Source organism: Botrytis byssoidea (assembly GCF_014898295.1).
Source record: "Botrytis byssoidea strain MUCL 94 chromosome Unknown BBYS_006, whole genome shotgun sequence".
NCBI lineage: Eukaryota > Fungi > Ascomycota > Leotiomycetes > Helotiales > Sclerotiniaceae > Botrytis > Botrytis byssoidea.
Genome location: NW_024065847.1, coordinates 2023386 through 2147045, shown reverse-complemented (window position 1 = coordinate 2147045; position 123660 = coordinate 2023386). Strand labels below are relative to the sequence as shown.

Sequence of the window (123660 nt, the reverse complement as noted above, 5' to 3'; positions counted from 1 at the left end):
GGGAATGTTGGTAAGGAACAACGCAGAACTTCAATCGTTGTCAGCCCACTATCATCTTCTTCGCCGTAAACTCGATGTTATTGCCTTTCTTGTATTTTATTTATGCTTTTGATCTCACCGCCATGATACCCATTTCACGAACCCTCGCTGCTTTTGATTGCAACGTACATGATAATCAATATTGCGTTTCCAATATTTGGCTGATTCCCATTGGTTCAGAATATACACATCCGTTACTGTAGCTACTGCCTCTTTATTTTCTATTCTTTCGTGGGCTGTGTTCGTCGACCTTCATTTCCAATTAATTCAATCATGATTTCATGCTCGACGGTCCATCCAAGTTAAATCACAATTTGTGATCAACATATAGACATTAGTCTGATGGATGATCCCGTTATGCGATTAGAGGACAAACGATATGCCAGGTACGCGAATAAACCATCATCAGCATCCACTCGCATTGAAATCCTTTCTAATTTGGTCCTAGTTCTAGGAACGCTTCCCCGGACCCACCGAGTCTCCTGTGTGATTTGGATGCACAATTTCACAACCCGGTCAGTGAATCAGTGGTGAGGGCACCATTGCACCATACAGCAACAAAGCACCCGAGTCGGGACGGCTCGTAATGACCTATCAAAATTAATCATGCTCATAAAAACTGATTCAACAAAGTCGCGGCATTGGACCATGTTGTTACAAACCAACGGTGAAGAAGCTGCATTGAAGAAAACTTAGAAAAGTTCTTCCTGCAGTAAACATACAGATCCCAACATCTAGGTGTGTGCTTCATTCTGCCCCTCAGATTCGACAGCATAGAGAGCCGGCTGTGATACCTTCCCATAACGTGAGAACCATGACTATTACCAGCATTCTACCCAATCAAATCCACGGGCCTACTTAACTTAATCTGGAACCAATGCCGAAATCATCCTTCACCGGTCAATGCCCTCCGAGACAGTGGATTCCCTATGCAAAGAAACGCAATGAATAATCAATCTGGTGTCTCTTTTCACATTTCGTGAGTGGAATATCAGGGATGGTATAAATCTGCCATGTCCCCTCATCATCCGCCTTGATTATTTCGAGGCACTGACATCCAATTAAACTTGATGAAATGAGACAACTTCACGGCAGAAACGGGTACTAAAAATCCAGGAGACGGATTTCTGGGTCCTCGTGTTTTCATTCCGCCAATTCGGGGGAGGCTATCCGGTAACATCTAGAATGAATAAGATCATCCATAGCAAGGAGCCACTCAGACTTTTACAGCAATGTTTGTGTGAACCTAGACCTGCTATTCGTTACGGTATTCTATCACGTTGAGTTCTAGCAGGCGGCTCACGTGGCACCCCCTTCACCGATTAGTTGGGAAGAAATCCAGAACCTCGACTTCGACATGGGAATCTATGCACCCACGACACCGCTAGGTGCGTTATCACAAAAATGGGATTAGCAAGATGGCCAAATTGTACAGTTCACAAACAAGACATTCATCAATCTAACTTATGCAACGACAAACTCTACTGATATCGCAGATACTTGAAGGAAACTTCACCGCTGAGATTGTTACCTAGACAAACTGTTACTTGGTATGGAACCCCTCTTCAAGTACTACACCTCGTTACTTTTCCTATCTGCATTTCAACGTGGTCGTGCTTGGTTATTCAAACATTTGTTCTTCTCATTGCGAAGCGTGTGTTTCAAGGGTGTTCGGTCAACCCAAGTTTCCGATGTCCGAAATGGACTCGGATGAACACCTACGAGCTAAATACGAAAGTACAAATCGCTGGCTATAATATGTACTACAGTATTGTCAAGTTCCAAAAATATCGAAAAGTCCTCATCTTGAGAAGACCCGGTCGCATATTTACTTGTGCAACACGATCTTAGCTAAGCAGACTTTGATGAAATACTACTCTTGTACCTCGGGCGTTACGACCTGGATTTCAGAACTTCAGAAATTGAACAAGCACGGGAACAAATCATCCTCGCATGAACTGCGATCTCGAAATTTTAGCAGGCCAGTACCATATATCACGTAGGTACCAGTAAATGGTCTTTCGTACTCCCCTCACATCATGCCTTTACAATCTCACCTTATCGCAAACCCCTCCAGGCCCCTAGCCAGATGAAACTACAAGCACTTTCGCACTTCCACCCCACTCCTAAAACAGAAGGTCTTGATCTCCTTATTCCTATCTTCCATCGTTTATTCCACCCTCCTTCTAGAATCATTCTAGAAGCAAAAACGGTGATGGATGCCCCCCACCTGAACTCGAAAGCTAAAACCTTGATATTTGCAACAGTATCACTTTGACACTAGTGAACGCGAATTGCATTGTTGCCTTCTTTAGGTGTGACTACATCTCACACGATAGATGCGTAACTCATTAATTCGATTGTGCGGGCGGGAAGCACAAAGGGTTGCAATGCTTACTAGCGAGGAAGTCGATGATTAGAAATAGATTCAAAGGAGGAGCAGGGGGGTTTTAAAGAAATGTAAGCACACGAGCAAGGTCGCCCTCAGTATACGCCTGATGACTTTGTGAAGGACAAAAACAAACGATGATCATCTTGTTAATAGAAGACCAATAGACATATCAAATACGGTGAATCAACAGCCACCGAATCTTACAGTCAACAGCGGGAATCCTCGGTCAGCCCGAATCTCCTTATGTACATGAGAGGCGCAATATCTTGTCAAAGTTGAGAGCATGGAGAAACGGCCAAGTGCCATGAAATCCTGCGCACTTAGCCGTGGCTTTGTCAAACCTCTCATCGGTTCATCTGATCTGTCAAGTGTTCCACCAGCTTTGCATCAGAGTAGAGAACGCTTGGGATTGTATCTCACGTGATGAGATGCGATACCGACCCGCAAGATCGGGTGGAAAGCGAGTCTAGGGTGGGTTGGGCACATAATATCTAATTTGTTCTTACTTGCGGGTGGTTACTGCACTGTCATGGATCCCATGCACTAAGATCGAATCGAGAAACATTCCTGGTAATGGGCGAGGTTCCTCCTGACTTCCAAATAGAACCCTCATTTTATCTCTACGGGCTTGAGAGGAGAAAAGACAAAATTTTCCTCGCAGATCAAGGGATGCGAGGGGCAGTCTTCATTTTTAGGGTAAAGGAATGTGCCAAAAGAGGGTACCTAGTGTCGCAGCAAGTACCGTTGCACAGTCGTACTTGATAATTCCCGGAAGAGCCAAGAACGAATTTGGTAAAGTGTAGTTGATGACGGTTGCCTTGAATAGAGATTGTCTTCTAGGTAGTGCTTGGTGGTGGTTGAAGAAATTCCTGATTACATAGATTCGCAGTGACTGATATAAGTCGTGATGGCTTGCCTCGTGGCAATGCCCTCCTTCCCACATGGCACCAGGACTGATGACACCGCAGCAGGATGTAGTGAAATACATTGTCGAACCTGTATGGTAGTTACTCATTAATTATTGACGTTTTGGATAGGCAGGTAGATAGGAAGAACACCGTACATAGCAACACCATGAGATCCTGAACAGTCTCTCGATATTGGATATCAAACGTTTCCCGATGAGGACCAAAGGAGGATATATGCAATCACTCTTACTTGCTTGGAGCTCCCTCTGAGCTCCTCTCAAAAGTTATCATTGGCATCAATAAAAGCACTCTTTTCCTTTACCTCCCCAAACCTCTAAGGTTGAATGAAGAACACTATATGATGAATCTGTTTCTATGTATAATATTATTCGACCTCGATACAAACCCAAGAGACTGCTCTGTAGACCCCTAAGTACTAGATAGATTATGACCTAGGTAGTCACTCATCAATTTGGTTATGGCTTATTATTATGTTCTATTTACCTGTCCGATACCTACGGAGCATCTATCTATGAAGTAAAGACTTGCCCACCACCAAGGTCGGTTACCTTCCTCTGTGTTTCAATTCCGCCAATGGATATCCGAGCCGATATCCACATGCTCCCTTCCCCCCTTCTCCCCAATTATCAATAATGCATTCAATCTACTTGACTATACCTATACCTATACCTGCCCTACTATCTGCCTGGGTCTAGTTGGTGTAGTTTTCTCAGAAAACATTCTATCATTATTGATTCTTGATTCTTCATTCCTCACTCTTCACTCTTCACTCTTCACTCTTCATTTTATCATTTCTTCCATTCTTTACCCATATGTTCTCTTGACAAATCATATCTTTGTATCCCTACTCGAGTAGCACCTAGTACCTACCTCATCTTCATTCATTTCATACATCGACACTATCACTTACAATAAAAGTAAAGAAAAATATATGCTACAGTTATATTTACGAAAAGCAAGACATATACTACTATTACTACTCCTACTACTACTCCTATTACTACTACTACTACTACTACTACTACTACTACTACTACTACTACTACTACTACTACTACTACTACTACTACTACTACTACTACTACTACTAGCACCTAGCCAGATACCTAAGGTACCAACCAAATCGTTGATTGTGAACATCAAAATATTTTTATTTTTTTTCTATCAAAAGACTGGTGGACCCTTGTATATACACATACTATTATTTACTCCCTACCCTATACCACTACACCTTTCCGAGTTTAACTCCAGTGTACTAAGCGTGTACCTCGTTGAAACAATCCCTTCAACGCCAAAACCACTACTGCGATTTGCGAATTTTGGCGATAACGAGGCAAATCTGCCCTGCTTCAATAGCGCCCACCTTTATAATATTCCTTTCGACTTCACTTGGATATATCTGAATCCCATTTACCATACATATACCATATATCAAATATCACACACATTCTCTCTCTCTATATATATACACACATACACGCACACGCACATACACACACACACACACATACAGATGCACACAGGCACATGAATGGTGTGGTAATCGAACTACATCCTATCTATCTTTCAGCTAATCGATGTTCCACTGACTATAACCATAACCGCCCGAAGTCTCTCCAATCATTATCGAAATTGATCGACAACACCCGACAAACTACCTAACCATACCCCTCCTCTGCAACATCCATATCCAATATATATCTTATACTTTCAAAAGCGCGTACACCTACTTGGAACGACTAATCATGAGTTGAAAATGTTAATGAATGACACAGACCGTGGTCTCGGTAACATATTCAGAAAGAAATACCTTCGCAACTTCCCACTCGAGTAATACGACCAATTCTACTGTATAGGGAGATCGACTTCGTTATAACGGCAGAATCCACTCCCACGTTCAATATTACCTGGAGAGAATATAGAAACCTTAAATCGCTACAACGCGCAAACCATCGCCACTTATGAATGGATTATTGGGAAACGCTCCGCAGACAAATATGTATGTGCGAGCGCTATACGACTACGAGGCCGACGACCGAACAAGTCTTAGTTTTCACGAGGGGGACATAATACAAGTGATCACACAATTAGAAAGTGGTTGGTGGGATGGAGTCATAAATGGTGTGAGGGGATGGTTCCCCAGTAATTACTGTCAGGTTGTATCGGGCCCTGAAGATGTCCTGGACGGCAAGCCGAATGGGGCTGGAATGGGTATGGATGATGATGTCGACGACGATGAAGACGACGAAGAACAATACGAAGAGCAGTACGATGATGAGGGCGAAGAATCAGAACGTGACGACTTTTCACATTTGCCTGCAACCGGTGTGAATAGCAATGGGAGATCAGGGGCAGATTTCTGGATACCTCAAGCGACTCCTGATGGTAGATTGTTCTATTTCAACACGGAGACTGGCGAGAGTAGTATGGAGCTACCGTTGGAATCGCCATCTTCGTCAACGGAAATGGGACCGAGAGATCGGATGAATGTCAATATACCGGAGAAAACAAGGCCCCCACCAGAAATGATGGCGCGAGGATATATAAATGAAACAGACGATGAATCGGAAGGAAATTCTGCGTCTGAGCTCGACGGAGAGTCTATCATGCTCGCATCTAAATCCTCGTTTGTATGTTGCCTACTAAGTATGGCCATATTGTACCTGCTAACATCTCTTAGCCACGTAAGAAACGCAGATCTCAATTGTCTGAAGGTGTGTCACCAGCTACCTCTATGGACTCAATCAACGGCACATCTCCTGGCACTCGCTCACGAGCCGACACGTTCAACACACCGAATGTATCCCTAACAGCAATGCCGATAATGGGGCCGTCTACAACTTCTTTCACGACTCCTGCTCTTGGCCCACCACACGCTGCTACTTTGCCTCGATCATTCTTTGATGATGGATCCGCTGCGCCACTGACATGGAATAGACTCGTCGCAAATATGAAGAAAGCTGTGGATCGCTATCGCGAAGCAATCAACAACCATGATCGTTCCGAGTACGTTCGCCGAGCTGAAGATATTTCCGATCACCTACGACTATTACTGGCTGCTGGATCTGGTACTACTGATAATCATTCTGGTCAGCCTTCTATCATTTCTACTAACAAAGCCCTGTATCCCCACTTTCGGGACATGATGTCCAAATTCTCGAAATTAGTTATTTCGTCACACATTGCTGCTTCTGACTGGCCCAATTCGGAGTCGTATCAAAAATGTCTGCAGGAGGCGGATGGCGTACTTCTAGGCGTTTTCAGCTACGTTGAGGTCGCCCGCCAGCAGCGCGGCGAGGATATACCACGATTACTCCCTGGTTTTGTCGTTGGTAGCACTATTGGTGGTAGTTGGCAAAATAACGGGCTTGGATCTAGAGACCCTCTCACACCCAACTTTCTCGACGAAGATGAGAATGTCGTTGAACCTTCTGCGATTTTGGATGCAAAGTTGATGGAGAGACTCGATGATCTGAAGAGAATGCTAACATCTAGCATTCGAAAATTGGAGGAGCATCTCGTACTCACCGACAAAATTATCACCCCTTACAGACACGAACTGATTGGTAATAATGTCTGTGCAGCCGCGCAAAAAGTTCTCGAGATGTTCAAGCCTTGGGTGTCTACGGTTGAATCTATCAACTTGTCTTCTCTTGGCGATGCATTCCAAAATCCTCAACTTATTGACTTCGCCAAACAGAAGCAAAGTTTATATGATAACATATCAGATTTATTGCTAGGATGTCAGGCTGTAGCCGGGCCTTTAGGTGATGAGTGGGCGGAAGTCCGTGGGGAGTCATTGGAAGGGCGACTAATTTATGTCCGCACGTGTTCAAGATCTTTGGAAACAAACTCATCTCATATTGGCTTCTCACTGCAGCTTCTTGGTGAGCTTGTTCAAACAGCTATGCAGCAGGCTTTGCCTCTCGAAGAAAGGACGAAAAGTCTCAGGAGAGGTGATAGCGCGCCCTACGAGCGACCCCATCAACGATCGGACTCCCGGAACCCATCACTCCGTCCTAACCTTGCAGATATTGGTAAGTCACAAACTTACTCTGAAGGTGATACAGTTCTTCCACCATTCCGAAAGGAGAACTCTAAAGTCAGGAAGTTCTTTGGCGAAGAGCCAACTCGAAGAGATGCCCCAGACGAGACACCAGACTGCTTGAAGCTTGACCACGAAGATGATATTTCCTACGATACAAAAGTACAGCCTCCTATCTTGAAGGGCGGTACACTTGTAGCATTGGTTGAGCAGCTTACACGCCACGACAAATTGAGCTCGGATTTCAACAACACCTTTTTACTCACGTATCGGTCTTTTACGAATGCGAGAGAATTATTCGAGCATTTGGTGAAGCGCTTTCAGGTGCAGCCCCCTGAAGGTATGCTCCCAGGAGACTATGAAACATGGGTATCCCGAAAACAAAAGCCAATCAGATTTCGGGTTGTCAACATTCTGAAATCATGGTTTGAACTCTTTTGGATGGAGGATCAAAGTGACGATACCAAAGCTCTCATAGCCAACGTCTACACTTTTGCTCGAGACACTGTAAAAGCTACTGAGACGCCAGGTTCCGGTTCATTGATGACTCTCTTAGAACAACGGTTACGGGGACAGGAAGCTACAGCTAAACGTTTAGTCTTGACCTTAAACCACTCCACGCCCCAACCGATCATGCCCAAAAACATGAAGAAGCTTAAATTCTTGGATATTGATGTGACAGAATTTGCACGTCAACTGACTATTGTCGAGTCAAAGCTTTATGGGAAGATCAAACCCACAGAATGCTTAAACAAAACTTGGCAGAAGAAAGTTGGCGAAAACGACCCTGAGCCTGCACCAAATGTTAAGGCGCTGATCCTTCATTCTAATCAATTGACGAATTGGGTCGCTGAAATGATTCTCACGCAACTCGATGTCAAAAAGCGCGTTGTCGTCATCAAACATTTCGTTCTTGTTGCCGATGTAAGTAATTTTTCTTCTGACTACCTTCACTTTTCCTAACTTACTCTAGAAATGCCGTGCTTTAAACAATTACTCAACTCTCACCTCTATCATCTCTGCGCTCGGCACGGCACCCATCCATCGCCTAAAAAGAACCTGGGATCAAGTGCCAGCCAAAACTTTGGCAGTACTGGAATCCATGCGTCGCCTGATGGGCAGCACAAAGAATTTCGGAGAATACAGAGAAAGTTTGCATCTTGCCAATCCCCCATGTATACCCTTTTTCGGTAGGTTCTAATTGCTCATCTGATGTACTATGGCGAGCTAACATATCTAGGTGTGTACCTTACCGATCTTACATTTATCGAGGATGGGATACCTTCGATCATCAAGAAAACTACATTGATCAACTTTGCCAAACGAGCAAAGACCGCTGAAGTCATTCGCGACATTCAGCAATATCAGAATGTCCCGTACGGCTTGCAGCCAGTCCCGGAACTTCAGGAATATATATTAACCAATATGCAAGCGGCGGGAGATGTACACGAAATGTATGAAAAGAGCTTAGCAGTCGAACCAAGAGAGCGTGAGGACGAAAAGATAGTCAGGTACGTTGTACACTCTCGATAGCAATCATTTATCAGAGCATGAAACCGATGTGAGGCCTATACTTACACGAATGACAGGGTGTTGGCTGAATCAGGCTTCCTATAATCGCCCTGCATTACGCATGTTAGAAAGGATTCCCGACAATTACATTGCTGTGACCGGGAAGCATGAAATTCAATTTACAAACCACCGATTATCAGTCACCACCACATATTTGTCGTGAGACTCAACTGTACAGGGTATTAATATTGATATATGCATCGACGAACGGACAATAACTTTTCCATTTGCCAGGCTTCGTACATAACAGCCTAGAGGTAAAAGTCAGAGGTATATGTCGCAATAGTGGCGAGATTTCAGGGCTCTCGCGGATGGTATGCATCTTCGACAACCTACAAAGTTTTGAAAATGCCAACCCTGATACCTCCTGCGCCTGCCTCGAGCGAGAAAGGGAGAAAGTGATGGGCACGTTGCAGACTTAGTAGCATGGCGTGGGTGTGATATTTTTCTTAATGCTACTATCTAGGGAATACTACTGCCGGGTGAGGAAACTAGGCGCAGCAAATGGTGTAGCAGGTCAACGGAGTTAAAATATTTAAGGAAGACATGTAGCACGGCACTTTATCTATCTGTTGCCATTATACCGAAACCAAAATTAAAGGCGTTTACTTCTACTGCGTTTACCTAGAGAAGACTCAGTGGATGAAGGTTCTCGATCAACACAGGTAGGTAGATATTACTGTGGATCTTATAAGTATCACGCACATTAGCTTCAGGGTATGTTTAGCAGTATTCTCCTCGGATTTCCGTTGAGGTGTGAAGACTGCGATTCGACTGGTTGACATAGAATATGGGCAAATCCCCGTTCTTAAAAACGTTCCTTGTTGATATGCTATTTGAACACTGCATATAAGTAGCGAGATGTGGAGTAGACAACAGTGGTTCAATGCCTAGAGTATGTTCAAGTATTTAGTGTATCGCACTTTCTTTTTCCTAACGTATCTGTTTGGTTCTGTACTAAAAGGCCTCGGGTGAAATGACTTCCACAAGCAACGTGCAAAAGATTCTATTAAAGCAGATCGGCCCTGGTTGGTAGTGAGAACTTCTCTAATTTTGAAATTGCTTTGTCATTTTCGAATTGAATATATGGTGAATATAGCATCCATCCATGTATGAGTTGCGAAGCTCAAGTGAGCTTACAAGGAGGCAAGTAAATTCTCTGTGAGGCTACACAAAAAATTGGATATTTATTCTGGGATGGTTTCTGCGGTAACACTTCGATATCGTACTTTGCAACAGTGGGGTCTACAATGCTTGTAACTGTAACTTATTTCTCCGCAACCAGCCATAACATCAAAATGTTAGTCTTTGGCGAGCGTACATGTTGATTTCAAATATTGCAAGAGCATATTTGAGGCACCCGACGCTTTCTCTACGCCCCGCTATTCATTGTGGTTCATTTCAAATCACTTCGATATTCGCTACTGACGAGACATGCTCGTTACTAACTTTTGAATCACCTTCTATCTTGAATTGTTCATCAAAGTAACTCTGGGGATTGCTTCGCTTCTCATTCACCATTCTGACATTTCATTAGATTTAATCAGTGTTCGAAATTCTTCCCGAGTTTCAGTACTCTCTTGACAAGTGAATGCCTGCGTCGCCCTATGAATCACTGCAAATCAAGAGTCAGTGATAACGAAAAAGGTCCATTTTCACCTCGCAATGTTCAAGTGAAGGAACTCTGGCAGGTGAACATGCTGTGAGAAATAATATCATTAGTTTGACAACCGGTGAATCGGAAACCGACAAAAGAGGTGATTTGTGAATTGATGAGAAGGGAAGGTTCGAGATTGCAGGAATAGACTGCAAGATACACTGCGGAAGTCTCGAGTAATATTCCTGAAGTTAGCCTCGGAGAACATCCATTTCGTTCGACTGGTAGGGAACCTCACAAAATCGCTCACGAGGCCGGGGGGGGGGAGTGACAGTAGGGTAAGAGATGGAGAATCGGTAGACCCTTTCATGTAGTTGCATGGGATCATATCTGGGGGACGCGATTTAAGCAATCCTCCTAGCTTTGATCCTGAGATTGATAAAGCGGTTTTCAAAAGACCAGCCAGAATTAAACTGAAACTTTAACTTATAAATCCACATCAAAAAGCACATGTATCGGAACATCAGACACCAGTTTTTGCCACTACCATAGGCAAATCGTCGAGGTTGTCTGAAAAAGACAACCCCGAAGCCACTCCAACTTCTCCACCGAGGACATCAAGTACGGCTAAATAAAACGAGTTACACATGTTCCATACACCGAAGAGAAGAAAAGCATGTTTCGGAAGCGTGAAGCCCCAAAACAACGACTTTGAGCATCGCGCCAAAAATGCATATGAACGCACAGGTACTCTTCGGTACCTCTCAGTACCACCCTGTCTTGTAGTCAAATTGCTGCTTGTCAAATTCCGAAGATCGATTGAATCTAAAAGCCCAAGGATAAGAGTTAGATAGAGAAGCAATGTTGATAGCTGGAACCAAATCACACCCGGCATAGTGAAAAGTCAAAGGTCAAGGCAGGTAATCACTCTGAGAGGAATGGATGGTGGTCGAGACGGCATGGGGGCGGATTCATTTGCAAGGAAGCCAGTAGACGAGTTTCGAGTCAAAAGGAGAAAATCTTGAGCGTGGATAAACTGTTGAGTATGGAAGAGAGCAAGGATCTCAAGAAGTCCGTAAGTATCGTGAGTGACGCACTTCAAGATGAATCGAGAAAGTAGGAAAAGGAACTTGTGAGCAATATCTCACAATTGAATGGCTCGAAGCCAGTGGTTCCATTTTAGAACCCAGAGAAAATGAAATGAGTTAAGAGTAAAGGGGCCTATTTCATCCTAGTGAAAGTACTGAAAGGCCTGAGCGGTACAAAAGGGTGAAAATTGGGCAAAATTTATTCCAAGTACAGTCCTTCATCAATAGATTTCGCAGCTGAGAGGTAGTGCAAAGAACTCCACATAACTATATCCTCTATCCGAGAGCAACAACAAGGTTCTGACACTATATGGGGTCTTTCGTCGTAGCACATTCTCCTCTCATGCCAATCTTTAGATTAGGACTGTTGAATAAGGTTAACTATCAGGCAAAGGAAGGTGCGGTATATGATTTGAGCAGTATCTAATGGAAAATTCATTTATGATTATTGGTTGTACATGAGAACTTTGGGTGATAAATCGTCATTATACAAAAGATAACAACGAAACAAGATCAAGTAAACAGGCACCATCGTCATATCCCCATCACCACATTTTTAAAGTTGCCAAGGTTGGAGGGCCAAATCGCGAAAAAGAGAGAGGTCTAATTTCTCTGGATTCCATTGTTGATTGCCGCCCTCAAGTTGGCACAATCTCCATATCTTATGTGCCACAGCCACGAAGGAATTAGCTGCATATGCTGTAGACATGCAACAAATAATTATGATACTAACATTGGAGAAGAAAGGATTTTCAAATAAGGACCTAATCAACTTGGGTCTATCTATATGTAGGCGATATCAGAGGGTAGATGTCACATCTACGCTCACAGAAAGTCTAACAGGCGTGAAAACAACGTTGAGAGCCGATCGCAAGCGGTCACTAATAAATAAGTTAAAAGAAAGTACATAAGTGTCTAGTAACATGCGAGGATAGAGAACCTAGATGATATTGATTAGCTAAACTAATACCTACCTAGTCACGTTAGTATAATTAACCTTCCTAGTAAGCGTGTAAGCGTGTAAATTGTCGGCAAGTGATGACATTTCTTGTGAAAGGGGCAGGAAGAGGTACAGATGTGGGTTTATATCACGTGACTAGTTAGTTAGTTTTGCCCCAGAGATCGGATAGAGTTCTTTCCGGCGGAAACTAGTATGACCAAGATAGGAAGGTGGAAGGTTACAAATGACAATCAAAGGAAATCGCTTTGAGTCTTGACATATACTTTGCAATGTTCTATCTATACTCCATCTATATCTAAATCAACATCGAACAATCAATAGGTCGGTACCTTCAAATTGATTCATTGTATCTGCTTTCTGGTATGTGGGAGAAGATACGAGAGTAATGGTTGATGATTACTAATTACTGATTAACTATTGTTGTGAAAGAAGGCGCAAGTTAATTTCGATGATAGCATCATCTATCGTGTACCGGTCGGTATATGGGTATATGCCGGCAGCACCCATTGAACTTGCAGGTGCCAACATGCCAACATTTGGAATGATCGTCACTTGAGCTTAATTACTGGAGAGTTCTCATTCGTTATTTCAACTACTTAGGGTATCGCCACTACCTAGTTCAATCACCTCCTATGATTAAGATTAGGATTAGGACCAGGAACAGCAACAGCAACAGCAACAGGAACAGGAACAGGAACAGGAACACGTAAAATACCATGCACTAATACTTCGGGAACTACTGAAGCCGCTCCAACATACTCATTCAGCCGTTGCCAACGAAGAACCATTGAAGATCGACATATGTACCACAGAGACAATGTGATCTAAAGCCACTTGCTTTATAACACCAAGTCCCAAACGGGAAGGGGCTCTCCTCCAGCTTGCCTACCTTAGAGCTTAAAATTTGGGGAGTGATGCAAGGTGCAAGCCAAGCTCTCCCTATTTGTTGTGCTAACCATCTGATCAATACTCGAGTATAGTAAACAACCTAGGCGAGCTGGGTATGGATGTAGTGTCAGAACCCTTACCTCCTTTTACGCTTATCCGTATTCAACCTCTTGCAGTTGTCACTTTGCTAATCGGTTTTTGATCATTCAATGAAGTAGCAAGTTATTCGAGATACCTCTGTCAAATCTCAAATATATCGTAAAAATCACCAATACCATGACCAATGTCACCAACATCATCAAAATCACCATTTCTACCAATATCACCATTTTCAGCAATGTCATCAATATTATTTTTCCAAGGTGACTTTGATATTGGTGACTTTGATATTGGTGACTTTGATATTGGTGACTGAGTACGAATACAGTATGGTTCGAATCATTCCGGAATTTTCAACATCCGGTTAACACTCTTCCCGAGGCTAGCTGGACTGGAATTACATCAAGCTAACATTCAACAAAGACAGATGATCCCTTGGCTATTTGAGACTAATCCCACTATCGACATCTTGCAATTCCCCATGTCTCCTTGCCATCATCCCATATGTTGGTTCCTTTGGAGTTCGGGAACTAGTGATCAGTGTCACGGCCTGGCGTATTGCCGGTCGAATCTATTACCTGATAGAGTCATTTTCAAGGTCGATATTGAGGATTGCAGTAGAAAGTCAAAGGATAATTCGGAAAGAGCAATGACCGGACAGAAGTCTATAATCGTCATGGCAATTGCTAACTATATAATTGCTTGTTTATCCTGCTTTTATCAGTCCTTAACCAACACACAATTCTGCCTTCCTCTTCGTTTTCCAATTAAACTACTTACTTTCAACAATTGCCTAAGTCAAATCTCTCTCCCAATCAATCACAACCACCATGCTATTCTCTAGCACCACCATCGTCGCTATTGCTAGCATCTTAAGTGTTGCATCAGCTCTTCCAACAAAAAGACAAGCAGCGCCAACCGATGCGGACATTCTCCAATATGCCTTGACGCTCGAACACCTAGAGAACGCATTTTACAAGAAGGCTCTCAGTGAAATGCCAGAACAAATGTGGCTCGATGCAAATTTCACCTCTTCCTTCTACAATCAATTGAAGTACATTGCGCATGATGAAGAGGCACATGTTGTCTATCTTCAAAGTGGCCTCACCGCTGCAGGTGCTGCCCCTGTTCAAGCTTGTGAATACAAATTTCCATTTACGGATCCAAAATCATTCGTTGCTCTCGCTTCCGTCATTGAGGGTGTCGGTGTTTCCGCTTACCTCGGAGCAGCAGCCGACATCACATCAAAGGCCTACCTTACCGCAGCTGCGTCTATACTTGCCACTGAAGCTTTACATCAATCTGCTGAACGCAACGCGAATGGTGAAATTCCAATGGCCAATCCTTTCGCCACACCCCTTGGATTGAACGCCGTCTACTCCATCGCGTCATCCTTTATCGTCTCTTGCCCATCTACCAATGCTGCCTTGCCCGTAATGGCCTACCCATCCCTCGCCCTCAAGTCCGGCTTGCCTACTGCACCAGGCGCCAATGTTGCCCTTGTACCAGAGACGGCTCCTTCCGGGACGTTCTTTACTACCTTTGCGAGCGGACTCGACACTATCGCTGTTGAGAGCCAAGTCGGCAGTGACGGTTTAATCATGACTGCAGTTCCAATGAACATCTCGGGACAGAGTTATGCCTTCTTGACCAATGACAATTCTGGCACCTTAACTGATTCCAACATCATTGCTGGTCCAGCTATTATTGAGGTTACACCTGATTCGCCAACATTCGATTTATCAATCATCTAAAACAGTGGCTTTTTGCATGGTGGAGGTATGAATAATAAATGGTAGTAATTTTTGGATGCATTCGGTGGTCAAATAATGGTTTTAATGGGGTGTGTGCTGAGTACTATTTTATATCTAACAACGATACCCTCGTCAACTTCTGAACTTTTCAATATATAGAATAATATTCAACAAATAAAATTATTAGCAGATGTTCTTCGGGGAAATAGTGTTTTTTGCATTGACATTCTTCGATTTAATCTTCAATTCATCCAATGTCGTAAAGCGAAGCATTTGCCTAATCAATTGCCCCTCTCTGCCCCTCTCGAGCCCCTCCGCCAAACAGCCCACAAAAGAAAGGAAAATTTTCCTTCCAACCCACCTTTAGTTCGAGCTACGGGATGGCTAATATATTGCTTAATATATATATTTAAGTCATCAATTGTTACAAACAGTCATAGATTCCATCAGATGTATATTTATCTAAAGGTACTGGCCTGCTGGCCCAATGGCAAGGCGCTTGACTACGATACATGTAGGGGCTGAAAAACTTCTATACAGTTGATATCAAGAGATTGCAGGTTCGATCCCTGCGTAGGTCAAATACTTAGGAGCATGTCATCTATTTGTGTGTAACAGATATTTTGCCAAATTTGATTACGCAGCGTCCAGAATTTGGTTTGCAAGCTATTTTTGACGAAGTTTTGCACTTCTCAATGGCTAACTTAACGTTTCTAAGCATTCGATTCTTCAAGGATTCTCCAGTACTGTCAGATGGATCGATCTTTTTGGAACGAATGGTGGGCAATATAGTTACAAAACTAAGATCGGATTATTCAAATGCCCGTCTGGGAGCAACCGATGTCGTCGAGTATACGTTCCCTTATTTTCGGAAGTTAGGATAGTCCAATGATAGAAGTATAATAAAACTGTACGCTATAGAACTCGGTGTTCGTTTTGATAATGTTCTTCAGTGTCTTTCGATCCTTTACATCAGCCTGGGTCATAGGTATCAAAGAATCAATAAGAATTTATTCCTCGCTTAACCGATATCCCTGCTACGTGCACGACCCTACTATGTGTACGCTTTTATTATTTATATAGAAAATTGAATTAAAAGTTGAAAAAGCGATATTATAATTTGAAATTCAAAATTGAGATAATTGAAATAAACTTATATAATATTTTGAAATAAAAAAATTAAAAATCTCAAAAATTAATAATCATAATAAATGATAAATAAGATATCAACTTTTATAAAAAAAATTATTTATTTATTAATATATTTTATAAATATAATTAAAAATTATAAGTATTTTTAATGAAAATTATGAATTCCATATATTATAATATAAGATATTTGAAAAAAAAAAAACTAAAGTTTTTATCGAAAATTGAAATTAATATTATATTAAATTCCTAATATGTTTTATAAAAAATATTTTAATAATTAATTATTAATAGAATAATGAATTTATAATAATTTTATTCTATTTTTAAGTATATAATAACAATAATCTGTTAAAAAAATATAAATATAAATGTTAAGATCTATAACTTAGTAATATTATATTTAAATAAAGATTATACAAACTTATTAAGAATTGTGATTTATCTAATAATAAATATAATATAATTATTTATTAATTTTTTTTTAAAAATTTCAATTTAAACTTTTCTGTTAATATGGTTTTTAATCAATTTTTAAAGAATGAAACTATATTGATCAGATTTGATTTAATAAAAAATTTAAATTTTGAAAATTAAATTATTAATTAATTTATTTATAAGTAAATTATTTTAAAAATTATAAAATAATTTTTTATAAAATTCACTTTATAAATAAATCATTTTCAAACCTTTAAATTAAATTATTAATAAATTTTTTATAATAAAAAATTATTCTCAAAAAATTAAAAATAAATTATTTTTAATATTTCTCTTATAAATAAATAATTGAGAATATTAAAAAATAAATTATTTATAATATCGTTTATATATAAATTATTTCAAAAAAAAAAATATAACTTATTATTAATTAATAATAAAAATAAATTACTTATAATATTTAATTAATAAAATAAAACTATTTATAATACCTTTTTTATAAATAAATTTTACTAAAAAGATTATTAAAATAAATATTCATAAAACCTTTTTAATATATAAATTTTTTTAATATATAAATTTTTTTAATATATAAATTTGTTTAATATATAAATTTTTTAATATATAAATTTTTTTAATATATAAATTTTTTAATTTATAAGTTTTTTTAATATATAAATTTTTTTTCAAAAAACTATAAAAATAAATTATTATAAATATTTCCTATATAAATAAATTACATAGAAATACTCAAAATAAATTATTATTAAAATCCTTATAATAAATAAATAATTTTAAATAACTTTAAATATAATTTTTTTATCATACTTTTTTTATAAATAAACTATTTCTATATATCAATATATTAGAAAACTTATAAAAAAATTCTTTTTTTAAAAATAAATTATTTATAAGATTCTTTTTATAAATAAATTATTCTAAGATAATAAAAGAAATAAATCATTAATAGCATTCTTTTAATAAATAAATTATTTCAATACAATTATGAGATTAGATTATTTATAAGATTGTTCTTATCAATATATTTTTTTTAATTACTATTTGATAATAATTTATTTCTAATGATTTATTTCTAATAATTTATTTCTAATAATACATTTCTAATGATTTATTTCTAATAATTTATTTCTAATGATTTATTTCTAATAATTTATTTCTATGTAAATTATTTCTATGTATTAATATTTTCAAAAGTCAAGTAAGTATTTCTTTTTTTAAATTCAATTCTTTATAGATTCCCCTTACAAATAAATGATTTTAAATAGATTATACAAATAGATTATATCAAAATAACAATAAAAATCAATTATCAGTAAGATGTTTATAAGTAAACTATTTTTAATAGATTATAAAGATAATCTAATAATGAGATTTCTCTTCTAAAATAATAATTCTAAATAATATTTGAAACTAAATTATTAATAATATTGTAAAACTTACTTTATAAATAAAATTTTCTTTAGATATAAAATTTGTTCTTAAGATACTAAAATGTCTCTACAAAAAAGAAGATAAGTACGTTCCAAATACCATCATTCAAATCCCCAAGACCAATATTCCTCCACCAATTTTCAAAAACTACTCGCCCTTTCGATATTTCGTTCTTCCACAATATCAAAAGTCCGTTCAACATTCAATCCCTCGCCTACTCTGCCTCTGTTCTTATTTCCCTGCTCATCTATTTCATTTCTCTTCTTCTCCGTTAATTTCTTTCTCTCTTGCCTCTCGGAGACCATTTCTCGTCTTTCTCTCTCTCTATAAGCTCTAGTTCCCGGTTTCGGATTCACAAGAAGGTCATCTTGATCATACTTCTCCTCCGCATAATCACACATAGATTTAGTCGAGTTCCCACTAACCGATGGCCCTGCATTTGCTCCTTTATGTACATTCTCCGTATCTTGTAGAGCACCAGCAGCCCATATCTGCGTTGTATGTGTTGAATTCTGGTTTGCGATGGTTGGGTCTAGATTTGTGCTTTGATATATTGCTGAGTTTGACTTGGAGTGCGAATGATAACGAGCTTTCGAATCCTGATTATTTTCTTTCTTGTCATGAACAAGTGAAAAAGCCAGAGAAATAGGATTGAGATGTGTTCTGAAAGTTCCCCAAATTCCCCCTGAAGTTTGTGACGGGATTTTATCCTCCCTCTTCCCTACCTCATGGTCCGGAAAATGTGAATAAGCATCATTTTGACCCGGCGTCATCGAAACCGGGGAGATGAAATCTGAATTCTCGCAATTAGATTTAGATGAGAGGGAAGCCTCTTTCTCATTTATACTTTCGTAAGTTGTCGCAGTTGAAGGTTTATGAGTCGAGGGATTGTAAGCGGTCGTATGGTGGGAGCTATAAACTGATTTGCTGGAGTTGATAGAGTCATATGTTTGAGTATGAGAAGGCTTTCGACTGGTGGTATTCATTCTGTGGCTCTGTTAGATTTAATACTCGTAGGTCATGGATACTTTAGGACGCATCGAAAACTTACACCTCAGTGCCCAAGGTAGTCGTCGTAGCCACGCTCTGCTTTCTACTCTTCGCCTCTTGATCCTCAAAATAATGAATTGTTCTGGTGATCAAATCAAATTTACCTGCCCAACTCCCATTCACACTCCCATTACTCATTCCCATCCTACTATCCCTCTCCATCTTCTCCACCTTTCTTTCTCGCATACTCATTCCCAATCTCGGCCAACACCTCGCCAATCCCAATTTACACAATCCCCTTCTATAAATCTCAACCCCCTCACTATTACAACCCCAAAATACCACAATTAAAAAAGCCAAAGCAGCCCAATTCCATGCATCATACTGCATACCCTTTGGTGCATCTTCAATCCTCCAGAAGACGATCGAAGGCCAGTATAAAGGATCATGGATATATGACCAAGAATATGCATGTAAGGGCCAACTAACATTAAGATAAAAATAATATATGACGACTGGAAAATAAATCAGGAGAAGCATGAGAGACATTGAAAAAAGCTTAAAGAAGCGACGAGGACTAAGTCCCGAAGAGGAAGAGGAAAGGGTACTGGTGAAATTTGTGCGATGCCGGCGGAGACGATAAATCACTAGAACTAAGATTTCGTTAGTTTATTTCCCGAGATTTGCTTCTCAAAATGATGAAAATGATGAAATATCACAATACATACAAGCAAAATAACAATTCAAACATGAAAAAATGAGTGGCCAAATATGTAAAATAACGATACTTGGCCAACTCAAATCTGTCGCATCAACACATCCGTAAATTGTCATGACGGTGAACCTATTAGACTGTATTGTATAATGTAGCGCTACCTGTAAAATCGGAATCGTAAAACAAAAAGCACAATCTTTTGCCACTCTTCTTCTTTTCATTGCTCGAGTTTCATGCATACATGCATTATCCGTATTGACCGCTCTTGCCAGAAATAAAGATATGCAACATGTTGTTGAGGTCATAGCTGTGTAGAGGGCTTGACGGATCAGTACTTGGATATCGCAGACTATATGACCAGAGAATCGAGAGGTGAGGGAGTCGGTAGGCCAAAGGAGAGCATTCATGGCGACGAATATGAGAGAAATTACATTTATTATGACAAGAGAACAGGCGGCTATGTTTCTGACACGGTAGAGAAGGCGGAATGGAACGATGAGAAGTAATACGAATATTATCGAGAATATTGGTAGTGTAATGGCATTGGCGGAGACGGGATAGTTTACCCCCGGTGGATCAGGTCCTGTGCTTATGATCGTGGTCATGATGTTGAAGTGGAATGTGCTTCTGAAAGTAAGAGGTAAAGTTGAATGAGTATCAAGGGATGAGAGGTAGATATTTGAATATCACCTCTCTTCGACATAGCAGCAATCAATTCTCAGTATAGGAAGGTGAGACGGATATGAGTGTGCCGAAACAAATCGAGGTAAATTGAGATGATAGCAGGCAGCTTAAGCAAGTAGAGACAAGAGAAGTGGATGAAACAAAGAATATTTCTATTTTGATGTTAAGCTATCATGAGAGGTGGAAATTTCCACGAAACGTGTTTGTGATAGACCGATCAAGGCTCAAGTATTACCAAGAGGTTACTTCTGAGGGATCGATCATTCCTACTTTGAGTATATCTGTAAAGCTTTTAGTCCTCATCTCTCGATTGAATTGTATCTCTATTGGAGAAAATTCTATCTCAGGCGCCGGAAACTCAATAAACATGGATGTAAAATTATCAATTGATGAGCTCCCGAGGTCGTAACGGAACCCCAAAATCCCAGCATGAATGATTGCAATCCACCAAGTTTCATTCCTCACCTCAAACTCTCAATAAGAAATTCAAAATCAGAACCCGAGACACTTCTCAGCAAAATATGTGAATGATCTATCCTTTCTATTGAGGAATCAGATAATGTAATGTGGTTGGCTAAAAAAAATCCTATTGAGCAACTCATCGGGTATAGCGAGAAAGGGGAACCGAGACGCTAAAATCCTCAATGAGTTTGGCGAGGCATGCTCGTGGCCGAAGGAATATTACAGGAACAGGAAAATGAATCAGAAATGTATTGAAGACATGGAAGAATAAAAGGGGCCGTCATACTGACGTACTCATGATCAGGTACCTACACTTAAGAGATAAATTCTAAGCAATGAAAAAATGAAATCACCTCATGTCAGTTCCATATTCTTCCTAAAATTATGCTGTACACATCTGTTCTCATACGTCCCACACTAGCGGAAGTGACATCTCAGCGGATGTTACATCGACTTTTAAGCACATGCAATAACTGCGTCCTTGGAGGTATAATTAGGGTTAAAACACAAGAACCCGTGTTTTGAAGCTGTTGCGCCTCAAAGTTTGGTGTTAATTTTGTGTGGTCATTGTCGGAAATCTGGCTTTGCTGCTGGTGTGATCCATAATAAATGTTATGAATGAAATCGCGGAAAATTTTAAGAACATATTCATCTAAAGATGGAGATCCGTGAGTAATTTCACCTTCCACCAGTTCATAATCCAAATCCTTCCATGTTCGGTTGAGGAACATGGATTCTAAATTGTAGGTCATGATTTTGATGACTTTACATACCACCAAGAGCCATCGTCAAATGTTGAAATCAGAAGTTTTGAAGCCAGAGACTTTTATATGACATCTAGTGACCAGAGGACTGATGTAAGGAGGAGAACAAGTCCGAATAGAATAAGATTTCCAATACCCATCTATATGGAAACAACACTCCTACGCAATCACCTCTTTTCCAGTATTCCGCATAAAGATATCCTCATTTCTCTTTGACATTCCTTTTCAACCCAAATGAACATCGAAACCCATACCACAACTCTCGACCATACACACCCCAAATAAAATTCTCACAATTTCACCATACAATCCTTTATCCAGGTCTTTGTATCTTCCTGTGCATCCATTGCCTCCTTCAACTTATCCTTCATATCAATAAATGCCTGTGGCGCCCCCGTATAAATTTTAAGAACAGCCTCCCCACCCATCATCATCCACTTTGTAGCCATTGTCACCGAATCATCTAGCAATGGATCTTCCGTACCACATGTGAAAAGAGCACTTGGCAATCTTCCTCTGAATTTCTCGAGATCTTAATAGTACGGGGATATTAAAGAATCATTCTTTTGTTCGTCAGACATATTTGGAAGGAATGCGTCGATGAATTTTCGCATCAAATGATGGTCGAGCATTAAATTTGGGCGGATAAAGTTGCGACATTGGGAGAGCATTGTGAGATCGTATATACCACAATGGAGAATCAGCCCGGACAACTTAAAATCAGGAAGGTATTTGAGGAGATGAAAGGCGACGAGTAAGGACAAATGAGCACCTGCACTCTATAAAGTATTAGTAGATGCATCATCTGATTGCAAAAAACCCCACGTACCTCTCCCCCAATAAATTTCAACGAACTACCGAAAACTTCTTTCCCATGCTTAACCAAGTATTCTCCCACGTCAATACAATCATTCGGACCACATGGAAATGGACATTCAGGAGCAAGTCTATAACCAACTGACACAATTGCCAGGTCTCCAGAATCAGCATAAAACTGGAGGAGAACATCGGCAGAATGTTGATTGCCAAGAACCCATCCACCACCATGTATAAGGTATCCGATTGCTCTTGTCTTCTTTCTTTCCTCAGTAGTTTTGCGCCAAGATGGATGTATCAAACGACAAGGGATTACTCTATCACTATCACGAGAAGGAATTTCTATGTCGAGACCATCTGGTAAGAGTTCAGGCTTAGGGATAGGGGTTTCCCCAGCATCTCTCATCTTGCGATATTTTGAGGCACCCATCTGGAAAAAAGCAGTAAGTAGTGAACAAACTGCAGATGAGTTGACAAACAAACCTCAAACCATTTCGGACCATCCCTCAGCAAGTTGATCAAATCCTCATTAGCTTTAGCTGTACCTGCCGATGCATTGCATGGTTCAAACTTTGCAACATTGATATGAATATCTGACTTGAGGGGCATTGTAGTTAGACTAAGACTGGAAAGGTTTAGAGTGCAGGAGATAAATATGACAATTGTGAAAGGAAATCTCAACATGTTTGGGAATTACAAGTGAAGGGCATCATCCATTCTTAAACCTCGAGATCCGAAATGTTGAAAATCATCTTGAATCATGTTGACTCAAGCTTTCTTACTCGTCTTCATAATTCCTCTTGGTTAGATCTTCGGACCTCGGAAACCTCCCCCCCCCCTTTTCTCTCAAGGTTGTTTGGATCGGAAGCCGTCAACAATAGAATCGGATTTATATGCGTTACACCAGCATGACAACAGACGATGTGACGTCCTCGATTAATAGAACCCTTATGATGCGTATCTCAAATCCCGTGTGACATTCGACTCACGGAAACCAATCACAGAGTCGTTACAATGACGTGTATTTCCAAAGGCTTGTGAACAGACCTGCTTCATTTATTCTGTGCAAAGAGTTAAGGAAAGTGGCATAAAACATTTCATTCATTGGTTCTAACTTGATGATTGTTATGATCAAATTCCAACTTTCCAACTGTTAAATCGTCATCTCTTTGATTTATTTTGTACACGATCAATAAGTTTTGGATGAGGCGCATATCGACCATTCGAGTTTCTCTTAGGTTTCTCCATTGGCTCTTGGCCGCCAAGTAGAAATCGGGTGTAATTAACCACCGAGAGAAGTGTTTTCAACGGAAGGCTCGCGATAATTCCGAAAGCTTGTAATGGGAGAATCATAGCTGAAGATATCCAATCGAATACTATTCCGAGAGTACCGCGCCTTTGTGAATTATTAGCTGCTGCTGCTGCCAATGAGATAGCATCATTCAATCGTGCTTCCAAATCTAATAGACGGCTTTCCGTTTGGAATGATTGGAGTGTAGCACGCTTTTCATAACGGCGTACAGCTCGGTTTAGAGCATCTAGATCTGGTTGCATTGTGCGACGAACTTCTGTAGTAAGAATTGCCGATTGTTTCCCATTTAAGACCAGCTCTGGTATGCTTCCGGCAGACGACTCTACATTCAAAGCTCGCGCCTCTAATTCCTCCAATCTTCGGACCAACGCGTCATTGTCCTCCGCCTTTTTTTCACTCGAACCATCGTACGAATGCGAATTTACAACTCTTTGTAATTGCAGTGTTCTTGCTCGCAATAACCTGACTAAGTGTGCCATTGGTCTCAGTTCTGATGCTAGTAAGAATATGGTCAAATTGTAATTCGAGACCAATCCTTCGGAGGGGCGGCTCAATTGTGATCGTATTGAGTGTAGTATATATGCCCCGACTATTGGAAATATGAAACATGATAATAAAGCCAATATCTCATGAACGTATAGTTCATTGGTAGCAGACTCATGTACAGGTTGACGTCGTTCTGTCTTGGAATGCGAGTTCAATTTGTCGTCCGACATGTCTTCGGGGTTCTCGGTCGTAGAGTCCATTGCGCATTCATCCCCGCTTCCTTCCTCCCGAGCCATTTCCTCATTGTATACCTCTTTTTTTCGAATCGACTGTGCTGAATGATACCAATCCCCTGAATTGTTAGCATGCATTGATCATGGACGCGTCTCTAACGCCGCTCGCTGCCATCATATCTACATCGCGGATTCCAAATTTCTGGGAATAGATGACTTACATGGTACCCTTACAGACCAATTCAATAGAATGGCCGCAAATCCAAGTAGCATAATATCTGTTATGACCGAATTTCCATTTGTGAAGAAGAGACCACCAATTGCTGGCAGAAGGGCAAAGGCTAGAGGGGCCGAATCCCAGTGTGAAGAATCATGACTATGTTCGTCCTTCATATCGCTAGGTTTAGGAAATAAAAGATCGTCTGTGGAATCCCTCAAACTCTTGTTAAATTCGTTCAGCGAATATTCCGAGAAGTTTGAACTCCTACGGCGACTTCCTCCTGAAGGTATTCCATCTGTGGACCAACGATTGGTACGACGTCGATTTAATGTTGCTGTAGGCTCATCACCGGTATTATTTGAATCTCTGCCAGTTGGTGATATACTCTTGGTTGGATTTGGTGATGAGGACCTATCGGCATTGATGATGTTGAGGTTGAGGTTGTGGTTGTGGTTTCCGTTTCTGTTTCGAGGTTCTTCAACATTATTCATATTGCCAGGGTTTATCTCGGGGTGGGTGGATCGATCTTGAATGGTCCTGCAGTGTGTCGTGTGGGGAAATGATGAGGCGAAAGGTAAATCTGATGAAAATAATGGGGATGATGGAGATGTTTCTGCAAGGTACTCGAGTGCTGTTGAAGTTTATTATATTGCGTGTAGGTAGGTACAAACGACGGAGAGGTTTTGATGTCGATAATACTAGGTAATTAACCACAGGAGTTGAATGAATGTTAATAAATATGGTGGCTTTTACTGATTAATTTCTTGCTCTTACTTTTGTGTCGCATTTCCGAAACTCAGCTGTGGTGTTGATGTAAATCTTAACTCAATAACCTCATGGCTTCCAGCTACCAACCTGCCTAGGTGCGCAATTGATTATCTAGTGCAGACTTCCATGCACATCAATTAAAGAGTACAATTCTATCTATAGTTCCGTTGTTTCAGGAAATATACCGATTACGTATAGTTACGTATACATGTAGAGATACATAATAAATACGCATAGATACCTACGTACTGTATATACAAGACAGTGCTCGTGCTCGTACATACAAGCCTGAGTACGAGCCAGGCCAGGGTCCAAGCTAGGATTTGCAATCGTCATTCTTCCGCTTAGCTCCAACATCAACATTTGCTATTTGTCTCCCTTCGTACTCGTCATTCCTGGTGTTCCTACCAAAACATTCCACCGAATCTAATACATAATTATAGAAAGGCTCCGTAGTTAAAATCCGTGAATTGATGATCTTACTGAATTCAGTTCATAACCTAACGAAGGACTCACTACCAATGATAGATATTGTAGATAAAAGTTCACAAGCTTAAGCTTACTGCCGAAAGCCCAAATCTAGGTACGGTATACCGAGCTCGCCTAGGTGCTGGTGATGACCTTCAGCATACGCTAAGCTTTATCCTTCATGGCCCGTCCTGTCGCGAGTATCCACGCTGGATAGATTCTACTGTAAATTTACAGTGGTAACTAAAGTCTCAAAGGCAAAATATAAATTTAGAAACCCTGAATGGCAGGAAAAAGGTGTTATTCATTTGTTTTTGTAATTTATATCCATTTCCCCCCTCTACATTCACTCTTACAAGCCACGGAATCTCTCCTTTCCCCTTTCCACAAATCTTAACGGCACTTTATCCTCTTTCGCCATCTTCAGCACTATTTGCGCTTGATTGCATCTTCCAAGTACCTCCTTTGTTTCTCTAATAGCTTTTTCATAAACTTCCCTCCTCTCTTCATCATTCATACTCTGTACTTCCTCATCACTCGCCCATCTAGATACATCCAACTCCACACTATATTTCTGAAATATCACAGTCAAAACAGCAATCATTTCCACCTGGGCGAATTTCTTGCCCGGACAAGCGCGTGGTCCCTCGCTAAAAGGTATGAATGCTCCTTTGACTGGCTTGAACAATGTAGAGCTGTCATTGTCAAATCCATCTCTTACCGAATCCTCTTCATCCTCGTCCGCATGTGTCATCTCATCGCGCTCTTCCACTTTCTCGACAATCCATCTTTCCGGTACAAAATCATTCAGATCCGTGCTTCCTTCCTCAGAAACCCTATGAGGCCAATACCTCGGATTCCTGTGTGTCCCTACAGTATTCAAATGAATATAACATCCTTCCGGCACCACTTTCTCCACTCCATCAACTATAACCTTCTGTTCACCTACAGTAATCTTAGGGATTGTCTCCGCTATCGGCATCAATCTCAATTCTTCATTCAGCACCGCTCCTACCATGCTATTGTACAATTTTGGAAAATCACTCGCATATGTCCAATTCTGTGGTTTCTTTGAGCCGACAATCAAGTCGATATCAGCTTGCATAGATGTCTGAGACAAGATGGAAATGGCGAGGTAGACAAAACAAAGCTGGATGCTGGATGCAGTTGTCTCATGACCCGCGAGGAGAAAAATAAAGGCATTTGATTTTATTTCGGCTTCGCTGAGGGGCAAGTCTTCGTTTTTATTTGATACCACGGGGTTCTTAGGGGAGTTCAGAGTCTCAGTGGATGCTTTGAGCATATTCCCTTGATCTTGTTAGTGTCATCAAAAAGGATGTGCAAATTATAGTTGCGATCTTACCCATTAAATCCATGGTAAATTTGTCATCATCTCCAGCTGATATTTGTTTCTTTTTGTGCTCGAGTAATCCGGTAACGTATTGATTTGTTTCTTTAAACGCCTTGTACACTTTTCCATGACGCTTTATAGGTGAAATTTCTTGAAATGTTAGAAGAGTTGATGCTTGAGGGGGGACAAAGTAACTTACTCAACATCCATTGCGGCCATAACATGAGCTATATCACGATAAGTACCTCTTTTTTTCTATGAATTTCATTCCATTGTTACTTACAAGAAGACTACCCAAAACAGTATTAATGCAATCTTTGAATCCCAACGAATGATCTCCAACCGGTTTACTCAAACCCAAATTCGGCATCTCTCCCCCTTCAATCTTCAAATTCCCATTACCCATATATTCTTCCTCTTCTCCTTCCCACAACTGTGGTACTCCAAATCCTACAGCGCAAATGACATGCAAACTTAGAATTGCCGTATCACTCCCCGCATCTTCTACTCTCATCTCCTCATCACCCTTCTCGCTACTTCTACCCCTCCTCCCCCAAATTCTAATCATCCCCTCCGCTTGTCTAATACTCTCTGCCCAAACTAAATTTATACTTTTTTCACCAAAGCTCTTCCCTACTACCCTCTTGTGTCTCCTCCATTCCTCTCCCTCAATTGTCACAATGTTCTTCCCGAAAAATTCCAACACCTTATAATTCTTCAAAGGTTTAACGAAATCATTTTTTCGCGTTGTAAATTGCGCTATCAACCCTGCGTTTGTCGTGCGTAAGAGATTGAGGTTCGAGGCCGCGAATATGTAGGTGTCTCCATGGAGATCATAGGAAGAGCGGAGATTGAGGAAGGAGTTGCGGTGGTTGGCTATGCTTTGGGGATGTTAAATGATTTGATGGGCTATTTTCTGGGAGGAGAGGGGGTTTGGAGTAGGAGGAAGCAATAATGGAGAGAAGAAAACTTACCATAGCCATCCCCAATGCCTCGTCCAAGGTACTCTCCTCAGAATTGGAATAATAAATTTCAACGTCAAAATGTTCTTTAATCCAATTGGCGCAAGAGCTAGAACAAACCATTAACATCAGCGTCTTTATTTCCTTCCAGACCAAACATTGAATACACCCACGCGTCTCAATAACCGGAAATCCAGTTTTCTGTGCTATCCTCCTAGATTCCAAGAATCCATTGTAAGCATTTCCCACTTTCCACAGCAACAACGTCCATAAAACTAGTCCTATGAACAATATTCCGACCATTCCGAATTCTTCGACGTTCAACGCGATGCACGCACGGTAATTTGGTAGGATGATAAATTACGAATCACGACTAACTATCCGAAATAAAAACAAAAATTCAACGTGTAGTTGGAGAATCGTCAATTGATTGATCAAATAAATGATCGTCAATCACTTCAACCCTGACATGAATAAAAAGAGTAAGTCGACCGAGTGAAATTCAATATATGTGATCCTTCATACATGTACATATGTAAGATACGGAGCTGTACCCCTCATTCATAATCTCGACACCTATCATGATAGCTCGTAGTGTAGATAATCCTTCATAGATGGATAGCCTAGGTACGCATGTAAGATGAAGGAAAACATGTGGATAGAGATAAGCATAAGCATAAGCAGAACCTCCATTCACAACAACTATTGAATTTTATATGGAGGTATGGAGTAACTATATTTATTTATTCGTCCATGATTCTCCAGGAATTCCCTCCAAAACCAGGGTCTCGTATGTAGGTAGTATTCTTTAATCATAGTTTATCTATGAATGGAAGACATCATCTGTACTTCGCACATTTAATTATTCGCAAAGTCTAGACTTCAAAAGCTCAAAGCTCACAGCTGAAACCCCACTCCTCCCCTGAAATGATGAACCAACCATAACAACCACCCCCTCGCCCCCGCCCCCATCAATCCTACCACCCTTGATAACGTCCTTGTTGTCCGTAGCCATATTATCGCCGATTCGACCCTGCCGTACGTATATATGTAGCCTCGAGGTAGCTACATATCTCTAGATACCTACCTATACAAGCGAGGTCTCCCAACAAGGTACGAGTACTCGAACAGGTAAACATTTTCATCCCCCAAGATCAGCTATTCATTCAACGAAAATTGATCAACTGCTGCTTGGAGCCACTTAAAGCCACTTAAAGCTGTTCAAATACGGCCAGGGCTGACGTGCATATAGATACAAGGTCTGTAAATTACATAGCATCCAAATACCTCCGGTAGATACACTCAGGTACACACAGCTTACCTAGCTATAGATTTTTTTGTACTCCATGTAACCTTAGCACTAGCAACTCAGGGTAGCAGCAATTCAATACGCAATAAATCCATATGGTAAAACCGTAAAACCTCGGCATAAGAAAAATCCAACAAGATTTTGATTTCTTTTGTTTACTCAAACTTTCTTTGGTCCTTAAGACCCATTTAATTGAACTTCGATAACCTTACATCATTACTGTATCGATTGCGAGCTCCAAAAGCTCCAAAAATAAGCCTGTCATACTTCGTTTGGATAAACAAGCCCCAACACGCATGATAGTATCCAAGCACGTATTCCTAAAGGCAAACCCTGAATTTAGATCCCTTCCATGTATTGATATCTGTTCTCATACATGCAGTACCTACGCCATACCATTGCCGTTTCCATACCTTGCCAGCCGCTTGTACCGCACATTTCCTAATTTACCCATCCGTCCCGATTGCATAACCACCCTTCGATGAGACCCTTCGATATCAGCCATTCATCACATCCTCATCCCTCAACCTCGACCCTCAATCTCGTCCTTCGCCCTATCCATTCGAATTTTCATCTATTGTCCCAACTCCTCGGTCTAGGTCGCCGTCCGTCGCTAATATCCGAGCACACCGGGCACCAGCAAGGCCAGCACGGACACCCGTACGGGCACCAGTGGAAGCCATTTTTCGCTTGCACACCACTATCGGCAATTAGAGTTTAAATTTTGACCCAGTATAGGGGACCTATCTGCTATCAAGCTCTTGGCCCCTCTAAGATAATGATTATGCTGGAAGAAACATTAAATGAATACTCTCTGATATTGGAAAATTCTGATCAATTAACAAAATGGTTAAGGATTAACGATTGATCAGTGCGTGGTGTGAATATAAGCTGCATGTGAAATACCCAGACACATTATGCATCCCTCCCTTTCCATCCCTAACCTACGCATTACTGATAGACAAAAGTACCTCACTGGTACGTCATTTCAAATCCATTCTCTTGACCCCGTAATTTAGACCTCAAAGCAGCTCTCCCTCAAACAAATCCACAATTAATTCATTCTCCTATGGGAAGTCGGCGGAAATGCTACGGAAAGGTCACGGAAAGAGATATTATAATGGTAGCCAAGAGATAAAAATGCAAACGAATTTCAATACATCCAAACAGAATCTAACAAACGCTCAAAAAATACCAAACAAGTATGTACTGCGTAAACAAATCAAGGCACTACTTCAATTCTCCACCCCCAAATGCCTCTTCGTTAAGCTCCTTTAGTCGCTTCGCATACACGCATCCAAACTTCATATTCATGCATATGCAATTCTACAAACGGAATCAGGTACTATAAATTATATATTATCCATATGTATAGGCAGGTAAAAGGGTAGGTTCTAGTACATGCACATGCAAATCATACCCATCTAGCCGCTCACTCAAGTACAATATTCATTGATAATTCGAGATCTTTTTAAATCTAGACCCGACTACTGTATACATTCTCGTCTCATTTCTTCTTCTTCTTGCTTTGCTTTGCTTCTCTCTACTTTGCCTGATTTCGTTCCCCGCATTTTCATGCTTCTTACCTTCCAATGCCATATATGCAATATGAGGAAAGGCAACGAATTAATGAGTAGATATGTAAAGAAAAATATTTAACTCTCCTAATCATAATTTAGCCCGACTGGCCAGCCATAAATATTGCCGCCTCTGAGTTCCATACTTCAAGTAACCTCTGTGAGTCGAAAAGTTGCATCCATAATTCCATGTACAAATTCCCTTCATTCACGTATCCAACCATCCACCTCATATCATTACCCTCATAACACCAATCCATTCCGTAAAATAATATCCAGTACCGATAATCCAAACCATCAACCTCCATTAAAAATACCGTAGCAAAGTACCTAATCAAAGCGTGCAGGGAAAAAGAGAATTTGTCCACGTATTAAATCTCCAAACCTGAGTGAGACCAGGTTCGAAGTCCCAAGGTTCCACATATGGCCGAGCCCAAACTTTTCCACCACAATACTCTGCCAACCAAATTCAATTCCACCTCGACCTCCACCCATTCGATAATTTCAATATAATGCAAACATCAATCGCAAAGATGAGAGAACCGTGAAAGAAAAACTAGAATAAAGCGCACAACGTAAAAGAAGTGATTTCAAAACAAAACAAAAAAACAAAAGATGGCACACCCAAATCGAACGCTTGCACCACCACCATCTCATCCCATCTTAGTCTCCGCCAGATTTATGCATATAAAAAATATGCCAGTAAGACATGCTGTGATATGATATTCGCTCGCTTTCTCAAATAAGTATATGACAACCTCCAACGGGGTGGGTTAAAAACGAAGCGCCAATACTCCCTCTCCATTGCTTTTCGATAATCCTAATGAGAGTCATTTCTTAACCCTGATGAATATTTGGATCTTGTTTGAGATCTGCATCATGGTGACTATAATTATTACTGTCGAGAAAATCGAATCCGCCATGATGTTGATGGGTGGGAAGTTGATGTGGATGACCCAGACTTCCTGTTCGGAGTTGACTTGCTATTTGAGGAGTTGTGTCGTATTGAGATCTATGTGGCAGTCCATCATAGCTGCTTTGGACACTGTGACCAATAGGATGCGATGATAACATAGATTGAGAGTTGGGTGGGGGAAGTTGATACGAATTAGAGGAGAAGGGTTGTGGGGAATTCGACGTGAACGATTGAGATTGTGGAGATGTTGTGTAGAAACTTGAGGCCGGAGATGGATTACTGAAGAAAGATGATGTCCAGCTCACATTTGCTTGCTGGGAGTTCTGGTATTGAGCTGGAGACATGGAAGTGGACATGGAACGTTGAGGTTGGTCTTGTAGGCTTGAGCTACTAGGATCATTGAAATTAACACGCGGTACATATCCGGTAGTGGTATGAATGTAAGAGGAATTGTGCATGTGATCTTCCTGTTGTGGATTGTATCGAACAGAGACGTGCCGAGCTGGTGCATATACATTATCATGTTCTCTCTGATGATTGGAAGACGTTCCTTGTTGTGCTTGCTGAACTTGGATGAGTGACGGCGAGACCGAGCTATGCGGAGTCAACAGCATTGGCGAGGTCGCTATTTCTTGAGGTTGTAAATCATCGTCTTCAAGCTTCATGCCCTCCTCTGGTTCGTCGTCTGATATTTCCGCGCCGTTTCTGTCACCATACATTACCGAAATATAAGTATCGGGGTCTAAGAAGAAGTTAGCCATCTGATGGGACAATATTTAAACCGAAAATAAAATACTGACCTCGCTCGCCATTTTTATACTGCTCCTCCATCCGAGCAACCTTGAATATTTCCTTCAAAAAAGGCTTCTTGGCAGAATTCTCGGGATGATCCTTTTCGGTAAACCAATTCGACATAGCTTCCATGGTAACTTCTTCCAATTTCTTGACGTTGAGGTTTAGCTTTTGAACGGCGGAACATTGCTTATGATATGGCTCGATAATCATTCTCAAAATATGTACCAACAAACGTATTCGCTCTAATGAAGATATTAATGACGATGTCTTTGATTCACATGGTGATGTTGAACTTACCAGGTTTCAAAAGGTGATCTGGTTCTCTGTGGCGAACTGACAAATCTCCACTTGTAGCTGGCCACCATGGCGGGGCATGTTCAGCACCTTTGGTGTATGGGTAATGTGTTTGCTTTCTGGGCTCAACGAGCTTTACAAAAGCTTTTCCCATAACCTTACAAGACGCTTGCTGCATATCCTTGAAACGACAACTGTAGAATTTTGTAACCTCTTCCTCGTCACCTATTCTCAGTAACATTGTCTTCCTCTCTACGATAGGACTTGGTGTATCTTCACTTGAATCATCATATTGATGATGATATCTCTTGGTCTTTTTCGATCCTGTCGAATCATCATCGTCAGAATCCTCTGAACTGTGTCGAAGCTGACGGTGTCGACGCCTCTTTCCAGAACTTGAAGTATTTCCTGTAAGTCTTCTCATACCTGGTGCGTTATCCATGCTAAAATCACTGTAGCCGCTCTCTTGATTGTAGGCTGTAGAGACGGACATTAGCAAGAAAGACATGGAGATAATTTGAAAGGTGACTGACATGATGAATTTGAAAATGAGGCATCCAGAGCAGCTCTTTGTACAGATTTGTGGAAATCATTCTTCAAGTGTGGAGAGAATATTCTCGGTTGAAAATTCTTCAGAGTTTGGGAAGTGTAATTTACTTCCCTTCCATCGTCAAGAATAGCGATGACGGCAAACTCTTTCACTGGAATACGAGCGCAGGATCTCAATGCTTCCTCCACAGTCTAAGAAGATGTTAGTGAATTTACTTGCAATCAGATGAACGGAATGTCACTCAACGTACAAGAGCTAATTCGTGAGGGTGAGGGCGGTGTGGTATAATTGGTGTGAGTCGAGCTTCACTCAAGGAAGGTTGGCTGCAATCGAATGGTCTCTCCGCGAGATTGGGCCATGACTCACGGCCATAACAATCCCTCGATTGCATGGGATTCTCATGCTGAACCATATTCAAGAAAGGTATTCAGATGATGAGTAGACTAAGTAAGGGCTCCGAATCTTTGACTCGAGGCGGTGAGGTTACAAGTCGAGCTATCGTATTGATGATATACTTGACAAGTCCGTGAGGTATGAGACGTATCAGGAATTAGGAGCACGGGAGACTGCTTTAATGACTGCTCGACAATGTACTGTTTACCAAAACTTAATGTTAGCGTATTAATTTACGCATATGCATGATAAAGATCTGAGTCTGTAAGGAGATCCAAGACATGGAGATGGAAAAAGTAAATCAATGAGGCTTACATCAAAACCAGGGTTATCTTCGTATTAATATCATAAACTCATGGCAACTATAAGAAAAAAATTACAGAAGGGAAAAAAGTGGCGTTGTATCGGGATTCAATTTCGAAGGTAACACAAAAGCAGATTCCAGCCAGATAGGTGGGGAAGCTGAGTTTATAGTCGCAAATTATCGATTGAGGCGTCAAGTACCCAAGCATGAGACCCAAGAGTGACTATCTTACCACCGTTCCGACCGAGTAAACTCTTTCCCGATACGAGACCGTACGGACCGACTCTCGGAATTGAACACCGAAACGCTTGTGAGTTGACGTGAGATATGAGATGGTGTATTGTAAGGAATTGAGGTTTTGAGGAGCGTTGAGTATCTGTGGACACTATACAATTGACTATTCAATCGCCGCTATATCGAGAAATAGGACGCCCCAGAGAGAACTTGAGACAATCTAATATTCTTCGGAAACCGGCAGTAGTAATTGTTTCAGTTGATTAATTTTTCGATTTTTCAGGGACCTTTGTGGGCCTTAATCCGCCGTTTGATCTTCGAACCCTTGGGACCACTAGACGCGCGGGGAATCTGGACTGAGATGTTAAGTGAGACCAGAATAGATTCCTAGATCAGTGGAGATACAGTCGATTGAAATAACTATCAGTAATAGATATATGATCGATCCACAACTGTGTGTAAAATGAGCAACTAGATGACAGATCTGGTATCTAGATGAAGGGGAGAAAGGTAAGAGAGAATGGCGAGAATGAAAGAAGTGTTTTAAGATAAGGGACAGAAGATCCGAGTAAAATCCCGTAGGCAATGTACGGCAAAAAGGCTGCATGGAGGATAGAATGGGTGAGGGGATATGTATGACGCAAAAAGCCCCCCAGTCGCTTGTAGGACACCAAGCTCAAACGAAGCTCTGAAATAAATTCGATGCGCTGTTCAATATGTTATGGTTATGATTCATGGTACTTTTGCCTTTACAGTATTTATATCTGTTGTGTTCCTGTCTGTACATCTAGGCTTGCGTTGCGTTTGCGTTATTCAGTGGTTCGTTGAATAATAAATGTCGTGCTACCATTTGGGAGACGGGGGGTGGGGAGGAAGGAGGAACGACCAAAATCACGACCTACAACAATTCAAATAAAGAAACTAATCCTGGCCAATATTATAATTTAATTTATCCAGATTCCTTGAAGCAGCATGCCGGAATTTCCAAGAGGATTTGATCATCACGGAGTACCCAGATTGTTGGGTACAGCTTTGCAAGCCTTGGAAAGCCTATTGACTTGATGATTGACGGAAATCCATGTTATCCATGTTTTGGTGTAGACACATGGACCACTACAAAGACCAGTAAGGAATTAGGGTATACCACGCAACGGTTCCTGGGGTTTCAAAACTAATCCTTGAAGTTTGCCTTGCCGTCGTGTGTATTACTCGGCATAAATTAATGTGTTAATGGACTAATGGATGGACTAAGGGATTTAGTTGAATGAGGGTGTTGTGACACTCATACAATGCAACGTGATGTGATGCTGGTATAGGCTGGATAATAAGCGATGATAATCTACCTATGCTTGCTTTGGTGGATAATGCCTTCCGACTAGATAAGATAAAGATTGGTGTTATGATATCTTTACTATTTTGGTATATCTTTGCAATAAGGGTAAAATGCTCACTCCATATGCAAAATTCGTGTAAATAACATTTTGAGTTTGGGTGTGAAAAGACAGTTGTCGATTTGTCGGTTCGTGTTTATGGTTTACTGCTTTCTAGCTTTATGGATTTGTTTCTGAATCAACGAATTAGCTACATCCTTGATAACACTAGGAGGCATACGAGTACTTTTCGAATAGAAAATCATTTGGTCGAGGTAATTACTTCTATGAAATTGAATCGAAAAACGTGGGGAATGGTGGGGGCAAGGGACCATAATCATGACCATTAACGGCCCTTCGAGAATTCGGATTCAAAGTCTAGAATTGATATCAGGTGTGGTATTCTATACCTGGAAGACATGGATTCAAAGAGGGGAGGGCCGAGGCGCATATTGCGGGAAAGGCAAACAGCGTGAGAAAGTAATCCTGCGATGAGAATCGAGAAGTAAGCCTGAATGTGCACACTTCCAAGACTGTGGCTTTTTCTGGTGTGACCATGAAGATTAGGGATCGTATGCATAAATAGATGTCCACGTTAGACTTATCTGGGTAATAATGTCTATACATCATGAATAGAGTTGAATGTTCTCGATAAGATGTATAGATAGATGTTTAGAAACTACCTAGGTATTGATCTACTGGAGTAGATGGAGTGAAGTTGTAATTGAGCTCGAAGCTAAAGAAAAATCGGGTCCGTGCACAAGGTACTAAATTCATCACTTAATTCATAAGGCTCCAAGTTACGTACTCTAGCTTCTTATTCTTTTCTTTCCTTTTCTTTTCTTTCCTTTGACTTTACTTTTCTTTTTGTTTTCTTTTTATTCTCCTTTCAACCTTGGAATCCATGTGTGCCCTTTTCCCTCCTTCGGCAATCAGTACCCCTCTCGACCACAATGCGGTACGTCAAAAAATTTCTCAACATTTCGAGCTATATCTGCATCGGTACCTAGATAGCTGAGTGAAAAGGCCATCTCATTGGATTCCTACAATATTCCGTAATATTTGACCTCAATGCAGATCACTCCGGACCTCCATGGGTTCCTGGACCTAGTTTACAATACAGTTTGCGGGGTGAATGACAACCGAAAGTTAATTAGAAATGAAGCTAACGAACGACACCAGAACTAACAACCTATAATTATGGAAATTCTCCATCCAAGATACCTAGCGTTGACCTTAAATCAACTCGAATGGCTTAATTCATTCATTGAATGATTTTACTTGTTCAATTGTGAAGCTTGTGTAGTTTCATACTACGCTTGGTTTTCAGCTTCGTAACGGTATCATAATTAATTCACAAACTCATCCGAAATACGGAATTTGCCTACTTCTTCTTCCTTGCTTCCTGTCGTAATTTCATTTACACATTGCTGTCTGGGTAACCAATCTCAGATCGTACAACATCAAAACAGTAACTTCTAGCCAATGACCAACTAAAGGGTTCAAAAATTGAACTTAAAATCCTACGGAGCTCGTCTGATCTACCCGAATCCTGCTTTATAGCAAGGATGTATCATGTATATCCACTCATTGGTTCAAAAGCTCAATGTTCAATTCATATTCGGCTGGAAAATTGATTGCATATGGCAACAAGAAGTCTCCGCTAATAGCAAAGTCGTACATGGCATAAGTGTAATCGTCCGACCTCGTCTTCCCAGAGCCGACAGATTCGGAGAACATGCCTCCCGATTCAATCGACTATCAAGTGGATATAATACAAAATACTACCAATTCGCATAACGATTGACTTAATGTTCGAGGGCATACCTCATTCCCATGATCGTTATCGAAGGACCAATGATCATCTCGGAGAAATTGTGGATGTGTGAGATCCCGACCGAAGTTGCATATCATGAAGCGGTGAAAATTAGTGGCAGTTGACGCGCATGTCAAGAACTGCAGGAAGACAATTTTAACGATTCATCTGTCCGCTATTATTCGATTCTAGATATCAGCAATCGCCACGGACATGAGTGCGTAGCGGTCAGAAAGAGTAGTCCTCTTCTTATCCAAGTGGTTCAGTTAGGTCATCATGCAACTGACTACAGGCCACAGGTCATCACAATTTCTCATTTTAAAGATTCTATGAAGCAGAGTACTGATCCGGTTTTTGAATTCCCTGGTAAGAGCACCGCGATGTTCATCGTTTCATGTTACTCTCGATTCACGCCCAAATCCGCGTCGTTGCACAAATATACGCCAAAGCCCGCAAAGATTTGCATTGTCGCGTGCTAGGTTTATAAAGTTTTGGCACACCTTCACAGCAGTCTCGTCCATATATTTAAGATACAATTTCGAGTTGGCTTATTACACATACAATACTCAGCAAGTATGTGCTGTAAAAATCACGAATTCCATTAACCCGGTCTGGGGCAAGTCATTGGTTCGTTATGCTACGCGACATCTCCGTTGATTTTTCCTTCGAGCTAATAATATGAATACATAATTACGAAGGATGAATGTTCTTGTCTCCATCCACTCAGTTGGTCATATAGACACAAGCGAACTGTTTTACACTTCCTCTGATATTACACACGCTGCTCGACTATGTTTCCAATCAATGACAAAGTCAAGCTCCTTCATATCGTGGTAATAAAAGCTTCGTTGGTAGATCCCACTCATAAATACTATTCACAGATTATATTTACAATAATGTCTCATTACACGTTTCTTCTGGCAGTTTGGGATCAAATAACAACATACTTGTCTGTTCCTTGCATGTTACCGTGGCATGTAAAGGTTCAAGTCAATCCGAGCAATATTCGCACGTAGCCCTGAGGTTTTACACGATGTCATACTTCTGTGCAATGGCACTAGATCTTGAAGAAATACTCGTGTATATTCTAAAATCATCGGAGCTGATTCCAATGTGTGTAAGCACCTTAGCAATGCCGTATACTCTACATATCTGTTCATCCTTACCAGAAGCCTTTCCAAAGTGATTCGAAACAAATCGTATATTTATGTGCTAGTCAATTAATCCCTTTTCACTCTCTACCTTCTTCTCACATTATAATCATGAGTCAACCAAATGTTACACAAAGCCCTTCAAATCTTTCATCAATCCTTTCTTATTTAGATATTGGTATCCAATCAACCCCGCGTATCATGCCCGCTAAATTTACTCACACATTACAACATCATCAAATGTCACCTTTATCAATATTCAATCCAGTTACAGATTTATTCTTTCCTCATTCTCTACCGTCTAAAGGGTGTAACCGTATAAACGCACAAGACTCGATCTGATACCAATGCAAGCGCGGGACCGGCTTAGACTCCATCATGTAGCACAACGATCTAACTCCACATTGATATTTTCCACGTTTTCCGCTCGATTTCTACAGAATGTACCTCGTCTGTCCCTCCTGACACGGCATCGGCTCTTACTATATCTGAAATTACTTCATACAATAGGTAATGGAACCCGAATTTGCCTCAACGAAAAACATACCACATCCGAGAATCCTCGAACCGAATCTTTCACGAGATAAATGCCTCAAAATACTTAAAATACCATACGCCAATGTACACAATTCAAGGTCTCGATTTCAACCCCGTGGTACACCAAACCAAACTTTTCTCTCCACGCTATTTTTTGCTCCTCGTCATTTTCGCCCATGACCATCCCTTGTTCATGCCGTCGACGTAATTTGACGAACATAAACTTTGGATCCCAGACACCAATTATCCCAGCATTTCCACAACCTCATATTTCACAAAAGCGACAAGGTTTACTCGAATCCTCCGCAGTGTTCGCAGTTTCAGGAATAGTCTCCAAGACTCTTGTTTGATTTAAGGTTATTTATTGTGGCGTACAATATATTACTATCACTGCGTCCTTCTGCGAAAATGGGCTGATTCCTTTTCTCAGACAAAATCAACACTTTTTGTCCTGTCTTCCATAGTACAACATATGCAATTGGAGATTACATATGCTGAATTGCAGGTTATTTAAATTTTCGTAAAGAAGAATAATTTGCCTTATGGAAAAGACAAAGCTGTGTCACCCTAGCTCTTTCTCCATCTCCCCCCTGAATCCTGATTTCTACCTTACACAGCAAAGTTCCCTTGGAATATCTATCTTTACATATATTCGCCACCAGCAGATCATCCCTATCGATCTTATCCCATCATTCTACACCCTATACATAAGCTCTAATTACTAGTTCGCTATCTTCACCAACCATAAAATTCTATCCGAGTCTAATGCTCACATCACACAACGGCAATCACGGTCCGCAAAGGAACACACGATCTACAACCGTCCTTAAATCCATCTTATCACCCAGCCAAACAACGTTTCAGCCATTTATTCAGTTGAATAGGTTAATTAAGCCACTTTCTCATCTAATCTGATCATTCATTATCCTTCTTCAAGACTACTATGCCAATATAACACATCCTACAGTCCAGTGTTCAATAATTCGCCAAGTAACTAGCATTCTCCTAATTCAGTCTTTGGTATGGAAGTGAGAGGAGCCTCCGCAGTTAGCCTTTCATGCATAATTCAAATCCAATCTCATATGGCATACTGAATCATTTATTTATTTGTGTTACGATTGCGTTCGTTGTGTATCAATCTATAAATTTTCGATTCTAGGAATCTTGCTCTGCATACCTTCAGAGCAACCAAACACACCACAACATATTCTCAACCCGCTCTCAACCAACTTTGAGCCCCCAATCTTTCCTTCAGATAATATTCTTCCCTGCCTGCTCAAATGATATCCAATCCCGAGCTTCCTCCGCCACAACATCATCAGTGCCACATCTCACAATTCGATGTTTCACCACATCCCCATAGCCCTCAACCACCTCATCATCCACAACTTCACCTCTCACAGAATACTGCATCTACGCTTGGACTACCCCGCCATCTATTTCATCCACAGATCTCACCCAAACTCATCACTCCAATCCTACTAGGCCACTCTTCTGCATAAACTGCTCATCCAATCATTCGGACTGACGCACACCCTCGATTCATCGGAGAAGGCTCCGCTTCCATCAGGACCCTGAGTTCATGCCCAACTATCTGGATGAGAAAGTAAAATAACTGACTATGAAATACAGCAGGCAAGACATGCAATATGATATAGACTACCTAGGTATGCGATGCAATACGTTGTGTTACGCGAGGTGGCAAGGAATTCTTTGCCTTGATAGGTCTACCTTTCTCCGTGAGATCCTCCTCGAGTCATTGCCGTGATCAGATGATTTCTTATGGCGACACACTTAGCTTCATAACATATTGAACATTCATATGGTTATCATTGCCGCTGGTGAATTGAATATAACGGATGCGGCTCGATACTAAGCCGGCCAAATGAAAGATAGAAATCAAACCTGGTTACGAATTGATACTATTAGATTGAGAAATAAAAAATGGATTTCGTAATTTCCATAAAAAGCGGAGGGATCTCCTTCTACTTAATCATGTTGCTTTGAGATCCCTCGGATATAGAATGAGATCGATGTTGGTCCTGGCGAGGTGCCAGTAGGGGGAGAAGGGTATATATTTTGGCTTGACGTAAGATGTCAGATAATGGCATTAAACATAATTTGATTCAACGGTACGTATTTACTTATAGAATAGTAATGCTTCAAGCCAACGGGATGGCTATTTCGTAAGGCTGAAGAGATTGAAAGTCATGACTGTGTCTTAAAATAAATCGGACCATCTTTATTTCGAACTTCATTTAAATATAATCACAATTTCGCTTGAATACCTTCTATTCGGTTCTTAATCCGCTGCCCTATCTTCGCCTTTATAAAACTTCTTTCGAACTTCTAAGAATCAGAGATCTCGGTCCCAAGTCCTTATCGTCACATCCCCTCCGAGACTAAATTCTACAGCCCGAGTCTTTAACCTTCATGTGTGAGATACTTGATTGTTATCTTATCTGATCTCTTTCAAACCAATATCCATCTTTTGAAATATTATCTACTTACCCAGGTAAATATAAGCTCCTCTTGCTCGATCCTTAGCAACCACGCGATCATCTGTTCTTTGGATGCCTCAATCTCACATTCTCACCAGTCGGCCCAAGATTGAAGGGCCTAATGCTATACTCACATTTTTGAGTTCACAATGCCCGCCCGCGATACTAAAGTTTCTCCGTTTCCTTTTTTCTGGCACCTAAACACTCGAAGGGTAATATTGTATGGTTGCGTTTATTATTATCTGATTCGTCAGATGTGTGCTTACCAAATAAGCGCTCAAATGCCCTCGGAGATGCATAATCATCATCATCATCATCATCATCATCATCATCATTAGCTCAAGGGAGATTCACATTCTGACACCCATGATCGTACAATCGGATCCTACAGCCACATCTTAGATTTGCACATACATCACCACGAACCAATAAATGCATCACAAAACCCATTCATGTTTCGTTACATTCAAATATTCAAATATACGAATTCCCTCTTCCGCCTCCACCGACATTCGCTCAGTCAACACCCTCCACTCTTTTCCCATTCATCCCATCTCTTCATGTTACAATTTCCCCATATACAGTTTTCCTTTCCGCTCCCAAAACCCCACATGCGAGACGAGACAAAGGAATGCACCTATACATATCTAGGTACCCAAACCATGTACAAAACAATAATGCAATTTCAATCTTCAACTAATCTTTGGAAAACATTTGTCCTCAGTTTTCTTTTGACTTCTTACAACCCATCACCCCTCCCTCGATTATTTACTCGGCCACAAATTTCTCCCACCTGTCCCTACTCTACCTCACACTCCCCTCCAGTCCCGCCTCTCTGACTAACTTCCAAAAGAGACCCCTCTTCTCCATCAGGTTTTTAGGGCTATCAAATTCTTTAACTTGTCCCTGCTCCAAAACTACAATCCTATCACTATCCAAAATTGTATTAATGCGATGCGCAATCGTAATGATAGTTCTCTTCGCGAAAAGTGGAGATCGCAATGTTGTCTGCAATAGTGCATCCGTTTCCACATCTACCGCCGCGGTGGCTTCATCTAGTACTAGAATGTTGGAAGGAGCAAGGAGTGCTCGTGCAAGAGAGACAAGTTGCCGTTGGCCTTGAGAAAGATTGGATCCGCTATATCCGATAAAAGATGTGGTTAGCTTAGCTCTGTCCTTGGGAAACCAGGCTGAATGAAATTGTGTGAAATTTGTGCTGGTAATTCAGATTATGCCTGTGTTGCAGGTGGTGTTGTGATAAATGTGGTAGCAATTTCGGTGAGATTGGGAGAAGAGGGAAGAATGGTATGTGAAAACGGGATCTTTGAGCGAGGGATTGAACGATGCAATAAGGAATCGCAAATCAAAACTGAAGGACAACGCGAAAAAACGGCATGTGATGTGTAATTTTTGTGACGTTGGGCAGTGATGTGGTGAAAGGTGTGACAAAAAGGACGAAAGGAAAAATTATGGAAATAGGGTGGAAATGGGAGGGTGACCGCGGGATGGGGTTCAGCTTATGATAAGGAGAATGTATCACGAACCATTCTTGAATTTTAGCTTCCAGTCCACCACTCATAGTCGAGACGTGATCTTTTAGCCTTGCATGTTCTATAAGGAAGATTGGTTAGCGAGGGTGTCGGTATTACACGCTGCTTGCAATATATGATCACTCATATATCACAAACAACGCCGAGTATCTTCATCTAGAGTTACACTTACCTAGTACGCTCCATAACTCTGTATCATCATGTACATGACCTGGGTCAAGGTTATCGCGAACTGTACCCTCGAACAGAGCCGCATCTTGTGGGATGATTGCCAGTCGACGTCTTAGATCGAGTAGCCCTATTGTTGACGTGTTCAATGCGTCAATGCTAATATTACCCTCACTCGGCTCGATGATCCGAAATAGGGCTAATGTCAAACTAGATTTTCCTGCACCTGTCCGACCGACTACTCCAATCTTCTCATGTGGCTTGATATCGAGGTTGACATTTTTGAGCACGAGGTCCAAGCCTTCACGGTATCGTGTGCTGTAATTATTGAAGTTCACTCCGCCCGATGCAGGCCAACTGATTGGTGGACGATGTCTGTGAATCACTTCTGGAGCTTCACTTGGTAATCTAGCATACTCGAGAACACGTTCGACAGATACGATGTTTGTTTCCACTTCAACCGTTTGACGAACAATCCAATTTAAAGATTGTGTGATTTGAAGAGCATATGACATTGCCAGCCCGACGAAACCGGAAGATAAGGGACGTCCAGCAGCCACAGTCACGATAGACAATCCGGCAGCGGCTAAGATGATAATCGACCCGAGGAACTCGAGTCTTACAGCAAGCCATCTGCACATTGATGATGTCAGTTTGATGTAATATCTCGAATGTTCTCGAACACCGAGCAATTGGTCTGTGCTTGGTGATCCAATTCATGGGGAACGAAGTTTCACTTCGATTTAAACAGCCAATCACGCATGGCGTACCGCAGATGTTGGATTGAAAAACACGGTTATGAAAGGTTTCATGACATACCGATTACTATTGATGGATGGAAAATAAGCTCGCAAATTAGCGTCAACTCTCCATTCATTTTCTTGTGTGAATCGTTTCTGTTGACTAAAGCACCGACAAATTAGTATCCTGAATGTCTTGAATAATTTCCGTTTCCGATGTCTCAAGCTTCGAAAACCGAGCTGGTGGATGCAGCAAATGATGGTGTTTGCCAAAGTTACTTACCGATAAGCTCGGATGGTGCCGATTCCTCCAAGAGACTCCTGGAAATGGGCGTAGATTGGACTTCGGCTGACACTATCCAAGCGCTTCAACTCACGGGAAGTACGGAGATAATAACGCTGAACCCAGTAATACACGCCTGACAGCGGGAAGATGAAGGCAATGAATGGGGGGCTTGCTACAGAAATGACGACTAGGGTAAACAATGCCCGAGCTGTGTTGACGAATAGCATGTTAAAAGTTCTCGCAAGTACCTAACACGGATTAGAAGATGTCAGAATATACGGTTGTACTTCATAGTTACCTCATCTATCCGATAAACATCACTAGATATAACTTTGTTAGCTTGTATTATTGGAAGATCCGATCTCGGGTACGAATGCAACACAGCATTCAAACAAACACAGAAAACTAGGATATGGACAGAGCCATATATGCACCATTCTGAGCAAAGGGCGGTGATAAGGCAACTATCAAACTCAAAGAGTATCACAAATCCTTCAAAGGAGGTGCCAATAGATTGTGCCAATTGGAAATATTCTGCTACCAAGAAAAGTAAAAAAATAAAACGGTCGTCTACAACATACCTCGAAAAACGATTAAGAATACGGCCAGCGGGGGTGGTTTCGAAGAAGGACATTGGAGATCGGAAAATGGCAAAAGCCATACGCTCGTGAAGTTTCCTAGATGCCTGAAAGGTGTCAGATAAGGTTTCGCGGCTAGTCTTTCATAATGCGAGAAGCCGCTTCCTGGTTGGGCAACCTCACCTCGATAGAACAAAATATCCACAATATCAAGGTTTGGACAACCACGAGAGCGGCAGATCCAATACCAAAGGCAAAGTACACACCGATGTACTTGCCGACATCTCGGTTAACGCCAAGTTTGTCATTGGCCTCAGCCCAGCTTTTGAGCCATACACTGCCACCTACAAAAGATTAGTAAAAGGGATTTGTCTGCAAGAAAAACGAAGTAAACCTACTGATCTGTGCCGTTTGTGCACCAATCAACATAGTCAAATAGATCAAGACGGCAGCAAGATTGCTAGTCTTGGCATATTCCGCGTACACTAATTATAGTCAGTATCAATGCTGTGATTATGGATTTGTATATGCCTACCATCCCATTTTACCTTTCCTTGTTCAGAATGTTCCTTGCCCTGCTTAGATTTTGAACCATCTTCCTCATCACGTAGTTTGCCTCTTGGACCTCTGAAAGTTGCTGTACTGGCACGTCTTAAGGTATTAGAGCTTCCCTTCCTCTTCTTAACACCTGATCCTCCAGGTCGAATAGGTTGAAGTTGTGTCAAGTGTTCTTGGGCTTCTTCAGCTTCGTCCTTTTCTTCCTCTTCTCCAGGCTGCTCATAGTCAAGTATTGTTGAAGAATCGCTAGTTTCGGTGGTTTCAGAATCTGTGGACACATCTTTGTTTTCGGATGTATTGATCAGATTTGCAATTTCTCCTCTTCTAGCAATGGCCTGATCATATGTACCACGCTCAATAATTTTAGTATCTCGAAGCAAACAGATGAGGTTAGCTTCTTTGAGAACGGGAATAGAATTTGTCGCAAGAACTCTTGTCTTTCCACTGAGTAATCCAGTTGAACCAAAGACATTATCAATCAAATGTCTGCCGACATGTTGATCAACGGCAGATAAACAATCGTCCAATAGATATACATCAGCTCTAGCGTAGACTGCCCTTGCCAAAGTCAATCGTGCTTTTTGACCTCCACTTAAGGAAATACCACGCTCTCCGACCTCAGTTTCATCACCATCTGGCAATTGAGCAAAATCTTCCGAAAGTGCGCAGGCTTTGACTGTTTTATCGTAAAAGGTAGGATCAAAACGATGACCGAATAGGATATTTTCTTTGACGCTGGCATTCATAACCCATGGTTGTTGGGCTACGTAAGCTGTTTTTCCATGAACGATTACCTGCCCCTTGACTTTCCAGAGATCACCGAGAAGTGCTTGTAAGAAAGATGACTTTCCTGCTCCAACTCGACCAACGATACAAGTAAGTTCTCCTTTATGTGCAGAGAAATGAATGTCTTGCAGGACGTTGCGGTCAGAGTTTCTGTCCCAAGAAAAGGTCGCATCTCTGATGGTCAAAGATTCTTCACCGTCGTCCTCAATAGGACCCTTCAAAATTACCGCGTCGGACTGTAACTCTTCAGCTGTGAAGAACGATGTCAAACGTTTGACAGCAACTGAAGCTTCAATGATGGAGGTAATAACCATTGGAAGAATTGCCAACGGGAATGTTAATAGGTTGAGTAAAGTTAAAGTAGGGAACACAATATCAGTAGTTAGTGGGCTGTTGGTAGTCAACACAAAAACAGCGAATGTCGAACAAGATACCAAAAATGGTGTGGTGGACCAAGTGAAATTGGCAACTGATTGGGCAGCACCAATCTTTCGTAGAGTTTTAAGTTCCTGGTCATTTCTGACAAAATTCAACTTCGCCATAAAAGCAGAGCTCCAGGCATAAAGCTTGATACTCTTCATATTGTTTATAATTTCCGCGATCAATCTTGTTCGAGAATCCTTATTTTTCATCTGTTCCTGCTGTAACTTTTTCATCAGGCGAGCGATGAGGCCATTGATTGGAATCATTAGAACCATAGCAGCGACACCAGCCAACATTGACAAACCGACTAACTGATATAAAGATACCATGCAGAGAATTATTTGATACGGAGCAGACCATAATTGTTGACCGTATTGGGTAAGATCTTGCAGTCTTTGAGTGTCAACAGCCATGTAATTGACAATATCTCCAGTAGACTTGCTAGCTCTTCCTTCATTCGACAACTTAAGTGATTTCCCGTAAATTGCTGCTGTCAAGGCGGTCTTGATACGCATACCAGTTTCAAAGGCTCTTTGAAAGTATTGATGCAAAGCCATGGTTTGTCCTACGGAAACAGAAAACATGCCCAAGGCTATAGCTGCGCCTCGAATCACAGGTTGTGGTTCATCGGTCGAACGTGACTTGACCCATTTGATCAATAGCTTTAGAAGTTGCGGTTGTATGAAGGCGAGCGAATCGCTGACAGTCTTGAAAAGAGCGCCACGGAAGTATGGTCCACTGAAAGATCTGAAAATGGCCATCCAAAGAGATGGGGTTTTCTTGTGTTCGATTTCATAATCCCAGGCCTCCTGGAACGTCTCGCTACATGACTTGGTGGTATCCCTTTTAGCCAGGTTCCATAGATCGTCCTCTGTCAGATATTTCTTATAACCCTGTTTCATCATAGGGGTCATCCAACCGAATGTAAGGATTGAAAATACAGTAGCGTATTCGACAGGGCATTCGTCTTCATCTTCCAATGCCGAATATACGCTCTGCTTCTTTGGCACAAGCCACTCCAAGCCAAATTCAATCAACGATAACCCGAATCCCACACAATATGCGATGAAGTATGGAAGATGCTCGTGGTAGATTTGTTGAGATATCAAGGATCGGAGTTTGACTGCGTATGCGATGTTGAGAAGGAGCCAGTAAAAGAGTACAACGCCGTTTGGATTGCGTAGTCGGGTGTGCTCGAGCCATTGAATGGTAAAAATGACACCAAGAGATGCGATTTGTATAAGGCTGGTCCAGAATCTAAAATCGCCCGCCCACACATCTGGATAGTTGAGTATTTGTATAACGAGTTGTACTGCGACTGAGGTTGAGATTCCTATTATGATGGCCTATTGAACATTGGATAAGCATTTTTCCATCAGTTTCGTTTCTTTCAATCACCAGTGAGAATTATACCTGCTTAAACCAAAAATGCCAGTCCTTCTTCACTTCCGCCGTAGTCTTTCTTCTTACAAGCCACCAAATAGCGATAGCACCACCTAGAATTCCAAAGGCCGCCACAGAGCTCACCCACACATCCATAAAACACGGTGTAAAGTCATAACGATGAGGACTCAATGGACCCCATCCCTCCTTGTTACCGCATAACGGTTGAGATCTCGAATTATCCGCCGTGAGATATCCACTACCAAGCTGCTCCTGCAATGCGCGAAAGCCAGAGAAGGAGCCTGTCTTGAGGATGCTCTGCGATGAGCTAACGACCATGACCGATATGTGATACTTTGTGTACTGAATCCCTCCTTCGATAGACGATAGAGGTTTTCAGAACTGGTGATGTGAGTGTATGGAAGGATAGTTCATTCGTTTTGTAACACAATGACAGAATAAATGATGGAAGTGGCAGAGGTTTGGACGGAGTTTTGTCTGATGGGGCACGACTTTACAGTACGGGACCGATCAAAATTGTACTAATTATTTAGTAGATAGGTACGGATTTAAGCTATGACGGGTGCGTTCCGATTTCCTTAACCTTGACCATAATTATTTATTAACCTTACAAAGCAATACGAACAGAAAGAAAAAGAAAAGGAAAATCTGCGAAATGATGGCACAGAACAGAATAATGTTACGAACCAATGTAATGAATTCTCTACATCTCTTTCTTCAAGAGATTCATATGATTTAACAAGTAGTTGAGCATTTCAGATGTTCTACGGATAGGTAGGTACCTGAAGTAGTCGGTATCTTTGGCTGTCCCATTTAGGAGAGCACGAGAACTCGCTTCAAACTCACAGAGGCTCATAATGAAAGGACAATGCGCAGCTCCCTTCCTACTAGGTATTTATTATGAAGACTACCTACTAGCTATCTAGCTACTTAAGTAGACGTCATTAGTTCTTATATCTGTGCTTATCATAAAGAATCTATTTCAGAACATCTTAAGAAAGATACAAATTATAGCTACTATCTATGACCACCGCTCCCGGTGAATCCGTGTGTCTATATTCATAACGAAAGTGATTGAGTAGCTACATATCTATACTCGGCTTGATCATTCTGTTGATTAATGCAACCCACAAATTATCAGGAGCTTCAATCAAAAATCTAGACACTACACTCTCCTGCATGCATGCATATCACCATCTCGATCTCCATAGATAAGTAAGGATGTCAAGTACTGTAGTGGGGCAGAATTATGTACCTAAATAACTGGATAGCTTTCTATCTGCAGAATGCCGCATTCGAGATGAAATGAAAACTTGAATTTGGTTGTCAAACAATAAGCTAGATAAGAAAAATCATCTCAAACGCCATAGGTAAAGGACTAAGGGGGAAAATATGATTTTCGAATTTTCCATTCGAGATCATTCCTCCAACCGGTGCCGCATGAAAACAAGAGGGATCATAAAAGCAAAAGCTACCTAACCATCTCCAAAATCCCTACTTCTCCCAAAGAAACAATGAAAGGTGATAAGTCGATTCACAAAGGCTCGAAAACATTGTCTTTAAAGGGTATCATCTTATCGCGTTGGGACCAACAATGTAGGAGAAGACCGCCCAATATTCTCAAGACTCCAACATCATCTAATTATCGGAAGCACCAGCATCTTCCTTTTTGGGTGCCAAACCAGCACTTTGACATGTCTTCTTCCATGTCTCAACTTCACGCCATGCTCTCTCACATTCTGTCTTCAACTTATCATTGCTAGCACTGAGTTCCGCAATGGCTTGTTCAGTGAGAAGCTTCTCAAGTGTCCATTTCTCAATGTTTTGAGTCTCATTCTCCTTGAGCTGGGTGATAAATTGAACAGCTCTTTGTAGAATAGATCCTTTGTTTTTCTCACACCCTGGTACAATCTTCGCTAACTCGTTGATACCTTCATTGATGGTTTCTCGACGACGTCTCTCAACTAGAAAAATGGTCAACTAAGAAATATAAATATAGAACACGCAGAGTAAATTTACCTTCTTTATGATTATCCTTTCGGACCTTATGCCATTCATCGGATCCTACAACAGGCTTTGAACCAGAACTTCGACTTTGAGATTGGTGTTGCTGTTGCGAATTGTCCATGAAGCTATTGTCGGGCTGCTGGCTGTTATCCATAAAAGATGAATCCTGGTGACGATCGTTCTCGGAGGCTTGAGATGCAAAAGAAACATCTGTTGGTTGTGGAATTGTCATGGTTGGATAGATTCCAGCAAGTGCCGCAGCGGCAGTAGATGAGGCGTTTGCATGATCTGCAGCACCATTTTGATGGTCGGGATGAATTTGTTGATTGTGTTGAAGGTTGGCATAATTTTGCAGGGCTTCTACATCACCGATCTGCTGATTGACCAACGATTGGTCACCGGAGTCATTGACAGAATTCGGGGAAACACGCTTGTTGTTAAGGCGCCTCGTGTCATCAGCTGATTCGGAGTCCCGCTTCCGCTTTTGTGCAGTGTTGCTCATATTAGCATTCTCTTCCCGCATAGCATTTGCTACCTCCTGCAATCCTGAATGTTCAAGGTCCATGTCTGCCATTGCGATAATCTGGTGTCCTCGTGACGAGCCTTGCACGGTGATTTGTGTGGGATGTGAGGAATTAACAATCGTAAGGCGCAGATGACCTCGAGGGGTTGGTAGATAGATTTAAGGCTGAACTTGATCTTTCGCGATTTAATGACGTGTCTACCGAGGTTGGCACAAGTGCGACGAGCTTCTTCTTCTAATGCAGAGGGGACGGCTGTTACGGAAGCAATGGAGACGTATCGGTGACTCGCTCTAATGCTTCGAGGCGCTCAGCTGCAGTAGTTCGTCGCCGTGATCTTCGAAACGAACGTTTCTGTGTCCTTCAACGTAGCACCTACAAGGTCAGCACGTGTCATTGCAGATAAAGTATCACATAGTAACTCAATCAATCAAGAGATTCCTGATAACAAAATGAGATGTCAATTGGAACTTTTGGGTGATGTGGTGATGTTGCGCTTCTCTCTCCGAAATGCTGCAACTGCGAGTTGATGAATCATCCTAAATGAAATCAAGCAATTCGTTGGCAAGAAGTATAACAATTCCAATAATTAATTGGGGTACTTCTGTGCAAACAAGACTATTATCCTTTTAGGTGAACATCGCAGGTAGTAGTTCAGTTACAATATGATATTGTATACTGATGCTGCTCTGCAAGATATGACCAAAATCATGGGAGGAGGCATTTTGTGTGTGTTGCGATCTGGTGATTTATGAAGTGCAAGATATTTTGGGCCAACGGTAATGTCCGAACAATCCTTGTTGCGTGGAATTGGAACGCTGTGAGGTTTCACGAAAGATAGCCCTTTTCTCTTTTGTCTTTCTATCTGTTCTCTTTTTCCTTCATAAATGCGCAGAGGCGCTTCTGACAAGTAACGGATTGATGCAACGGACAGGCACAGATTTGAAAATAAATTTGATCGATCTTTGGCGCCTTTTTCTTTTAGGGGGAGGGGAGCTTGTGGAACTTGATTATGAAATTTCACGCACCTTGTTTTTTATTATGATCACCTAATGGTCGGTTGGGTGGTTGTTATCTTTCTTTCCTCCCTTCCTTGCCCGAGGCTCGCTCTTGTGGGAACGCGACCAAAGTAAAATATGGATGATGGAACTTTTTGATATTGTTAAATCACCAACCACTCGAATTTGCGATGGTGAAAAAAGAGACAAGATCTATAAAGTTATTAGTAGATGATTTTATGGATTAGAATTAACAGATCAATTTTAGATGATATCCTTTTGATTAAGGATAGGAAGGGGGGTGGAATCGAAATACTCACCAAGGTCAGATGATGTTGTTAAACAACCATTCAATTGATCACGAGTGATCAAAACTGCAATGTCACGAAAACAAAGCTTGACAACCCTAACTAGGTATAAAGACCGAACTGAGACAAAAGAGACAACCCTCAGAATATTGAATTTATTGCGAAAATACCGTGAGTTAAGTACTTCTTTTTGAAGAAGTTCTTGTGTTCTTGTTGATGGTTGATACGATACACGTGAAGAGAGGATCATGTGGGAAGGAAAAGAGCAGAGGCACTTTTACCGGGTGAAGAGATTATTGAGGGGCTTGTTGTAAAGCTAGGTGATAATGCGTTAGACCGAAACTATATTCATGCCTTAGATAAAAGGCTTTTGACGCGCAAACAGTCGAGATCACACACTATCAAACTCTTTTCCCTATCACATGTCTGTGCAGAGCTGTCGTGATTGGTCAGAGAAGCTTGGCATTTTTATGAGGTCTTGACATTCACCTGTACTTCTACTCGTATTGTTTCTTTACAGACTCACAGAGTATGTTCAACCCCGTCATTGTTCTAGGTGATGACACTTTACAAGATTTGACTTTTGAGATCACGTTGATCGCGCCTTCAATTTCAATTTATATCATGAGCGTTTGGGTACTCGATACCTCGCTGCTGCTGAGATCTCTCAAAATCAGAATCCTTTCTCAATAAATGGCGACATTTCACAGCCAATCTGTTGGTTGGAGATGGTGGTGGTAAGGTAGTAGTAGTTTGTACTCAGTGCACCTAGAAATCGGTAGATACTAAGCGGTGGCCTTTCCAGGTACATTCAAAGACAAAGTTGCTTTCGAATTCCCATTTCTACTCCACCGCCCAGTCCATAGCCCTCTGATTCGTCACAGGGCCTTGAGTTATCGATTAAAGGTGGCTACTTTCCTATTCCTCTCACGAAAGTCTAGCAGGCACATGAAAGGAAAGACAAAGCGTGAGAATAGAAGAAACGGTAATGGGATGACAAAGTAGGGTATAGATGGCTTCGAAAGTCAAAAGAGGGGGAGAGAGCGATTCAATTATACTCGGACTGGAAAGAATTCAAGGTGCAAAGGAGGAAAACTTCCTAAGTATAGGAAGAAGGGAAAGAGGGGAAAGAGGGTGAAGAATGTTGTTGGACATGATGATGGAAGAAGGCAAACTTCAATCATCAATGTTAGTTTATGCTTCTTTGACTGTCACCATTTTGTTTTGGATGTAGGAAGTGGAGAGATCAAACTTAGGTAACACATCACAGAAGAATAAAAGTATCAAACATAGATCACAAAACCGTCTGGTACATTTTTGGTCCCTTGAAATATTGTTGGAGTGATGGGTTTTATATCCCCTGGAGTGAATAAACTCGAGGGTTAGCATCTGTCCAATTTGACTCTGCAAACAATCTGTCGAGAGCGTCTTTATTTTTGTTGACAATCTTATTGTAAATGAGATACCTCAATGTGTTGATGCGGTTCCGAAATCATGAGAGTGAGAGTCGGTCGGAGATGCGTACGGTTTGTATTTTCATGCTTTCGCGGAGAATCAAGGGGAATACATCTAGATCACCCGAGTTGTAGATCTCCAGAAGGACTGAAGATCGGTAAGGACAACGCGGCATAGATGAATAGAGCAAATTCTTGATTCGGTTCGCTTGCGGATACGGTACTGCAGATGTATCGCAAGGGAAGCGGGTTCATGCTATTGAATATGCCCCTCACCCGCGGCAAGCTTCAAAAGTCTACACGCGGCATAACCATGGCATTTGAAGTTGCAGATGTACGGACTGTGAAAAGTATAAAGCTTTAAAACGAGCGGCAAACCTGTGGGGAACAGTTCGCGTATCTAGAGCAAGATATAAGGGGAAGCAATGAATCATAAGGAAGTTGGCGAAAAGGGGCCCAGTACAAGTTCTACTTATCGCGCGTTCCAGAAGCATATGTGGGTACGTTGAATGATTGCTGATGAACAAACAGTATGCTTCAATTTTTGGCATTGGACTTCGAAAGCCTCTCGTGATCTCGTGATATGTCGCGTTCCAACGATCAGCGATGGTCTTCTCAACACACCAATTTTTATGTCAATATAACGCATTAAATCACTAGGGTAAAATCAAAAGTCTTCCAATATTTAAATAGGTTATCGTGACATGGCGTGCATGTGGCATCCAAACGACGAGAGCCATGTGACCGCAATGATCTGATATCACATCTGGTCGTAAAAGCAACCGTAGTTATCGGTCCCAGACAATGGAGCTACAACGTCAGTCTCACAATCTATCATACAGATTACAATGATTGTAGGCTTGCAAGATCATACACATTAATTGTTACAACTTACTGCATTCTTATACAAAATTCTACAAGATTTAGTTTGAATCCGAATGTAATATTATATCTTGAACATCTTAATTCACGAAAGAACAATTCCTTTATCAGTCCGAATATTCATTGGATTTAGCAGCCTCTACTGCCACTGCCTCTGGGCACAATTCACACCCGTGGACTCCTCTACTTTCTCTGTTCATCTCTATGAAACTCATCACCTTTTAATACTGTAGCACATCTGAACTTCATTCAATATGGCTGATTTCACAACTACCAAGCTAAATCCCGAGAACCATCTAATCCTCGTAGGTTTCCTTTCCCCTCTTCCCCTCCACGCATCGCTCAAGCTAATAGTCTCATAGGATCAACCACTCCTTCGACTTCCCCTCGAACTCCTCAAGAAAAATTTCAAAGTGGTCCATTTCAATCTCGAAAAAGAATCTGCGAGCGTTAAAACTGCCTTGAAAGAAACCACTGACGCTTCCCTCAATGCCCATGCTTCTCCCGACGACGTTCTCAAAAATGTTGATTATATGCTCACCCGCATGCGTGGTCTAAAACGCAAACTCCAATCATGTGCCGAAGAAGAGAAGAGACTACAAACACAATCTGCTGCGAGGATCAAACATATAAGTGCACTTTATGATATAAAGAGTTTAGAGGATGTAAAATATGAGGAATGGAGTCGGACACGATTAGATCGGTTGCTAGTTGATTATTTGTTAAGGAATGGATATAAAGATAGTGCTAGTGCTCTTGCTCAGGAGAAGAATATCGAGGAGCTGGTGGATGTGGATACTTTCGTTCAGATGAGTAGGATCAAAGACAGTCTATGCAAAGGCAAAGTTACGGAGGCGTTGGCATGGTGTTCGGAAAATAAGAAAGAGTTGAGGAAGATGGAGGTAAGGATTTTAGGCACGTACTGTACGTAGTACCTATACTGACATTTCGTACAGAGTAATCTCGAATTTATGCTTCGTTTCCAGCAATATGTCGAGTTGGTACGCACAAAAGATGAGGCGAAGTTGGTTGAATCTATCGCACATGCGAAAAAGTATCTATTACCATTCCGGGAAAGCTATCCCAAAGAAGTTCAACAGGCGTGTGGGCTCCTAGCATTTCCTCCCGATACTAAAGCTGCAGGTTACGGAGTATGTTGTCCCCTTTGCAAATCTGCTCAACACCCCTAACTAAAGTCGCAGGAACTCTATAGTCCCACTCGCTGGACACACCTCGCCAACCTTTTTACACAAACGCACAATGAACTCCTTAATATTTCCTCTGTACCTCTCCTGCACATCGCTCTCTCTGCCGGTCTCTCTGCACTCAAAACTCCTGCCTGTCATTCTTCGCATACCTCCTCTATCTCTCCCACTTCTACAGCCACAACGACTACGTCCGTTTGTCCTATCTGCAGTATCGAACTCAACGAATTGTCTAAAGACATGCCCTATGCACAACACACTAAAAGTCACGTTGAAAGTGATTTGGTGCTTTTGCCGAATGGTCATGTGTATGGTGAGCATCGATTGCACGAGTATAGTCGGAAAGTGGGTTTGGAGGAGGAAACGTATAAGGATTTGAGGACGGGAGAGGTGTTTGCGAAAGGCTTGGCGAAGAAAGTATTTATCTCATGATGTGAGTGGTTGAGTAGTATTCGAGTGGACCAATAGATGCGTGTTTTCCGGAGCTTTGTTGCATGGATTCGGAGTTAGGTATCCAAAGAATGGCTTACACGTACAAAGTATTAAGGTTAGGCTGGGTGACATCATCATTTGTCTTCTGAAATGATTTGTAAGGAGAGAGAAGCGAGTGAGAAGTGAGAAGTGAGGGGCAACCACTGAAATGCAAGATATATCGTAAAGTCTATCCTCATACAATAATCTTTGAGCGGGAACGCCAATATGGATACGGTATTGTAGGGAAAGGTATCTAGTAAAATGAATGGGAAAGGAAAGGGAGCTTTGGATAAGGACAGATGAACACGATGAGGATCACAGAATAAGGATTTTAGAGAGAATGAAAATGGTCGTTTACAGCATTGAGTAGCTAACTACATCTCCACATCATGATCAGATCATCAATTCCTCGCTTTACTGCCTGCTGTAATACATGAAAGTAGCTGGACAGGTATCTCATTAGACGGAAAAGCAAATCGACACGTCAAAGTTCCCAAAGGTCCAAGTTCCTAAGTTCAATCATTCATCATTATCAGCACCTATGTACAAGTACCTATTAAATAATCCTCGGGTCTCCTTTCTCTCTTACAACTAATAAACATACTCCTACCCTTCTTTCTCTATCATATTATCCATCACCAATCCTCATCAAACATAACATGATATTCATCACTCCTTCTATCTCCCTTACATCTCACATTCCCTTTCTCTCTTCTCTTCTCTTCTCTTCACTTCTCTTCTCTTGTCCATCTTCCAATCTTACAGCAATCCCTAACAACTCCACCCGAATTTCTTTAACGCAAGTCTTGATCTTGAGATCAATCAGTATATAAATGCATGTAACTCCCGTCTGTCTTCTCAACTGTGCGTTTCAATCCCAAGTCCAATTCCAACTCCAAACAAATTAACTGCTCTTCCCTTTCTTTCTTTCCTTCCTCATTCTCTTTCTTTCCATCTCCTCTACAAAACATGCTCTTGTTCTCTTTCTCCTAAAACGCCTGTGTAAAAATGAAAAAGGGGGTATAAATTGCTTCTCTCCTCATCCTCTGTCTTCCACTCTCCGCTGCCTTTTTTTCTTACGTATGTTACAACTCCCATCGCTCAACATCACCTATGAAACGGTTTCCACATGATCACCCTTCTGACTTCTACTAGGTATTGTAGCTAGTAACTCATGTTCTGGTGGGATTCCCGTGACATGTGTATTTTGGGATATGCCCGAATCTAAACGATCTGATTCAGGTATTGTGGCGGGATATGAAATTTCCGGATCTGGGACTTGGATATCGAGCTATTTGATGTACATCAGTAAGGACTTCTCCTTCCTACATAGAGGCGAGTCAAAATATGTCTACTAGGGGAAAACTCACATTCATATATCCCGTTCTCCTCAAACTCACGATTTTTGGAGCTGTCCCCGGTTCCTTTGCCCTCGACTCCATATCTCTATTCCATTCCTCCAACCACATTTCCACGCGATTCAACCGCGACTTCACACCCGTCCAACCCAAATCATCCCATACCCAACCCGTCAACAAGCCCATCAACCCATCGAAGATATTTCTCGCACCCCAAGGATTAAAAGCCGGTATCAATTCATTGTTAATCCTCTCAATCAAGCCTCTAAAATCCTGTTCCGTGACACCAGCCGGATCCAAAATCTCTGGGTACAAATTTGAAAATGTAGGCGCGAGATCTCCTTCCAACATCCAATCGCGACGAATGCGTATTATGCGTGTTGTATTGTATAAAGGCGATGAGAGTGGAACATGCATATTCATATGTGGAAAACATGGATGTTGGGGACCCCAAGCATCATCATCTCCCTCCCCCGGCTCTTCCCCAACTATCGATGTGCCATTTGAGGATAATGCGGAACCGATACCACCTGGTAATGAAGTGTTTGAATCGTTCGCATGTGGTATCGGTGATGTGCCAGATGGATTATATGGATTGAGGGTATTGGGACCGCGCTCGAGGTCTGTAGACATAGCTGCTTTACTGAAATCGAAAGAGATGCCCGAGACAGGTGTCGGAGTAAGTTGTCTTCCTTCTGGAGCCCTTCCCGTAAGCTTTTCCAATGTTGTCACAACAGTTATAACAGGTTCTTCTTCGACTGCTTTTCCTTTGCCCTTATCAAGTTTTGGTCCAGCAGTAGGTGTAAGAGGAGAATCACCGCTTTTTCGATTTCGCGCAAGGTCTATGCTAACCGTTCTTGGTAAAGATATTCGATGCGAACTTAACGAACTTCCACTCCTATCAACCTGTAAACTTGCCCTCGTAGATGCGGAATGTCTTTGTTGTCGCTGTTCCGGTAACGTTAATAGTGGATAATTGCCGCCAGCAGTGGCTCCCTCCCGTAAATTTGATATATCTGGATGTTGAAGTGGTATCGCAATAACCGGTCGTTCTTCCGGCGGTGATTGATGTCTCTTTGGAGATGTCTGAGTATATGCTCTCGGGGTTGAATTTGTCGGATTCCACAATCTAGATGTACTTGGTCTTCTCGGTCTCCCCCTTGAAGTACTTCTTGAGCCAGCGCGAGGCCCAAAGGGATTTGGGAAAGTTTCGGTTGTACCAGGATTCGCAACACCTTGTAAAGCGTTCCTCCAACTATACCTCGTAGGACTACTTATTCGAACTTGTGGTTGATCGCGATTGGTTGGCACAGGGCTTGGTGATGGATATGGAGGTTGATGACTCGGGGATGGAATTCTCGCGTTTCCAATCGCTGATGGAGGGGCATTGGGTCGATTGGTAATTCCTATGGTGGATGGAGATATGGTGGTCGGTAGGTTTGGTGTGTGTGACGCCGTTGGGAATTTGCGGCCGGATTATTGGCCGCTATTTTCGATAAGTGCAAGTCTCTTTTCTTCCTCTTCTCCTGCTTCTGCTCAACCTTTGCCCCTTCCTCTTTCGGTATTGTTGTTATTATGATTATTATTATTGATGATCGAATTTTATTTAGGCGACTTTGTAGTCGAATAGATGTCGAAATTTTGAAATATTTACCCTTCAATCGAAAGGATTCTTCGTGGGGAATTGTAATGGGATTCGTACTAATGCAATGTGATGCAGTTAGATAGGAGTCCTGCAGGAATTGAAGTTTTTGATTCGCTTGTTGAGCTGAGTGTGATGAAATGCCTGAAATGCCTGATATTTCAGTAAATATCTTCTTTTCCATTTCGATTGTGCATGTCTAACTGTGATTTTTGAGTTGAATATCTTTTAGGAGGTATGATATATATGTGTATATATATATATATGCGTATACGGTTCAAAGGGTTTCGAGTACTTGAGTTGACGTGAAAGCTAGGTATGCTTTGGAGAGGGAAAAAAAGCAAGACGGCTGAGGAGTAGGCTCGTCGCTCGGTAGGTATACGAAGTGGTATATAAATATATAGAAAAGTCAAAATGGAATAATCCAGTTAAATTCCTGCCGTCATCAACCAAAAGTCGGGGGAATTAGAAGTAGGTACAGTAGTACAGAAATCACAGGCTAAGAATTGAAGTCCAAGATATCGCGGTGAAGACAAGTAGAAAGTAAGCAAGCAGATCCAAGCAAAGTTCAAAGTTCAAAGTTCAGACTTCAAAAGAAAAGAATCAAGTCTCATATATAATATGAGACGGATTCAACATACATCAACGATATCTTATCATATCAACCACCTGGTGTATCTAGTATTCCCATCCCAAGTCACATCTCTTAATAAAATTACTTGCCTCAACTCATTCAAACCCCTGGATTTATACCCAGGCAGCTAAAAGCATCTTTATACGGAGTATTTCAACCTTGAAACTTTGGGGACACAAAGCTTGGGTACATTGAATACCCTTTTCTTATTTGGTGATTTGGTACCAACGTTTATGGTTCACTTCATTATTCATCTTTATCTGCCTAGGTTCCTACTCATTCACCTGCTCATTCCTAAGGCTCTCGAAGCAAGGGCGAGCAATCAGCCGGTAGCTACATAGCCATAACACCACCAAGGAGCATCTAAGCCGACACTACGCCATGGCTCAGCTCCTTGGGGAAAAGGGACTTCGCATTTGTGCTCTGTAGCAGCTGTTTTAAGTGTGCTATAAAAGCACCAAATTAACCAACTATAAAAGCGATGGCCAATCCAACCCTCGAGGATTTTCAAATATTGATGTTGATTGGCCATCCAAAAGAAGCCCTGAGAATACTTCCTTCATCTAAATTTTTATGCCAACTTATCATTAGTTGGTGAACTTGAGTCTCCAAATTTCCAAATGTCTGAGCGTACAGGGCCCAGATCTAGGTATGGGATGCTACCACTGATATTCTCCAGGTATGTCATTACTGATAATATGATTGATATGATGATTTATTCTCTTGCTTCATAAGGAGTTTCTAGTTGGTTCAAAACTACTGTACGTCGTTGAAACTGGACTCAAATTCAATCCTTTTCCAACTTTCAAGATTTGACCCAATCCAACCCCTCGGAAATGAAATGCTAGCTCGTCCTTCCCGAGTTTTACCCCTGAAAGCCTACATATCGATAGCTTCAAGCTAGCGCTTTTTACAAACAACTTCTAGATCTCCCCCAAAAAATTAGGTTACATGTCAAATCATAATCCTAAGATCTTCAAAAGGTTCGATTATACTTTCAGCCTCGTTATACTCATCAGCCCCTAGCTCACTCTACGAAATTGCATTGAGAGGGCATGATACCACCATATGACGTTGATAATTGAAGGGGCCACCACCTCATGCTTTAATAGTCTCATCTATATTTATCACTGCAAGCCTTGCTGAGGCTCCAACTTTCTCATCTGATCTAAACTTAAAAAGAAAGGACTTTTGTTAAATGCTAAATCCCTGATACTGCCTGCATCCATGTTATGTATGGCATGGCGATATAAATTATCATAGCCACTTTTCCGGTGTGTCCGAAATGTGAGACTCGATTGACAGCTTGTGAGACTAGATTGGCAGACTGTAGGACTCGATTGACAGATGAAAGTTACAATACTACATTCTCATAGATGGTAGAATGGACATGTCCGGTCATGGAATTGCAGATTATCTCCTGATCTACGTATTCAACAGTAACGTTCCTAGCCTCAAATAATACATAACACTGCCAACCAATATTCGAATCAAATCAATAAATTCATCCCAAAATTTCCTCCCATTTCACCAAATCCCATTGTACACCCACCACTTTCTGCCCAATGCCTCACTCATGCCTCTCCGACATGACACATGTGACATCCCTCAAGCATCAAGGATCACCAACTAGATCACCAAATGAATATCAGTGGACCCTATGCATACTTCTAACTGGTAACCATAATCAAATTTCCTTCCAGAAGAATATTCGAAGCATGCGGGTCCGAAACAAATTACAAATTGAGCGATCAGCAGAATGCCGGGTGATGATCTGTTTTCTTCGAGTAACTTCGTGTACAAAGTATGATGTTTCTACTCCGTACTTTAGTTAGTTTACTGCGTGCGTTGTTTGGTGTTGGGATCTGGGGAAGGTGAGTTGGATTTGGACTTACATTTCGGTGATTCAATGTAGTGATCGGCTTGTTGTCATTAGAGTTCAGGAAGAAAATCGGGAGAATTAAGATTCACAAGCTACGATGTAGTGTAGTAGATAATTAAATCTTTCATTATTAATGAGTCTATCTATGCCTCTCGGCTCCTAGATATCTCTCTCAAGATCGATCACCTGAATAGTATGTCCAATTATGTGGCAAATACTACATACGATGGATCTTCTCCTATTCCCGTCAGTGCCAGTGCCATTCCATCCATAGGGGGTTCTCCCAAAGCAGGTTGTCAGTAAATCCGTATTTTCTGTATCGTTGATCCCGTTGTATTTGATAATACATGTTGTCCTGCTTCCCAACTCATGTATCGTGTTTTCATCCAACACCATTCCCAATCCGTCCATCAGATTATCTCCCCAAACCGTAGATATACATATATACAAGAATTTTATCTCGGCCATCCAAAAGTTAAACCATTAAGAATTACCCTTCACTTTCAATCCTATTTTTCGTTCCTCGCCACCTTGATTCCCAAATCAAAGCACCTTCCTCGCCTCACCTTGCATCCGACTCATCATTTTTCTATGCAACTCTTCCATCTCCCCACCAGCTGTCCTAATTTTTCCCTCCCATCTCTCTTCCCTCATTTCCCTTGCTCTCCTCTCCCCTTCTCTTCTCATTTCCACTGTTTTTCTCTCCTGCCAAAGTACACTCCTCCTATTATCAACTGTCTCCATTTCCCTCTTCTTCTGCACTTGCAAATCATTTGCAATACTGTTTCTCCACATCGCCAATTGCTGTTCTCTAACCAATGGAGTTTGAACATTCGATGTGCGTTTCGGTTGATGTGAATTAGGGTTTGTATTAGGGGCAGCTAGAGGTTGAGACGTAGATTGACGAATGAGTTCACGACGCTGAGAAAGTGGTATATCATCATATTCGGCAAGGATTGGCGCCGATTTGTTGAAATGGGAAGACCGCAAAGGGCTATGAATTAATCCGGTCTCGCCACCCATTTGAAAATGTGACGCAGATTGAAATCGTGAGGGAGATTGTGGGCTTGTTTCAAGTATCGGCATGGAATGTGTAGAAAAGTTTCTCGTGGGGAAGTAAGATGATCTATTGCGGAGCATTGTGTCTCGTTTTTCCATTAGTGTATTAGGATTTCCGAATGCAGGGGAAATCGATTGCGCAATGTGTTGTTGGGAAGATAAAATTTCTTCTCCAGATGATTCGACTATTGCCTCTGGAATGTTTGGATTTGAAATATTGCGCAATGATCGATACACTTCAGATCCTCCCAATGGTTGTTGCGAGGAGTTTCGTGTCGATGAATCCTGTCCATGAATAGGAGAACCTTCAGGTATCGTCGCAAAGGGCGTGATATTTGACTGGGTTGAGCTTGACCGGATAAGAGCTGGAGAGATTGATTGTTGAGAAGACGATCGTACTGCTGGAGGAGGAAGAGCATTGTGAGCTGTTTGTTGAAGTGCTTCGACATCCACGGGAACAGCCGATTCAGACTTGGGATCCTCGGATACATTTTCGGAAATATCCAATTCCTCCAATTCGGGTGAGTCTGCATGACTCAAGTGTTTGGCCCATTCATTGGTACGATATGACATAACAACTTTTGAGAACTGAGCAGGCAATTGATCCTTCGTGATTTTCGTGGTCTTTGTGTCAGGCGCCGATGTAATGGATGACTCTGTCTTAAGCTTTGATTCAGTTCCATTGTCAGCATCTTCAAGACTTTCCCCAACAGTGGAATTTGACGTGTTCGGGACTGGATCCCCACACGTTGTTAACGAGTCCTGCTGTGGGATTGACTCATCCGGGGATAATTCATTTCGGGGAGTGTTGAGAATATCAGTGGCAACAGTAATTCCCGACTCTGGCCGAAGCTCCAAACTCTGTCGCACATCAGACGTTTCACCAGCCACCTTATCATCTGTATCTTCAGTTGTGGAATTCTTTGGGGACAAAGGAGTCTGTCCCGATGAGGCTTCCTGCGATTCAGTCGTCAACTTCACCGTCACCAGCTCTGGACTTTGCTCGTCATTTTGATCATCCTGTGCTGGGAACTCCACATCCGGTATAGGAGTGCCTTCGCTAACAACTGATGAACGTATACTTCCTACCTCCCTGTCTTCATCGTCGCTAAGATCATCCACAGTTGCAGCGATAGAACTTGCGCGATCAGTCTCATCGGCATAAGGAGTCGCCAAATCCTCTGTGTTGATACCTTGTTCTTCCGAACACCTTTGTGATACTCTTTTTGATCGAGTAGAGATTTTATTGGATAATGCTGAGCCGCGACTGGGTGTACGTTTCAAAGTTTTGCCGTTAACCGCTAGCTCTTCGTCGGGAGAAGTAGCAATCGAAGATCGATTATCCTCCATCTCGTCTTCGGGAATCTTAAAAGGAAGAGGCACTACTTCTGGTGCGACTGTCATTGGTGGAGGAGGGGCTTTACTCGTAGGACGTAGTGAAGGTAGACTTGCTAGGTAGATACTTTCGTTGTTAACAACCACAGCTCTATCTCCAGTTGGATTTGCGGATGGTTGAGATCTGCCCGAATTTCGACTCGACTGGCGCGAAGGGATAGCAACTTTATCTTCGATTCGCTCAACTTTGGGGGCCGCGTCTCGAGCAACGCGTACTGTAACAGCTCCATCTTGCCCTTTTCCACTCGACATAACAAGACCAGCAACATTTGATCCAGTAGGTAAAGATTTGCCAGAGATTTCAACCTCTGTTCCATCGAGTTCCATAATAGAAGTAATGGTGCTAGAATGCCCTCGTTTTGAATCCTCCAAATCACCCACTACAGAATCATGTGTTGATTCATCTCCCGATTTGACCTTCTCGCCGTATACTTTTTCCCATCTTCCTTTTTCTGCGATATTTTGATCCTCAATTCTCCTTCCTACACTCATTTCCTCCTCTTCTAAAACCCTCGCGATTTCTTGGCGCTCTGCCAATCTCTGCGCGCGGTGATCTTGGATCATCTCGTGGACTTTTGATTGTGAAACTAGACCAGCTAAGAAGATGACGAAAATTGCGGCAATCTCAACACGAATTCCTTTTGTCACGGGGTATGTAGTTGCGCCCAGTGGAAAAAGGTTCTGATTCAAGTTCCAAATGTAAGCCCAAAATTCTTTTAGGCCGGCTCTACTAAAACAATCAATCCCGAGAACGATCGCTGTGGAACCGGCGAACGATATACATGCGATCAATCCATATGTCCTAGTGTAGTGACTGAAGGTTAGTGAGAAAGCAGCAATACTGATCGCTGCAATCAGAATCGATTTCCCGGCTGTTGAAGTAATCAATCCGCCAGCTTTCATCACAAGCAACCACATGCTGAAGCAAAAGCCTCCCAAAAGACATCCAAGGCCCTCAGTCACCTCTGTAAATATCAAAGAGCACCCGCCAATGATGAGCCCGGGTAGCACAATTGCAACGAGATATGCTCCCTCGACCGCATTGCTAACGGGAAGATTCATTACAAAAAGAATCAGGACCGTGATTGCAATGCTGACAAGGTATCCTGCTGAAAGGGAGATATGCAGCCATTTGTTCTTGACTCCAATGAAAGTATATAATACGCCAGTAGCGATGAGGACAATTCCTGCGATGACAAACGCTGGTGTGATCTCGGGCTGGAGAGGTAACTCGCCGGGTGATATTGTAGCTGCTTCAATGTCAGCATCTTGTCAAAGTCTAATGAGGGCAGGCTTTTCATACAATTGAAAGCTGAATCTGTGACGGATATACTTGTAGCTGTTGCGCTAATCGAGGATGCCGAGGCGGTCGAAGTCAACATTGCTGTATTCGAAGTTGATGTAGTCATTGTCAAAGAAGTACTTTGCGAGTGTGTGATGGTTGAGGCGGACGTGAAGCTATCATTGCTTTCTTGCGATTCTTTCGCACTACTCGAGATCGACGATGAGGTAGAAGTGATCGTCGGAGATAGAGCTACTGAGTTGTCGCGTTCCTGGACCTGAACATCCCATGGTGCAGTGAAAGCCCATTGAATCGAAGCCCCCAATACCAGCAACATGGACCCCTTGATCTGCATTGTGTAAACTCTTAGAACTAGACCCGGATGTCTAGTATTAGATCATAAGATAAAGAAAAGTAGTCCTGGTGGAACAGGAGACTATTGTCAAAGCTCCCCTCAGTGTATAGACGTGTAGTGTGAATGGCTTCGAACATGGGTAGCATAGAAATGAAACACGGATACTGAGAACTGAAGAAAAATAAGGATTATAGAACAAGGAAAAGGGGGGTGTAACGAATGTTTAGAACGAGGCGTGAGGTAGTGTGCCAATAGCCTTGATAGTTCATCTGAAAACAGATAAGATATGAGAAGGTATATTATGAAGTCATGTCAAGACCCGATGAAAATGTGGAAGGTAAAGGTACTTAACTTTAACGGAGATACTAAGTGTAGGCGCGAAGGCGTTTATGAGAAATTACGCTATCCGATGATGAATCGTCTGGTACAAAGTGGGTGGGTTTGTGCATGGTTGGTTCTTATGTGTTCTTAGAAATCAGTGTGCATGCGATGAACGATTCGACATGGAACTCTCGACGGACCGCGGACCGCGGTGATCTACTGCAAGGTAGACTCATCTTGGGTGTTGGTATAAAACAGACCCATTGATGGATACATTTGTCCTGCAGCTTGACATAACCCCCGCCTTGAAAGTTAACATCCTGTACTTACAGGAAGGCGTCTGCAATACGAAAAATATGATGCATGAAAGTAAAGAATTGGGAGTGTAGGGATCACGAACAATGCGATGCAGTGCCACGAAAGTATGTATACCTTACTTTTTTTCTCTTCTTAACGTCAAAGCCACATCCAAATTTTATGGAGGGGAAATGAATTGATCTGTTCGAGAGTCGATACTCGGTGAATCGGAGAAAAAAGCTTGGATTTCGGCCCAAAATAATGGGAATTCATTTGCTTGCCGTGTCTGTCAGATCTGTCTGAAGTTTCTGATGGATTTGATTTGCCTAGTCGAGGTTTCAATGATCCCATTGAATCTAATCAAGAAATTTGTGACCTGAAGTAGATTGAAAATCGTATTAGACTCATTGTAGCGAGATTAGGTTACTATCAAAAATGGAGCTGTGGGGAGATCTACCGATCATTCTGAGTACTATAGTTAGCATTGACCATACTGAGCCTGACTTATAGTCGATCAATTGATCGTCGACTTTCTTTTTTTTTCTTTCGTTCTTTCTTTTTAATGATCTTGACCTCCCGTCTCTCTGACCTATTTTCTTTTCTTCAATTTTCTTGCTTTTTTTCCTATATTCTTGTTGGAACATAACTAACCATATAATTGAATGGTTTCTTTTTTACCCAATGTTCGGGATGAGCTAGAAGGAAGAAGATACAAAATAAGCTGTGCATTGCATAACCGGTACATATTGCTTGGACAATATATATTGCTTAACGATGTGTGCTTGATGGTACATATTGCCTGACCAGCATTAACTGTGTACCTAGGTACCTTTCGTATGCCGGGAATGGTTTCAAAAGTACAGAGTACTCAGAACTAAGGAACCTAAGCACAATCAGCAGATGCCAGATGTTAATGTTAGGTTGAAAAATTAGATGCTAGGTAGGTAGTGTAGTAATTCCGGGAGTTGTTTCGATATTTTCAAGGAATCAATTCTCGATAAGGATTAGCTTCAGGTACAAGAGTGTCTTTTAGACCTTCCCCCTTCATTTTCCGGTCTTTTTCGGTTCACTCCGTTCGTTCGTTATCCCGCTCGCACACTGTTAGCCTTCCGGTGTTCATCCGACCTATCATACTTTTGGAAAGAAGTCTCCGTTTCATGCCAATAATTACTTCGATGCATCGATGTAACATGCCGCACTTCTTAAAAGGGTAAAAGATCCAGTATGAACCAACTTCAAGAGAAAATCCATTCGAACTTGTGATACAAAGACTTACAATCTTCAATGGTGTGGGGGGATGGGGAGCGGGATGGCGTTGGTGAAGAGCTGTAATCCTTCATGCGAAGTGATTCTGATGAAGCATGCAATCCATACCACGATTTCAATTTCTGCAGATTAAAAAAGTCTGGAGTACATCAACAAGTGATACAGGAACGACCATCTAGAAAGTCTCCAACCAAGATGATGGTGATAGTACAGGACATCATGAGTAACACCGTCTCGGGTAGATAAAGTTTGTGACTGTGGTAGCTGAGACCAGCATATAAGGCATTAAAAAAGATGGTTGAACTGAAAATCTCTTGGATAAAGAGATGCACATATGATGCTCGTATCCGTGATGACAAGACGTTATATTTATTTGGGGATCTGCTGGCATGATCTTGAACCTTTCGTGTTCGAGCATTCAGAAGGATTGGGTGACCATAGCGGAAGTAAGACATCGTAAGGAAGCAAAAACGAGTTGGGTTTGATCGGCGACCTCCAAAGATTCCAAGATTCCAAGATTCCAAGATATCGAGATGTCAAGATATCTTTTCCTGCGAACTCTTCCTGCGACGCTGCATTCAAAGAAACCCTCGTTCAGGTGTCAATAAAGAATGGCGTACATTCAACTGCTCCAACTGCGTAAATGTAAAGACGCAACATTCCCAATGGTGTCAATCCTACTTCATTTTGATTGTCGTGTGGTTGTTTGTCAATCGGGATGCCTGCTAAGTTGGGTAGGTGATCTATCGAAGAATTCAATAGCGAAAGTAGTATATCTTCCCAAATATCATATCACGCAAGGATGCCCAATAGAATCGATGTTGCTTTATATTCAATGCTGTGTTATCGGTCGGAATTCTCCCTTGGTTAACAAATGATGAAGTTTCCTCAATCTTAACACAACGAATCCCAATGGAATTAATGTTGCTCGTTGCTATTTACTTGTTGCTTGTCGCTTTATATCTTCAATGCTGTGCTTTCAATCGGAATTTATACCTCAGTACCTGGTAATTGCAATGATCTCAAAGGTAAAGAATCAAAGCTAAGTTTTCCCCAGATTTTTGTCCTCAGTTGTCTCATTGTCTCAGTTGATAGAAATCCCAATGGTATGGCCCTTCTTGTGAACCTCGAAATGCTCGTAAGTGCACGCACCAGGGGTATAATTGATATTTATGCCTCAGGCAAAAGCTCCAACTCATCTCAGAATTTATGCCCACCAAAACACAGAAACGGCGATAAGAAGGAAAAAAATCAAAATCGATTAATTCACATCCATTAAAATTCCACATTCTTTCCACCAACCAACTTCAAATCTTACACTCCTCCAGAACCGTAAAGATGTTCGCTCTCCGCCGCAATATTCCATCCACCCTCTCTCGCAGCTTCTCTACCAGCGCCCGCAATAATACCTTCGCCAAACTCACACTTATTGGTCGTCTCGCTGATAAGCCTGAAATAACTGCTACAAGCCAAGGACAAGAAATCATGAAATATGCGGTTGGTACTAGCACTGGCAGAGGAGAGAATCAGAAGACTAGTTGGTTTCGGGTAGTGAGCTTCTTGCCAGAGGGACCACAGAGAGATTTCATTTCGAATTTGGAGAAGGGGTAAGTTCTTTTGATCTCTTGATAGCTGGAGAGAACCGCTTAGGAAGAAATCTCTCCAGTATGGGTACATCTCATATGAATTTTGGCAGAGGCAGAGGCAGATATTGAGCTCGGGAATGCAAAAAAAGGATATCTCAAAGGTATCCAATGCTGATGTACGTTTAGAACCTTGGTATATGTAGAAGCTGAGGCACAAATGAATAACTACCAAGATGCCGATGGGAAGAACAGAAGTTCTATGAGCGCAGTTCAACGTAAGTACTCTTTCCAAAATATCGTTAAACCCTCCCAAAGCATTAGCTAACCCATATCAAACAGAGAAAATCGACGTCCTCCAATTCAAGAAGCCTCAAGATGTAAGCGCATAGATCAATTGGCCATGAATATATGAATTCTATGAAAGTTGGACGGATGATGGGATGTAACAAGACTTACTTTTCGATTCGAGTGTGTATGTAATATCGAATTTGGGCGGCGCAAAAGGTACCATACTTTCAAGGCAGTATGTAAGAGAAGACGTTGAAGAGAACATAACCAGTCAAGGCACCTTTCTCAATAAGGGTATCACAAGTCAGCTACCATCTCAAATCATGAATTTACTTTCTTCACTTCACATCTGATTTGTTCATTAGTTTAATTTTGATGATTATAAACTACTGAAACATGCAATTGCTAATACTATCCACTGTGCCATCATCCCACATTTGTGTAAAGAGCATGGGAAACTCTCCTTCTGATCTAGAAGGAGCAAAAACCATGTTCAGAGGCTGGCAATATTCAAGAAGGAAAAAATCAAATAAGGAAATAAAACAACGCGCTGTGTCTACCAATCATATGATATCTTTTCCAAGCACCAAGACTGGAAGAACGGACACCTGAGGGTCTGGGGTTCCCTATGTTGAGGCGTTTCGTTTCTCTCCAATTCATGGAAGAAAAGGTCATACCAGTTGCAGACACAGGAAGCAAGCGCACAAATAACTCCAAACTGCTATGATTGTGCCGACATAATGCAGAGTGTTGACCATGAACCAAGAGCCACTGTTGACTTCATCCCATCAAATCCCAAATCATACCGTCAAAAAATGGTGGGGATCGAACCCACCGGGGAATGAAGGAAGGAAGTCGTAGCTCAAGGTCATGATGTCAACAATGCTACAAGCTGCTCCAGGAATCACGACACCGATTCAACTAAGGGCCCATCATCCATACTAGATTGTTCAAAGATGGCATGAACAACCAGTCCAGGAAATTTAGTACCGTTTTTCCTGGCATCCCCCTCTCCCCACCCTGCGCTCCTTATCCGCCAGTCAAGAGGCCCTTGCGCTTCTTGGCGGCGGGTTGGTCTTCTGGGCCACCATCGCGCTTTTTGTAAGCGGAATTTGGGTCACCAGCGGGACCGTCCCCGTCGCGATCTCCACGCGATCTAGAGCCTCTCCTGCCCTTCGTCGGTACTGGCTTATCGGGGTCCCCAGGCTGTCTAAGACGCCAAAGACACTCACCCCCCGCTGCCTCATCCCCAACAATGCTTGCATCATTCTTATTGATGAACAAGTTATTGTATTGACTCTTGGACAAAGTCTGGCGGACAAGAGCCTCCGCCTTCCTCCACTGGTCGATGCACTTTTCGGGGTCCCCAACAACTTCGGCAAACCTGTCGACGCATGATTCAAACATTCTCGTGTATGCGTCAACAATGACTCTGTTGTTGGTCCAGCCGTTCCGCCCCAACAAGCTAACCAAAAACCAGGCAGCGCCATGCTGACGGGCTCCTGGTTGTCTCTCGCGCAGCCAATCCCGGGAACCCACAACATTGCCTCCTCCACGAACAAGCTCATATTTGCCCTGCACGTAGTTCAGGGTTTTACTTTTGTTGCTGGTACTTGGCCAGATAGCTTTTGAAAAGGTTAGCTCTTGATTGTCCCAAATGAGGAGAGATGACAGGCAAGGAGGTTCTTACTCAGGGCTTGGTGACTATTAGTTATGCGCTTGGGGTTATGTGGCCACGAAGGGACTGGTTGCTCTACGACAGGAGCAGCAACTACAGCCGGAGCATTACTACCAGCTGGGAGAGGGCGAACAGGGGCAGCCGGGAGAGGGAAGGCAGCGGCAGGAGCAGGGACAGCCGGGAGAGGGAGAGCAGGGACAGCGGGTAAGGCGGGGGCAGCGGCAGGGGCAGGGACAGCAGGGACAGCGGGGGCAAAGTTCCCGACATGTAGATCTAGTACGATTATCAGCAAACAAAACAATGAAAATAGGAGCAGTGTGCTATTTCGGCTAATATGACTGATATGGGGATGTGATTAAGGGGAGTAGAGGGGACGAAGGGGTTCGATAGGGTCAATTGATATACTAACCGAGGTTGATATAACGGCGAAGGTCCGCAGCGTCGAGTCCAGGTACGTTAATTGGCATTGTGAATTGAATGTTAATGTTGTGTGTAAGTGGTTGGGTTTACTTAAAGATGATTGTAGGATGTGATGAATGCGATGAATGTGATGAATGACAGCTACTCGAACTCGAAATTACTGGGGTCTGACAGAGATACTTATACCTTTATTTTTGAGGACACTTCTTCGATTTGTATTCAGACTGACTATAAGTTTAGTCTGGTAATATCTAGCTCAACTAGCTAATGAATTGAAAACTTCATCAGTCATATTGTCATTCAAACTTACTTTGGTCCGTTGACTTAAATAAACTCGATAATCCAATATGACACACAACCGCTCAGCGGTAAACGTATAGCATTATGAGCACCATACGAGGCATGTATGAAATGGTGCATATCTACATGACCGAAAAATCCTAAGAAACATACTTATCTTGCCTCTCTAACGGTCTTTTTCAGAGCTTGTTGAGAATTTTGGGCAGGTGCTACCGAGCTGGGTCACTTTGAGTTCTTTCATGATCTAAACAACGTGTAACTAGGTGCTTTGGAGCTGCTTCACTTTGAGTCCCTTCTCGATCTAGATACAGGTAGCTATGTCCTAAGTTAGTGTTCGCGTGTTTCGATATCAAATTCTGGGACAATCCAGGCAAGCTTTGAGACCCGAGATGACAACAGGAAATTGTTGACTGAACTTAACATCAACCTCTAAATAGCGCAAGTGCAAACTCTAGCAAGAATGAGCAATAATAAGCGCTGTACCAGTCTTCAGAACCATATAGTTTTCAATAGTAGCGAAAATTTGTCCTCCGATAAACTCCTGAAAGCTTGCTCCGTCAAGTGATCTACTTCAGTATTCTGTGGGATGTTGGGCATCAATTTGATGAGGAGATTCCACTTAATGCTGCTATCTTTTCCGCATATTGATATCATCACAATGCATGTCTATACAATCCTCAGAACACATGTTGCGAAAAGTCTCAAGGTCAGGGTCATCGACTCGCTTGGCGTGCGAACCTAAAAGTATCACCATTCGCTTATTTTCGAAGCCAACATCTTGGACGGATACAAATCATGGATTTCAGGATTAAATAAAATACTCTCTAGCCCACAATAGCGCATACTATGGTTGATTAAAAATGACTAGTTTTTGATATGAAAACCCCTTCGAGCCATACCGGGTCGCTGTTGACCAAGTGTTGATAAGCTAGACCATTTAATCTAGATGCTAGCGGACGTAACAAAACTGAATTTCCTATCAACAAAGTCCTCGATTACACTACATCTCTAGCAGGTACTGAGCATCATTGATGACCATGTATATGAATTCTATCGAAATTCACAAATCTAATTCTCCAGAAAGCAGGGATTCTAACAATACCCATGAACAGATCCATCAAATATCTCTCTCGCTGTGAATTCGAGATTGAAAATACTCTCAATTGAATAGATGACCCATGTGGAGAAACCCGATTTACCCCGATTCATGAGCTAGCATTTCAAGTGTCAAACCAAGAAACTAAGGTTTCATACTGAAATTGCCTGATAGTTTGGTGAGTCAAGAAAAATCATGTGACGTGCACGCCGGCTTGCAGATTGGGCCAAGCATATCCATAGTCCCAGATCCTATCATATTATGTATTATCAGTGTATTTCTATACTGGATAAGCAGCGTAGGTGGTAAATGTCTAGTTATGAAGATCTTCTTGGAGAAGAACCGGCAGAGATGGTTGGTTTATTGCACTGAACAGAAAACGGTCGGCTGTTTATTCTGAGTGAGCTGCTTTGTTTACCCAGATGTTGGCGCGCAAGAATTTGTGTTGATGTGATTGTTGACCTAGATACCGAATGTCTGACCCGTATTGATTTGAGAAATCGATTCTGTAAGAAATGATGCATGATGAACGGTGTTATCGAAATATGCCGACTAGAAAATGAAATTCTGCACATAAAATATCAAGACATCTTTTATTTAGAAAAAAATAAAACTCTATGAAACCTGTATAATATGAAGCATGAAGAGAATTGACAGCAGGAAATTTACACATTCAAGGATTTAATCACATTCAAAAGGATTATCCGAGTCCAATTTACATGAGTTTTACTCTATCGATGTGTTTATCATTACAATGGCACCGAGATACCTTTCCCCTCAATAGAAACGTTTCCCAGTATTCTTGTGGGTTCATTGATACCAGCACCACAGGTACGGTACTTGGCAGGTAAATCAGATCCTTATATTTTCTGCTGCTCTACCCTATATAACAATGCCGCGTGTGTGAAAAGATAGATGAAAAGGTGGATGAAATGGGAGATGAAACGTCTGATTGTTTCCGTATCGATGTATTACTGAACTGTCCACCCCATCGTGGTAGGTGAGCGACAAGGTCAATGAAACGTGAGGAAGTCGTTCCATCCGTTGTGCCGAGTTCGAAGAGTGCAGCGGTGGGGCAGGCGAAGGGAAGACATTCGACAAATGGTGCAAGGACGAGAAGATGTGAGTCGTATTCGGCAACTATGCGTTGAAAGGTATGGGGTATGTGCAGGCGGATATGCAGGAAATTTGGGAACAAAGGCGGAAGACTATTTTGAGACTTGTCATATGTGGTACCAAGGGAATGAAGCTAACATGGGAAACAATGCGGGGAGACTGCTGCAAAGGAATAAATCGGCGACACGAAAGGTGTGCGAACGTATTGTAGCAAGCCCTTGAAAAGCTAGATGTGCAAGATCGTGTGCAAAACAAACTAAAAATTAAAAGTCAACCAAGAGAGAAATCAGGAAAATGGTGGAATATGATAACGTTGCAGTGAACACATCAGTTTTCGGGTATTATTGCTGCTTCTTTTTCATTTGAGCCTTGTAACCTTCTGGTAAATCGTATTTGGAACGCAGGTAATGTGACTTGTTCAGCTAGCTAATTGATTCTTTGTCGGAGATCTCCATAATAGAGTTTTGCAGTAAGGAAGTTTGACATATAGACTCGTAACCCCGCTGCCATGCTAGTACCTAGTATTCACAATAATAAAGGGAGACTATTTACAATCGCCGGAATCAATGGCCAAAGATTCTCCGAATTTCATATTGATTTACGATCAAGCAAGTCATCGGTCATTCAGCTTTGATTTTTAACCGCTCGAATGCAAATTATACAGTCATCTATGCTGCGGGGTAGATCAAACGCATGGAAGTGGTCCTCGAACAACATCGACTTTTGATGAGATCAACATTAATGAATAGTCACTCCTCTTTCTCTGGCACTTAAATCTGGATTGTTTACAAGAGCAATCTAGACCCAATCTCAGGAGTTCCCTAATGCTTTTCGTGCTTGCATTCAAATCGATAGTTATCTCTCGGTCTAAGTTGAAGACTCTGTCGAACTCTAAATTCCACTGGAAATAGAGCAACTGATTTATTTCCGATCTATTTGGCCCATTCGCTGATTTTACTTTTCATGTCATAGCCTCATTCAATCCAGAGCGTTCTTATGGAACCACTGAGTATCAAAATGTATTCGGAAAACAAAGCAACTACTTTATTTGCATTTGACTTGATTAATATGACGATTGTACTTTACTGGACGCAAATTCGGACACGATAATAGAAATACCCAACAAATTTTTTGATAAGATACAGACGTGAAGAAATTCAATAATATTTACCATCTTTGCAATTCGCCATCTCAGAAATAATCACCTACCTATTCTCAAAACTCTAAGAATGGAGACTTGGGCCATCTCCTCAACCCGTCGACGTCTCGGCATGAATTTAAGGTGATCAAAAAACTTATGTTTACCTTCGTGTGATTCATTTATCCGGTACATCCTTGAGTCTATTGATCTCTGGAGTGTATGTAATGGGACCTGAATTTTGTTCCTGCACCGGGAATAGGAATCGTGTGGCCCCCAGCTTGAAAGCTAGTTCCCTTGGCGCCCATAAACATTTACTTTGATAAGGTTTACGAAAATAACATAGCACACATGACGCGTGTGGAATTCCTTCATACACGTAAAATAGAAGCAAGAAGTAAGATAAAATGCAAAAATAAAATGGAACGTAAAGGATGATAAAAATGTACAAGGACAACAATGGTGATGGTATAAAAGAAGGCATGTCGTTGTAAGCGAGTTCACAAGTTTTCACCGGGAATGCGGCTACTAATAAGGTTTCCCTGGATTACTAGTTGGGTTGATGTGTCTTCCGGGTTCTCTTAGGAGCGAGAAGGGAGTTTGAATAATGGAAGAATAGTTCTAGCGCGTTATATGAGATTCCGGTCTAGTTTAGACGGCTGCTTAATGAGTTCCCCGAAGAAACTCCTGAATGACTTGTGGCTAAAGCTATGTCTGGGACATGCTAGGTTTGTTCAGGTCACCGTATCTAGTTTTTGCCACGAGTCTCAAAGCCTTTGCTATATTGAGAATAGATCTGATTGAAATGTGGCTGAACAAATGTATGGAGCATGTGTTTCGGTCGTCGTATCTAGTCGCCCTCCCGATTCTAAAACTTTGCTGTATCGGGAATAAATACTAAACAAGAGCCACACTATCCATAGACCCAAAACCAGCAGCCACACCACCCTCTTCACTCTTATCACCCTTTGTTCGGAGAAGGTATCCTGCTTCCTCGTTATGCAAAATTTGCGAGGTTGTTTGATCCCATAGACATGTTCCATAAATACCGAGCTCACAGATTACACCACCCTTTTCAATAACACCGTTTCTCAAAATCATGTTGTGAACAGGTGGAGGAGTGATAATTTCCATCAGGATAAAGGATTTCCAATGAGACTCTGGAAGAGACTTGAGGAACGGAGGGATTGCGGAGCGGTAGATGTTATTACCGCCGCCTTCCCGTTGAGGTTTCAGGACATATCCGTTACAGCGTTCTGGATCGACAGCGATTTTACGAGCTTCGAGTCCTGCTGGAGTTTCGTCGAGTGGGAAAATGTTTGTAAATGTATCTTCCAGTTTCTCGAGATCCGCGTCATTTGTCTTGACGAAGCGATCTAGGATTGAAGGTGTAGAGGGAGTTCTTGGTGTAGCAAGTACTTGTTGAACTTTCTTGGCTCCAGCCAATTGAGTCAAAATTGATGGGCATTTAATTGCATTTGACCGCTCGATTTGAAAACGACCCTCCCAAGCAGATTCAGTTGTGTAATCTTGGGGACCATATCCCGCACGGAGATAGACAACAGCAACCTCAAATTTCTTCGAGGGGTTACTTGATGGTGAATATAACAACTCTCTCTTTGGAGTCTGAGCTATTGTGGTATGGGTAAGAACCTCTGAAAATGCTAGTCGAAATACTGGTACACCGCGCTTTTGAAGTTCATATTCAAGGTGTCTTTGATCAAAGATATTTCTTTCTGGTGTTTGAACCAAGAAGATTGTACAGTAATCGTAGTCAGAGTTGGGGGCGGCTCCCTTGTAGTGTTCAAAAGCCGATAACAATCCTAATGCTAATGATCTGGTACTTGTATTCTCAGGGAGATCCAGCGATTTAGTTGCATCCTTATTGAAAAGGCTATAATCACCCAAGGAAAGATATCTAACAAGATGGTCAGTCATGCAGAAATTATTTCAGTATTGATAGACACAAACTTATGCAATTGTGAAGTTTGGGAGGATAATCCTCCAAATGAAGAAGCAATAGTATTGAATTCGACCTGCTTAATCGTAGGCGTTGCATCCGATGTTTCCTGATGAACCATGTAATCTGATCGAAAAAGGCCCAAAGAAAGATTCTTTACAATCAGTATCTCAATCACTTGTAATTAATTTGGTGGTCAAGATAGTATACCTGGACATAACCTTCACTCTTGACTTTTACATGAACACGCCAAAGTTCGGCAATGAAGTCATCTACTTCGAGGATTCTAAAAATAGTTAGAATTCATACAACGCCCATTGAAACAGAAGAATGGTAAAGTGGAATACCATTCGAATCTTCTTACTCTTGAACGATATCTTTAAGAAAGGCCTCATCTTGAGAAATCGATGCGTATAAGAGATTATAAGCTTTCTGGACTGATTTGGCTTGCTCAAAGCATATCCGAGGGAAAGGACTTGGAAAGAGAGTGACTGGAGCAGTAGTCGCTAAGACACCGTGAGGATCTGCTTCTGTAGACAAAAATGTCGGTGGAGGCCTTACGGCCAATCCATGAGCTATAGACCAATCTTTGATGGTTACGAGAAGTTGTTCTGATTCTTTTGTCGAAATCTCGGGAGGATATGAAGATGTCATGATGAGAGTGATGAGAGTGATGAGCTACAGTTTCGAAGGTTGATTGAAGAAATCAGTGTATGGTTGGTATGAAAGGTTATGTTGTCTTAGGAAAACGACAATAAACACACAAATGATGTCGATGGTATCAAGGTTGAGAAGATTTGATAATGATATTGGTAGTTTTTCTGCTTAGATAATTTGTCATCACATCAGTCACGACATTGAAGAAATAGGTCGATCCACTTCGAATAAGATCTCATTAGTGGGGAACGGTTCACAAGGCTGAATGAAAATCATGCAAGGCTAAGAGTAGATACCGATAACGATAAGAAATGCATGTGCTCATTTCACCTGTATTAAGCTTTTGGAAAGTTCACCAAAAAGATATTTTATACCTAGGTAGGGAGGGGGTGGGTAGCAAACATAAAGTTCTTATTGACCTGCTGGAACGCGAATATTTATTTAGTCAAATATGTAGACTTTTCAATCATGAAACAATCCATTCTTTTGTCGGGAAATAGATGCAACAGAACAATCTTAAGCTTGTTTATCACCACGTGATTGTCATCATGGCCCACTCCTTGATCAGATAAGCCGCAAGGCTGAAGACCCCTTTAGATTATAGCAGCAAGCACGCATTTTCGTGATTGATGGCCGCGAAAGCTCGCGTCAGTCTTCAATTCAACTTCAATTTCTTATTTTCAGGCTCAAGCTTCCCCTCGTCTTTCCCCTCCTCTTTTGTCCTACCCCTCTAATCTCTTCAACTTTAACCTAGCCGCCGTTTCTACGATTCTAGAATAGAAATTTGATAAATTCCGTGCCACAATACCTTCTCATACGACGAGAGAGATCTCTCATTATTTGCTTCTTCCTAATACCAGTTATTTATTATTTTTCCAGGAGCGCAAAGTCGCTGTCTGGGGTTCCAGTCGTGCCATTGGTGTTTACATGACTTCAACTTTAATACTTTAAGCAGCTCGACCCATTTTCTACCAATTCACTCATAGCTCGATCTACATTTGATACGTAGATAATTCGACGACGGAACTTTTATTAGACTTCAATTCAAACCTTCTACTATACCACGCACACTCTTTAATGTGAGCAATCCACGTCCTTACCACATGTTACCTCCAACCTTTACTCTTCTCATCAATTCATCCTCTTATATTCAATAAATTCAGCCTTTCAGAATAGAGGAGTTGCCCTTCGCCGTCATTTATGACCATAACTAACGATCTTCCTATAGTTCGCGAGTCTCACGTTCTTCGTTGGCTATCACAGCTACCGCTTTCGTCGCCAAACCTTTCTCCATGTCCAACAGCGAACTTCGATCACTTTAATACAAAAATGGAGGACGACGACCCTTGGTCATGGTCGACCGACAGGATAGTCCAAGAGTTTTGCACCGACCAACGGTCTTGGGAACTTCGCGCAGCCTCTACTCGTTTACCGGATCCTGTGTTCTTAGAAAAAGCTTTTCGGGAGAATGAAATTACAGGAGATATCCTTCTAATTGAAATTGATGACAAGAGTCTACGGGTAGATCTGCAAATAACCAAACTTGGCTGGCGATCTTTCATTCGATATGGAATTGAGCAACTCCGCGACCGAAGCGCAAAATATAAGGTCTGGTTGGGTAAGGAACGTGCTTCCGCTTTGGTTGCAGAGAGATACAGCAATAGCTTACCAAGTGTATCTTCGCATGCCGATTTCAATTTCACCATTAATTCGACTGTGCCCATTCACATGCCAGCTAGTATTTCCGGCATCCCAATTATCCCTAGCTTGCAACCTCTGAGACTATTTACGGAAAATGAGACTGAAGGACCAAATCCCAATTCGAGCCAAGGTTTTGAGAAGTTGTCTATGGCCGAAGGAAACAATAATGAGCAACAGAAGCTAGATGACAATACTCACGGCGCAAATCGGGATGGCCCATTGGAACCTAATCATTCTGACCCTCTCTTCCTGACGCCCCCTCTTCCCTCTCCGCATTCAGAAGATGAAGATGCGAACAAACAAATTCTCCTCGAAACTTCAGTCCATGCCTCCAACGAGGTACAACCTACCAAGACGCGCAAGCGCATTGCCCCAACGCTCATTACAACGGCTATCGATCATACAAGAGATCGCACAATACCCACCGAAGCTGATACTGTTCGCATATTCCTCCATTCACAACTCGATCAGGGTTATTTGGGTAATTCGCGCATCTCTGTAGACAATGTTTTCTATGGCAAAGTTGCGGCAGGTGAGCAAATTTTGCCGCGTGAAATGGCGCTTGAATTCCAAGAACGGAGCTCCATCTCATTTGGCCGTCGTTTATATGTTCATGGCTTGATGAAACATTTTCTTCGTGTTAGCCCGGAACTTTTCAAGCGAAATCACAAGACTTTAATCGCCATTAAACCATATCGCTTGCGACTTGCCCCAAAACCTTCATTCACTTTGTATCGCTCTAGTTCGGATACTACCGAAATCTCCCGGCAAACCTTGGCATCATGGCCCGAGATCGATCCAGAAGCATACCCCATCAAATCTTCGAATATTGGGAAATCAACCTTTGACTTTGATTCGAATGCGGAAGTTGATCTTTTGGCGAATGCGTATGAGGAACCTGGTGCTCTGAGTAAATACAATATGCTCAAGGATGATGATGAAGAGTTACCTTTGTACGGAGAATCTGGTTCAGAGAATGGTTTTGACACCGAAACTTGGGAGGCTATAGATGAGGAGGCCAAGGAGAGAGCTGCATATATCGAGAAGGAGAAACAAAAGAATAAGTTTCTCACTTCGCAAGAAGTAGAAGCAGCTGTTGATGCAGGTATCGCAGATCTTGTTTCTCAGTGGCAAGAAATAAAGCTCCCCAAACGTCGTCAAAAAGCATTCAGGCTTTGGACAAAATCACGCAAGACAGGGTCAAAGCATGCAGACAGTCTGAAGGCTCAGCAAGACTTAAAACATCTTGTTGATAGACGCATCCCGAAACTTCGGGAAAACATTATTCTTGGCCAGTGGTCGAATGAGAACCAGGTACGCTACCAAACCCGCATCATGGAGGCAACAATTTTTGATCGAGAGGATTTGATCTACACAGTCGCTCTTCTTCAAAAGAAGTCGCCACCTCCAAGATTAGCAGCAGATATCCCCGTCAAACCAAAGAAGACTATCTTTTCCGGTAACCAGAGCGACTCTGGAGAATCAATAAATAGTGAGTCTTCTGCCGTCGAAAGTGAGCATAATGTTGGCGATTTTATTGTGGAGGAACTTGACCTCGCAGATGACGAAGAAGATGTGACTATGTCCGATGATAGTCTCCCGGAAGCTTCAATGACACCATCTCGACGAGCAGCTCAACTAAGATCTGAAGCATCTATCCGGAATGGTTACATCAGTGAAGAAGACTACCATATGACCTCCGTGTCTAATGAGGAGGAACTCGAATCACCTGAGCCAATAGAGCATTCCCCGTCTCATAAAGTCAAGAGTGAGCCGAAAGTTCCGCTATCAGCATGCACGCCTAAAAATAATCGCGTTGAAATTGACTTGGTAACGCCAGAGAGCAATCGAGTATCTAAGTTGAACTTGAATTACACATCTTCAAGTCTTGTCAACCCAATCATTCTTTCATCCGAATCTGATCGAGAACGAAAATCCGAGAGACCTATTTTAGATCTCAACAACCTTCCATCGCTCACAACACCAGCCGCAGTCTCTCGATTTGAATATGCAACTTGGGAGGATTCCAAAGACCGAGACCGACTCATCATTACAGTTGTAGACAAGCTGCCAAACCAGATGCAGAAATCCCTGTTTGAGCTCATTGCAACCATTGATGACGAGACAAAATTAAGAGCTCGTGTAGAAGAATCCATAGAACCTGGTCACAAAACAAAGGGTTTGGACGAACAGTCGGGCAAGGCATTATTAACTCTCATCAGACTATTCTGGATTTTTATTGATTGCAAGTTTCACCTCGCGGATGAAGGATGGATGCTCTTCGCTGCCGATTCAATTACCAGTGATAAGTTCAACTCCCTCGGTCATTTCTATCTCCTTTGCAAATCATTACAAGATTACTTCAACCCAAAAATACGTCTGAAGTTTCCTATGTCGAAATTCTCCTCGGCGGTTGCAATAGCGTCTGGTGACGATGAAGATGAGGATGGCGAACCTCAAGGTCCAGTCAAGAGAAAACGTAAATCTGTTAGGTAAGCTATTGTAATTCGTATGGAATACAGGTTGTTCATGACTAATAGACGACAACAGCGCAAGTGATAGTGAGTTCTCTGAAGGGGAAGATGACTCTCCAAGTAAAAAGAAAGGAAAGTTCTTTGAGGATGCAAATGCCCGGAACTTGCGAGAGCAAGATAGAGCACGAGTAACTGCACAAGAAGAGCGTAAGAAACAACTTCGAGCTAGATTGAGAGAATCCGATGGTGTTGGAGATGTAGCACTAGATCGCCACATTATTAACGAGGGCAAATTCGATCATCAAGGTTACATTTACGTCGATGAAGATATTGGCAAGCGCATAAAACCTCATCAATTGGAAGGTGTAAGATTCATTTGGAATCAAATTACTGCAGATGGGGAGGCGACACAAGGCTGCCTTCTGGCACACACAATGGGACTTGGGAAAACCATGCAGACGTGAGTAAGGTGACTCATTTCCTGCAATATACGACTAACAATTTGCTAGGATTACTATACTAGTCACCCTAGCTCAAGCAGCATCTTCAATAGATGAGTCCATCTCATCACAAGTCCCGGAAAGTCTTCGTGTCTCAAAAACAATCATTCTTTGTCCTCCTGGACTGATCGCCAATTGGGTGGATGAAATTCTTACTTGGTCACCAGATGATATCCTTGGGGATTTGAGACCGGTCGATTCAGCGTCTGACCTTGAAAGCAGATTCTGTGCTATTGATGATTGGTTTGAAGAGGGAGGGGTTTTGCTCATAGGATATGATATGTTCCGCAGGTTCATTGCTCCACCGAAGTCAAATCCGGATAATCCCATGACACCTTCCCTCATCAAGAAACTCGAGCGGGCCAAGACTAAACTTCTTGAAGGTCCAAACATTGTCGTGGCTGATGAAGCGCACAAGATGAAGAATTACACTTCTGCTTTGAACATGGCCGCCACCCAGTTTAGAACTAAAACCCGCATTGCATTGACCGGATCACCTCTTGCCAACAATGTAGAGGAATACCATACAATGGTTGAATGGGTTGCACCTAATTATCTTGGTCCGAAGATTGAGTTTCGAAAGAAATACAAAGAACCAATTGAGCAAGGGCTATTTGCTGATAGCACTCGGAGCGAGAAGTTCAGAAGTCAAAAAATGCTTGAGATTTTGAAGGCCGATTTATCCTTGAAAGTACATCGTGCAGATACATCAGTCCTTCGAGACGATTTGCCACCGAAGAAGGAATTCACTATCAATGTTTCCCTTACTGAATTACAGAAGCAAGCATATATCACTTACGTGCGCTCAATGTCTTCGCAGAGACCTTCTCGAACGAAGTCTGGAGAGCTAAAGCAAACAACTGTATGGTCATATATCAATATACTGACTCTGCTTTGCAATCACCCTTATTGTTTCAAGGCAAAATTGGATGTGCGAAGCAACGAATTGGAAGGAAATTCTCAGGCCAATCCTCAAACTAGTACTACATATCGCGCTCGAAAAGGTAAGCTAATGGAACCTCAGGATGTTACAGATCTCGAGAATGATCCAGATGCCTGGAAACTTGGGGTCTCAGAAGATTTGATCTCGGCAGAAGCAAAGGTTTTTGGGCCTGTGCTGGGGAGCATTAAAAACCCAGAACTGTCAAACAAAGTCCGGATTCTTTGTCAAATACTCGATGCTTCCAGAGCGGTAGGTGATAAAGTTCTGGTGTTTTCTCAAACACTTGTAACTCTTGACTTTCTTGAACTTATGTGCAAGGATCAAGGCAGAAAATATGCAAGACTGGATGGTAAAACTGCTATGAACAAACGCCAAGCACTTGTCAAAGATTTCAACTCTAATGATTTAGAGTTGTATCTGATTTCGACTACTGCTGGTGGTTTAGGCTTGAATTTATATGGGGCTAACAGGGTGGTTATTTTTGACTTCAAGTACAATCCGATTAACGAAGAGCAAGCAATCGGCAGAGCATATCGTATTGGACAGAAGAAACACGTGTTTGTTTACCGTTTGATGGCCGCAGGTACTTTCGAAGGCAGTATCCAGAATAAAGCCGTGTTCAAAACGCAACTTGCTTCTAGAGTCGTTGATAAAAAGAATCCATTGTCATGGGCCCAGAAAGGATTGGGAGAGATTCTCTTTGAACCAAGAGAAATTCCACAAGAGGATCTTTCGGGATTTGAAGGGATAGACAGCGTCGTCCTTGACACTATTTTGAGTCTCGAAGAGAACAAAGGGGCAATTTTGAAGATCATCCAATCTGACGATTTTGAAAAAGACGATGACTACAAGATGACACCCGAAGAGAAAAAAGAGGTTCAGCAAGAGGTTGCCGAAGAACAACTGAAGCGCGCTGATCCTAGAGCTTACGAAATACATATGCGAAAGAAACAACGAGTCGCAATTAATGCCGCAAATCAACAAATTCAACAGAGACAGCCCCAGATGTCTTCCGCTATCAAGAGCGAAATTATCATTAGTAACACACTCGCGATGAATTCCGAAAACGAAAATGGCAATTCAGACGTAGAAGAGATACCACCAGGAATTTATGTAAGAAACAACTTCAATAGATATATCTTTTAGGTCGCAGAAAGCTAATATCTCATAGGCACAGCGACGTTTCTTTTTGGAGTTCAAGAACATTGTCAGGAGTACTGATCCATTCAAGAACGAAGATATCATTCGGCAAAGAATTGCAGAAATTAAGATGAACATCAAAGAGTTTTACCTTGGAAGAGAATGGACCGACAAGTTTCGAAGAATGGTTTACCAAAGAGCTTTCTTATTTATTCTCGAAACACCGTTTATTGCTCAACTACTGTTTTCTTCAGAGTTAAGTGCTAACGAATTCTTAACACAAGTTTCATCCTGGTGGAAGAAGCGCCCAGAGCCAAGACCAGCCAATGAGCAACAAGTTCAGAATTTAGTCCTGTCCGATAACTCCCAAGAGCTTCAGACTTCAGTTTCATTGACCCAAAACGGCAACGGACAAGCCGCATTTAATGATGATAAGATTGAGTCTGTGGTTTCTCGACAATCCGGCCCTTTGTATGTCGCCAGAGAAACAAGAATAGTGGAAGAGAGGGCTGATGCTTCATACAGTCCGGTTGAGCCAGCAACTTCTTACGCAGCCGCTTCCGCTGTTCAACAAGAGCCTCTTGTGTGCGGCACGCCATTTGAACAATCCAACACACTGAACCCAGAGGGTGGTATGAAATCTACGAGAGACAACGATGTTCCCGACAGCCCATCCGTCCCAGAAATCATACCCAAAGAGCAAAATTCTCTATCACAGGATTCCACAGGAGAAATTCCCAACCACAAGCCCACTAGCTCGCTTTCCGAGGTAATTCTGCACCCTGGCACACCTTCTACTTTAATTACGAATCCAGTGGGTGAGGATAGCATATCACAATTTACGGAGAACCAGTCTATTGGAGCAGTGCACTTGAACAATTCGGTTGTGGCTACAGTCAATACCAATTTTAAAGTGGACAAATCTGACAAACCTGATGATTCTCTCTCAACAACTTCATCATCAAGTGACGAAGTGGCATCAATCTCATCTCCCAAAAAGGGACTTCTTCAAAGAATATTTGGATCATAATTGTGCCCAGAACTAACATACTTAACTACAGACCGGAATGTTCCAAGCCATGAATCGACAGCCGCAATCACTGAGGACCCCTGTGGTAACATCGAAGAAGAAAAGACATCGGGGAACCATGCATTCTGAAGACTCGGAAGTAATGCGACAGATTCAACAACGACGATTGGCTCGAGGAGAAACCAATCGTACCTCTACCCCTTTTTAATCTAAAAAAACCCTTCCACTGGATCCTCGTAGGTTGATGCATTGACACAACCAGCATCATTTCGCGGCCTCGAAGATAATTCATACTGAAAATACCAATTCACTTTCCACTTTCCTTTTCTTTACGATACCCGATGCACAATTACAAAACAACATCACCAACATCTTTTAAGAGTTTGAGCGAATGAAATAATCAGCAAACACGGAAGGCGCATTATATTTTTAGGGACTCTGGAGTTGGAGGGATGCAGCGACAACTCTGGGATTTACTGGGAATTGAAGGTCAATTCTTATTTTTCTTCGTTATGATACCACATTGTTATTTTTGCGACATGAGGGAGGGCACTGGCAGACAATTACATGGAAGTTGATTCGACATCAATGACTGAGGTGTAAATGGAGATGCATATTGTTTTCTCTTGAATCTTTCTTTTTTATTGCTTGCTTTTGCTCTTGCTCAATACGAGGATACGAATGAACATAGAAAACTCATGCATGGCTGCGCAAATAGTACCTCGGAAGTTTGCATGGGTCAAGACAAATAAGGGAAGGGATTTGTAAATAATGAGGGACGGAAAAATAATGGTGGTAGATACATAACCTGACCTGATCCTAGTTTCAGCAAACATACAATGATAGCATCTCAATTGATTGAAAGTTTACGGGATGAACTCCAAATAACAAAATAAGTCTAAAGACGTGTCTATATATTTTTGGGTGTTTGTGAGATGAACGATGCAAATGTATTCTTCGTGAGACTCTATGTACATGTGTTTAGGGTGAACAATGATCTTTTCTACACCTCTCAGTTCTGGTCGGTATATTTGTAGGGGAAGGTGATGAGTAGGTAAATCGGTAGGTAATGATGATGTGTTTGTTATGTGCTGTAAGCTGTGAGATCGAATACTTATCGCAGTATAAGACGTAAAGTAAAAGATCATGGGCTGATGAAGCCAATGAATGGTAGATAATCTCCATTATTACCACACTATTTTTGACCGCAAGATATCTGAGAGGATTTTGGATATAAGTGAGGCGCCTTGATGCATCCTACTCGGGATGTGAGAGAATGCCATTGCAACACATAGCTATCTCTTGTACGGAGTTCGGAAAGATAAATTTGATATGTACGAGTTTTGAAAACGATACGTAATATTCGAACGGGGTTTGTTTTGCTAGTGATTGATGTTGGGAGCGCGAAAGATTATTTTTGGGTTTTTTGATCGGGTATGAGAGGATTTGGGATCTTGATGGTATATTGTTGCGAGGATTTGAGGATGAGGGGTGTGTATGCATGGCTTTGGAAGCGGTTGAATTTGTGTGGATTCATTTGGATGAATGACTGTGTTATTTCTAGTTTCTCGTTCTACATCCTTAGAGTTTTTGGATGACTTGTATTTTAGTTTAAAGTTGAGAGTTATGATGCGTAGATATTGAAAGGGCGGACGGGGAAGGTAAAAGATCTCATCGCCGTGTCTCAAGAACTCTCAAAAGATCTTAAGGAGGAATATGAGGAGGTCGTGGGTAATAAGGGAATGTCGTAACGATTGGTAGGCAAAACATCTTTCTTTTCTTTTCGTGTGTTTAAAGTTTATGAAAGCTTGTGACGAGACCAATAATTGAAATTTGATAATGCCTAGGTATAACGAATGACTAGGTAGGTATGTGTATGAACAAGAATTGAATTAAAATGAGAGAATGAGCGAGTAGATAAGTGGGAAGATGGAGATCGTTTCTTATGTGTCTCTCTATCTATCTATTATATATACTCTAGAGACTTTAGTTGGGAGTATGGTAATAATGAAAACTTCAAAGAAAAGGAAATACTCGTTGTTTGGAAGACTTAATTTCTCGGCAAATTTAGTGCATCTCCTTAATATTGTTCTTGGGGCTAATCATTGTTCGCGTCGATGTGGGGAAAAAGATCAAGTGGAGGAATGTGAGAAATTCTTTGATAGTGACGCCAAAGTGATTGGCCGGAGAATATGTAGTTTTTCTAGAAGTTCTAGAATTTGTAAGAGGGGCATCTGGAAGGGTTATGGAGGCACTTAAGAAAAAGTAGTGCGCTTTTCCTTCTCCGAGATTCGTTTGAGCTAGACCTTCTAAGCCCTAGAATATCGGTACCAGTATCGTCGAAGTTCTCATGAAAGACTAATCTGTTCTAGAGGTTCGGAGTCATCTGATAGAAGAAAGTTGTGGTGAATAAACAAAGAGAACGATCACAGCAAGGCAGTGATCCAAAGGCTACCAAGAGACATGACAGAAGTGATTCGATCTGAGAGCAAATAAAGTACGCTATAATTGCTTTAAGAGTGAAAGACTATCAAGAAAAATCGTATATCGTGTCGCAGAATAGATGGTCCAAGTATTGAGAAGAAGCTGCAATAATAATTCCCTAACCATCAAATAAAGAAGTAGACCGGGTTTAAATATCTTCGTAGTCCATAACGACATACCTAACACCAAGTTAAATGAAAATCAATTGGCTGTCTTGATTTTAATCATAACAACATGTCCCATTACCAAGTCCCGAAATTCAGTCTTTACAACCTCGCTCTTTCCCCGACCCTTTCTCCACCAATTTGCTCATTTAATTCCTTACTAATGCCCCTACTAATCCAATCACTGATCGCCATATTTGTGATCATCGGATTAACTCCGCTCGCACTTGGGAATACACTTGCATCACTAACGTACAAATTTTCCACGCCCCAAACCTTTCCCTTGGGATCTACAACTCCATTTTCCGGGCGTGTACTCATGCGCGAAGTACCCATTTGATGCGCAGATGCAAATTGAGATGCTGGAGGTTTTGTGTTGATGGTAGAGAGTTTTGTGAGCCAAGTTTGGAAGGCAGGGTCGGAAGAAAAGTCGTTTGAATTGGTGGAAAGAGAAGATGGAGAACGAACGAAAGGCTCAAGGCCCTGAGCCGTGGTATGTATTTCTCTTGCACCGCTTACGTAGCAGATCTTTGCCAAGGCAAGGACACCTTGCAGAATGTGACCTCTGTCAAAATCGCTCGGGGTGTATGAGATCCGTGGAAGGCCAGTCTTGGCATCAGGATATACAAGTCCACTGTCGCGGTCTCGAGCAATGGAGATAAAACTATTCATGTGGCGGTAGAAAAGGGATTTGAATTTATAGTCAAATCCGGTGGGGTAGTTTAAAAAGGGGAGGCAGAGGGATGGCATCATACAGGTTGTTTCGAGTTTGACGCCGTGGCCGTGCGAATCGAGGTTTTCGAAAGAGCTACATACGCTTGTGAGGATACCACCTGGTGGAAGGCTTGTTAGCAGGGAGTTTGATAAATATAAAAAAAGAATTCAAGATCAGAACGACACACCTTCCCATGGTTTCACATCCTCGGAGAATACGGCGTTGACCATACTGACTGGATGGAGATATAAGTTTCTTCCAATTTGTGGATTCTGTTAATGTTTTTTAGTAGGCGGTTAGTATGTGGAATAGAGAGAGAAAAAACTTACTGTGAGACCACTGTTTTTCAATATAACAGGAGTCCAAAGCGTCCCAGTCGAGATGATAACTTTCTTCGCCTTGACAATCACTTCTTGAACTGTTCTTCCAGATAAAGGCCCATCGACACTACCCTGACTATTCCTCGAAGTCCAAACTCCTTTCACTCCAACTGCTTTCTTCTCATCAGATTCGTCAAAAATAACATGATCAACTTTGAACCCTTCAATAAACTCCGCGCCAGCCTTCGCAGCATCCGGTAGCCAGGACACGACTGGCCCCTGCTTCTGTGAAGATCCACATCCATTTGAGCAATGTCCACAATAATGTTCATGTCCTCCAGTGTTTTGCGGAACGGGCTTCGCATTAAATCCCAACCTTCTCGAACCCTCCAGTAACACCTGGTTCCCATGATTTTGTCTTACATGTTCCGCACTAACACCCATCTTCTCACAAACTCTATCCAAACAATCCTGAAAATCCGTTGAACCAAAAAACTTTAATCCTCTATCCTCAGCCCATTCTTTCCTCACAAAATCTTGTGTTTGTAAACTTGCGCTCCAATTAATAGTTCCTCCACCTCCCCAATTACTACCAGCTACAATCGACATGCTGGAATCATCATTCACAATTATCCCTCCATTTTCGAAGAGGTGAACACCCGAAGTCGCTTCGGACATTGGTAATTGTGAAGGAGGATAATAGTAGGATTTCTCCACCACTACAACCTTATGTCCATCTTCCGCCATATTCTTCGCAGAAACTGCACCTCCGCATCCACTTCCCACAATTACAACATCTGTCTCAACAATCCAAGGTTCCTCGCCTGCCGGGAATTGGCGAAACTTATACTCGTAATGGGGACCTGGTTTATAATGATCGGGAACTTTGGTAAAACCCGTGACTCGATCGAAACTCGGTGATGTTTTCAGCCAAATGTTTTTACCTAATAAAGACATTGTTTTGGCAATGGCGCGGAGGGGAAAGAAGTATGAATTACGCCAGTCAGCAAGGATTGATTCACGGATGTTGATTGGATGAGACTGTAGGGGTGAAGCGTAGCCTGTGAGCATCAATGAGCCGAGGCGGGTATTGAGAGTGGTGAGAATGAAACCAAGGACTTTCCGAGCATCCTCACGAGCATATAAGGTTAAAGTACGAAGCAGGATGTCTTGAAAGGCTGGAATGTCGGACGGCTTTTCATTGAGGTATGCTTCTAATGCTTCCGTTGACGGTGGCGATGAGATCGTCGTTCGCATATGAGCTACAGCATCACTGTACTGGTCATCAGGAACGGAGAGTTGACTGGATGGATCATTTGTGACTGAAGCCTTATGTATTGAAGGAATTACGGTATCCATAATCGCCATTAATGTAGTCCATTGGAGATCTGTGAAGTATTGATCCTCAGGAGGGTCGGGTAATGGAGCGACGATGGGCGCAATGATATCAACCATATTCGAGGTCATTGTGAAAGATTTCAAATTTGAAGATAGAGTGTCAAGTATATAAGATAAAGAGATGGGCGACAGAATATGTTCATATATATAGATATAAATTTAAAGATTGAGGATAAGCTTGAGCTCCAGTTTAACTGTGTTGTCCTTCACATGAAGTCTTCAATAGATTATTCTGATCGGAACTTTGTCTTCCGTTCCGTGCACGTGTACCGAGGCTGGCAAGGGATGTTTTGAAAGAACCCCAGATATGAGTTTTGAGTTGATTAAATACCCAGTAGTATTTTATAGGGTCGAGGTTAACAGTGTAAAGTAACTTTATACACTGATGTATGAGAGAGAACTTAAAAGGAAAAGAAAGTGACGGTCTCGCTTCAATAAGAACGTCAATAGTTCCAATTTGCTGTCCTATCCTAACCTTAACCTTAACAACGCTGATCTCCCGGGACGCTTATTGCTCCGCTGCCAAGATTGTGGAGAGGATCACGTGTCGCGGTACTTGACCCTTTGGCATGAAACGACTTTAAGGATCACCAAACAGAGAACGAGAGATTCGGATACTCGGAGTGTGGATAATTTACCATTGGGCGAATGTCGGAACGCTTTTGTGGAATCACTACCGGGGAGTACAGGCAGAGTCGGCATAATGTTCGTGCGTCTGGGGATACCAGTAGGTATCAAGCAAGAACGGGTGGACAATTTCCTAGGGACTGCTCTGTAGATCGTGTTCGATTTGCTTGAAAAAAACGATAAAATTGCTTTACGAGAGAAAATGTCTCAATTTTATTTTTCACCGAATCAACTTCCAGTCGTGGTAGAATGAGACTCTGCATTGCCGGCCACCCTCGATAGCAACAAACTCGTCGATGAGTCCCCAAGCAGTGCTATTAGTATCAGCCCACGCGAGCGAGTCTATCTGATACTACTTATGAGTTTCTCCCCAACTCCCGGATCCTAGATGGGAGTGATCATATCGCTCTCGCCGAAGATTCGAAAACATATGGCTTCAATCCTGAAAGGGAAGTTTGAACGGTCACTCACATCGACCCACTATGTTCAATCAATGCAGCTTCTTGAAAATTAATATGAGGAGTCGGTGACGAAAATGAAAAGTATTTGATCTTATTGCTAGTAAGGTTGCATATCAAGTTGAGATGTATCTTGTTCAAACGACGCTACTTGAAGATTATCGTTGCTTCTTTTTGAATACGGGAATTGGAAAATGTAGTATTGAATCTCAGCTGAGATTCTTTGGAGAAGCTTTGCGATGGTAGATTTCAGGTCTCGTATTGAAGAGATCTGTAAATGGAATAGTGTTCCTTCCCATGGGATATCTTTCAATTCTTCGTCATGAACTGAATGCTGAATCATTTGTAAGAGCAGCAGAAAATACCATCAGAGGTTTATCTCACTTATCAATGATAGTTCAGAGGTTGAAATCCATATACACCATTGCAAAACAATTCTTTGTGGCATGCAGCTATTCTACAAGATCGTCCTAGGTAACTCAATCACTAGTTGGTTGATTATAGTACAGTAAAAGTTCCCCTCGCTTCTGGCCTGTACTATATAAACCAAATTTACAACAAAACTCTCGGCCCAGCATGTGCGTCTAGCACAGCGGTAGAGGTTCAAGATTGCACTAGTTGCTTCATAATAGGTTCAAGACGATCCCAGATAGCGAGAGACCTTTCGCGGATTGTGGCGGCCGGCGTTTTTTTTTGTTTCATTTTTCTATCCATGTTTGGGAGTTCTTCTTGTGGTTGCGTAGAATCTTTGCTTTTCGTGGGATATGTTTGAGTATTTTGATGGGTAGTATGGAAAAGGTGGTGAGGCGACAACAGTGAATGTTGTCGTTGGAAGTGAAGTGAGGATATATTGTGGGGCCGGTTGTTGACCTTGAAATGGCATACCTACTCTGACCCATACAAAAATTAATCAGCGTCTCAACTTGATTAGATATGTCAATACTATTGGCCTGACCTACGCGATGTTTTTCTACTTAAATTGGATTCACACTTGATATAGGGACGTATACAAAAATTGAAAGTGATTGCAAGTAATGAACGAAAAGTCAGAAACCATTATCGTCGTCCCATGCTGCCAAGATTTCAATTCGCAACCACCTTCTCTCAAAATCTTGAAGTTGGCCGAGATCCAAATTTAATGATCAATTTTCTTCAACCCCAAAATCCTGTAAACCATTCGAATGATATCCGAGGGGATTCAATGTATAAGATATCGTACACAAACACTCTTGCGATCACCGTTTCCAACACATATCATACCTCATGTATCAGATGTACGACCTCTCAAGCTTTGTTGCAAATCTCGAGTCGGTAGGCACCTGTGAATATTCCCTTATTTGAGTTTAGATATCTTCTCCTGGGCCAAGAGTTTGTAGGCAAATCTGAAATTAGGAAATTGGGAATGGGGAATGCGTTTAGAAGGCTGAGCTTATGGTTTACATGACCGACTGCACAAATCTTTCACAAACACAAGAAAGTGGATTGATGGATTTTTGTACTTCCAGTTGACGGTGTATACACCTTAAAATCCTTGTAAAACGTGGGTACCAGAGCGATAAAGCCATGATTGTCGCCTGCAAAGCTTGTTGCAGAAAAATATTCAGACCCAAAAATATTACTCGTGTTAGGCCACGTGGGAAGGTTACACCAATTTAATATCAAGCAAGGCAACCAGAACTCCATTTGTACTTATCCCGTTGTCAATCCAACCCTTCGTCCCGCTTCATTCGTCATTCATCAAAATATCCTTCTACCTCGCTCTACCAGCCCCTCATCTAGCTGTCATCTCCGCGCCATAAACTCCGGCGCTGCCAACACCTAGACCTGTAGCAGACAATACACCCCATGTAAGAGCTGCAATTTCCCAATCTTCATCTTCGTCATAATCACCTTCAGCTAGATTCGTAGTAGTAGTAGCCGTTGGGACATATGCGGCATCTTGTGAAGATCTATTGGATTTCCTAGGACGGCCTCGACGACGAATTGGAGAGGGAGTATCACTTCTGTAGGCTGATCAGCTGTCAATTGACTCGAAAGACTGGGCGTGAAAACTTACAGTTTAGAAATGCCCTCCGCTTCCTCTTTGACCTTTACTCCTGCTTTAACTTTCTTCATCCAAGGAATGACCACTCGTAAAATCTCGAGACCATCCAATCCTCTTACAGCAGCCCATGTCCCAAGACTCAACCCGGAAAGAATAACATCATATCCGACAGAAGCTACAGCAGGGTGATCTGATATTGCACCAAAGACTATTTCAACGGCTGTGAATGCACGATTTGTGTTTGATCGATAAACCTTTTCGAGAGGATGAAGGAGACTGTGGCGGTAATAGTGATTCTCTGGTGTATTGTAAAGTAAAGCCAATCCCGTGGTTCTGACATGAAGAATTGAGGATATAATGGAAATACTGCGAAAGATTTTCGTGTATGAAGAATGGGCTTCATGTGGGTGGTCGTACGTGGTTCCCCAATGCTCAGGTACGATGTATGGAAGTAATAATGGTGCGAATGGAAGTGAAACTGATAAGAGTGCTACTGTCCCAAATGAAGATGTATTTGCCGCAAAAGGTGTCAAGAACAAGGCACCATAACCAGAAATAAGTGATGCAATGTAGAAACCAGAACTTGGTAGCCAGTTATGAGCTCTTTGTGGAACGATCTTCTCGAACCATAATCTAGATTATGAGAGTCAATACGTGCTCTAATCACAGAAATTGATAACTCACTTGTGCACACTCCCGAAAACTCTCCTCGTATCAGTCAAGACATCCACGTTCTCTGGCAATGGAACTGGAGTCAGTAGAATAGCCACGAACCACAGGTTTTGGGCAAATGATACATTAACAAGCTGTCCCAGGAGAATGAATGCCCATAAATTAGAGATATTTCTTCGACGTCCTTCGATAGCTACATAGGTACTGAACGAATTCATAGCAAAATTAGCTTGTTGACCCCACCAAAAGTATCTTGTATTTTCGGCGACTATCTCAAGGTTATCACGGTAGAAAGGTGTATCGTTAAGCCATCTGATGATCTCGAATCGACCTGGATGTTGACCCAATCGAAAAGCACCTTTGTCACCAAAAAGACTGTACTTATCGTGAGTATGTTTCATGCCATATAGCTCACTTCCTCTGGAAGATTTGCAATAACAGACCTATCAGGCAGCTCAACGCCTCTCTCAAGAGCCCAAACTCTATAGCTTAAACTAGCCCCACTCACACCGAACCATCCAGCAGTAATGAGACCCAATAAAGCCAAACTGATGAATATCCTAACATGATTGCGCCTTAAAGGTTGACGATGTCTTGTGGCAGATGAAGGTGGGAGTGCCAGGTATGAACGATAAATGGTGCGAGAAACGAGAGCTGTTAGACATGACGTTAAGAGTATATGTCCTCCTAGCTGTAAAGCTGGGAGGAGACTGTAGGTAGGTACATATTAGTATTCCCATTTATAGGTTGTCAAACAGTCTGATGATTTGATGCAACGAAACATGGGAACATGAATTTAAACATAGTAGTACCTTGGATCCTGATCGATTTCGATCGGCGCCATTTTCACACACACTCGTTTCCTCAAGTCAAATCAATGCGAAACAATATCGAATATCGATGCCAAAAAAAAATACAGATTCCTAAGTCATTAATATACCAACTGAAGAAGGTTGGATGTGATTCTCAGATATTGATGTTGTTAGTTGGCTTTGACACGTGAGAATACTAGAACTCGTGGGAAGGGTCCATTAGTTTCCGCGTCATGCAAGCTTAGCCTAACCATTTCTAGCTTTGTTCAGCCTTGTGTGTCAAGGCTTCGCTGAACTTCGTTGCAATACATTTACTCTTGAGAATACCAGTAGAATGTCTTACAATTAATTTTCATTGCTCAATTTCATCTACAAAGCCTCTCATTCTCTTTTTTTCATGAGTCCGATGTTTAGTATAACAATATTCTAGCTCAAACTTTAATCCCTAGCCAGATCTTTTTCCACACGCCGCACAATCTTCTCAAAACGCCCTGCGTCCCTACTTGACAACACTTCTTCCACAAGCCCTTGGGCACTCTGTTTGCGAACTCAAGCTCTGCCTGCTTTAGATTCCCAGAGTATTCCATAACTCTACCGAGTTCTCGACTGCTTTTCTGCCTATAGACGCGCCGCGAAGCTTTAAGGATTCCGAGATTGTGGGGATTGACATCTACAGGTCCCGCAGTCGACATTGAAGAATGTATCATTTAGCAAAGGGGTTGTATCGATATGCCACTAGTAAAGAAGGTTAGTCTTGACCTTTCAATTGCTTATATATTCTCAATCCCCTATAATTTAGCACCTACTCGTACACCAATGCGAGCTTAGGTGTTCAATTCTGGATCTCGTTGAAAGCCAGGCTTTAATTCATCGCAAATATAAATCGCACAGATCCTCTTGCCTTTCTCGATTCCACAACAACTATGAATCCCTTCCATCATTGCAATTACATCTAACCCTATTTCTCCGCTTTCGCAGACTAACATACCACAGAATACTCCGTTCTCCTCCTCGGCCTTGACAACGCCGGCAAAACTACTCTCCACACCCAAATCAAATCACTATATTCCCCGCATAACCCCGCTCCCGCCGAACCCTCACAGTTAAAAACAGTACCCACCGTCGGTCAAAATGTCTCCACTATCGACCTTCCAGATATGTATCTGAAGATTTGGGATATAGGAGGCCAACATTCTCTTCGAAAATTATGGCAATCTTACTATACTAGTTGCCACGCCATTGTCTTTATAATTGATAGTACTGACATTGGTTCTGGAGATCTCGCTGATTTGGACTCTGATACCGGGGACAAAGATGTAGGGAGATTAGAGGAGTGTAAATTGGTATTGGAAGATGTTTTGAAAAGTGTGGAGACGGAAGGAGTGCCAGTGCTCGTTTTAGCGAATAAACAAGACAGGGAGGATTGTGTGGAAGTTGTGAGGATTAAAGAGGGTTTAGTGAAGAGGGTATTTGAGGGGGAGGGAGGCGGTGCGATTAGAGACAGTCGGGTTTTACCAATTAGTGCGTTGGGCGGAACAGGGGTTAGGGAGGCGGTAGAGTGGGTGAGAAGTAGAGTTGTTTGGAATAGGGAGGGGAGACCTCCTGTTATGCGGTAGTCTGAAAGGGTGGAGGAGTGAGTATTGGGAGATCCAAGGTCAACATGGGTTGAGACCTTCACACGAAATCTGGGGGAGACGCAAGGAGATATGAGAGAAGAGCTAGTGAGCTTTGTGCTTCTTTTGCTTTACATAATCCTATTCCTCATCTGCAACTTCGAGATCATGAGCATCCACACGTATCAGACTTCCTTAGACAAGAGGTGGACAGAAAGGATAGACAACTTCAGAGGTACTCTTGAAGATGGCCAAGATTTAATGAATCAATTTCTTGCAACATACTAGGCGAGGGGGCAGGAGGCGAAGGGGCGGCAAACGAATTACTTTTTGATGTTGAATTAAGGATGGCCAAGGAGTTTAGTGGGAGTTTACTTGTAGCTAATGAACAGATGAAGTAGAAGATAGAAAGAGGGAGAAAGAAAGAGGTGCGTTCTATTTTAAAACGCACCAATGGCGAAAGGTTTTAGGATATTATAATTGAATATCAATATTGTCACCATTTGTAAGCGTCTGCAATTTTCAATGAGTTTTCAGACAGTTACTAGCCTTGACACGTGCATCACACGGCTGCTAATTCACTACGCCTGAGACACTCCCATTCCTCCGAATCCACTTACTAACCACTTCCTCGGATAACCCTAAACATCTCCCCCCCTGAATCCCAAAATACGTGGTCACAAATCCAAAGTCCCAAGTTCTGGTACTCACCGCCATAGTCTGATCCCATCTCATCCCATTCTATTCTCTCCCATTCGATCCAACGAAAAATTCTCGAACAATCCGGCTCGCTTCTAATGATGATCCCATACACGATGCCGAGAGTTTGATATTCTCGAATTTCAAACACCTATTTTAATACCAGCATTCATGCATTTTCGTCCCATCTTATGATATTCATCCCAGTTAAATGTCAGAAATTTTTTGGAAGAACATCGACGCCACATTTCACTGCCTAAGTAACCTCCGACCCCCCTTTCCTCCCCTCCCTTCTCGCATTATTCTTTGAACAGATCCGAAGAAAGAAAGAACTACTTTTCCCGCTCCCGTTAGAGATTTACCCAGTACCTACTCAGATTCCCCCACCCCTTCTCGAACAACATTGAACAATCACACGCTCCCCTTCTACTTACCTATCCTTCCCCTTACCCCCTCTTCTTAACCTAAGCCATCCATCCCATCTCCAAACTCAATCCCACATACTCAACACACCCCCAAACCCACTTCCACAATCGCAATACCCATCTCATCTCATCACCCATCCCTCCAACCTTCCATCGATCCTAGAAATGCACTCAAGTATCCTTTCCGCTCCGCGCCCATCCACCCGCCCTCAACTCAAGCACCCCCAGTCTCTCAACCTCCATTGTATAGCCATCCCTATGCTAGACACCTTCTCTGTCCCCCCTCTCCCCTCACTTGACACGCTATACCACTGAACACAAACACAAACACCGACTCAAACCTCAAACACCAAACAACTATCCAAGTCAAGATCGCCCTCCAAAATGTTCGACTCTAAACCCACCCCACCCCACTCCAGCCCCAAACGCCGACTCCGCCATCTTCCCCTTCCCCTTCCCCTCCCCTCCTAAAACTCCAAGTCCATCCCCATCCCCATCCACCCCCAAGTCCAGGTCCAGGTCCAAGTTCAAGTCCACGTCCAAGCACATTCCCAAATTCGAGTCCAAGCGCATGCGCAGCACCGCACCGCACCGTCCTAGAGCGTAATCTTCCCACCTAATCTCTCAGATCATTCTAGAATTTATCTCCAGGGATAACATTTAAACATTAACCAGATCGTATTGACCATTCGGCTCTGATAGAGTTAAGCATTCAATAGTCGGTAGGAACTAGTCTGCCGCTTGGTAGAGCCGGTAACTATCGTAAGTGAGGACATTGGTATATCGACAACAAGCGAACCATGATTCACTTACATTAGTATCCCATCACCCAATCAGAATGCAACAGTATAGAACATGTAATCTTTGAATCTTGAAACTTTCATTGTAGCAAAGCCATGATATCTAATCTAACCCTACGACAAGAACCATATGGCCAGTAATTCAATCCTTATATTTCTCTCATCTTCTCTCATCATTTCAAAACACCCCATCCATCCCATTCCATCAAACCTGTAATATTTCCGTTCTTCGATCTTCAACCATCGATCCCATTCCCATAAGTCCATGACCGTGATCATATCATTCCCAATACGCCATCCATTAAAATAATGGATTCATTCCATCAAACACCCAATCTTCGATCATTCGCCAATATCAAAGTCTAAATGATATATACGCGTCCCATTTTATTGCATCAACCAAAAAACCCCACGCTAAAGCAACTGCAAACGCAAAAAAAAGCAAAAAAGACAATTAGTCTGAAATGTAATATGTATGAAGATCTGTGCCGAAAACAACCCCCCCATCAAAAAATCAAAAGATAAACAAGCAGTAGTATACTGCTCTGGCACAAAGGTCTAGTTCAAAGCCGATTGGAAAGTAAGCTGGATCTTTGGGTATTCAACGCGAAGAAAGCAGGTAATAGCAACGCTAAGTTCGACTCGCAGCAGGTTTTAAATTGTTGAAGACATGCCTGCCAATATTGGTTGAAAATTATGTGTGTATTCGTACGTCTTTCTCTCAAGTAGGCCGTTTCTTATCGTAATTGTGGTATCAAAAAAGAAGGGAATTCGTAGAATTCGTAAACGTCCAAGTGTATATGTGATGTTCCGGAATTCATCTAGAAGGTACTCCAGTGCCAATCTCTTGGGACACTTGCTGGGAGACTCTCGGGTGGACCTTTCAATTGTTGGCCAATGAGGTTATCGACAACTCTACCTCTGGCACAATTGACGACTGGGGTAGTGGGAGTTCTTGGTTCGTCTTGAGAGCTTTCGCTGTTGGAACGACTGGATCGTGCAATGGACCAGCTTCTATACTCGTGCCAGCAGTGTTCGCATGAACGGCTTTGAGTGCCCTTTGGGTGGTAGTTGGCATCTTGATCAAGAGGAATTGAATAACCAGAGTGTTGATCGCAGAAAATGTTTCCACAGCGCCGACAATGATGGCGTCTTGTGAAGTAGGTGAAGTATTTTGTGCAAGTAGTCTCATCGCAGATGGAGGATTCGGCATCAGGCTGTCGAACAATAGAGTTAGCATCCCATCTTGTAGATATAAAAAGTAAAAGAATGAAAGATGATTGGCATGTAAGGTGGATAGATGCTTTTGTTTGGAGCACGCGACCCAGCCAAGCGATGAGAAATGGTGTGCATGGCGGCTAGGGATCCATTGCGAATTCCTAGCACGTAATATCCCTCGAGGTATTGCAACATTTGTTTGCACAAGTTACAAATACCCCGAACACCTCAAGACTTCTTGAATGCAAAAAAAGATAAAAATGTTCAAGAGGTAAGACTCGTTCATAATCTCTCCAATTTTGTTCTTTTGATTTGCTTCGAAATAACAGGATGGGAAAACTTTTGCTAACATACCTTCCAGTGATTTCTTGTTGGCAATGCGGTTACCTTTTCAAGGCCCTCGACACTCCATTCAGATTCAGTTATTGCGCCCAATCCAAATTTTCCACTATCTCCAGTCGATCTTCTAGTCAATGTCGTTGCGCTCTCCAAGTCATCAAAGCTGCTATGCATACTTTGTGGTGGAGTAAGTGGTGATGGCTTCATCATTCTCCTGGGTGGATCTGTTGGTCTCAAAACCGCTGGCACATACAATGGTGACTTGGGCGGTCGCAACTGTCTAGTGTGCGCTGGTAAATAATTTGGAAGTCCATTTCTTGGTGAAGTGGGAGAGGCATTATTTGGAGTTGGCGGAGTGGTATTTGTCGGAGAGATTTGTTGACTGTTGTAGAGAGTATATTGAGAAGGGGAAGCCGTGAATTGTTGAACCGGCATTGCGAAATCTGCAGACATCACTCTGGATTTTTCTGATGTGAAGTCGTAAGTGGTAGTAGGAGGAGGGTAGGAAGTCTGTCGGTTTGTTTCGAAGAACATGGAATTTCACTCTCACTTTCTGATATGAGAGTTAAGGATTGGTGAAGAAGAGAAAAGGGCGGGATGAATTGATAAGATGTTGCTTTTTTGGCTCTTATCGGTGAAAGCGACCCAAGGTAACAGTGACCGAACGGCGGCGATGTTATTGTACGCCTTCTAAGGATAGAAGAAAGTAGGTTGACGATGCGGTTATCGTAGGCCTTACTATTATTACAGAGCCTTCTTCGGAAAGTTCTTATCGAACCAACTTCCAAATTCGAGTATTGAGAAATGATGTTTGGATGATTAATAACCACAAGGATATTCTATTGATGATTGATCAATAGAATATGAATGTAATATGTGAATGAATGATTATTTATTATGATGTATGTTATTATAACTGTATGACTTCGGGAGTCTGGTAGAGAGAAGGGGAAAATAATCGAATATCGTGTAGAATGAATTGGTAAGTAGTAGGAATTCGGTTTTATTTAATCCTTGGGTAGCGTTGTAGTATTGTGGCGGGTGGATTGGATTGGATGATTGATAATTCTCGCTTCGACCAATGGGTTCTTTATGAGTCGATGGATGTGAGAGATAACAATGCAACTGTATATGCAAATGCAATCCAATCTTCTTCCAAGGATCCTTGTGAAGCTTTGCTAATTTCCTACACAATGGAACTTGGGGAACTAAACTCTTCGAATCCGATATCTTAAACAAGTAAGATAGATAAGAAGGATACGATAGGATAGGATGGTCGTATATGTCGATGTTGTACCTCGTTGTACAGGAGGGTAGAGGATTGAAGGTGGGTGAGAAGTTTAAAATATAGATAAGACTTGAAGTAGATGATTGGTAAGAGGTAGAAGGTAGAAGTAGAGATATAGATAGAGATATAGATGTTGAAGTAGAGGCAAGAAGTATATGTAACTTGGAAGAAAGGTTTGAAGTCTTTCTGAATTTCCAATTGCTTTACTTTTGAATGAGGAAGGTATTTCGATCTTTGATTGTTGAGACGAGACGAGACGAGACGAGACGAGATGAGAGTATGGACGAGAGGGGGGGCAATTTGATATGTATACTCCGTACGCACATTGAACAGATAGAGTGGAGGGGGGTGGATAATGGAAAAGTGGATTGAAGCTAAGATATGGGATGCTGGAGTAAAAGTTTAGAATGTCTAACGATGTATCCTCAAGTCTCTACTCTTCTACCTTTGCTTTCTCAACTATCCGACAACTACTCCGTACTCGAGTAATTAACACGTGCATTACATGGGAAGAACCCAGTTAGAAATGTGTAAACTAATTTTGATCAGATATGTACCGGTCTTCAGACTACAGTACATAATAGTTCAATATATTCTCGGAGGGCTAATGTTAGATATGGAGATATATGGGTAAATGGATATATGGATAATAAGTAACCATTGGGAGCTTAGTATGTTTAGAACTTGTGAAAAGGTCTAATTTCATTCAAGGATTTTACTTCCTCGCTATTGATTTGAACATGCACTTTTACGAGGCACGAGTTATGTGTAGAGAACGTCGTCAAGAGTGTGGGAAAAGAAGGATCTATTCTCATTCGAATCGCCCGATACTGCATATGTGTTGAACTCCATTAAGCATTTCTGTGCAATGTACATGCATCCGTTCATCATAGCAAGATTCAAATCCCGTACAGAGGTGCAGTCTACACGGCAGAGCTATATTCCGAGTCTCGCCAATTCCGTCCATGTACAGTACAGTACAGTACACAGTAGAAATTAGCATCACCGTCGGAAGAATCCACTCTTCTACGGAGTAGATGAAATTGATGATCAGCTAAGCAGCAGAACTTATGAATTACTAGGGTTTGATTGGATAGCAACTCACATATTGAAGTGGGTTGGGGAAAAAAGCTAAGACTTGACATGATCGTAATAGTATTAGATACCTACGATAGGGATCCATCTAGTATCGGTCAATACCAGGATTAAAGGAGTTCGTGCCGAGATGTGAGCCCAAATTGATCAAGGATGCGAAACCACCTACGGAGAATGTCCTCCTCGTCAATTCAAATTTTCCCTTCCAGCCACAATTGACACAATGCACGGAAGTTTGTATCGGGAGGTAGGTGGTAGTGATATGGTTAGTTAAGGGATAAGAAACGAGAAACGAGAAACGAGAAACGAGAAACGAGAGGGAACAGACGATTACGATCAACAGGAGGAAAGAACAGATATCAATACACAGGACATTGTAAACAAGATATCAAACATTAGATAATTGAGCGGTCAAAGAAAACAAATAGATATGTGTAACTCTGACTACATATCGAAATTCATGCGCCGTCAGCCTCAAATAAAAATGGAATCTGGGTTTATCTCACACACACATACATACACATACGCACACATACTCACGCAAAATCCGTACACACGCTTTCCCTTGGATCTTGATCTACCAATCTTATTGAGAAGTGAAAACCAATCTTCACTTGTCAGCCATCAAGATGACACCCGAACTTGAGAGAAAAAACCTCGTTAAACTTTTTTGAGAAGGGATCGACTAGGGTCCTCTCGGTCCATAGTATACACTAATAAAATCACTGTCGCGTGTGCATGAGCTAAAAATTAAAAATCAAGGGTCTAATGCGAAATTTAATTGGTGGCTAAGTGTTCTCTTATCAGAGTAATTTAATTGGCCGTTGGGAGAGACACTATGATGTATTATTGCGGTAGCTTGTCGGAGGGCGGATGTTGAGGAAGGATCTTGGTTGGAGAGTTTGAAAGTTTGAAAGCTTGAAGCTTGACAGGTCTCTTGAGTCTTGACTCGAGAATACTGCTGGATAGCTGGCGTGGGCAGTGGAGGCTTATGAGAGAGGGTCGGTCGCATATAGGCAAGAGGGTCATAATGTTGTCTATCGACTTTGGGGGAAAGGGGGGGGGGGGGGCAATGGAGACACACATTGATCGGGGACTCCGTTTCATTACAGGAAAAGAAACAATCGCAATCAAGGGAACGTCTGAACGACTTCGTACGGAATAACTACCGCAACATCTGAACACATACATCTGTTCTTTACATCTATCTGTTCTACACATCTGAAATTGTAAGATGCTGCAATCTGATGTTCTGGACTCTTTGATACCGAAACCTTGGTGTCTCGGTAGGTTTAGTACCGGTATCGTAAATTCAATGGCGGTTTTGAGTGACGACTTTCATGTCTTGGCTCTATGATGGTTTGGAACTCATCGAGCTCATCGTGAAGATCCCAAAGATAACAACCAACTTACTCGCAACTTGAGTATATATGGAGTAGAACTTGGGTACCGGTACTCTAGTGAATTTACAGCGTCATTAGGGAATCTTGGGATCGCTCTGTGCAACGTGAATCAAAACCTTCCCTTATCTAAACTTTCTCAAACCAAGGAATCTTGATGACTTTTGTAACTGCTACCGTTCCACACAATGCACATCTCTTGGGGTTTCTCCGTACTCCCTTGGATATGAATGAATTCCAAAGTTAAAACGCTTGTCCTTTGATCAATCAATGGTTCTGTGGTGTAACTTGTAAGCCTGTAACAACTTACATGGTCGACGGTCGTATTACATGAATTCCGTGACTCGCGCATACGGCGGCGACTATCGGAGTTTGTCGGAGGTCGCTGATTTATTTATCGCTGTTAAGCTGCTTGATTGAGGCTGTCTCACGACTTGCTTTTCATCACATCCAACCAAATTCACCTGAGTGCACCCCTCCAAGATCCATCAATCAAACTCTCCTAATATAATTGGTCCGTTCTCATAGCCGACAAACTTCCCAATTCCAATCCATTTCCGGAAGATCCATTTAAACCGTTGAAGCATAGTAATACTCTAAACTCAATCAATCATTAGTCTGAAATCTCGCCCTGCCGCCAGACGGAATCCAAAAATACTTGGCCACACAGAGAGCTGGGCTGGGTAAAGTCTCTAACGCTACTACTTAGTTGCCGAGAGCATTTCAATGACCGACAGCATGCTAATCGGTGCGACTTTCTCAAGATCGTCACAAAACGCGATTCAATTAACTGTCTTTAATGTCGATGTACAAATTCCAAGGCCTCGTATGAAATAAAAAATTTGCTACTTGTATGCAGAGCTCAGGGGCCTGATGATGGCCCTTCATGCTGATCCGGATTTTACCCTTCTACCACCGAGAGGTCATCTCTCAGCGTGGTAGCGAGTCTACTTCACACTATAAAATCATCATGGGATGGATGTAAATGCAAGAGATGCAGAAAGGTGGTATCACTGTGGGGTATTGGGGAAGGTTCTAGGAAGTATTCGATGCTCTAGGAGACCTAGAAAGAATCTGTACGGAATCAAATGGACTATTCGATCACTGGACTCTTTTGTGGATTGTTGACAACTCAATCTTGGTGGCAAAAGATTAACCCAACAGCCTTGATTGAAGCTTTTGAAGATCTGTTATCAACTCAACAGCTTGTCACTTGTTATTTTGTGTCTTGTTCCCTGTGAGGCTGTGAATGTCTTCGGCAAATTGTCTTTGGTTTCTTCGGATCTCAGCCGGGTTAATTCTGGCACTGAGATTGAAGGTGAAAATTTATATTGGGCCCTAATGTGGATTTTCAACATATCGACCCCCCTCCAGAAATGCGTCCCCATCGCCCCCATTCTTGGAGATTTCCGCTTCACGTTTCTGGTGAGGCTTGTTATTTGCAGTAGCGGACCCTTTTCACTCTATGGTACACTACCGATATTGGCGAGGAGGAGTGTAAGCTAGGATGTGTATACAATGCATTGACTAATTTTGATCGTGAAAGCTTCATGGCACTTAGAAGGATTCATTTCCAGTCATGCGGAGGTTGAGATTTTAAATTATTGATTGCTGTTGCCAGTTGAGGGTAAGTCTTCAAGAGAAGGACATGCAGGAGTCAAGATCCTTCCGCTCCAGGTAAGGCTGCCCCGGATCCTATTGAAGTGGAGTAGCAGTTTCATGCTCGTCGAAGGAGAAAACAATGGTTCGTAGGAAAGAGAACGGTCGTGTGAGGGATTTTTGAGGCCATCCATATTTTTGCCTAAATTAAGGGTCTGCGCGGGAAACGCGGACTATGGGGCGCTCCAATACCCATTTCGTACCCATTCCGCCCCATTATGTGGCTGCATGGACCATCGTCAAATATGACATCTCCGTGGTTTTTTCGGTATTTTGGTGTAAGGGTAATTGTTCTTTGTTCACTTCCGTTACAACTTTGTACCCTCGATGATCTTTGGAAACTTGACGAAACTGGACACAACTGAAAGTGAGGATAGTTCCTGATCGTCGAGAATCGGGTCCTTCAACGTATCATGATAGTAGGCCGTCTTTCTGGGACGATCAAACCTCCATAAGGAAGTTGAATGCGGTCGTTTAAATCCCGGCAATGGGATATCTTGCCATATCACAATCGTTTCTGCTCATATCTCTTCCTCGATCTGCGGTGATGCATTTCCATGAAGGGTTGGATTGTCCGACATCGCAACCAGATTCTCGCAAAGGTTGATCCTTATCAAAATTAGTGGCCACTGAGAAATATCATTGGAGCCATGAAGAATTGCTATCGTCAATTGATCGAAGGCTAGTGATGCGGTCTCCCTGCTGCCATAGGAGTTACCTCCAGAAGAATCCCCTACCCATACAGATAACATACGAGCTGCTGCGCGTCGATAAAAGTCTCTCAATCGAAGATACTATGTCATTATCGGCTGAATGTACCATGGACTCGAACCTTCGATCGCTATGATATGAGCTGTTGCTTCAAAATTGAGATCCGGGAAACCATGGCTCCTTCCTCGCAAGTTCTTGGGAGTTGACAACATCTTGAGCCCTCACGTGCTAGATTTTCCCAGAGAAACAGACTAGCCTTTGCGCGTGTCAACAGGACGTGAAGACGTCTCATATGACAACTCGCTGGGGCGCAAAAAATGACTTCCGCTTCATTTATCTCCTTATTTTATAACAGGTACATGGCATTTGCTTTTTCTTCTCCTGCTCAGCTTTGCTCTGAGTTTGTGATCCCTTGAGGATTTTACTGGAACTCCCACACACCAGGGATCAATTATCGCAACCACGAATCCCAAAATCCATGGGTTGCGGGCCCTCATAACTTCAGCCCGTCTATTGCGGCGGTGCAAACGGAATGGTTATGCAACCAATGCGAGTCTACGAATTGAATCAAGACTTTGAAATAAAGTCTGCCAAAGCTGTGGCGCATAATGCGGCTTGCTACGTTTCGACCCGACCCTCTTAATGGCGGAAAGGCACAGCATGTTTTCAACCCCTTCAAATGAGGTCATGGAATTGGCATCGCATGGTAAGTCTATATCCCATTGGAAAGAATATGACGAAAAACGTACTATCCACGGAAGCGTGCTGCGCATATGACCAGTGTGTGCTCTACAGATTATCTCGCCACTCAAAATTAAATTTTTTGTCGTTTGTTCGTCTCAAGGCACAACGATGTTGGTACAGGGGGCATCCAGCTTCGAAATAAATCAATGCTAGTTTTTTTGCGCCCGTGAATACTACCTAAATGCACTCGGCCTTGGGCAATTCTCAAATGGTACCCTAATTACAGGTCGTAAAAAGAAATACAATGCAGGATCCCTGTATTTTATGTGTGTATGGCCATATAATGCATAGCTTGGAAAGTTCGTTTGTTTTCTATCTCTTGATTTGCGGCGTATTGAGAGCCTTGCATGCAGCCTCCCAGCTGCTTTGGTTGTACAGACGAGATTGAGGGCCTCCATCCATCATTTGCTATCAAAAATTGGTCATCGTTGTCGGTCGATGAGACGAGTTGAAATACCACCATCTTTCTCATCAATTACTCGTAAGAATATCTGAAAGACTAAAATCACATTTTTAAAATAGAATTCTCGTATCGTTTCCTATCATCGTCGCTCACACATAACATTCTAGTCCACATCTCAATTTGTTTAGAGACGCTAGTAATTATAGCGAGCAGTATGGCTAGCTGGCGAGGTGACACTGTAGGTCGGGGATGGCAAGGGGAAGATCGAGAAGATGAGAGTTGGAGAGGCAGGTATAAAAGCTCAGGGGGTACTGGAAGACAAAGTTCTCGCAGAAGCTTTGGCTCGCATGTTCGCGGTCGCGGTCGCGGAAGTGGAGAAAGAGGTCTGGGTAATCCCAATCGATCGGATGATATATGCCGGAACTTTCAAAGGGCAGGCAATTGCTCACGTGGATCGCGGTGCAGATTTTCTCACGAAGTCCCGAATGCTGATGAAGTGTTTCAACAACCTCGTTCAAGGCCCGAGGAGACATTGGACCAACAGGAAGCTAGAAACACTTATTCTAGTTGGAAGTACCTCATCAAATCTCATCCTAGACCTAACGATATCCGAACTATAGAAATGCTGTGGCAAGGTGCTCTTAAGATTTTGGATGGCGAAGATCGAGACAATAAGCAGATGGTCCCTCAAGATCTAGAAAATGACAAATTTTTTGGTCGCGAGCACATCCGAGCCCTTCTCGGGATGACTACTCATACGAATGGCGCAGGAACATATGTTAAACTTGTGCAGCCTTTCCTGGGTGTTATGACACATCAGGCATTATTGGACTGCTTGTCCATCGATACTTGTGTGGGGAACCTCTACAACTTTATCAGCGGCAGTAATGGATCTCGTGCGATTCCATTCTTTCAAACTCTAATGACCAACCTGATAGAGATACATTATTCCTCTAACCAGGCTTCCACTGATAAGATAGAGAGGACTTTGATCGCAATTTCTACTTGCCTTCGAGAACTTCTCAGACGAGAGCGACATGCATTGTTCCATGATGACCTCCCCAACGTTGTGACTTCGCTCGAAAATTCTGTGGCTATCATTGGTGTCGATCGAAATTCGGCAGCTTTTGCCATAATTCCATCTCGCATTCAAGAGATTCAAGGCATGATAGCCCGAGCTAAAGGACTTCTTCACCAAGAAGATCATCAACAAGTTGACGGCGTCTCTACCGCAGTCGTATCGACATATCCCCGGGAGATAACTCTACCTCAAGGAAGACATGACAACGACAAGATGGATATCACAAGTATCAGGATTTTGCCGACGGAGGAGGAAATTCTTAGCGAAGCTGTCGAATTCCTACCCTCAACGGATGTCGATCAGCCTCACTTCCTAGCGGACTCTGCTGAAAGACTGTTAGATACACACTTTCGATTGTTAAGGCATGATATTTTTGGTGAACTGAAATCCGTTCTCGGTGGTCTTATCCTTTCCATTGAAGCGGAGCCATCGCTACTGGAAAACTCGAGGCTCAATTTTACAAATATTAGAGCGCACTCTTATGCAAAAGCCCAAGTAGCAGAAATTACCTTCGACCATCGACGAGGGCTGGAAGTCCAAATTTCATTTTCTCATCCTCCGCAGTTGGTCAAGAAATCCAAACAAGAGAGGAGAAAATGGTGGGAAGAGTCGAAGCGACTCGCCGAAGGCGTTTTACTTTGTTTACTCTCATTCAATGGAACGAAATGCACTCCGTTATTTTTGACTGTCACAAAAAAGTCCACGGTTCCCGAATTGGATTTTAGCTTGGTTTCAAACAAATCACGAGCGACCATTGCTGCAAAACTTGCCACTAGAAGTTCAAATGATTTCGAGAGCCTGATACTGTTGAACTCAAGCTCAGCTAGAGGGATTCTGGTAGAACTTCCTAGTGTAATTCTCGCCACTTTCACCCCTATCCTTGAGAACCTCCAAGACATGCAAAAATTAAATCGATTACCTTTTCGTCAATGGATTTTGCCAGACCGTCGACATTTTGGTAGTTCAGCTACCCTGGATATACCACCCCCATTATATGCCCGCAGATCAAGATTTACTTATTCGTTAGACTCTATATTGCAAGATAGGTCAAAAGGTAATCTTCTTATCAATTCCTCAGAATCTTCGGTCGATGATGCCGGACTTATTGATGAAATTGAACAACGAACGGAACTCGATCGTGGGCAAAGTGAAGCATTACTTGCTGCTCTTTTACGAGAGTTCTGTCACATTCAAGGACCTCCAGGAACAGGAAAGTCATTTCTAGGCGTAAAGCTTGTCAAAGTTTTATTATCGTGCAAGACGGCGAGACTTGGTCCCATAATCATCGTGTAAGTTGGATACTCTTTGGTTCACATGCTATAAAAAAATGTGGCAACGGGCCCATGAATCCACATTTTACATTCATTAACTTTGCATAGTTGCTACACGAATCATGCTCTGGACCAGTTTCTTGAACACTTGGTACAATCCGGCATCGAGAAAGTGATTCGAATAGGTGGGCAGAGCAAATCGAAGATCCTGGATGGAAAAAATCTTCGAGTGGTCTCTCAAGGTGAAACTACAACCAAACCCGAAAGTAACACACTTAGAACCAGTCACTCGGCATTGGAAAATGAAGAATATCATGTGAAAAAGCTTCTTCGACATTTGAATGGACTGGGAGATTATCCAAATTGGGGATCATTAAAGGATTACGTCGCTCGACACTATCATAAGATCTACCTACAATTCGACAGGGTTGATGAGGAAGGCTTTGAAACGGTGAGGATGCCCTTTTTCTTATTAAGTGGCACAATTCCTTGATTTGACTTGGCCATGCTAATGATATATAACAAGGTTGGTGGAGAGCCTTTCGATTTATGGCTCAGGAATAACGCTGAAATGGATGGACGAGCACCAGTATTTTCGGAGGCACGTACAATAGATGACTTGATAGAATTCGCAAATGTCAATGTCCACTCACTATATGGCAACGAAAGGATCGTTCTTGTTAGACATTTGGCAGAAGATGCGCGTAAAGAAGTTACGAACGACTTATATGAGTCTACAACTCGGACCATGGAACATAACCAGGCAATACAGAATGTATACTCCGATAAAGACAGGCGTGTATTACAGGGAGCGGATATTATTGGAGTGACTACTACAGGTCTTGCAACCAAAATTTCAACTTTAAAACACGTCAAAGCTAAGGTAATTGTCTGCGAGGAAGCGGGGGAGGTTCTTGAGGCTCATATGCTGTCTGCGCTTCTACGTGAGTAGTGTTTTTTTGTTCGGTTTGAAGCGACGATAAGATTAAGAAATTGCCAAAGGCATCAATCTATCAAGCTAATTTTCATTGTTTACAGCAAGCGTTGAACATATCATCTCTATTGGAGACCACGAGCAGCTCCGTCCCTCTACCAACAACTATAATTTGTCTCTTGAAAGCCAAGCGGGAGCTCCGTATAAACTAGACCGCAGTCAATTCGAGAGATTATCTGTTGGTGACCCCGGACGGCTCACTCTTCCAGTGGCTCAATTGAATATTCAGCGTCGCATGCGGCCTGAAATATCGAGATTGATCAAAAAAATATACCCAAGATTGGTTGATCACGATGTAACTAAAATTCTCGCAGACGTTGTTGGAATGCGAAATAATGTAAGTCTTGCCCCGCATTGCTTATTTTGCGAGTGTGCCAGCATTTTCTATGTCTTACTTGAAAAGCTACTTACATTCGATATAGACTTACTGGCTTGACCATAAAAACTTCCAGGACAACGCAAATGGAGATGATGCCGACAAAAAGTCTCATAGCAATATGTGGGAAGTAGGAATGACAGCGGCACTTGTAAGGCACATGGTTCGACAAGGAATCTATAGTAGCAGTGATATCGCTGTTTTGACGCCTTACAGTGGACAATTGCAAAAATTGCGGACGCATATGGGCAAAGAATTTGAGATCGTTTTGTCTGAACGCGATCAAGAGGTTCTTGCTAGGGATGGTTTTACCACATCAGATGAAAAGCCTGACACCCCGACGTCAACCTCTGGAGACAGAAAGCCTCTTGAGAAGAAGAACTTGAGTGAACTTCTTCGGTAAGTATCATCTCATTGTAATAATTGAAGATTTAAAGCTGATTTCATCTTTGTTTAGTATTGCCACCGTCGATAATTTCCAAGGTGAAGAGGCGAAGATTGTCATCGTTTCTTTGGTCAGAAGCAACAAGGAGAAGAACGTGGGGTTCCTCAGAACTACCAACCGCATTAATGTTCTTTTGAGTCGAGCTCAACATGGTCTGTATCTCATTGGAAATTCTGATACATATTCCACCGTAGCCATGTGGAAGCACGTTTTAGGTATGCTACGGGAGACCAATTCCGTCGGTAACTCATTCGCTCTTTGTTGCCCTCGTCATCCCGAAACCGAGATCCAAGTCTCCGAGCCAGATGACTTTGCAAGATGGAGCCCCGAAGGTGGTTGCAGTTTATCTTGTAACAAACGCTTACCAGATTGCGGACATCAATGTACAGCTCGTTGTCACTCGAATAGCATGCATCAAGCTTTCAGGTGTCCAAAACCGTGCGAACGCCTTCATGAGCCTTGCGGACACTCATGCCAGAAAAACACTTGCGGAGAAGATTGTGGACTGTGTCATGTCAAACTGGACAACATTCAGCTCCCATGTAATCACACTAAGGATGGGGTCTCATGTCATTTGACACTAGACCTAAGCAACATTCCATGTTTAGTTATGTTACAAAGGAAAGTTCCCGGCTGTGGTCATGTAGTTACTGTTACATGTTCTCAGGATGTTGAATCACCTAACTTTAGCTGTCCCACGATCTGTGGTGAAACTTTACCATGTGGGCACACATGTGGTTCGACTTGTGGCCAATGCAATAAAAAAGATGGAGGAATGATACTTACTGAGCATCGATCATGCAAAAAGCCATGTGGCCGTGCCTTTGGAACCTGCAATCATAATTGCCAACAAGCCTGTCATTCAGGAGGAGACTGCGGGTTATGTACATCCAGCTGTGAGGTATGTATGGTGTGGTGCAATTGTTTCGGTATACTTCTCGATATCTGACTTCTGAGTTATAGGTTCAATGCTCGCACTCTAAATGTACATTGAGGTGTTATGAAGCTTGCGCACCATGTATAGAACTATGCACATGGTCATGCAAGCATGAAGGTACTTGCAAGATGCCGTAAGTTACCGCAAATTTTTGGTTCCGAGTCGAAGATAGGGAATTTCATTTTGAACCTCACTTTGTTCTAAGACTTATTCTCTGTTTAACGCTAATCAAATATGCGAGTAGATGTGCTGGCCCATGCGATAGATTGCCGTGTAACAAGCGTTGTTTACTACAGCTTTCCTGCGGTCACCAATGCCCCGGAATTTGTGGCGAATTGTGCCCACGCGACTATTGTCAAATATGCTCCACAAAACAAGGCCAGCGAGTCGATCTTCTTGAGTTGAAAGTATACAAAGAGATTGACCTTGAGGATACTCCGATAATCGCGCTTGCTTGTGGTCACTTTTTCACAGCCGAATCACTCGATGGGTTGGTCGGTATGTCTGAAGTCTATCAACAAAACATCCATGGAGATTTCACGGCAATCAATGAAACCACCTCACTAGCATCATCCGTTCCTCAGTGTCCAGATTGTCAATGTCCGCTTCGACAATACGCAACCCCACGATACAACCGAGTGATAAATCGGGCTGTCATCGATGAAATGTCCAAACGATTTCTTGTGAGTGGCCAAGTCGAACTTCTGGAATTAGAAAGAAAGATTCTTCATTTGGAAAAGGAATTTGAGAATTCTGCACCTGGGTTGATCCAAGTGGGAGAAGAATTCAAGGTATACAAATTGCTCGAGGAGAGAGATAATAGATCGAGACAATTAGAGAAAACGGTGATGAGGTTCTGCGAGAGGTTCAAGGATAAGCATCAACCTGCTACGAAACTCCATAATGCTATAGTGACCTCGTTCAGACAGCAGCCGCTTGAGAATGTGTTGAGTGGTCTCTCGATTGCAGAGGGGCTCAGAAAATCCCCAAGAGACCGACGAATTGCTTTTGCAGGGACTGGTGCCATGCTTAAAGTCCAGTGAGTACTTATATTCTTCCTAACATGATCAGCTGATTTGTTCGATTCAGACTGATGAGAGAAACATTAGATACCTCACGTTGGCCGATCGATTCCCGATAGCTCAGAAGCTTCGCTTATGTGATTCGTCCATCAAAATATCTGGCGGGCCTCCAGATCAACTTGCGAAGCCCTTCTTCAAATCTTGTCTCTCATACATCGAGTCATGTCGCGATGAAAGTCTGCCAAAGCTGGCCGTCGAGGGTATACTCTATTTTTCGAAGATAGCTCGCCTATTCGATTTGTATACTCGTTCTGACAGCAATCCTGAAGCGGGGGGTAACAAATTTCCTACTCAGACAGAAAAGGCTAAAAGCCTATTGGACGAAGCAAAGGGACTTTGTGGAGAGGGATTTCAAAATGCGGGCTCGCTACTGATTGCTGTTGAAAATTCAATCAAGCATTTAGATAGAGAATGGTACGAAGAAGTCACTAAAGAAGAGTTGGATGCTATCAGAAATGCTATGGTCTCTGGGAGGGGAGGTATTGCCACACATAGTGGTCATTGGTATGAATGTAACAAGGGACATCCGGTGAGTGTTTCCATAGCTTGAGAAATCGAGGAGAGTGATTTAGCTAACATAGGATAGTTTGCGATAGGTGAATGTGGGATGCCAATGGAAGAGGCTAGGTGTCCGGAGTGTGGTTCAAGAATTGGTGGACAAAGGCACGATCTCGTCGAAGGTGTTGTGAGGTCGGAGAAAATGGAGGGATGAGTGTTTGGATTCTGGTAGTTTGTAATGGGCTTGGTGTGTGTTTAGTGCGTTTTTGATGTGATATCAGGCTCTTTTTTTATGTTCGCAAGTCCTGGGAATTGGATGATGTAAAATTCAAGAATGGAGAATAATTGGGAAATGACAAGTATCTATCCACGGATATATTCCGGTTGAAGTAATGGTTTAATGGAACTATATCACTACGTATTCTTGGCAATAATTTGTATAGAAAGGGCTATATGGAGCACTTTTGATTTCATAATTAAGCCTTGGTCTATTTCGTGGCGACTCTTTGACATCACATCTCACTCCCTTGGTAGCATATCCTCGTCTCACCAGGCAACGGAAAATAATCCTACGACGTCGATACGATAAGATGAGTTATTTCCAGGTGCTAGAATGCTATCTTAGAACGAGCGCGAGGCAAGAAATTCTGGTGTTGAAGAGCAATACGGAACGGACATCAAAGATTAAGCGATTGAATGCATTGAAAGTAAGGGTGACGTGGAGGCTTAAAGCTGCATTACAATTTCATTGTCACCAGAACGTATCTTATATCCGATAAGATTTCTTCGAAAAAAGTAATGGCATATATCATTCTCATTTTCGCCGCCTCAAGAGGCCAACCATCGATAGCTTCCACCATGCCGTTACCTCAAGCGCCACCCTAATCAAACGCAAAGAGCGCGACAACAACCTTCCACCAAGTTGGATACTAACTGGTTAATCCTCAGTAACAATTGAGACGCATAATTAACTAAGAAATTATCTGTTTGAAGAGCAGGATGTATGAATGCTTGCCCTCAATTATCAACATTTATGACACGGAGCAACTACTCCTCCCAAAACCAGCTAGGTAGGAATGTAGTCGATTTCTTCCCGCGCACAATCTTGATCGAGCGGTTGGTGCTTCACAAATTCGCCTCCTGTTCGAAGGAGTCCGGGATTTCTGAATCATTCTGAGACGAAGAAAAATGAATGATTAGGAACAGATCGCCCGTTGACTGAGCGAAAGGGCTGTTGACGCGGCAGGTTTCCTCTAGTGAACGATGGAGTGAAGGTTTGAGGGATTTAGGAATTAAGATAGACCAAGTGAGGCGTGAAGGGGTCAGGGGTAAAGAGGAAGGTGGACGAGAGTCTGGTTATGACTGGCAGCATAGTCAGACCGTTAGCTGTGGGATATTCCTTTTCCCTAGATCCCATTATGAGTGATCTACATGGCCTTTTCGAAATTGCAAGGCCGTTCAATGTGATATAGGATATAGCCCTGAGAATGATGAACAAGACCAAATTGGGGAGGGACTTTTGAACTAGCCGTTAGTTCACAAGACATGAGCTGACACCATGGGATGAACGAATTAAAATGCCTCTAGAGTATAGTCATATCAATCATATAACATAGGGATATTGCCCTGCAAAAGAAATCCTAGTTTCGGGAATCGGAATAATATTTTGTTAAAGAATTAATAATTGAAAATCAAACAACAAATTGATCAACTGTTGAAAATACCACTAACATTCTAGTATCATATATGCTAACAGTCCATTGAAATAACCATGCAATGTGAAAAGGCAGCCTCTTCACACTCTTTAGATCCCATGGCCGTGCATACCACATGCATAGCCACCTTCAACTCTCACGACATGATTCTGATAATGCTGAGTTGAATAAAGGGCAAGACGTAGATAGAACGCATACACTAGAATATAGAGAAAGTAGACCGAGTTGTCGGGAAATAAAGCTCGGAATTTGATATAGGTAAAAGGAAAAGGTACATATGCAGGGACGGGATAGTACACATAGCAAACATAAATTCGAAGACTTCTCATGGCCATTGACTTAAAAATTAAAATTTTATAATTCTTAACAATCTACCATTTCATGATTCAAGATTCAATAATAAAGATTGAAAGGAAGAGAGAAACGTTGAAGCAAAACGCCCCAACTCACAGATGTGGGGGTGATTTCTTTGGACTCACTCAAATTTGCTCGGTGAGCATGAATGAACAACTTGTACAATACACATCACCGCCAGCAACGTTGTAGTGACTCGACTAAGTGATTTCAAATCATGACCTGCGATAAGGCAATTGATATCAACCAAAACCTGACTCTTACAATACGGTTGTAGTACAACGACTACCACTCGGTGTCCTGTTGCGGTGACCCGGCCCCGCCAACGAAGAGCCGACACTTCGACACATGCTACAGGGCAAGACAGGATACGGATGCAGCAAAAGCTTGCGAGAAGGGATCATAATCGAAGCCTTGATGGCGAATAGGAAATCATGCGCATTGATGAATTGATGAAGAGGGGGGGATGTGCTTTTCTCGTGATGCTCCATCGAAATCCTTCTCGTGCTTCGTTCTAATTCTCTTCTCTCCTTTTCGAACTTGAAAATAAAAAGGAAATAACAAACCATGCCGAATCAGTTTGGCAATTGCCACCCAATAAAATCGAGATTCTCTTTCTTCACGGATCCTCTTCTCGAAGTTTCATTTCTTTCTTTTTCGTACCGAAAGTACAGAATGTGACGCCTCTAGTTCTGTTCCCTGTTCATACTCGCATCGATTCAGTCGATCAGTACCCAGGTTAAAATGAATGATGATAAAAGCAAAAAAACGGCAATGCGACGAATCTTCTAAGAATCAAGCCATGGAATGGACTTCTGCAGGGGAAAATGCAACTCACGATCAACGAGATGGATGGTTGAAGCAAATCAAATTATTAATGCATTCAAGACTTGAAAAATTGAACAATTTTGATCATTTCATGCTGGTAGGAGTGAGAAAAATGCTGGAGCCTAGAGTTTAAGACTGTTGAAGTTGCACGAAAGAGAGCCACAATACAAGAATGCTGCCATTTATAGTTACAAATGACCCGCCGTTGCATATTCTGCATATTCGATTTCGATTCGCGACTGGAGAAAGGCAAGCCTCAAGCCTCAACATACCACAAACTTCTGACCATGGCAAGACTATTCTCATAACCATGACCATTACCATCACACACACACACACTGATATAGCCAAGTGGGAACTCTTCCACCCATAATCATGATACCCATGGACTCTGCTCTCTGTAACCCTACTCATACGACTTTTCGAGACAATTAACTTCCTTCCATGGTACAGACTGCAACTCTATGGCGCCTTGAAATGAAGCGAACTTTGTTGCCTTTCGAGTGACATCCAATGGGCAAATGTGAGCTTCCTTGTTGGTGAGCAAGCCTGCCACGTTTTTGAAGTCGATCCAACAACGGAATGGTGCCCCGGGGGAGAGGGTATACACACCAAACACAATCAAGAAGATTTAAGCGAACGATTTCCCGTTCGAGCAGACTGAAAGCATTGGGGTGAATATCAATTGTTATCGAGTATTTTTGATTAAACTTTTGGGGTAAGCTAAGATTTTGCCCCGGCCCGTCTAGTTTCATTGCTAAGATGCTAAGACATTACTAAAGATGCCAAAGTGCTATAATCATTCATGGGGTACCGTTACAGGTAACCGAAGGCCACGGACTCCGGTTTTCATCGGTAAAGAAATGTAAGAATCTGGAACCTAAGAGCCTTGGAGGAACTGTGAGTGTCCGAAACCTCTGAAAGTATGCTATGTACGTACTCTGAATTATCGTGATATTGACTGGTAACAGATTTGATCGAAATCCGAATCGGATCAATAGTAGTTCCTGATTTTCACTGATCTTCAAGTCGGCGACTTGGCGGAGATTCCCAAGATTGAATGCATCAAGATGCATCGGGGGTCACAAAAAAGAAGGTCGTACTGTTGTGCACTTTTCACGTGGCTCTTGCGGATAACGAATTAATTCACACCCAGGAGGTCGTAGCTTTTTTGAACCATGGGTACGGTTTTGAGAAGCCCTCTCTCTATGCGAGACGGATAACGACATTCGAAGACCATTCTATTTCAAGATATCTACTCCGCTTTTAGTTGCAAATCAAAGTGTCTATCAAATCTACTTTTTTGAGCCCGAGGAAGTGGGTAGCACAGATCATTCAACTGGGATTTTGATGAAAGGAAATCCCGCTTTGACTAAAATGCTTGTAGAAGGAAATGTTAATGGCACAGGGGAAGCGATGTTATGGAACGTTGATTGGTTACCCTTACGATCTGAATCTTATTTGATTGGCAAGCAGAGCCTCATGATCATGTCCAAAAATACCCACCCTGAGCATCTTGCATCAGTATCTCTATATGACACAAGGTATAGCAAGGGGTATAGTATGAAGATCTTCAAAATCTGACAGGGTCAGAGAGCCCAACCGGGGCAGAACCCACGCGAGGTAATCACTTTAACAGTTCACTTGGTAACAACTTGACCTAAAAGAATCTTGAAAATGCTACCCGTTGATATCTAGGAGGAATGAGATCCCAAGCGAACTATTTCATTTTAGACCCAGTTCATGGGAATTAGGACACGGTACTGCAAGCGGAAGTCAACTTTGGAGCTTAAGCATCTGCCTGCAAGAGGGTTACTAGCCTTGTATTAGCTTCAATTTATCCTATTGGACAAAATACTGAGATACTTACCCGTAACCCAGGACATTTTTCCATTCCAAACTAGTGTAACCACATATCTTCACAAATCTTGGCAATCTCTTCACAAAAAGCAAATTGCTTTTATATCAACTCATCATAGTTAGTTCAATAGACTATTTGGATGTGGTACATTAACCCCTCATTCAAAAGATTATTGATCAGGACAACCTTGCGATGGTGGTAGAACTTAGCGAATAGACGTGGTTGGGATGTTTCCCCCGCTGTCGAAGAGTCGAAAAGTCTCTCCATAGTTTCTTCGGTATCGTAAAAGTTTCGGACGAACCCTGAAGGTTTGCTCTTTTTTGTCTCATCTCGTCGCCCAAACAACATGCTTTTCCAAGAAGTCATTATCGCGATCATGTTTTTCCGTTGGCACAGATTCTTCTGCTCGTCTTCGTTGGCAGCATAAATTCAATATTGTTTGCATAATCTAATTAATATCCAAAGGATACACCGCTCAAAAAATTAACAATTTTCACCATACCTTTTGTCCCGAGGTTAATTCGTCTCCAATGATTGAGATGTTTGGGAGGCAAATAAGGTCATCGTCGTTGCAATGATAAACACAATGGATGGACAACTAAGGTAGATATCGACAAAGTGGGCGACGCCAACCATCATATGGAAGCTGAAGAACCCTTTTCGATTGAAACGTTGCTCCTCGGTAGCAGCTCACTGCAGATTGAAGTTACATTAATAAATCTCAATTGCGTAGAACCGTTGGTTATAATTATTTCTTGATCAACCACACCCACATCGACGGATATTTCTGCACTGTGTCTGTACTGAAATCTGCATTGACTATCGCTTCCAAAATGTCAAGCGTCACTGTGACGACAGAAGGAGCGCGATTGGCTACAGTACGAAAATCTACAACTAGCGGTGGAGAGATTACCAATGACGGTGATGACCGAGAGCATGCGCAATGATCAATTGGTCAATTACTCAGCCCTATAGCAGAGATGCCTTTTCCAGGGCTACAAGTTCAAAGCTAGGCATTGTGAATTATGGCTAGCTACAATGCACCAGGCTGTGAGGCTGTGCAACACAACTGCGATGTGTACTGGAAACATCTGACAACAAATTTGTATGGGTCTAATGTACTCGAATGTTTCTTCGTGCTGACTAGATAATGAAGTGGATTCTTTGCACCACCTCCCTTACGTCTGAGTAATGGAGGCATTAGAAAAATGCCACAATAAAACTCCTTTGTTCTCAAATGGCGGAGGAACACCATGGAGCCGGTAGGTAATATTGACTTCTTCGTCTCTGTGAGTGCATTGCCTTGGTACAAGAACATATCTATTAAATAAGCCATAGCACACCTTCACGATGTGCTATAAAAATTAGACGCTCTCATTGTATCAAGGGGTACCACATGGAGAAGATTCGCAAGATGTTCTGATAATAGCAACTTTAACGGGTCTGCGTTTGAGAATTAAATTTACCAGCCAATTCCATCGTTAGGACCCGACTATAATTTTGAGAACTCGGTGCCAAGACGGCGAGGATTACTATTGCCAGGATTTTTAGCCAATCACTGATGATCGAACTCGAAGAAAAGGGGTTCATAGGGCTGAATTCCGAAGAGTTGCAGAAGAACGTGAAACCAAAGGGTTATGCTTTGTTTGAGGGAACGAAGCTTCTGGGGGTAAGATGAACTATGTGTGTAGAAGAGGTATTCTGGGTGACTTGAAGGGCTTCCAGAAGGATTTGATCCTTCGATAACGACGACGACGATGCTTTCACAAAACCCAGGATACACATATACACAAAACAGGACATTATATCAAGACCAGGTCGATCAATATAATATCCACACATTTGGTCAGATGGTTCAATCCTTCTGTGACACGACCCAAAGAAAGGTGTTGTGGAGATCCCATGCATGATTTGAAATCAGGGGCGGACGTTGTGTGTTGTATAGAGAGCAATGATTCATCTTGAGAGAGGAGATGAACGGACAGGAAAGATAACTATGATGGAAATCTGCCTCGTGAAATGGGTCCTGCCGTGCCGTCCGTTTCCGTAGTGTATAGAGTCCGGACGAACTTTTGGTCTGTTTACAACTGTTGGACAGGGGCATGTGGCTCGTGCATATCTACAATGGCCTGGTACGTGATAGAATGTGATGCCATCAAGGCTATCTATCATCGACGAAACGATCAGTTTACGAGAGGCCCGATAGTGACTAATAGTATCCGTCATAATGCAGAGGAATTTCATATGCGTTTCAAGGCTTCTACTTAGGTTCGTTACCATATCGAGCAATTATGACGATGTGAAGAAGTGAGAGAGATGGCTGTGCTCTCGAGGCTGTGCAACATGTAGAAGAAAGGGAAACACTCGTGGTTATTTCGGTGGGGAATTCGGGGCACATGAGACGAGAATATGTGAATATGTGTGGCCGAGTAGACTGTAGAGAATGCAGTAGCCACTCCTGGGCGTGCGTTTTCGTTAATCCTTCGTACTCGGGCCAATCATTTGCTGTGGATCCCTGACTAACCTAGCCACAGACCATTTTACTCATCAAGAGAGCTCGGGGTGACCAAAGTTCTCTATTTCCTTTTTGTCATTGGGTTTGATCGACACAGTGGTAATGCGATGCTAGTTCGAATACATCTACAGATCCGCGTTTTTTGTATTCGGGTGGTGTCGGCGGTTGCGAGAGGTTTAGATTAGTACATGTCTAGGTGGATTTCAATGATTAGTCCAAAAGATTGATCCTATAACCCCTCAATCCTGACCAAGGCGCTTTTATGGAATTATTGTCACCATCATATTCAACCGGTAAAAGTCCAGATCTATTCCTGTCACCATGTGTTCATTCAATTTCAATCGATCAATCAATCGATCAGTCTCGGTACTATTGCATCCAGGCAACAACAAAATGTACCTTTCGTCGATCATCCGAGGGGTGCATGGTTAAATAAATTAAAAGCATATATGTACAGATAGATATTGAGTTTATTGTTTCGTCGAATGGAACGATGTAACTCAAGATTTCGACTCCTTCGCCAAAATGAAATGTCCTAAAGACGAAAAATGTCTCTTTTGAGAAGTGTGCCAGGGAGTCTGCCAATGAATGAAGATCTAGCCGTCGATTCACAAGCATTGCACCCCACTCAACTCGCCTTATTTGTCTGAGAGTAGCGAAATCAAGCGAATGAGACAGGGTTCATTTAACTTTAATGGGATTTCCCCACCCGGATTGGGAGGAGACTGGGAAAGAAAGGAAGATCTACATGAGAGGGGGAGAGGAGGTTTTCATTCGTCGCACATCACTTGATATGTTGAACTTGAATTGAGGAGTCGACGAGGGTGAGCGAATATCATCTTGTTGCGATCTATACACTATTCGCTCGCAAGAATCTCCCCTTTCCATGCTTTTATCCATGGACTCTTGACATCGTGATATCGAATCTTTAGAAAAAGTTGATTGTGCTTGTAGGGAATACAACTCTGTACTTGGTTGTACGGTACATATCTACACATCCCATATCGTAAATCCTCAAATGTTCCCCTGCTCCTAGTAGATTTGTGATGGTAATCAATCTTTAAAGTCTCGGGAACAACCAGCGACAGGGGGCCATGATTCTTAGCACGTTCGTCTAGGGATTTCCGGTACTCATGATCTGGTTGGCTTATTCTACGATATCTCATCTCTCACTTCTGGCCTAAGCATCTTTCGTAATCTTACCCCAAACTACAATTAAACTTTTGTCCTTGTATATCAGGTGAGTGGATATGTGTGTGTGTGTTCCAAACTGGTTTGGCAAATAGATAATGAAAGTGGAGTGAGTCTTGAGTCTTGACCGACTAGACGGAGATGGCGATGGTGGGACGGAGATTCCAGGCGGCCACTAATAAT

At 42.1% G+C, this 123660-nt stretch overlaps 21 protein-coding genes across 21 annotated transcripts; 7 read left to right on the top strand and 14 right to left on the bottom strand.

Moving 5' to 3' along the window:
• Positions 1-5357: 5357 nt before the first annotated feature.
• On the top strand, positions 5358-9022 carry EAE97_004064 (uncharacterized protein; the record flags this gene model as incomplete). Its single annotated transcript, XM_038874576.1, has 5 exons — positions 5358-5990; positions 6041-8329; positions 8379-8595; positions 8646-8916; positions 8995-9022. 5 exons carry the CDS (start codon positions 5358-5360, stop codon positions 9020-9022), a joined length of 3438 nt encoding a protein of 1145 aa, XP_038735185.1.
• A 5418-nt stretch (positions 9023-14440) lies between these two features.
• On the top strand, positions 14441-15364 carry EAE97_004063 (uncharacterized protein; the record flags this gene model as incomplete). Its single annotated transcript, XM_038874575.1, has 1 exon — positions 14441-15364. The coding sequence occupies one exon, from the start codon at positions 14441-14443 to the stop codon at positions 15362-15364; it is 924 nt and encodes a 307-aa protein (XP_038735184.1).
• A 3179-nt stretch (positions 15365-18543) lies between these two features.
• Positions 18544-20713, bottom strand: EAE97_004062 (uncharacterized protein; the record flags this gene model as incomplete). Its single annotated transcript, XM_038874574.1, has 3 exons — positions 18544-19390; positions 19455-20040; positions 20182-20713. 3 exons carry the CDS (start codon positions 20711-20713, stop codon positions 18544-18546), a joined length of 1965 nt encoding a protein of 654 aa, XP_038735183.1.
• Positions 20714-22308: 1595 nt separating this feature from the next.
• On the bottom strand, positions 22309-23443 carry EAE97_004061 (uncharacterized protein; the record flags this gene model as incomplete). The annotated part of the gene is made up of 4 exons (XM_038874573.1): positions 22309-22550; positions 22707-22797; positions 22848-23264; positions 23318-23443. The coding sequence occupies 4 exons, from the start codon at positions 23441-23443 to the stop codon at positions 22309-22311; spliced, it is 876 nt and encodes a 291-aa protein (XP_038735182.1).
• Positions 23444-23995: 552 nt separating this feature from the next.
• On the bottom strand, positions 23996-25576 carry EAE97_004060 (uncharacterized protein; the record flags this gene model as incomplete). The annotated part of the gene is made up of 2 exons (XM_038874572.1): positions 23996-24984; positions 25087-25576. The coding sequence occupies 2 exons, from the start codon at positions 25574-25576 to the stop codon at positions 23996-23998; spliced, it is 1479 nt and encodes a 492-aa protein (XP_038735181.1).
• A 1097-nt stretch (positions 25577-26673) lies between these two features.
• Positions 26674-28937, bottom strand: EAE97_004059 (uncharacterized protein; the record flags this gene model as incomplete). The annotated part of the gene is made up of 6 exons (XM_038874571.1): positions 26674-27629; positions 27685-27822; positions 27872-27899; positions 27956-28553; positions 28647-28743; positions 28808-28937. The coding sequence occupies 6 exons, from the start codon at positions 28935-28937 to the stop codon at positions 26674-26676; spliced, it is 1947 nt and encodes a 648-aa protein (XP_038735180.1).
• A 2446-nt stretch (positions 28938-31383) lies between these two features.
• Positions 31384-35491, bottom strand: EAE97_004058 (uncharacterized protein). Its single transcript, XM_038874570.1, has 6 exons — positions 34784-35491; positions 34326-34668; positions 34059-34266; positions 33529-34002; positions 33237-33473; positions 31384-33178 (listed from the first exon to the last, which is right to left on the bottom strand). The coding sequence occupies exons 2-6, from the start codon at positions 34485-34487 to the stop codon at positions 32358-32360; spliced, it is 1902 nt and encodes a 633-aa protein (XP_038735179.1). The 5' UTR covers positions 34488-34668; positions 34784-35491; the 3' UTR covers positions 31384-32357.
• Positions 35492-43185: 7694 nt separating this feature from the next.
• EAE97_004057 (uncharacterized protein) lies at positions 43186-49192 on the bottom strand (the record flags this gene model as incomplete). The annotated part of the gene is made up of 11 exons (XM_038874569.1): positions 43186-43519; positions 43926-43992; positions 44104-44732; positions 44919-45002; positions 45123-45373; positions 45424-45445; positions 45707-45810; positions 45887-46047; positions 46102-46188; positions 46239-48816; positions 48884-49192. 11 exons carry the CDS (start codon positions 49190-49192, stop codon positions 43186-43188), a joined length of 4626 nt encoding a protein of 1541 aa, XP_038735178.1.
• Positions 49193-50512: 1320 nt separating this feature from the next.
• Positions 50513-51455, bottom strand: EAE97_004056 (uncharacterized protein; the record flags this gene model as incomplete). The annotated part of the gene is made up of 2 exons (XM_038874568.1): positions 50513-50838; positions 50894-51455. The coding sequence occupies 2 exons, from the start codon at positions 51453-51455 to the stop codon at positions 50513-50515; spliced, it is 888 nt and encodes a 295-aa protein (XP_038735177.1).
• A 3843-nt stretch (positions 51456-55298) lies between these two features.
• Positions 55299-56681, top strand: EAE97_004055 (uncharacterized protein; the record flags this gene model as incomplete). Its single annotated transcript, XM_038874567.1, has 4 exons — positions 55299-55349; positions 55407-55946; positions 56001-56195; positions 56247-56681. The coding sequence occupies 4 exons, from the start codon at positions 55299-55301 to the stop codon at positions 56679-56681; spliced, it is 1221 nt and encodes a 406-aa protein (XP_038735176.1).
• A 543-nt stretch (positions 56682-57224) lies between these two features.
• Positions 57225-60460, bottom strand: EAE97_004054 (uncharacterized protein). Its single transcript, XM_038874566.1, has 2 exons — positions 58094-60460; positions 57225-58014 (listed from the first exon to the last, which is right to left on the bottom strand). Exons 1-2 carry the CDS (start codon positions 58712-58714, stop codon positions 57835-57837), a joined length of 801 nt encoding a protein of 266 aa, XP_038735175.1. The 5' UTR covers positions 58715-60460; the 3' UTR covers positions 57225-57834.
• Positions 60461-61841: 1381 nt separating this feature from the next.
• On the bottom strand, positions 61842-67099 carry EAE97_004053 (uncharacterized protein). Its single transcript, XM_038874565.1, has 3 exons — positions 65997-67099; positions 62253-65943; positions 61842-62172 (listed from the first exon to the last, which is right to left on the bottom strand). The coding sequence occupies exons 1-2, from the start codon at positions 66328-66330 to the stop codon at positions 62783-62785; spliced, it is 3495 nt and encodes a 1164-aa protein (XP_038735174.1). The 5' UTR covers positions 66331-67099; the 3' UTR covers positions 61842-62172; positions 62253-62782.
• Positions 67100-69552: 2453 nt separating this feature from the next.
• On the top strand, positions 69553-70189 carry EAE97_004052 (uncharacterized protein; the record flags this gene model as incomplete). The annotated part of the gene is made up of 3 exons (XM_038874564.1): positions 69553-69821; positions 69987-70075; positions 70140-70189. The coding sequence occupies 3 exons, from the start codon at positions 69553-69555 to the stop codon at positions 70187-70189; spliced, it is 408 nt and encodes a 135-aa protein (XP_038735173.1).
• A 928-nt stretch (positions 70190-71117) lies between these two features.
• Positions 71118-72233, bottom strand: EAE97_004051 (uncharacterized protein; the record flags this gene model as incomplete). Its single annotated transcript, XM_038874563.1, has 3 exons — positions 71118-71713; positions 71779-72039; positions 72176-72233. The coding sequence occupies 3 exons, from the start codon at positions 72231-72233 to the stop codon at positions 71118-71120; spliced, it is 915 nt and encodes a 304-aa protein (XP_038735172.1).
• A 4500-nt stretch (positions 72234-76733) lies between these two features.
• Positions 76734-78450, bottom strand: EAE97_004050 (uncharacterized protein; the record flags this gene model as incomplete). Its single annotated transcript, XM_038874562.1, has 4 exons — positions 76734-77754; positions 77808-77950; positions 78007-78082; positions 78161-78450. The coding sequence occupies 4 exons, from the start codon at positions 78448-78450 to the stop codon at positions 76734-76736; spliced, it is 1530 nt and encodes a 509-aa protein (XP_038735171.1).
• Positions 78451-79782: 1332 nt separating this feature from the next.
• EAE97_004049 (uncharacterized protein) lies at positions 79783-86449 on the top strand (the record flags this gene model as incomplete). Its single annotated transcript, XM_038874561.1, has 6 exons — positions 79783-82646; positions 82705-83088; positions 83138-85184; positions 85243-85682; positions 85737-85980; positions 86273-86449. 6 exons carry the CDS (start codon positions 79783-79785, stop codon positions 86447-86449), a joined length of 6156 nt encoding a protein of 2051 aa, XP_038735170.1.
• Positions 86450-88991: 2542 nt separating this feature from the next.
• EAE97_004048 (uncharacterized protein) lies at positions 88992-91391 on the bottom strand (the record flags this gene model as incomplete). Its single annotated transcript, XM_038874560.1, has 3 exons — positions 88992-89722; positions 89792-89876; positions 89934-91391. The coding sequence occupies 3 exons, from the start codon at positions 91389-91391 to the stop codon at positions 88992-88994; spliced, it is 2274 nt and encodes a 757-aa protein (XP_038735169.1).
• A 2787-nt stretch (positions 91392-94178) lies between these two features.
• On the bottom strand, positions 94179-95967 carry EAE97_004047 (uncharacterized protein; the record flags this gene model as incomplete). The annotated part of the gene is made up of 5 exons (XM_038874559.1): positions 94179-94410; positions 94464-95084; positions 95136-95498; positions 95567-95833; positions 95936-95967. 5 exons carry the CDS (start codon positions 95965-95967, stop codon positions 94179-94181), a joined length of 1515 nt encoding a protein of 504 aa, XP_038735168.1.
• A 256-nt stretch (positions 95968-96223) lies between these two features.
• On the top strand, positions 96224-98050 carry EAE97_004046 (uncharacterized protein). The gene is made up of 2 exons (XM_038874558.1): positions 96224-96682; positions 96929-98050. Exons 1-2 carry the CDS (start codon positions 96634-96636, stop codon positions 97549-97551), a joined length of 672 nt encoding a protein of 223 aa, XP_038735167.1. The 5' UTR covers positions 96224-96633; the 3' UTR covers positions 97552-98050.
• A 1478-nt stretch (positions 98051-99528) lies between these two features.
• Positions 99529-102780, bottom strand: EAE97_004045 (uncharacterized protein). The gene is made up of 2 exons (XM_038874557.1): positions 101045-102780; positions 99529-100689 (listed from the first exon to the last, which is right to left on the bottom strand). The coding sequence occupies exons 1-2, from the start codon at positions 101561-101563 to the stop codon at positions 100294-100296; spliced, it is 915 nt and encodes a 304-aa protein (XP_038735166.1). The 5' UTR covers positions 101564-102780; the 3' UTR covers positions 99529-100293.
• A 5763-nt stretch (positions 102781-108543) lies between these two features.
• On the top strand, positions 108544-115448 carry EAE97_004044 (uncharacterized protein; the record flags this gene model as incomplete). Its single annotated transcript, XM_038874556.1, has 10 exons — positions 108544-110699; positions 110790-111132; positions 111208-111625; positions 111720-112012; positions 112098-112450; positions 112509-113397; positions 113460-113566; positions 113678-114472; positions 114543-115044; positions 115102-115448. 10 exons carry the CDS (start codon positions 108544-108546, stop codon positions 115225-115227), a joined length of 5982 nt encoding a protein of 1993 aa, XP_038735165.1. The 3' UTR covers positions 115228-115448.
• Between the last annotated feature and the right edge of the window lie 8212 nt (positions 115449-123660).

Excerpts from the sequence above, each read along its gene's own strand:
- EAE97_004058 (XM_038874570.1), bottom strand. The coding sequence starts at position 34,487 with ATGGTTCAGCATGAGAATCCCATGCAATCGAGGGATTGTTATGGCCGT. Across the intron at positions 34,267-34,325 it reads ACCCTCACGAATTAGCTCTT|ACTGTGGAGGAAGCATTGAG; the intron begins GTACGTTGAGTG and ends ACATCTTCTTAG. Across the intron at positions 33,179-33,236 it reads GTATAAAAATGGCGAGCGAG|ACCCCGATACTTATATTTCG; the intron begins GTCAGTATTTTA and ends ACTTCTTCTTAG.
- EAE97_004054 (XM_038874566.1), bottom strand. The coding sequence starts at position 58,714 with ATGTCTACAGACCTCGAGCGCGGTCCCAATACCCTCAATCCATATAAT. Across the intron at positions 58,015-58,093 it reads GGAGAACGGGATATATGAAT|CTCGATATCCAAGTCCCAGA; the intron begins GTGAGTTTTCCC and ends TACATCAAATAG.
- EAE97_004053 (XM_038874565.1), bottom strand. The coding sequence starts at position 66,330 with ATGCAGATCAAGGGGTCCATGTTGCTGGTATTGGGGGCTTCGATTCAA. Across the intron at positions 65,944-65,996 it reads CACAGATTCAGCTTTCAATT|CTACAATATCACCCGGCGAG; the intron begins GTATGAAAAGCC and ends ACATTGAAGCAG.
- EAE97_004046 (XM_038874558.1), top strand. The coding sequence starts at position 96,634 with ATGTATCATTTAGCAAAGGGGTTGTATCGATATGCCACTAGTAAAGAA. Across the intron at positions 96,683-96,928 it reads ATATGCCACTAGTAAAGAAG|AATACTCCGTTCTCCTCCTC; the intron begins GTTAGTCTTGAC and ends AACATACCACAG.
- EAE97_004045 (XM_038874557.1), bottom strand. The coding sequence starts at position 101,563 with ATGTTCTTCGAAACAAACCGACAGACTTCCTACCCTCCTCCTACTACC. Across the intron at positions 100,690-101,044 it reads CAACAAGAAATCACTGGAAG|CCTGATGCCGAATCCTCCAT; the intron begins GTATGTTAGCAA and ends ATTGTTCGACAG.